This window comes from Erythrolamprus reginae, chromosome 8 (assembly GCF_031021105.1).
Source record: "Erythrolamprus reginae isolate rEryReg1 chromosome 8, rEryReg1.hap1, whole genome shotgun sequence".
NCBI classification, from domain to species: Eukaryota; Metazoa; Chordata; class Lepidosauria; order Squamata; family Dipsadidae; genus Erythrolamprus; species Erythrolamprus reginae.
Window position 1 is genome coordinate 8,891,295 of NC_091957.1, and position 144,179 is coordinate 9,035,473.

Sequence of the window (144,179 nt, forward strand, 5' to 3'; positions counted from 1 at the left end):
ACACCAAACCCCTGAGTGTTAAGACAAATTTATTCTGTAGTGACAGATTTAGGTCAGGCTCCCAAATAGGAATAGGCAGATTGATGGGCCCAGCAGAAAATGAAAGAGAGAGGGGGGGGGGGGAGAGAGAGAGAGAGACTTGTCATGAAAGTAACAGTTGCACAGCCGATCAGATTAGATCATGAGCTTTTAGTGTGCCTGGCTCCTCAACAAATCCCCCAAGAGCCAGTCCAGATAGTGTTGAAGACATCACGTTAGAAACTGGGAAGCCAGCCACATTCTCTCAGCTCTAGGAAAGAGGCAATGGAGAACTACTTTTCAAATGTGGGTTCTTTGCTGCTTTCTGAGCTTTGTGGTTTCGTTGCTGATGTTTCATTGATGTTCATTTCACTTCATTTCAACCCTGAGCTACAAATATTGTCCTTTATTGGTATTCATGTCATTCTAGCAATGATGATGTTTCTTGTTGGGTCATGAAGGCTCTGTAAGAGAACCAAAGACCCTACAGTCATTGGCCTCCTTATTTATTTATTTATTTGTTTATTTGTTTGTTTGTTTGTTTGTTTGTTTATTTATTTATTTATTTATTTATTTATTTATTTATTTATTTATTTATTAATTAATTAATTAATTATTTGGATTTGTATGCCGCCCCTCTCCGAAGACTCGGGGCGGCTCACAACAAGTGTAAAACAAATCATAAATAATTCAATTAATTAAAATATTTAAAGATTTTAAAAACCCCATATACTAACAGACACACACACAGGCATACCATGTATAAATTAAATGTGCCCAGGGGGAGATGTTTAGTTCCCCCATGCCTGACGGCAAAGGTGGGTTTTGAGGAGTTTACGGAAGGCAGGAAGAGTAGGGGCAGTTCTGATCTCCGGGGGGAGTTGGTTCCAGAGAGTCAGTGCCGCCACAGAGAAGGCTCTCCTCCTGGGGCCCGCCAACCGACATTGTTTAGTTGACGGGACCCGGAGGAGGCCCACTCTGTGGGACCTAATCGGTTGCTGGGATTCGTGCGGCAGAAGGCGGTCTCGGAGATATTCTGGTCCGATGCCATGAAGGGCTTTATAGGTCATAACCAACACTTTGAATTGTGACCGGAAACTGATCGGCAGCCAATGCAGACTGCGGAGTGATGGTGAAACATGGGCGTACCTAGGTAAGCCCATGACTGCTCTCGCAGCTGCATTCTGCACGATCTGAAGTTTCCGAACACTTTTCAAAGGTAGCCCCATGTAGAGAGCATTACAGTAGTCGAACCTCGAGGTGATGAGGGCTCTTCCCCTGGGGCCCGCCAACCGACATTGTTTAGTTGACGGGACCCGGAGAAGGCCCACTCTGTGGGACCTAATCGGTCGCTGGGATTCGTCCGCCTCCTCCTGGGATGGGATAGGAGAAGATGGGATGGAACAGAACAGAACAGGGAATGAAACAGAATAGAATATGGGAAAGGAAAGGTAAGGAATGGAAAGGAATATGGGAATGGAAATAAATATGGGAATGGAAAGGGAAGGGAAGGGAAATGGAAGGAAAGGAATATGGGAATGGAAAGGAAAAGAAAAGGAAGGGAAGGAAAAGAATATGGGAATAGGAAGGAAAGGAAAGGAGGGGAGGGGAAAGGAAAGGAAAGAAAAGGAAAGGAAAGAAGGAATGGAGTAGAGTAGAATATAGAATAGGATAGGACAGGAAAGGACAGGAAATCTTTATTGGCCAAGTATGAATGGTCTCTGGTGCATATGCTCTCACTGCACATACAACAACAAGTGATGCTGTTAGCTTTCTCTTCTGCCCCATCTGTAGAAAGCCTCTTCAGCTGATGACCTTTTAATGCGAATACCACCAGCTTTTGTCTTTGCATCCCCAACTAGAAGTGTGTCAAGCCCACGGAGAGCTCTTGGAGATGGCTGTCCCCTGGAAACAAAGGTGGTCTTTAGAACTAAACGTGGAACATCAAGAATTGCTGAAGACATACAGCTGTCACCAGACATGGTTCTGGGTTCCTTGGCGAGACTTTGCGTACAATGTCAGAACGGTGTGGGAGCTTATTATGGCTATTCCTTCCCTGTGTCCATGAACGTGGAGAACCAGGGTCTCTTGAACCCAGAATGTGGAGGAAAGAATCAGTGCGTCAGTGTGAGCAACTTACATAGAAGATTGACAGCAGAAAAAGACCTCATGCTCCATCTAGTTTGCCCGTATACTATATTTTATCTTAGAATGGATATATGTTTATCCCAGGCATGTTTAAATTCAGTTACTATGGATTTACCAACCACGTCTGCTGGAAGTTTGTTCCAAGCATCTACTACTCTTTCAGTCAAATAATATTTTCTCATGTTGCTTCTGATCTTTCCCCCAACTAACCTCCCCCAACTAACCCCTTGTTCTTGGGTTCACTTTCCTATTAAAAACACTTCCCTCCTCAACCTTATTTAACCCTTTAACCTATTTAAATGTTTCAATCATGTCCCCCCTTTTCCTTCTGTCCTCCAGACTATACAGATTGAGTTCATGAAGTCTTTCCTGATAGGTTTTATGCTGAAGACCTTCCACCATTCTTCTAGCTCAATTTTGGACCCATTCAATTTGATCCAGATCTTTTTGCAGGGGAGGTCTCCAGAACTGGACACAGTATTCCAAATGGGGTCTCAATAGCGCTCTATACAGCGGGATTACAATCTCCCTCTTCCTGCTTGTTATACTTCTAGCTATGCAGCCAAGCATTCTACGGAGAGTGGCGGCATACAAATCTAATAAATAATAATAATAATAATAATAATAATAATAATAATAATAAATAATAACACTTGCTTTCCCTTGTTTTTCCGTATTGGAAAGCAGATGTGCATAGAGAACAGTTCTTCCTGTCATCATCATCAATCATCTTTGCTCTGTTTTCTTGGAACTAGGAAATGTGATTCACTTGTTGTCGTATGTTGACATAAACAAGCTGACAGATGGACAAGCTGCCCATCTAGCTGAGACCTTGTGAAAATCTTGGACGTATAGTAGAACCCATTCGCCCACTGATAGACAGACAGGCTAACGTGGGATTTTCTAACTATTGTCTTTATGACTTCCGAGACATTTTCCCCACTGATTATTAAATGTCTAGTTCCCCCTCTACAGGACTTTTAACCTGGATCCATTTTGGTGATCCAGGTGGATTTCTATACCAAAAGAAAGAAGAGAGAGCCCGTGGTGGCACAATACTGCAGGTTTATTCACTGCTCACTCCAGGAGTTTGATTCTGAGTGGCTCAGGGTTGACTCAGCCTTCCGTCCTTCGGAGGTGGGTAAAATAGACCTAGATTGTTGGGGGGCAAGAGGCTGACTCTGTAAACTGCTTAGAGAGGGCTGTGAAGCAGTATGCAAGTGATATTGCTATTCCTTCCTTCCTTCCTTCCTTCTTTCCTTCCTTCCATCCTTCCTTCCATCCTTCCATCCTTCCTTCCTTCTTTCCTTCCTTCTTCCCTCCCTCCCTTCCTACTTTCCTTCCTTCCTTCCCCCTCTCCCAACTATTCTTTCCTCCCCATCCCTCCCTTTCCTTCCTATCCTCCCTCCCATCTCTCCTTCCTTCCTTCCTTCCTTCCTTCTCTTCCTCCCATTCATCCATCCATCCATGGTGCACAGTGGTTAGAATGCACTATTGCAAGCTAACTCTGCCCACAGACAGGAGTTCAATTCCAATTGGCTCAAGGTTGAATCAGGCTTCCATTCTTCCGAGGAGAGCAAAATGGGGACCCAGATTGTTAGGGGTAGCAGGCTGTTTAGAGGGATGTAAAAGCACTGTGAAGCGGTATATAAGTCTAAGGGCTACTGCTATTGCTATTCTATCTTCTTCAGCAGCCTTCATCTAGGGTGACCACTGCTGTTCCTCTCAGGACAATGAGAGAAGAAGCTAAGGAGAAAGGACCACATTTGCAACAGTCCCTAACTCTCCTCCATTGATTCCAAGGCCCTTCCCAAGGATTTCATGTAAGAGCTAATTAAAACGCTGCTCTCATTTCCATGGTAACCTCAGGCATCCCTCTCAGGCCTTCTCCAAGGGCATTCAACAGCTGTTTTAACATCAACATACTAATAAGATGCAATGCAATTGCTCCTGCACATAACCAGCTGGACAGTATTTGAAAGGGAGAGACAGAGACAAAAGAGCAAGAGAAAGAGAGAGACACACAGAGAGACAGAGACTGACACACAGAGAGACCATGACAGAGAGAGACGACAGAGAGAAAGAGAGACAGAGACACACACAGAGACAGAGAGAGAGACAGACAAAGACAGAGAGAGATACAGAGAGAAGAGACGAGAAAGAGAGAGAGACAGAGAGCAAGAGAAAGAGAGACACACAGAGAGACACACACAGAGAGACAGAGAGACAGACAGACACAGAGAGAGATGACAGAGAGAAAGAGAGACAGAGACACAGAGAGAGATACACAGAGACAGACAGAGAGAGAGACAAAGACAAAGAGAGACGACAGAGAGAAAGAGATACAGAGACACAGAGAGAGACACACAGAGAGACACAGAGACAGAGACATACACAGAGAGAGACGACAGAGAGAAAGAGAGACAGAGACACAGAGAGAGATACACAGATACAGACACAGAGAGAGACAAAGACAAAGAGAGACGACAGAGAGAAAGAGAGACAGAGACACAAAAAGAGAGAGACACAGAGAGACAGACAGAGAGAAAGACAGAGACACAGAGACAGAGAGAGACAGGCAGGCAGAGAGAGGCAGAGACAAAGACACAGAGAGATGACAGAGAGACAGAGACAGAGAGAGACAAAGACACACAGAGAGAGAGAGAGAGAGAGAGAAAGAGAAAGAGAGAGAGAGAGAAATACAGAGACAGAGACAGACAGGGAGACAGTATGGTATGGTGCTTAAAGATGGCAATCTAAGAGATAGAAGACCGAGGTCCAAGGTCCCCCTTAATCATGAAAGTGAGCTGGATGACTTCAGCCAGTCAATCTCACTCAGTCCGAGCCCTGGGGAAGTCAAAAAAGGCATAAATCAACTAATGAGCACTGGACCATGGTGGAATTCATGGTCCATAATCTTCAACCAAGGTGTCATCTTGCAACGGTTTGATTTAGGTTGATAAGTAGGTAGTTGATGGAGGGATGAGGTACTCGGACAGAATGGAACAAAAGGGGTTCCTTGGTGCTCTCTGAACTTGCTTGCTTTCTTGCAGGCGTTTCATTACCCAAACTAGTAACATTATCAGTGCTAGTAAGGAACGGGGTTTGCTCTCAATTTATATTCGAGTGGCTTGCCCTGTCAGTGTGAGCCCTAGACGGACAGGGCAAGTCCTAGATGGGGGTAGTCCTAGAGCAGTGATTGGGGACTTTTTTCCCCATGGGTGTCGAAAGTGCGTGTACGCAAACGGTTGTGCATGTGCGAGTGCCCACACCCATAATTCAATGCCTAGGGAGGGTGAAGACAGCCTCCCTCTCCCTCTGGAGGCCAGAAATGGCCCGTTTCCAAAATTCTGGTGGGCCCTGTAGGGCCGTTTTTTGCCATCCCCAGGCTCTAGAGCAGTGATGGGTAACCTAGGCCATGGGTGCCATAGGTGGCTCACGGAGCCATATTTTTATTTATGTATTTATTTATTTATTTGTTTTTTATTTATTTGTTTGTTTATTTTAATTTTTGTCCAATACACAATCACACACAATGAAGGCAGTAGAGGATAAGATAAACCAAAGAGAGAATAGAAGAAAGATAAAGGGATAGAAGAGAAGATATATGGGATACAGAACAGACAATAGAACAGGGGTCGGAAGGCACATTAGTGCACTTATGCACCCCCCTTACTGACCTCTTAGGAATCTGGAGAGGTCAACCGTGGACAGTCTAAGAATAAAACGTTGCGGGTTAGGGGATGATACTACGGACTCCGGTAATGAGTTCCACACTTCAACAACTCGATGACTGAAGTCGTGTTTTTTACAGTCGAGTTTGGAGCGGTTAATATTTAGCTTGAATCTGTTATGTGCTCTAGTGTTGTTGTGGTTGAAGCTGAAGTAGTTGTTGACATCTGCCGGCATGCAAGCCATTGTCCTAGCTCAGCACCAGAACTCATGTGCTCACTGGCCAGTAGATTTTTGGCTCATTCAGAGGTTCTGGGAGGGCATTTTGGGCTTCCAGAGGGCCGCTGGGGAGATGGGGGAGGATGTTTTTGCCCTCCCCAGGCTCTAGGGAATCCTCTGGAACCTGAGGAGGGTGAAAAATGGACATACTGGGCCCACCTGAAGTTGGAAAACGGGCTGTTTTTGGCCTCCAGAGGGCCGACAGGAGAGGCAATTTTCGCCCTCCCCAGGCACTGAATTATAGGTATGGGCACTTGCACAGTGTACATGCTTTCAGCATCCAAAGGAAAAAAAGGTTTGCCATCACTGCTCTAGAGGCTTCCCTGGAGTCCAGAGAGGGCAAATACCCTCCCCAATTCCCCGGGAGGCCCTCTGTAAGCCAAAAATGCCCTCCCATGGCCTCTGGGTGAGCCAAAAATCAACTGGCTGGCATGCACATGCAGGTTGGAGCTGAGCCAGGGCAATGGCTCACATGCCAGCAGATATGGCTCCGCATGCCACCTGTGGCACCCTTGCCATAGGTTCGTCATCACTAGAGATTCTTTGGCTGGGTTGCTTGCTGTTGGCTTTTTTGGTAGTTTCTTGACTGGGATGTTGTTTACTTGATTGTGGGTTTGATGTTAACCTTGGAGTTAATCTACTGGGTGCTGATTGCTGATGGAGCACCACTGGAGTCTTTTTCCTTCTCTTTTAGGCTGGTTGATTGCCACGTTTGCACAGTTTGTAGACGTTGCTAATGTCTATGTGTCTATTGACAGCTAATTTGTCAGAGTGCCAGGCTTCTAGAAATTTCCTGGCATTTTTTCAACTTATCTTGGTTTATAGAAAAAGCCAAGAAAACAAGCAAGCTCAGATGGTACCAAAGACCCCCTCCTTTCAACCCTGAGTTATAAATATTCCCCTTTATGTACAGTGGAACAAAGCAGCATACATAACAACCTAAGAAGAACCATGCTGAATCCGGCCAAAACCCATCGAGTCCAGCATTCTGTGTCACACAGTGGCCCAACAATTGTCCATGGGGATCTTGAGCAGAAAGAGAAGGCAAGACCCTCTCTTTCCCTTGACCCCCAACAAATGGTACTCAAGGGAATCCTGCCTGCCTCAACCAACATAGAGGCGGCACATGGACATCCATTTCAATAACCACCTATGATACAATCGTCATCCATGAATCTGTCTAATCCTGCCCTAAAGCTATCCAGGCTGACCTCTTCTAGAAGTGAATTCCATAAACCAAGGACCCCCTGGGTGAAGAAATATTTCCATTTATTTGTCCTCACTTCCTTACCTATGAGCTTTGGGGAGGGCCCCCTCGTCCTAGTATTGTGTGATAGAGAGAAGATTTTTTCTCTATCCACCTTTTCTATCCCATGCATGATTTTATACACTTCGATCAAGTCACCCTTTAAACGCCGTCTTTCAAGGCTTTCAAGGCGTTGCAATCTGGTTTCATAAGGGAGGGGCTCCATTCCCTCGATCATTCTTGTTGCCTTTTATTTGCACCTTTTCCAGTTCCATTGTATGCTTCTTGAGGTGCGGTGACCAGAACTGTACACAGTACTCCAAATAAGGTCTCACGTGTTAAATGATCTAATCCAGTGTTTCCCAACCTTGACAACTTGAAGATATCTGGACTTCAACTCCCAGAAGTCCCCAGCCAGCATTCTGGGACTTGAAGTCCAAATATCTTCAAGTTGCCACGGTTGGGAAACACTGATCTAAACGATGATGCTCACATCATTCTTAACGATTAAAAATAGACCTCTGTAAGTAATGAACATTTATGGGAACTGGGAAGAATCAAGCCATATCTTCATGATGATGACCTCCCATGTATGTCAGCATTTATGGCATCCCAGGGCACATCCTGACACAAGGACAAAACTGAGACATCTGTATGATTGGGTCCATGTCATTGATATCCCAAAAGTGCTTTTTCAAGAGGCCACTGGACTTTCTTTGTTTTTCCTTGAAGACGTTAGAAACATAGAAAGACAGAAGATTGACGGCAGAAAAAGACCCCGTGGTCCATCTAGTCTGCCCTTATACTATTTCCTGTATTTTATATTAGGATGGATCTATGTTTATCTCAGACAAGTTTAAATTCAGTTACTGTGGATTGACCAACCACGTCTGCTGGAAGTTTGTTCCAAGCATCTACTACTCTTTCAGTAAAATAATATTTCCTCAGGTTGCTTTTGATCTTTCCCCCAACTAACTTCAGATTGTGTCCCCTTGTTCTTGTGTTCACTTTCCTATTAAAAACACTTCCCTCCTGAACCTTATTTAACCCTTTAACCTATTTAAATGTTTCAATCATGTCCCTCCTTTTCCTTCTGTCCTCCAGACTATACAGATGGAGTTCATGAAGTCTTTCCTGATACGTTTTATGCTTAAGACCTTCCACCATTCTTGTAGCCCGTCTTTGGACCCGTTCAATTTGATCAATATCTTTTTGCAGGTGAGGTCTCCAGAACTGAACACAGTATTCCAAATGGGTTCTCACCAGTGCTCCATACAGTGGGGTCACAATCCCCCTCCTTCCTGCTTGTTATACCTCTAGCTATTTGAAGTTGAGATTTGATGAGAAGACATTTCGCTTCTCATCCCAGAAGCTTCTTCAGTTCTCTGTTATCTGAGCTGAAGAATGGATGAGAAGCAAAACCTCTTCAAGGAAAAACACCAAGAAAGCCCAGTTGCCTCTTAAAAAAGCACATTTGGGACAACCAGGATCTGGATGACTGAGAATCTCCATAGACATTTTAATACCATGTTTGGTTATGGACATCACTAATATTGGTTTAATTGTATGTTGGTCGTCTATGAATCCTTAGCCCATGAATCCAATGAGTTTCACTTCCATATATATTTATGTTCCTATCACGGAGGTAAAAAAAAAGATTCTCTATTATTTCAAGCGATAGGAAAATAATTGTAGGAATTTGATTGAACTCAAATATTTAAGAGCCGGGATGGCGCAGTGGTTAGAGTGCAGCACTGCAGGCTACTTCAGCTAACTGCTAGCTGTAGTTCAGCGGTTCAAATCTCACCACCGTCTCAAGGTTGACTCAGCCTTCCATCCTTCCGAGTGGGTCAAATGAGGACCCAGATTGTTGGGGGCAATATGCTGATTCTGTAAACTGCTTATCGAGGGCTGGAAAAGCACTAGGAAGCGGTATATAAGTCTAAATGCTATACCCCAAACTAGAGACTTTTTTTAAAAAAAAAACACCATGAGAACTAATCCAAATGCACAATTTGTGCCCAGTATTTGAGGGGCTGCCGGAAAGAAGAGGTGGGCAACTTATTTTCCAAAGAAGCAGAAAACAGGACAATAATGAATGGAAACTAATCAAAGGAGAGAAGCAACCTAGAATGAAGGAGAAATTTCCTGACAGTGAGAACAATTAACTAGTGGAACGGCTTGCCTCCAGAAGTTGTGAATGCTCCAACACTGGAAGTTTTTAAGGGGATATTGGATAACCATCTATCTTTTAAAAAAAAATATTGTTAGAGTTGAAAGGGACCATGAAGGCCATCAAGTTCAACCCCCTGCCCAAGCAGGAACCCTATAGTACACCAGTCAAGTGGCAGTTCAATCTTCTCTTAAAAATGCCCAGAGTGTTGGAGTTCACAACGTCCGCTGGTAGGTTGTTCCATTGGTTGATCGCTCTGACCGTCAGGAAGTTCCTCCTTATCTCCATGTCGAATCTCTCCTTGGTCAGCTTCCAGCTGTTGTTCCTCGTCCGGCCCTCTGGTGCCCTGAAGAATAAAGTGATCCCCTCCTCTCTGTGACATCCCCTTGTATACTTGTAGACTGCTATCATGTCCGCTCTGGCCCTCCTTTTCTCTAGGCTATCCATGCCCAGTTCCCTCTTAAGTGGTGTAGGGTTTCCTGCCTAAGCAGGGGGTTGGACTAGACGACCTCCAAGGTCCCTTCCAACTCTGTTGCTATTATTATAATATCTCAAGGAGGTAATTTATACCACCATCAACTTGATTCAGAACATCAATTCAGTTAGAAACTGGATAGTACCATCTGCAAATCATACCTCCGCAGAAACCTAAATCCAATTTACAGCCCGGTCTAGCAACCTAATCCCAATTTGCCTCCTTCATATCAGAATGGGGAAAAAATACGCAGTTTATTTCAGGATGGCAGACAAAATGATTCAGAATAAAGCTGCTGTCACACGTCACAAAAGAAATATGTTTTATCTTTGGCCATTCATCCTCCAACCGGGAGAAATGGCAATTCTTTGTACACTTACACAGAGGTTTCCTGTCTTCCACACACTTAGCAAATAATAGCACCTGCATAGCTGAAATCTTTACAGTTAGGTCCAAGAGATCTCCGAAGACCATCGGTTCCCCCAGCCATCTCCGCTGCTTCAAAATCCATTGGAGCAACAACTTTGCCGAAACTCACATCCTGACCTCCTTGTATGTGTGTTTGTGTGTGTGTGTGGGATCATTAGAGCAACAAAACTTCTCGTTTACACGGGCGCGCAAACCAATCACATTTCATTTCCCCGGTGAATAAGGACCTCTGATTCTCTTCCCTCCCATTCTTTCATTTATTAATTACAGTTTACATTTTTCTCCCTTCCGTATTTTTGTTTAAATCTTCTTCTTTTTTTCCCATTTTAAACATCGGTGGATTTCCTTTCTTCGACGTTTTTTTTTCCCTGTTTTGTTTGAGTGTGTCTGTTTACAGCAAAAAAAGAAAAATAAAGGATTAGTCCATATAGATAAGTACATAAAATTGGGGGGGTTAGCAGAGTTTTGCAGTCATTTGATCCGATTGTTTAAGGATCTCGGTGTTGTATAGATCCAGCGCGTGGTTCACCCGGATGATTTCTGTGTTGGTCAGTTTCAGGCGGTGTTTGAGCATACAAGAGAAGAGATCCAGCTGGGGTTTTCCAGGGGCTACCGGGGGTGCCAATCTGTTGATTCGGTCCCGTATATCCAACATCAACAACATGACCGAGGAAGAGGAATAGAACTGACCGCCTTGCGTGTAGGACTGGTTGACTTGTTGCACGGCGCTACGCAACAGGTCGGCATTAAAGCGCAAGCTGTATCCAAACACTTGAATGTCGGAAATTTTGATGTAGAACTGACGCTTGTTGGGATCGGAGAGGTCTACGGGCCCTTGACCAGTTTCGTTGCGCATCAAAGAGGGCATCCGAGTCCGGCTACGAAGGTAGATGTGGACCGTCTCGAAAAACGTTTTCCACCGGTTGCCCAGCAAGAGAGTCCAGTTATAGCACTGGCTGTTCTGCAGCCGGATTTTCTCCCAACGCGGGTAGCCGAATTCTCCGAAGGGCATGTTCCACCCTTCGGAGTGGCTCCCGCTGAAGGGGTTGACGTAGACGAAGAACATGGGGTCCAGGCTGCTGTTGCGCATCTGGCAGATTCGCATGGAGATCCCGATGACCATGTGGATGAAATCCATCCGGTTCTTGTTGCTCTTCAAGGTGAGGGACATGCGCCGGCGCCACCGGGGGTCGAAGAACGTGTCCAGGCGGATCTCGTTGCTGATGAACGTCGTGTGGACGTACAACCGGGAGTCCATCTTTTGGAGGAGGTATTTGAGCTCCAGGTCCTGGAAGTCTAAATCGGTCTCGAAGCTGATGAACTGCTCACTGCGCTCCGAGTCCACGTTCTGCGGCTCGCAGCGGCCCCGGGAGAGACGATAGCCCTTGTTGCAGGAGCCGCAGAGGGAGATGTTGGCCAAGCTGCACATGGCACAGCTGTTGTTGCCGCCGATGATGCACGGGATCGGCCGCTGGCACAGGCTGGTGCTCCCATGGCAGACACAGCTCCTCTGGCTCTCCAGGAAGGTCCCCCAGAAGCCGTTCTCGTTGCAGTAGAGCAAAGATTGGACTCGGGAGAGCCACTGCTGGATCGTCCTACAAGGGACAAAGCATAGGCTGTAAGGGGGCATCTCTTACCACATGGTATGTTTGTAAGCGGCCCTGAGTCCTCGGAGAAGGGCAGCATACAAGTCCAATAAGTAAATAAGTAAGTAAGTAGGTAAGTAAGTAGGTAAGTAAGAAAGTAAGTAAGTAGGTAAATAGGTAAGTAAGTAAATAGGTAAGTAAGTAAGCAAGCAAGCAAGCAAGCAAACAAACCAACCAATCAATCAATCAATCAATCAATCAATCTGCAAGTACCGCTGAGAAACCTCAATGGCTGGGTGAACCCAAGATCAGTTTCTCCAGATCAACTGCATGCCTTCTATTTATTTTATTTTATTTTATTTTATTTTATTTTATTTTATTTTATTTTATTTTATTTTATTTTATTTTATTTTATTTTATTTTATTTTATTTTATTTTATTTTATTTTTTTATTTTATTTTTTTATTTATTATTATTTTATTTTATTATTTTACTTTACATTATTATTATTATTATTATTATTATTATTATTATATTTTACATTATTATTATTTTATTATTTTATATTATTACTTTACTTTACTTTACTTTACTTTACTTTACTTTACTTTACTTTACTTTACTTTACTTTACTTTACTTTACAATACTTTACTTACCAACCACGCCTGCTGGAAGTTTGTTCCAAGCACCTACTACTCTTTCAGTCAAATAATATTTTCTCCTGTTGCTTCTGATCTTTCCCCAAACTAACCTCAGGTTGTGTCCCCTTGTTCTTGGGTTCACTTTCCTATTAAAAACACTTCCCTCCTGAACCTTATTTAACCCTTTAACACATTTAAATGCTTCGATCATGTCCCCCCTTTCCCTTCTGTCCTCCAGACTATACAGATTGAGTTCATTAGGTCTTTCCTGATACGTTTATGCTTAAGACCTTCCACCATTTTTTGTAGCCCGTCTTTGGATCCGTTCAATTTTATCAATATCTTTTTGTAGGTGAGGTCTCCGGAACTGAACACAGTCTTCCCAATGTGGTCTCACCAGCGCTCTATACAGCGGGATCACAATCTCCCTCTTCCTGCTTGTTATACCTCTATCTATGCAGCCAAGCATTCTACTTGGTTTCCCTACCACCTGACCGCACTGTTCACCGATTTGGAGACTGTCGGAAATCACTACTCCTAAATCCTTCTCTTCTGAAGTTTTTGCTAACAGGTGAATTGTAGAATAGTTTTCCAACCTTTTGGTCTTGTAGATCTAGTCTGAATTTGGTGCCAACCTGTCTCCCTGCCATTTCTCGTATTAGACGCAGCTATCAGTTCATCCCCGTTGGGGGAAAATAATAATAATAATACTAATAATGCTACTAATACTACTAATGCTACTAATAATACTAATACTAATAATACTAATAATGCTACTAATACTACTAATACTACTAATAATACTAGTAATACTACTAATACTACTACTACTACTACTACTACTACTAATAATAATAATAATAATAATAATAATAATAATAATTTATTAGACTTGTATGCCATCCCTCTTCGAAGACCCGGAGCAGCTCACAACAAATGGGTTGGTTATTTGGTTTAGGGGTTTTTTTTAACATATGCAGGACAACCCCTTCAATCCACGGCGTCTTCCAGTCAGTAGCTTTGCCCACGGCCTTTATAAATCATGCAGTGCTTCCCATTCAGAAATTATAAAACCAGGTCAGCAAAAAACGGGAAACGAATCCCCGGCTCGCTTCTTCCTTTTTTTTTTTCATGCCAGTCACCTCTGGGGTTGTTTTTAATTAATGCATTGACTGGGGCTTGTTTTGCAAACAGAACTCTTGATGTGCAAGGCGAAGAAAAAAGCAGAAGCAAACAAGAGTAAAAAGAACTTTTTTTTTTAACTCATGCCTTGCCGAACCATTGAGATTAATGCAAGTTTCTCTTTCTCTATCCTCGCACTCTCTTCTATTTCTTTTCTCTCATTTTCCCTCCCTCTCTTCTCTCTCTTCTCTCTCTCTCCTCTCTCTCTCTCCTCCCTCTCTCCTCTCTTCCCTCCCTCCCTCTCCTTTTTCTTTTCTCTCTCCTCTCTCTCTCTTCTCCCTCTCTCCTCTCTTCCCTCCCTCCCTCTCCTTTTTCTTTTCTCTCTCCTCTCTCTCTCTCCTCCCTCTCTCCTCTCTTCCATCCCTCCCTCTCCTTTTTCTTTTCTCTCTCCTCTCTCTCTCTTCTCCCTCTCTCCTCTCTTCCCTCCCTCCCTCTCCTTTTTCTTTTCTCTCTCCTCTCTCTCTTTTCTCCCTCTCCTCTCTTCCATCCCTCCCTCTCCTTTTTCTTTTCTCTCTCCTCTCTTCCCTCCCTCTCCTTTTTATTTTCTCTCTCCTCTCTCTCCCTCCTCCCTCTCTCCTCTCTTCCCTCCCTCCATCTCCTTTTTCTTTTCTCTCTCCTTCTCTCTCTTCTCCCTCTCTCCTCTCTTCCGTCCCTCCCTCTCCTTTTTCTTTTCTCTCTCCTCTCTCTCTTTTCTCCCTCTCCTCTCTTCTGTCCCTCCCTCTCCTTTCTCTCTCCTCTCTTCCCTCCCTCTCCTTTTTCTTTTCTCTCTCCTTCTCTCTCTTCTCTCTCTCTCCTCTCTTCCCTCCCTCCATCTCCTTTTTCTTTTCTCTCTCCTTCTCTCTCTTCTCTCTCTCTCTCTTCTTTTTCTTTTCTTTCTTATCTCTCTCTCCTCCACCTTCCCTTCTCTCTCCTCTCTCCCCTCTCTATTCTTTCTTTTCTCTCTCCTCTTTTCTCTCTCCTGCCTCCCTCCCTCTCTCCTCTCTCCCTCTCTCTCCTGTTCTCTCTCTTCTCTCAGTCTCTCTCTCTCTCTTTCTCCTTTCTCTCTTCTCCTTCTCTCTCTTCTCTCTCCTTTCCCTCTCTCTCCTTTCTTTTTTCTCTCTCTCTCCTCCCTCCCTTCTCCCTCCCTTCCCCCCTCTCTCTTTCTCTTGCTTTCCCTTCTATTTGCCTTCATTTCCATAAAGGGTAGTTGAGTGTCAGTGTGTTGCTTCAGGCCATAATCTGAATATAGAACATGCTATTTCTATTAGAGCTTTGTGAATGGCAAGGGGGAAAAAAAAATCTCATGCTGTTATTATTACCGCTCTATCTTTTTGGAAGCCTGCCCCACATATTAAACACTGCTGTCTCTTGTTCAGAGCATTCAAACAGCCTCAAATTGCCCGGGGGGGGGGGGGGACGATGCTTCCTTAGGTCTAATTGGGTGCAAAGGATATTTGTTAACCTTGTGGCAAAGATTTGGGGTGGCAGGGCATAGCAAAAGTTGTTCCTTATTTCTAGGGGAGAAAAACCACACAGGCTTGTGCCCAGCAAATGTGGATTGTTAGGATGGGACTCTTAACCTTAAAAAAACAACAACAACTGTGGTGGTTAAAATGCAGGATTGTAGGCAAACTCTGCCCACTGCCATGTGTTCAATCCTGACCGGCTCAAATTTGACCCAGTTTTCCATCCTTCCGAGGTCGGTAAAATGAAGACTCAGATTATTGGGGGTCAAGAGGCTGGCTTGGTATACTGCTTAGAAAAAGCTGTAAAGGAGTGGGAAGTGGTATATAAATCTGGTTTTGTTATTCTATTCTATTCTATTCTATTCCTAAATTCTATTCTGTTCTGTTCTATTCTATTCCTAAATTCTATTCTATTTTGTTTTATCCTGTTATATTCCTAAATTCTATTCTATTCTATTCCTAAATTCTATTCTATTCTATTCTGTTCTATTCTATTCTGTTTTATCCTATTATATTCCTAAATTCTATTCTATTATATTCCTAAATTCTATTCTATTCTATTGTAGTCTGGTCAAGTCTAGACTAGTCCTAAATTCCTTTGCATTCTATTCTATTCTATTCTATTCTTTATTCCAATATTCTTCTCTTTCTCTTTCTCTTCTCTCCTACCCTACCTTACCATTTTCTGAGCTGTGGTGGCACAATGGTTAGAATACAGCATTGCAGGCATATTCTGCCCACTGTCAGATGACCTGCTCAAGGTTGACTCAACCTTCCATCCTTCCAAATGACTCAGATTGTTGTGGAGTAGGGGGCAAGATGCGGATTCTGTTCATGGCTAAAATGGGATTTAGAGCATTGAGAAGTGGTAGGCATGTCTAAGTGATTTTGCTACTGCTAGTCTTCAACCTGATCTCTCTACCTGCGTGGCCTCAGAGGATTGGCTTCTACCTTGGCTGTGTTGTTCAGCAGCCACCTTGTCTTGGAGCAGGAATCCTGATCCCAATTATAGTCTTAAGTAGAGGACCACCTGGTAGTCGTACACCCATACACCAGCTAAAAGCAGAGGGCCAGTACCTTTCCCTAGGCAGCTGGTGGTGTGGATTATGCCGACAACGGATGCTGAGGCCAAAGAGTTTGCGGGACGTGCGTTGGATCTTCTGCCGTTGAGCCTCCATGGAAGTTTGCAAGAGCTTATAGCGGTTCTGAAGGTCCCAGTCGTTTCCCCAGTGCTGATGGATGCTCCCAATGGTCAGGAAATGGTTGTTAGGTAGTTTCTTCATGAAGGACTTAAATTCATCTAGGAAAATCATGAATACAAACACATCTATGTACAGAGTAATTCCAAGAGGGGAATCGTTGTTGTTGTTTTTTAAAAATAAATTTTATTATTTTAAAAAAGCTACCTATGTAATATATACTGCTCAAAATAAATAAATAAAGGGAACACTCAAATAACACATCCTAGATCTGAATGAATGAAATATTCTCATTGAATATTCCATTTGCACAACTATTCCATTTGCACAACAGCCTGTGAAATTGATTGTCAATCAGTGCTGCTTCCTAAGTGGACAGTTTGATTTCACAGAAGTTTAATTTGCTTGGAGTTATATTCTGTAGTTTAAGTGTTCCCTTTATTTTTTTGAGCAGTGTATTTACAAAAATAACTTACAATATATATATACATAATAATGGTAGTAATAACAAGCAAGTAAGCCTGATGGCAAAGGTGGGTTTTAAGAAGCTTACAAAAGGCGAGGAGGGTGGGGGCAATTCTAATCTCTGGGGGGAGTTGGTTCCAGAGGGCCGGGGCCGCCACAGAGAAGGCTCTTCCCCTGGGTCCTGCCAAACGACATTGTTTAGTTGATGGGACCCGGAGAAGGTCAACTCTGTGGGACCTAACTGGTCGCTGGGATTCATTTAAGTTATTAAGAGGGGAATCATTTGATAGGAGAACCAAGTTCTTCCAAAGGGCTAATTTGGACTGGGCATAAAGCCACTTTACCATATCATCCATCCCACCAAAACCCTCTTGCCTTTCCCCACATTTACCTGAATTCTCTAAGTCCTTGTAGGCCTCCGTCCAGGACTTGGCCATGTTTGCCAACGTGTATTCCATTATTTGGATGTCCGTAATGGGACAATTGCACTGGGGAAACTCTTCGGCACATTGGCATCCGCATTGGCTGTCTCGGCAAATGTATTCGCCTTCTCCGTTGCACATGATGTAGCTCAGGGCTGACTGCACAAATTTCTCCTGCAAATACTGGGGAAAGATGACCTGGAGACCTTCAGGGGAGAAAGAGAAAGGGGAGGGGAAGGGAGGTCAAAATAGAGCCAGGAGAGAGGCTCTCCCCTGACCTCTCTAGCAGTAACAGCGTTGGAAGGGACTTTGGAGGTCATCAAGTCTAACCCCCTGCTCACACAGGAGACCTGTACTAGGGATTTGAAACCGCCAAACTGCTGACCTTTCCCTCTTAGGATCTTAGCCACTGAGCCAAATGAACAAGCCCAGGAGAGTCACCAAGAACTGGTTTCGCATTCTATGCTTAACCTGTGTTATGGGAAAGCTGACCTGCTTTTGAGACTTGTACAGCAGGGGTGGGCAGTGGGCAGAACAGGGTGGAATGCAGTTCCACCGGTGGAAATGAAGCTGCAGCTGACCGACAGCATTAACTTCCTGGATTACTGGTCTCAGTTCGGCTCTCCTTTTTCCTCCTGCTGTTGCAAAAAGCATTTGCAAACTTTTAATGTCTCCCTCCAGCTGCCATTTTGGTAATTCTGGTGTCCCAGATGCAGTAATGGGCACAGTGGGTGTAGTAGGTTTATGCACTATTTATTGAATACTTAATAGTTTTTTTTATTGTCCCTCCTTTTTTATTGTCCTTCCTTTTTTATTGTCCCTCCTTTTTTATTGTCCCTCTCAAGTATCTTAGTATGATGCTTAATTACTTTTAAAATAATCAAATAGTAAGTTTTTAACCCATCATTTTAATCATGATCTAGAACTGAACTTTTATGCCAATGAAAGAAAATTGAGCTACTTGCCTAATCTGTTATCCTACTGAACCTTGTGGGTTCAGGACAAAACCTTTAAATGTTCCTGTGCTCCTCAACCAATAATATCATTTGTTCTTTCTGTGGCTGTTCAAATAATGTGAGTTAATCGACTGAAAAAGAGTCCAAGCACCTATTTGAAAACTTATTTTGGTCGGTAAGTCACTGCCACCCAGTCACGTGACCTTTAAGCCAACCCCCTGGTTACTTGATTGTCAAGCCACTCCCACCTGGTCACGTGGCTGGCAAGCCACTCCTACCCAGTCACATAACCACCAAGCCACACTTACACAATAAGTCACACCCACAGCATGGCAGTAATATATATATATATATATATATATATATATATATATATATATATATATGTGTGTGTGTGTGTGTGTGTGTGTGTGTGTGTGTGTGTGTGTGTGTATATGTGTGTGTGTGTGTGTGTCACATGTTTTTTTTGCTGAATTTGAAAATTAAGGGAAACTAGGATAGATCTATTTCAGCCTTATTTTGGCCTCATCAGCTAGCCATACCCACTGGGACTTGAACCTGCAGCCTTTGCCTTGTATATATATATATTTATGTATATGACGGTCTTGGTATATTCGGGTTTCTTTCCGTGTAGGATTTGGAAATTTCTGGCGACGTTTTGACGAGGTCCCACTCGTCATCTTCAGGCTGGTGCTTCTATCCTTGTCCACTGCGAGACCTGAGCTGCCTTCCTTCTATAAATACTGGTGGCTAAGTGTGGTTTGATGGCTCAGCAATTGCCTGCTGTGTAGAAACTTCCTGGTGAGTCAGTGGGGTAACAATTGGGGTCGTTGATGTAGCTGAGGTATGCTGATTAGTTAATGGTTGTAGATTAGGCGTGATATCCTGAGTAGTTGGAACTTGCAGGCTCCTTGATTGTTTTGCAATGTGTGTTCTGAGTCTGGTTTCTATGGCTGGGATACGTTTGAGGGCTGGTTTCCAGATGTCTGGTAAGCGGGAGGTATCATCCCGCTTGTTCATATTTTGGGGATCACCCTAGAACAAGGACAGAAACACCAGCCTGAAGATGACGAGTGGGACCTCGTCGAAACATCGCCAGAAATTTCCAAATCCTACACGGGAAGAAACCCGAATATACCAAGACCGTCATACCTGTACCTGTGAAAATCTACGAAAACATTTATGTATATATATATATATTGGCAGCCCATCACTTCCCAGAGGCTGAACTGAAAAAAACCCTTGCAAAAAGTTTGCAAGGTTGTTGCAAGAACTTTCTCACATTGCTTCTGATCTTTCCCCCAACTAACCTCAGATTGTGCCCCCTTGTTCCCGGGTTCACTTTCCTATTAAAAACACTTCCCTCCTGAACCTTATTTAACCCTTGAACCTATTTCAATGTTTCGATCATGTCCCCACTTTCCCTTCTGTCCTCCAGACTCTACAGATGGAGTTCATGAAGTCTTTCCAGATACGTTTCATGCTTAAGACCTTCCACCATTCTTGTAGCCCAGCTTTGGACCCGTTCAATTTTATCAATATCTTCTTTGTTGGTGAAGTCTCCAGAACTGAATCCTGACTGACTTAAGGTTGACTCATCCTTCCAAGATCAGTCAAATGAAGACCCAGATTTTGGGGGGCAAGAGGCTGGCTCTGAAAACCATTTAGAGTGGGCTGTAAACACTGTGAAGCAGTATGTAAGTCTAAGGGCTACTGCTAAGGTGTGGTAGGCAGTTAACCCCTTAGCAACTGAGACACTGAGGCATATACCAACTAACGAAACCTTTCTAGATAGTTCCTCAGGGCACCTAGAAGTTGGGGACATAAAGTAATCCAAGCTTGTAATGATAAGAGAATATTAAAGATCCCTACGGTCTTGGTCGGCTATATATTAGCTTTTCTATTATAAATGTATTAAGATAGTAAACTAGTTATAAAGGGTTGTTAGGATGATAATAACCATTCCGCCAAAATAATAAATGAACTATTATAGTCTTATATAGTCTTTTTTTATACTTTGTTTTATGTTTGGTATGAATGTGCTGTTTGGTTTTTTTAAATAATGATAGGGTTTTATATGTTTTTAATATTAGATTTGTTCCACTGCTTTATTGTTTTTATTACTGTTGTGAGCCGCCCTGAGTCTTCGCAGAGGGGCGGCATACAAATCTAATGAAATAAATAAATAAATAAATAAATAAATAAATAAATAAATAAATAAATAAATAAATAAGAAACCAACTTTTCTTGGCTAAGTGGACATCAGTGGTTTTTGCACAAGTGGTTGGCAAAGCAAGCGTTCAGCCATCCAGGCTTTCTGTTCATGTCGGCAGTTTTCACTGGGCAGCCCGAGGCCTGCAGTGTCTCCGCAGCTGTTTCTTCACATTCGGGAAGCTCGGCTTGTCAAAGCCGATCAGCGTTCCCGGAGGTATCGAAGGATGGTGAACAGGCACTGCAGAAAGTCCAGCCTTACTGCGGATCTTTGAAATATTTGCCTTCGTGTCTCAATCAGCGGAATACAGGCCTGAATCTCGGACACGGCAACCAAAAAAGACCTAGCCTCACTAAATTATTTTTCTGTGGTGAAGAAATATTCATCGCTGCAACGTCCTGCCTGTCAATGACTACTTCAGCTTCAACCACAACAACACAAGAGCACGCAATAGATACAAACTTAATATTAACGGCTCCAAACTGGACTGAAAAAAAAAGACTTTAGCAATCGAGAGGTCAAAGTGTGAAACTCACTACCAGAGTCCATAGTGTCTACCCCTAAACCCCAACATTTTCCCCTTAGACTATCCACGATTGACCTCTCCAAGTTTCTAAGAGCTTAATAAGGGGTGTGCTTAAGTACACTAGGGTGCCTCCTGCTCCCTGTCCAATTATCTCTCCTATATCTCTTATTACTTTTCTTCTACTCATATATCTCTATATCTCCTCCTCTATCTTCCATTGATTTATTGTACTTTATTCTTATTTCTTCACTCCTACCCTTCCTTCCTTCCTTCCTTCCTTCCTTCCTTCCTTCCTTCCTTCCTTCCTTCCTGTTGTCAGATTCCTATGAGGTCATGTCGGGGTCATAGCTGGCTCTATGTGTGACCTGGAAATACAAATTCTAGGTGTTTGTTTGAGCTAATCCGGTCAGCCTCTGGCTTATTGTTTATCTGGGCTCCCAGATTTGCAGTTTGGACTGCTCTGGGATGATGCCATTTTATTTATTCATGTTATTAATTAAATTTGTATGCTGCCCCATTCCCAAAAGACTCTGCTTGTGTTTTGAAATGGTATCGGGCAATTCATATTGTGGCTTAATGGCTTTCGTCCGTTTTGGATCTTTCGGCTCCTGTCTTAGGGCTTGGATCTATTCGCTTATGAATAGAGCTATCTAGATACTTATCTTTCTCTTTCAATCAGCTCTTTATCTCTTAAGTGCTGTGGGCTTTTAAGGAAAGTGGGGGCAGTTTTCTGCCTCCAAAAAAACACTCCATTTCTCCATTTCTCCCTTGGGGGAAATATAACATTCTGCCTCTTTAAAAAAGATTCCCAAAATATTTCATTATTCTAGGAGGAGGAGTCTCTGACCTTCTACACTCCAATTTTAGGACAAGCAATTCCTTCCTTGACAAACCACACCGGTGCAGAAGGAAACAACAAATACAAAAATGAGAAGGCAGTTATGGTACCATTCAGATCTTATCCGAAGAAATGGAGTTTATCAATAACCGGAAGGAAGATTTTAACCATCCAGAGCTGAGCAAGCATCTCCCAATTCTTTCTCACACACAGAGAGGGACGGGCCTTGACTACAAAGCTGTGAATTGTTATACAATTTCAGTTTGCTTATCAGAACAAGAATGATGTCTTCGACAGCTCCTGATTCACACCTCTCTTCTTCCTTTACTTAGAATAGCATATATATCTTCCACGTTTGGCTTGCTGACAGCATTGGAGACTGTAGAATTATTATTCCACCTAAACAAAACTCCGGGAATGCCATATGTGTTGGTTGGAACTCTTTGGAGATGAGTAAGAATGCAAACGGTTTAAATATATATACTCCTAATTAAAATTAAATGACAACCCTCCTTTGCAAAGATTTCTAGGAATCGGAACACCAATCTGCTCCAGGTTAATTTCGAAATATGTACAACTTCAGAGTCAAAAGAAGGGGGGAAAGAGAAATCTAATTTCTGTTAGAATGGAATGGAATGGAATGGAATAGAATAGAATAGAATAGAATTATTTATTGGCCAAATGTGATTGGACACACAAGGAATTTGTCTTTGATGCATATGAAGAGGAAATGAAATAGAAGAAGAATATGTTGGGGGAAAATAAGAGAAATACGAATCCCAGCGACCGATGAGGTCCCACAGAGTGGGCCTTCTCCGGGTCCCGTGGACTAAACAATGTCGTTTGGCGGGCCCCAGGGGAAGAACCTTCTCTGTGGCGGCCCTGGCCCTCTGGAACCTACTCCCCCCGGAGATTAGAACTGCCCCCACCCTTCCTGAATTTTATCTTAGGATGGATCTATGTTCATCCCAAGTATGCTTAAATTCAGTTACTGTGGATTTACCAACCGCATCTGCTGGATGTTTGTTCCAAGGATCTACTACTCTTTCAGTAAAATAATATTTTCTCATGTTGCTTTTGATCTTTCCCCCAACTAACTTTAGATTGTGTCCCCTTGTTCTTGGGTTCACTTTCCTATTAAAAACACTTCCCTCCTGAACCCTATTTAACCCTTTAACATATTTAAATGTTTCGATCATGTCCCCCCTTTTCCTTCTGTCCTCCAGACTAGACAGATTGAGTTAATGAAGTCTTTACTGATATGTTTTATACTTAAGACCGTCCACCATTCTTGTAGCCTATGGTTCTGTGTGTGGGAAAGTGCGTGCGTACTAGTACATGCAGAACCCCCCTTTTGGCACGTGAACCAAAAAAGTTATTTTGTAACTTCGAAGGACGACTAAACGATCTGTTGTAAGTCGAAGATGACCTGCAGCTACAGAACGTTAAATAAGAGGACGGGAGAAAAATATATGTTTGATTGACGGGAAAAGGGGATGATTTTGCAGCTTGTAGAAGAGTAGTGTCAGAAAAAAAGCGAGCTCGCTTACATGAAGATGCATCTAACACATAGCTCAGTCCTTGGTGACAAGTTCCATTTATAGCCTCATCCATGGCAACTTGGAATTAAGTGCCTGTGTTGGCGGAAGAGTCAAACCACAGTCTTTAAGGAATGATTTTCGGAATTAGAAACCTCTGTTGCCGGCTTTGGGGAATCGTTTTGCTGCCTTTGACCTGGTTTCCCGCAACCCGATCAATAGAAATGGCATTTGGGACACAGAAGAGGGGTGGGAAGAGTGGTAAGGCCACACGTGGAATACTGCATTCAGATTTGGTGGCCACGATGTAAAAAGGATGTTGAGACTCTAGAAAAAGTGCAGAGCAGAGCAACAAAGAGGATTCGGGGACTGGAGGTCAAAACATATGAAGAATGGGCATGGCTAGTTTATTGAAAAGAAGGACCAGGGGAGACATGATAGCAATATCTCAGGGGTTGCCACAGGGAAGAGGGAGTCAAGCTATTCTCCAAAGCACCTGAGGGTAGAACAAGACGCAATGGAGAGAAACTAATCAAGGACAGAAGCAACCAGCGTTGGGCTTCTATGGGAACGGTCAGGAACCCAGTTCTGGTAGCAAAATTTGGAGCTCCACCGCAGAGCACCCTATTTGCACTGGAAGATGTTGAAGCAAAATGCATTAGCCACACCCACAATGTGGTAGTAAAAATTTTGGTAGGTCATCACTGGAAGCAACTTAGAACTAAGGAGAAATTTCCTGACAGTTAGAACAATTGATCCATGGAACAGCTTGCCTCCAGAAGTTGTAAATGCTCCAACGCTGGAAGTTTTTAAGAAGACATTGAACAACAATTTTTTTGAAGCAGTGTAGGGTTTCCTGCCCAACCAGGCAGTTGGACTGGAAGACCTCCAAGGTCCCTTCCAACTTTGTTGTTCTTTTGTTGTTGTTGTTGCTGTTGCTGTGGTTGGGAATATGCTGATTCTGTAAACTGCTTAGAGAGAGCTGTAAAAAAAACAATGACACGGTATATAAGTCTAAATGCTAATGCTATTGCTATTCTACCTCCTCCTCCTCTTTTTCCACTTTGTCTTCCTCTTCTTCTTTTTCCTCCTCCTCCTCCTTCTTCTTCTCTTCTTCTTCTTCCTCCTCCTCCTCCTCCTCCTCCTTTTCTTCTTCTTCTTCTTCCTCCTCCTCCTCCTCTTCTTCTTCCTCCTCCTCCTCCTTCTCTTCTTCTTCTTCTTCCTCCTCCTCCTTATCCTCTTCTTCTTCCTCGTCTTCTTCTTCTTCTCCTTCTTTTTCTTCTTCCTCCTCCTCCTCCTCCTTATCCTCTTCTTCTTCCTCCTCCTCTCCTCCTCTTCTTCTTCCTCCTCCTCTTCTTCCTCCTCCTCTTCTTCCTCTTCTTCTCCTCCTCTTCCTTCCATTTTACTGAAGGCTGCCATTCTTCTGTCCATTAGCCAATTGTGACTTTCTTCTACATGGTGCCCTTTCTAATATAACAACAACAACAACAACAATCTACCCCTCCTCCTTCAATTATGACTTTCTTTTACATGATGCCCTCTTTGGTAGGACAATAATAACAATAACAATAATCATTATTATCATCTTCCTCTTCCCCTCCTCCTCCTCCTCCTCCCCCAATTGTGACTTTCTTCTACACAATGCCCTTTCTGTGCTTGAAGGATGTACTCCCGAATCCTCTCTCTCATCGGTTGTTTATTTTTATTTTATTTATTTATGTATTTATTATTAGACTTGAAAGGGGCCTTACAGGTCATCAAGTCCAACCCCCTGCCTGAGCAGGAAATCCTACAGCACCCCAGCCAAATGGCAGTCCAATCTCCTCTTGAAAATGTCCAAAGTTGGGGAGTCCACAACCTCCGCTGGCAGGCTGTTCCACTGGTTGATCACTCTCACTGTCAGGAAATTCTTTCTTATCTCCGGGTTGAATCTTTCCTTGGTCAGTTTCCAACCGTTGTTCCTCGTCAGGCCCCCTGGTGCCCTGGAAAACAGTGTGTCCCCTTCCTCTCCGTGGCAACCCCTTAAGTACCTGTATACAGCTATCATGTCCCCCCTAGCCCTTCTTTTTACTAGACTATCCGTGCCCAGTTCCAGCAACCTTTCCTCGTATGACCTCATTTATTTATTTGTCCAATACACAATACATAACGAAGAGAACAGACATGTAGTAATATATAGAAAGAAAAGGATAGACGAAAAGATGTAAAAATAGAGGAGAAGATATATGAAAGGAAGAAAAGATATATGAGATAAAGGAGAGACAATTGGACGGGGGACGAAAGGCACACTGGTGCACTTATGTAGCTGCCTTGATCTCATGCACAACGCCAGTTTCAAAACATCACATTAAGAACAGGAGTCCAGAGCTAAACAACAATTGTGTGACTCTGCATCAGTCAAAAAGGATATAGAACAAGAATGATGGAAGTTTCTCCGCGGGAGAGAAGGGTAAACAGCTCCTCATTATCAGCGACCTTTCAAAGTGGGACTTTTTTACCTTCTCCATTTTTCTTCGCGCTCCAGCATCGAGAAGGTACATCGCCGAATAATTAATGGAAACCTTTGGGTTCTCAGCTGCCGTATAACTCCCTCATTAGGAACTATTTACAGGGCTGCTGGTAATGGATCGCAGGTTCAGTCTCCTCCGATCGCTTTGCCAACCCGGTGAAATGCGCTGGTAGAAAACAATGATAGCTGTAGCCCCACAACTCACCAGCACCTATTCTTTTCGACAGGTGAGGCATTGCCCTCCGCAGGGCAGCAAAGGGATTCCCCAAGGCCCAAAATCAGCTGGTCAGTGTGCCACCTGCATACTGAAGTTGGCATATTTATTTATTTTATTTTATTTATTTATTTTGTCAAACATGTATAGGATTGTAGTTTGTAGAAACATAACATAAGTAGTAAGTAGTAAAGCTTCAACTGCAACAACACAAGAGCATGGAACAGATTCAAACTTAATACGAACCGCTCCAAACTTGACTGTAAAAAAATATGATTTCAACAACCTAGTTATCGAAGCATGGAACTCATTGCCGGACTCAATTGTGTCAACCCCTAACCCCCAACATTTCTCCCTTAGACTCTCCACGATTGACCTCTCCAGGTTCCTAAGAGGCCAGTAAGGGGCATACATAAGTGCACTGGTGTGCCTTTCGTCCCCTGTCCAATTGTCTTTCCTTTCTCTCACTTATCATATACAGTGGAACCCCGACATACGAGCAGCTCTACTTACGAGCTACTCGAGATACGAGCTGGGAGAGTAGAGAAATTTTTGTTCGACTCACGAGCTTCCATTCGGGATACGAGCCGAGAAGAGCCGGCCTGGCTTGGTTTGCTTCCGAGCTGATGCAGAGCCGAATAAAGCGTCACGCCCCTCTGACGCTTTCGGCGGCTTCCGAAGCGATGCTGGGCTCTTTTGCCGCCAAAAGCGTCAGGGGGGCGTGACGCTTTATTTCTCCGAAGCAAAGCAAGCCAGGCCGGCTCTTCTCAGTACAATATCCAGCTCTTGGTGAGTCCTTGGCTTCTGCTGGGGGTGCAGAAGCGGGCGGGGGGGGGCGGCCAAAAAAAAACGCCCGGACAAGCACTTGCTGCGAGGCGGGCGGGGGGGGGGGGCAAAAAAAAACACCCGGACAAGCACTTGCTGCAAGAGGCGGGCGGGGGGGGGGGGGCGGCAAAAAAAACGCCCGGACAAGCACTTGCTGCGAGGCGGGCGGGGGGGGGGGGGCAAAAAAAAACGCCCGGACAAGAACTTGCTGCGAGAGGCGGGCGGGGGGGGGGGGGCGGCAAAAAAAACCGGGGCACTTTCGCTGCGAGTGGCGGGAAAAAATAAGCAAGAAAAAATAAGCGGCTTTTCCGCTGCCTCCTAAAGCGGGGAAGTTCGCCAGGAGGCAGCAGAAAAGCCGCGCGTGTCTTTTAAAACATCGGAGCCGGCATGGGGAGGCTCTCAATCAACCCCCGAGTCCGGGTTCGGGGCTCGGAGGCTGATTAAAAGCCTCCCCGTGCCGGCTCTGATGTTTTAAAACACACGCGCGGCGTTTCCGCTGCCTCCTACAGCGGGGGCGTGTGTTTTAAAACATCGGAGCCAGCATGGGGAGGCTCTCAATCAACCCCCCGAGTCCGGGTTTGGGGCTCGGAGGCTGATTAAAAGCCTCCCCGTGCCGGCTCTGATGTTTTAAAACACACGCGCGCGGCGTTTCCGCTGCCTCCTAAAGCGGGGGCGTGTGTTTTAAAACATCAGAGCCGGCACGGGGAGGCTTTTAATCAGCCTCCGAGCCCCAAACCCGGACTCGGGGGTTGATTGAGAGCCTCCCCATGCCGGCTCCGATGTTTTAAAACACACGCCCCCGCTGTAGGAGGCAGCGGAAACGCCGCGCGGTGTGTTTTAAAACATCAGAGCCGGCACGGGGAGGCTTTTAATCAGCCTCCGAGCCCCAAACCCGGACTCGGGGGTTGATTGAGAGCCTCCCCATGCCGGCTCCGATGTTTTAAAACACACGCCCCCGCTGTAGGAGGCAGCGGAAACGCCGCGCGTGTGTTTTAAAACATCAGAGCCGGCACGGGGAGGCTTTTAATCAGCCTCCGAGCCCCAAACCCGGACTCGGGGGTTGATTGAGAGCCTCCCCATGCCGGCTCCGATGTTTTAAAAACACACGCCCCCGCTGTAGGAGGCAGCGGAAACGCCGCGCGTGTGTTTTAAAACATCAGAGCCGGCACGGGGAGGCTTTTAATCAGCCTCCGAGCCCCGAACCCGGACTCGGGGGTTGATTGAGAGCCTCCCCATGCTGGCTCCGATGTTTTAAAACACACGCCCCCCGCTGTAGGAGGCAGCGGAAACGCCGCGCGTGTGTTTTAAAACATCAGAGCCGGCACGGGGAGGCTTTTAATCAGCCTCCGAGCCCCGAACCCGGACTCGGGGGTTGATTGAGAGCCTCCCCATGCTGGCTCCGATGTTTTAAAAGACACGCGCGGCTTTTCTGCTGCCTCCTGGCGAACTTCCCCGCTTCAGCCGACGTCTTTTCCCCTCAGCCCTCGGGCTTGCACGCATTAATCGCTTTTACATTGTTTCCTATGGGAAACAATGTTTCGACATACGAGCTGTTCGACGTGCGAGCCTCCTTCCGGAACCAATTAAACTCGTAAGTCGGGGTTCCACTGTATATTTCCTTTCTTTCATATATCCTCTCCTCTAAGTTCACTTTACCCTTATATATATTACTACATGTCTATTTTTCTTCCTATGTATTTGTGTATTGGACAAATGAATAAATAAATAAACAAACAAACAAACAAATAAATAAATGCATAAATAAATAGAGTCTCTATAGTCTGGAGGACAGAAGGGAAAGGGGGCAGGAAGGAAGTCTTTTTAATAGGAAATAGGGCACAACCTGAGGTGAGTTGGGGGACAGATCAGAAGCAACGTGAGAAAATATTATTTTACTGAAAGAGTCGTAGATGCTTGGAACAAACTTCCAAACTTATTTTATTTTATTTATTTATTTTGTCAAACATGTATAGGATTGCGGTTTGTAGAAACATAACGTAAGTAGTAAATAGAGTCTGTATAGTCTGGAGGCCAGAAGGGAAAGGGGGCACATGATCAAAACATTTCAATAGGTGAAAGGGTTAAATAAGGTTCAGGAAGGAAGTGTTTTTAATAGGAAATAGGGCACAATCTGAGGTGAGTTGGGGGGACAGATCAGAAGCAACGTGAGAAAATATTATTTTACTGAAAGAGTCGTAGATGCTTGGAACAAACTTCCAGCAGACGTGGTTGGTAATCCACAGGAACTGAATCTAAACATGCCTGGGATAAACATAGATCCATCCTAAGATAAAATACAGGAAATAGTATAAGGGCAGACTAGATGGACCATGAGGTCTTTTTCTGCCGTCAATCTTCTATGTTTCTATGTTTCTAAATAATGATAAAAGAAGACAATAGGCCAGTAGGGCAGGGATGGTATGCACAATGGTGCGCTTATGCACACCTCTTACAAACCTCTTAGAAAAGGGGAGAGGTCAATTGTAGACAATCTGAGATTAAAGATTTTAGTGTTTTGGGAATAAACCACAGAGTCAGGTAATGCATTCCAGGTGTTGATCACTCTATTGCTGAAGTCGAATTTTCTGCAGTCTAGTTTGGAGTGGTTTACGTTAAGTTTGAATCTATTCCGTGCTCGTGTGTTGCTGTGGTTGAAGATGAAGTAGTCACTAACAGGAAGGACATTTTGGTATATAATAATGAAAAAATAATAATTTATTAGATTTGTATGCCGACCCTCTCCGAGGAGTCGGAGCGGCTCATATGATTTTATGAACTACTGTTAGATCAGATCGGAGACGACGTAGTTGTAAATTGTCTAATCACAGTACAGTGTTCCCTTGATTTTCACGGGGGATGTGTTCTGAGACCGCCCGCGAAAGTTGAATTTCCGTGAAGCAGAGATGCGGAAGTAAATACACTATTTTTGGCTATAAACAGTATCACAAACCTTCCCTTAACACTTTAAACCCCTAAATTGCAATTTCCTATTCCCTTAGCAACCATTTAGATTATTACTCACCATGTTTATTTATTAAAGTTTATTAAAAAAATTATTAAAAGCAGACGAAAGTTTGGCGATGGCATATGATGTCATCGGGTGGGAAAAACCATGGTATAGGGCAAGAACCTGTGAAGTATTTTTTTAATTAATATTTTTGAAAAACCGTGGTATAGACTTTTCGCGAAGTTCGAACCCGCGAAAATCGAGGGAACACTGTATTTCAAGTCTGGTGGAATAAGGTGTTTCGTAGCGAGAGACGGAGTGAAGGGCCCTTCTTATGAAATATTTCTGGACTCTCTCAATTGTATTAATGTCCGATATGCAAAGCAGGTTCTATACAGGTGAGCTGTATTCTAGAATTGGTCTGACAAAAGTTTATAAACTCTGGTTAGCAGTTCAACATTTCTGGAGAAGAAGCTACGTTAAAATTAGATTTATCAACTCATAATGCTTTTTTGGCAATATTGTTACAGTGGGCTCTGGCATTTAGGTCATTAGACATGAGTACTCTAAGGTCTTTGACACAGTGAGGGTCATCTACAAGTTCATTTCCACCAAGTTTTGTGTTCTGATTCTTTTTGCCAATGTGTAAGATAGAGCATTTGTGGGTTGAGATTTGAAGTTGCCAGTTGTTAGACCATTCAGGCTACATGGTCCTTTGGAAGAGTAGCAGCGTTCTGGGTGGTATTAAATAGTTTAACCTCATGAGCAAAAAGAACACAGTTGCTGATAATAAGGTCACAGATCATTTACCGTATTTTTCAGAGTATAATTTTTGAGGAGGAAAATAGGGAAAAGAATCTGCTTACTGGGTATTCATCTGGCTAGCCAGCACATTATTTTATCCCCTGGTTAGGGCTTTAAAAAAACTTTATTTGGAGAGAGTAGCAATGAAAGAGCTTGCAAGCCTGTAAGAGCTTGCAAAAAACATAGACCAAATACAAACTAGATGTTCTGTCTGAGTTCAATTCCTCTGATATCTATCTATAATCTACTAACAATGTAACATGCAACCATCCTCAATATAGACACCCCACAGCCACAACATTATAATTTAAAAATATGTCGTTAAATTACATACGCCTGCTATATCGCAGGTACCCACCCCTTTCCCCACCCAAATCCTATTTTATCTTATCTAACCATACTAATATATTGCTAAGTAAATCTATAGATACGAAACCATAAAACATTAAATATTAAGTATAACATGAAAATGTACAGTTAAATGTTTAAAACTGATACATAATAAGTTATATATCTTATGCTGAAATATGTCTATTGTTCTGTATCGCCCTTACTTTTTGTATCCCTATTTCCTCCCCTTTTTTCATTTTCTTCTCTCTTAAAAAATCAATAAACTATATTTTTTATAATTTATTTGGAGAGAGTAGCAATGAAAGAGCTTGCAAGCCTGTAAGAGCTGGGGAAATCATTAGCACCTGGAAAGAAACATTTGGAGCATGTAGAGCAATGGAAAAAAAACCTGCAAAGACTTAGGGCTTGGAAAACATTCTTTGCAGAGAATACAAATGAAAGAGTGCAAGCTGGGAAGAGCGGGGAACATTGTTAGCACCTGGTTAGGGCTGGAAAGAAATTTATTCAGAGCAAGTTAGGGAAATGAAAAAATCCTGGAAAGTCTTAGGGCAGTGATGGCGAAGCTATGGCATGAGTGCGAAAGATGGCACGCAGAGCCATATCTGCTGGCACTTGAGCTGTTGCCCTAAGTCAGCTTCAACATGCATCTGTGTGCCGGCCAGCTGATTTTTGCCTTGCAGAGAGGCTCTGGGATGGCAATTTTGGCTTCCAGAAAGCCTCAGTGGGGTAGGGAGGGCGTTTTACCCTCCTCCAGCTCCAGGGAAGCCTTTGAAGCCTGGGGAAGGTGAAACATGAGCCTACTGGGTCCACCAGAAGTTGGGAAACAGGCCATTTCTGGCCTTCAGAGGGCCTCGGGGGGGGGGGGGGGGGGGGCAGGGAAAGCTGTTGTCACCTTCCCCAGGAATTAAATTATGGGTTGGGCACTCACACATGCACAATAGCATGAGCACACACACACTCTTTCGGCTCCCGTCTTAGGGCTTGGAAAACATTCTTTGCAGAGAGTAACAATGAAAGAGTATGCAAGCCAGTAAGAGCTGAGAACACTGTTAGTACCTGGTTAGGACTGGAAAGGAACATTCAGAGCAAGTAGAGCAATGGAAAAAAAACCCTGCAAAGGCTTAGGGCTTGGAAAACATTCTTTGCAGAGAGTAATAATGAAAGAGCTTGCAAGCCAGTAAGAGCTGAGAACATTGTTAGTACCTGGTTAGGACTGGAAAGAAACATTCAGAGCAAGTAGAGCAATGGAAAAACCCTGCAAAGGCCTAGGGCTTGGAAAACATTCTTTGCAGAGAGTAATAATGAAAGAGTATGCAAGCCAGTAAGAGCTGAGAACACTGTTAGTACCTGGTTAGGACTGGAAAGAAACATTCAGAGCAAGTAGAGCAATGGAAAAAAACCCTGCAAAGGCTTAGGACTTGGAAAACATTCTTTGCAGAGAGTAACAGTGAAAGAGTATGCAAGCCAGTAAGGGCTGAGAACACTGTTAGTACCTGGTTAGGACTGGAAAGGAACATTCAGAGCAAGTAGGGCAATGGAAAAAAACCCTGCAAAGGCTTAGGGCTTGGAAAACATTCTTTGCAGAGAGTAACAGTGAAAGAGCTTGCAAGCCAGTAAGAGCTGAGAATACTGTTAGTACCTGGCTAGGACTGGAAGGAAACATTCAGAGAAAGTAAAGCAACAAAAAAAAACCCCTATAAAGACGGGGTTTGGAAAACATTATTCACAGAGAGTAACAATAAAAGAGCTTGCAAAGTAAGAGCTGGGGAGATTGTTAACAGCTAGTTAGGGGCTGGTGGGGAGCTACATTCAGAGTCTAAGACACACCCAAATTATTAGCCTCTTTTAGGCAGGAAAAGGATGCGTCTTATACTCCAAAAATACCATATGTAGAGAATGAAGAGAATGACACAGGGCAACACCTCGCCTGCCCTCAGATATGGCTCCATGTGCCATCTGTGGCGCGTGGGCCATAGGTTTGTCATCACGGTGTTAGTGAGTAGAGGAGACCATGGCCACCACATCTGGGCAGTTGTGATCTTTTATTCCGCTTTCCCCCCTTACCTTGGAGATGGAGTTTGCTCTCCGTGCTTTGGAGAAGAACGGAACTCACAGAGTCCAGATTGTCATAACTGTTGCAGCCCAGAGGACCTGTTCGTGTTTCGGTGACCTGGAGAACATCAAAATAGAAAGTGAAACCACAAGAAAAGAAAATGGAAAGAAAACCAGAACTATGAGCCCCAAGTCTTTGGAGAGGGGCGGCATACAAGTCTAATAAATTATTATTATTATTATTATTATTATTATTATTATTATTATTATTATTATTATTATTATTATTATTATTATTATTACAAGGCTCGCCCAGAAGGCACTGCACACCAAGACAACTAGACACAAGAACAGTTTTTTTTCCGAACGCCATCACTCTACTAAACAAATAATTCCTTCAACACTGTCAGAATTTCTACTAAATCTGCACTTCTATTCTACTAGTTTTTCTCACCATTCCTTTCACCCATTTCCTCCCATGTTGACTGTATGACTGTAACTTGTTGCTTATATCCTAAGATTTTTATTAATATTGCTTCTTCATTGCTTATTTGACCCTATGTTACAATCATTAAGTGTTGTACCATATGATTCTTGACAAATGTATATTTTATTTTATGTACGCTGAGAGCATATGCACCAAGACAAATTCCTTGTGTGTCCAATCACACTTGGCCAATAAAAATTCTATTCTATTCTATTCTATTCTAATGCACCATTTTTTCCTCCAGCCTACAGAAATCGTACGAACGCAAAAGTTTAGATATACATTATTTGAATTGTCAGGAGTGCATGTGTAAATTTTGCGTTTCTTCAGACAGATAGCGTAGCTGCAGCAGTGCTTCGAAATAGCGTCTGTAAGTGATGGAGGTTACAAGCAGCGTGTCGCCATTGAATTTCTCACTGTGGAGAAAGAAACTGTTGGGAACATTCACAAACGTTTGTGTACAGTTTGTGGAGAATCTGCAGTCAACAGAAGTATAGTTATTGTAAAAAGAAAAGAAAGTGCATAGCATAGCACTGAAGATCATAGCATTTAAGACTCCCCATTGAAGATTGGGACTCACTAGCAAGCAAGCCACCACCACAACAACAACAATAATAACAACAAAAACAGAGTTGGAAGGGACTTTGGAGGTCTTCTAGTCCAACCCTCTGCTTATGCAGGAAACCCTACAGTACTTCAGACAGATGGTTATCCAACATCTGCTTTAAAACTTCCAGTGTTAGGATATTCACATCTTCTGGAGGAAAGCTCTTCCACTGATCAACCATTCTGACTGTCAGGAAATTTCTCCTTAGTTCTAAGTTCCTTCTCTCCTTGTTTAGTTTCCACCCCTTGCTTCATGCAATTGTTACCCTCAGGTGCTTTGGAGAGTAGCTGGACTCCTTCTTCTTTGTGGCAACCCCTGAGATATCTGCTATCATGTCTCCCCAAGTTCTTCTTTTCAATTAAACTAGCCATGCCCAGTTCCTGCAATTGTTCTTCATATATTTTAGCCTCCAGTCTCCTAATCATCTTTGTCACTATTCTCTGCACTCTTTCTAGAGTCTCAACATCCTTTTTGCATCGTGGCGACCAAAACTGAATGCAGTATTCCAAGTGTGGCCTTAGCAAGGCTTTATAAAGTGGTATGAACACTTCACATGGTCTTGATTCTATGCCTTTGTTAGAAATGTGTTGGCTTTTTGGGCAGCTGCTGCCCACGGCTGGCTCATATTTAAGTGGTTTTTTCCCTCTCTTTTCTCTCTCTTCTGTCTTCCCTCTATTCTCCCCCCCTCTTCTCTCCCTATCTTCTCTTTCCTTTCTCTCTCATCTCTCTTCCCCTCTCTTCTCCCTCTCCTCTTTTCTATCTCTTTTCTCTCCTGCACTCTCTCTTTTCTCTCTCCCCTCTCTTTTTTATCTCTTTTCTCTCTCTTCTCTCCCCCTCTCTCCTCTCTCTCTCTCTTCTCTCTCTCCACTCTCTTCTCTTCCTCTCATCTCTCTCCCCCTCTCTTCTCCCTCTCCTCTTTTCTATCTCTTTTTCTCTCCCGCACTCTCTCTTTTCTCTCCTCCCCTCTCTCTTCCCTCTCCCACTCTCTTCTCTTCCCTCTCTTTTTTATCTCTTTTTCTCTCTCTTCTCTCTCCCCACTCTCTTCTCTTCCCTCTCTTTTTTATCTCTTTTCTCTCTCTTCTCTCTCCCCACTCTCTTCTCTTCCTCTCATCTCTCTCCCCCTCTCTTCTCCCTCTCCTCTTTTCTATCTCTTTTTCTCTCCCGCACTCTCTCTTTTCTCTCTCCACTCTCTTTTTTATCTCTTTTCTCTCTCTTCTTCCCCCCCACTCTTTCTTTTCTCTCTCTTTTCTTCCCCCTTTCTCTTCTTCCCTCTTCTCTATTTTCTCTTTTCTCTCCCCAATCCCTCTCCCCCCATATTGTGGGGCCTGTTTGGCTGAAAGCATTGAAGTTGTGGTCACGCTTCTAACCATCCCCGGGCTGCTTTTGAGTCAGCTGGGAAAGGTACATTCTCAGCAGAATAACTTCTAGCCAGTAGATCAAAGGAACACGTCTATTTTTCAAACCTCGCACATCAACCCTTCGAAATGCACCTAACTCCGCTCTTCTCAAACTTCAGATGCTTTCAGCACACCTCTCTGGTACCATCAAGCACTCAGAAATAAAAAAAATAAATCCTGATCTCCAATAGGATGACAAAGGCCAAACCTTTATGGAAACTCTCTTCCATCTACTGTTGTTTTTTTGTAGGTCAATTTCTAAGAAGCTCCAGACGGTTTCCCCTTCTCTTTGGCAGTACAACTACATTATTTTGAAGGTCTCAAAAGGACCTTTGTCCTGGCCATTATCCCATCCTGTGAACCTGGTTACCGAGCACTTCTGTGGTTTTCGACTAGGTGCGGGCTTTCCATTCACTTACACGCCAAAAAACGATGCCACTTAACTAACTTCTAAGTAGGTGTGCAGGGTGGAAAAGGATTGTCGAGAATGAGGGATGCCTTTTCACACTGCCTCTTAATAATAATAATAATAATAATAATAATAATAATAATAATAATAATAATAGCAACAACAACAACAGCAACAGCAACAACAACAGAATTGGAGGTCTTCTAGTCCAATCCTACATTACTTCAGGCAAAAAGGTGATCCAACATCTTCTTAAACACTTCCAGTGGTACCACTGGAACCTCTTGCAGCATACACAACTTTGTGTGGCACGCTGACCCTGGAGTTGTCCTTCGAAAGGCAACTGGACTTTGTTTGTTTCCTGATTGCGTATTTCTACCCCATGTCAACCATTAAGTGTTTGTGCCTCATGATTCTTGACAAGTCTATATTTTGTTTTATGTATACTGAGAGCAAATGCACCAAAGACAAATTCCTTGTGTGGCCAATCACACTTGGCCAATAAAGAATTCTATTCTATTCTATTCTATTCCTAAATTCTATTCCTAAATTCTATTCTATTCTATTCTATTTTCTCTTCCATTCCATTCCATTCCATTTTTCCTGGAGGAAGTTTCGCTTCTCACCAAAGAAGCTTCTTCAGTTCTGATTGAAGTTCCGAAATCAGAATTGAGGGACCTTCTTGGGTGAGAAGTGCAACGTCTTCAAGGAGAGTCTAGTCGCCTACTACCGGAGCTCCCTCGGAGGCCATCGGTTGCCCACATGCCCATCGGTGTGAGATTTGGCTTCTGCGCATACATAGAAGCCAAATCTCACCTGGGGACATGTTGGGGGTGTGCAGCTGTGCAGCTGTGCACACATCTGGGATTTTCCTACCGGAGCCATGCATCTAGGCGTACCAGCTGCTACCCACCACTGACATGTAAGAGTGATACGGTGGCCTAGAGGTGGAGTTCCTGCCTCACAATCAGGAGGCTGTGAGTTCGATCCTAGGTAGAGGCAGATATTTTTCTCTCTCTGGGCACAATGAGAATATATATCTGATGAACAAAACTCCGTATTGGCAACAGGAAAGGCAATGGGCCAGTAAAATTCTCTGCTAGCTCTATTCAGTTGCCCAGATTCCACCCCGCAAGGGATTATTATGGGTTTATTAAAAGACAATGATGATAGTATGTGAAGTATGACACACCTGGTGGTTTTCAGTTTGCCAGACTCCACCCTGCAAGGGATTATGGGGTTGTTAAAAGAGGAAGGGGTGAGGAAACAAAATTTGAATAAAAAGAAAAAAAAAGAGAGAAGATCCACCTGGTTTTTCCCCACACTCATTTTGCTCAAACCAAACCAAACATGTTTGTAAACAAGAGCTCTACCTTGATTGCTCCGGTGGAGATCTGTATCTCGTGAAGGCGTCTCATGGTTCCATCCCGGTCCACAAAATACGAAGAGGCAAGCTGGTGAAGGGACTCAACACTTTGGGTGGCATTGCCCGACTTCCGGTCGAGTCGGTTTTTGTCCATATACATGGTCAGCGCTTCTTCTCCTAGCGAGGCACCAAAAAGATGGAAGCAGGAGGGAAAAAAAGAAGAGAAGGAAGGAGGAATGGAGGGAAGAAAGAGGTAATAAAGGAAGGAAGGAGGAGGAAAAGTAAGGGAGGGTGAGGGAAGGAGAAAGGAAGGAAGGAAGGGGAAAGGGAAGGGAGGGGAGGAAAGGGAAGGGAAGGGAAGGGAGGAAGGAAGAAAGGAAGGGAAGGGAGGGAGGAAGGGGAAGGGGAAAGGGAAGGGAAGGAAGGAAGGGAAGGGAGGAAGGAAGGAAGGACGGAAGGGAAGGGAGGGAGGGAGGGAGGGAGGGGAGGAAGGAAGGAAGGAAGGAAGGAAGGAAGGAAGGAAGATCAGAGTCAAATTTCTGCCAATGCCAAACATGATGAAAACAAATATACAATTGGTGTTCTGATTTCAGTTTTAGCCATTTTACCCCAATCAATCAATGGCATTTCAAACCACGCCATCAAAAGCTTTTACTTTCCATACCAGAAGACCCCAAGGGTGGTGTATCTTCTACACCAAACAGATGATATTTCCTTGAAACCCCCCCCCCTCAAATTTACTCCATCGTTCAAGAACCAAGCAAACAAGCGTCCCCTAAATCTAAAAATTAAGCCAAGAGCCTTTAAATATTTTGGCATTTGAATGGATCATCTCTGTCCTATTCTCCTGTATGCCACACACCTCAAAATCCTCCAAAATAAAGAAATTAAGGTGCGACGAACGAGCACGTAAGCATGAAAAGGGGGAGATGAATGTGACATTTCCAACACAAAAGATGCTAAATGTATTTTTCATAGGATTCATTTGGATCAGATTCAACGAGGTCCAATTAGGGTGTTTTTCAACCAGTGCCAAAACCGTGGGGAGAGAGTTGGGGGGGGGATCTTCTGTTGGTCTAACACTCTGGTCATTAGGGGATAATTAATTTTGTGCTTGTGACACGGAACGGGCGACTGGCAACCTAGCAAATGGTAGAAGACCGGGCTTTTATTCCCCTTTAAAATATTTGCAGAAGTAGGACAATCAATAGATAGATTGAGAGGGGAGGAGGGAGGGAGAAGAGGGGAGAGATACTGCCACTGGCCTATTTCTGCAAGGGTGTGTGTGCGTGTTTGAATGTGTGTAGAGACACCAAAGAAACACAGAGAGAGAGAGAGAGAGAGAGAGGGAGAGAGAGAAAGAGAGAGAGAGAGAGCAGGACATGGCAAATGAAACATTTTTCTTCTTCTTATTCCTGCCATGATTAGGTTGCTTTATTCTTCCTTTACTTTATTTTTATATATGAGTATATACGATTCTATAACAACCGTATTCCAGAATGGTGTTCAGCCATAGAAACAGTAAGCATAGCAACTGTAAATTAAAGAAAGAGAAGAGGCATAGATAGATAGATAGATAGATAGATAGATAGATAGATAGATAGATAGATAGGTAGGTAGGTAGGTAGGTAGGTAGATAGATATTCTATTGCATTCTATTGCATTCTATTGCATTCTATTCTATTCTATTCTATTCTATTCTATTCTATTCTATTCTACTTTATTCCACTCCACTCCATTATTCCTATTCTATTATGATTCCATTTCTACTTCCTATTCTATTCTATTCCACTCCACTCTATTATTTCTATTCTAATTTGAATCCATTTCTATTTTCTATTCTATTCTATTCTGTTCCATTCCATTCCACTCCACTCCACTCTGTTATTCCTATTCTATTATGAATCAATTTCTACTTCCTATTCTATTCTATTCTATTCCATTCCACTATTTCTATTCTATTTTGAACCCATTTCTATTTCCTATTCTGTTCTGTTCTGTTGTATTCTATTCCATTCCACTCCACTCCACTCCACTCTATTATTTCTATTCTACTCTACTCTATTTTATTCTATTACTGAGTGACCCCCACTCTCTTCTAGCACTGATGAGTAATCTGTAAGGAAAACCACCAAGCTCAGCCCCCCCCCCCCAAAGCACCCCACATTTCAACCCTGGCCTACAAAGATTCCCCTTTATTCCAAAGGCTCTTTGGAAAATCCCTGTTTTAACACCCTTCCTCAATACGCTTGGGGTGGGGTGGGCGCCAACCAACTTCTGTAGAGAAGGCAGATTTCATTGATGTTATTGCTATTGTTCCCGTGCAACACCAGACAAAATCCAGCTTGAATGGACAATTTAATAACGGCGCGCATTACCGCAACGGCGTTAAGATACGCCCAGCCTACGAGCTAAAATTAAAACTCTCAACGCGTCCCGCCAAAATTCTCAGATATCAAGGGAGAGTTTCAAATGTTCGCTTTTGGCAACAAAGAACGGGGAGGCTGAGAACGAGAAAGTTAAACGGCGGAGAACCAGGGTGTTAAAACAGGCGGGCGCTGCCGTTCCAAACACCCAATTGCAAAAACAACTTGAGTCGAATGAGCAGAAACATTGCCTGGTAATAAAAAAAAGCAGCCACAGCAATCAAGAAGGGTTAATAGATTTTCACTGCATTATTAAGTCCTAATTTCTCATTTATTAAAACATTCGAAGTCATCCTGCCTTCTGGGCATTCCATGCAAATTAGCTCTCTGCCATGCTTCTGCAACCTCCAGAATTAGCAAGAGGGATGACTGCGGGGGTGGGGGTAGTATCTTTACATAGTAACTAAGAAGGGAGAGCCCTACAAAAAGATGTTGATCAAATTGAACGGGTCCAAAGACGGGCTACAAAAATGGTGGAAGGTCTTAAGCATCAAACTGATCAGGAAAGACTTCATGAACTCCATCTGTAGAGTCTGGAGGACAGAAGGGAAAGGGGGGGGACACGATCGAAACATTTAAATATGTTAAGGGGTTAAATAAAGATCAGGAGGGAAGTGTTTCTAATAGGAAAGTGAATTCAAGGACGGGGGGGGGGCACAATCTGAGGTTAGTTGGGGGAAAGATCAGAAGCAACATGAGAAAATATTATTTCACTGAAAGAGTAGTAGATGCTTGGAACAAACTTCCAGCAGACGTGGTTGGAACTGAATGTAAACATGCCTGGGATAAACATATATCCATTGTAAGATAAAATACAGGAAATAGTATAAGGGCAGACTAGATGGACCATGAGTTCTTTTTCTGCCATCAATCTTCTATGTTTCTATGTTTCTTTTAGTCGCCCTGGGAGGACAGGTAGACGTAGAGGTTCAGATGAAACTGAGATGGGCTACGGTAAAGCAGGCTCACCAACCTGCTGGGTTTTCAAGGCCTCCTGTCTTTACGTCACTGCCACCCACTTCCATTAGAGGCAAGCGACAGCTTTGCATAGCGTTCACACTAGCTGCTATTTATATAGCAGGAACAGTTGGGGGTACGTGGTTGGGAAAAATCACACACAAGGCTTGGAAGGAATGCCTTTGAGGATTCAGAGATCTTTGCTGCGAACGATCAAAATGGGGCCAGATTAGAGGGAGAGGGGGAGGAGGGAGGTACAGTAGATAGATAGATAGATAGATAGATAGATAGATAGATAGATAGATAGATAGATAGATAGATACTGTAGATAGATACTGTAGATAGATAGATAGATAGATAGATAGATAGATAGATAGATAGATAGATAGATAGATAGATAGATAGATAGATAGATAGATAGAAAGATAGATAGATAGATAGATAGATAGATAGATAGATAGATAGATAGATAGATAGATAGAGGCAGGCAGAAATAGATAGATAGAGATAGGTAGACAGACAGACAGACAGACATATAGATGCTAGTTAGTTACATACAGAGAGAGATATTGTAGGTAGATGGACATAATCGGATAATAGTTAAATGATATATATAGAGAGACAGACAGACAGACAGATATATGATAGAGGGACAGATAGACAGATGTAGATAGATGGATGGATGGATGGATGGATGACAGACAGACAGACAGACAGACAGACAGACAGACAGATAGATTATTGATTGACTGACTGACTGACTGACTGATTGATTAGATTTGTATGCTGCCCCTCTCCGAAGACTTGGGGTGGCTCACAGCAACAGAACAATACAAATCCAATAGTTAAAAACAATTTAAAACCCTTAATATAAAAAACAATCAGATAGATATGTAGATAGATGATAGATATATAGACAGACAGATACTGTAGATAGGTAGGTAGGTAAGTAGATGTCTGTCTGTCTGTCTGTCTGTCTGTCTGTCTGTCTGTCTGTCTGTATGTATGTATGTATGTATGTATGTATGTATGTATGTATGTATGTAATTATGTATGTATGTATGTATGTATGTATGGATGTATGTATGGATGTATGTATGTATGGATGGATGGATGGATGGAGAGATGGATGGATGGATAGATAGATAGATAGATAGATAGATAGATAGATAGATAGATAGATAGGATAGGATAGGATAGGATAGGACAGGACAGGACAGGACAGGACAGGATAGGATAGGATAGGATTGGGCGGATGGATGGATGGATAGATAGATAGATAGATAGATAGATAGATAGATAGATAGATAGATAGATAGGATAGGATAGGATAGGACAGGACAGGACAGGATAGGATAGGATAGGATAGGGCGGATGGATGGATGGATGGATAGATAGATAGATAGATAGATAGATAGATAGATAGATAGATAGATAGATAGAGGCAAAGAGAGAGAAGGAGAGAGAGAAAGAAGAAGAAGGGAGGGCTAGCATGGTGTGCTGCTACCCTCCACAGCCATATAGGTCTCCCTTTCCTGCTTCCAATAAAGCATCTTAAACAGCTTTGTCGTTTCTGTGAAGCTCCTGCCATAAACAAGTTGCCGAATGCCTCACAGGCTTGAGAGTCTGATGCACTGAGAATTATCATCATCGCTTTTGTCTGGCTTCCCACAAATAGTCCTCTGGGGTATTCTGGGATCCCACCGGCGCTGAGCAAATGGCCAATGATTTCCAAATAGGTTATTTCTTGCGCTTAATTTTAAGGAGCCGTTGCAAGATCAGCTGAGTCTCCAGAGTTGGGTTGAGTGAGGCTCTGCGATGCGACAGAGGCAGGAAAGCACTCTCGTTCATGAACAATACATGCTCTCGGGGAGTGTCTTCCAATTTTACTGCTGTCAAGAGAAATTTTTCTTCCTTGGATTACTCTCCTGGCAGCTTCCCCTCCTGCATCGGGCCTTGTGATCTCTCCCTTCTATGCCTGGGCCTATTTTAAAGCGGAGTGTCGTAAAAAAAAACCAGCAACCAGTGTTGTGATTCAGTCTGAGGCTCCTCAGGGAACGGGTGGAACTCTGCCGGCTCCATGCTCAGAGGGGGGAGGACGAGGAACAGGAGGAGGAGGAGGACCAGGCAGACGGGGGAACAGGAATGTCAGGACGAGGAGGAGGGGGAACAGTCTGAGACCCCCCGGGGGGGAGCTCTCCCCAGAAAGCAGCCTGGAGTCATTAGATGAGAACGCACAAGCCATCATAGATATGAGGCAGAGAAGGGCAGCACAACGAAGGGGACAATTAGCCAGGTATTTCCATCCCTAATAGGCAACAGCTGGGTTTGGGTGTGGTTCTCCTCAGAAAGGTTGAAAAGGCAGGCCCGCCCTTCCTGTATTGTGGAGAGTTATCTTTTGGGAGTCCTGTGACCTTGCTTCGATCCTTGGCATCTCTGATTCTGGCTTGTGGCCTCGAAGGCTGAAAACTTGGGAGAGGCGTGGGTATTATTATCTACAGTGGGGTGTGTGCCAGCAAGAAGCCTGTTGTATTGTCTGGCCGTCGTGACTCTTCTGTGAAGCTTCATAGCATTCCAGTTTGTAAGAACAGTTTTTGTTCTCTGTGTTTGTTTTCAAAGATATTAAATGACTTTGCTTTTTACCAGCGTGTCTGGCTACCCTTTTTAGTTGGTGTTGACGTCTGGGGGAACCCAGACAGAACAACCAGGAGTGCGGAGGAAAAAGCAGACGGTGAATAATTTCACCAGGGGACCCAGGCAAAATTAAAAATATATTTCATCACTTTAAAGGTCGGTGTGATTTCGGAAAGGCCTGGGACAAAGTCACTCAGGTGATGGGAATGAATGAAAAGAGAGAGAAAACGTTTTCTCAACGCTTCACTTTGGCTCTTTTCTTCCAAGGGGTGCCTCGTTTTGTGGCTTTAACTCAAAGTTCACGTCGCGACGTTGCACGCACACATTCTCAGGCAATTCCGCATCCACACATTCATTCATTCATTCATTCATTCATTCATTCATTCATTCATTTATTAGATTTGTATGCCACCCCTCTCCGTAGACTCGGGGCGGCTCACAACACGATAAAACCAGTTCCTGACAAATCTAATAATTTACAATTTAAAATTTAAAATAGTTTAAAAACCCCATTTTTAAGCAGACATACCTACAAACATACCATACATAAATTATATAGGCCTGACGACAAAGGTGGGTTTTAAGGAGTTTGCGAAAGGCAAGGAGGGTAGGGGCAGTTCTAATCTCTGGGGGGAGCTGGTTCCAGAGAGTCGGGGCCGCCACAGAGAAGGCTCTTCCCCTGGGGCCCACCAACCGACATTGTTTAGTTGACGGGACCCGGAGAAGGCCCACTATGTGGGACCTAATCGGTCGCTGGGATTCGTGCAGCAGAAGGCGGTCTCGGAGATATTCTGGTCCAATGCCATGAAGGGCTTTATAGGTCATAACCAACACTTTGAATTGTGACCGGAAATTGATCGGCAACCAATGCAGACTGCGGAGTGTTGGTGTAACATGGGCATACCTGGGGAAGCCCATGACTGCTCTCGCAGCTGCATTCTGCACGATCGGAAGTTTCCGAACATTTTTCAAAGGTAGCCCCATGTAGAGAGCGTTACAGTAGTCGAACTTGCTCGAATCAGCCCAAAACACAGCTGTAGTAGTAGTAATAGTTGTTGATGATCTTTGACCTTGGTTTTTTCCTTGAAGACATTTCCTAACCTAGTTAGATAACTTCTTCAGGAGGAGGAGGATTGTGAGGTCCTTGATGCTCTCTGAACTTGCTTGTTTTCTTGCAGCCAGCTCATGACCCAACTAGGTAACATCATCTAGCTACTATTTATTTTATTTATGTATTTATTTATTGGACTTGTATGCCGCCCCTCTCTAAGGACTCAGGGTGGCTCACAACATATCAAAAAACAATATATGCTACTAGCACTAGTACTACTCTGCACTACAACCCTGCACTACAAATATTCTCCTTGATTGGTAAAGTATCTTTTTCATCGTAAAAGGTATATTATGACAATTGATAGGGAGGAGCCTTCTTAAGTCTTCCTCTCAACCAGACTATCTAAACTTTGCTATCCCTTGGTATTCTGGCATGCAACCCCTCCCTTCTGGGAATCCAGGCCACACTCCACCACAGCAATCTATCCAATCCCTACACGCGTCTCATTTCCATTCCAGCCTTGAAGTGATTCTCAGGGACATTGCTGGATTGCAAAGGAACTCTGCATATGCTCAGACGTTGCCTGATCTCCTATTCGTTTGCAAATGGCACATTTTTTAAAAATTCTTTGTTCAGCCAGGTTTCTCTCTCTTTTCCTTTGGGAAGCAAAACCATTGTGATGAAGTTGCACATGGCCAGAAACCAGAAAATGTAACAATGAGGCAGCAAAAAACCCCAAAAAAGACAGATCACATTTTAAATGTAAAACAAAGTTCCCGAAAATCTGATGTTTTTTTTTAAAAAAAATAACTTTAAGAATTCCAGTACATTTGCTCAAACCTTTCTTCTGAATTAACACCTCAAACATTTGGTTTTAGCTAGCATACATATTCATGCGCATAGCTATGCATTCTTCACATGACTTTTTGACTTAAATGCATGTATGCAAAGCTGGATATCCACATTTGGAAACGTCGGAAGTGAGAAAGCGAAAGATAAAAAGCATTTTCGTCAAGATACTTCTTTTGAAAAGCCAAACGAAATGCCAACGGAACAGATGCATGCCTTCATCCTAGTCAACACAATTTTTAAACTTTGAGAAGGTTTTTTTTTTTAAAAAAATAGTTCCATGGCTCCACTTTGGAAACGGATACCTTTGAAAACTCCTAAATAACACATCAAAAAGTGCCCTCCAGGGATTTTTTTCCATTTCCAGTTGAAAGTATGCATATTACTTTTCGTCTTAAAATAATAACATTTAAGGGTCGAAGGCTGATGTGCAAAGCCAAACCACATACTCTCTCAAAAATAAAAAAATCAGCATTAATCCATCAACAGGGACAGCTAAGGTGCGCTAACTTCCAGCCCTGTTTGAGAGGGCAGAAATGCTGAACTTTTGTGTTTCATTCTCGCCACCGCCCTCGAGGGGGTTAAAACACCTCCTCTCAAATAACTTTGGGACGCTTTTGTGATCTCTGAACCGAGATGTGGGTTCATGTTATTCCAAGGCAAGATGTATTTTCTGCACCCCTCCAAACTGATGACTTAACCTTTTTCAATTAGCTTCTCCAGTTCTACCCTGCCCAGGTCATTTTTCAACCAGCGGTGTGCAACCAGAAAGCCAAACTAGACTTTTTGAATGATGTCCTCTGACATACATGGGTGTGTATATGTGTGTGTGTGTTGTGTATTGTGTATATATTGTATATATACAGGAGGTGGACATAAAAATGGAAACACTTGACTTTTTGGCATCATAATGTTTGAACATGTTCAAATCAATGAAAACTTGACATATTTTAATGTTTTTTTAAAAAAAATTCTGTTATTTGATATGTTTTTTTTAAACTACCTTTCCCCCCCCCAGAAATTTAAGGAAATTGGTTATAACCTTCTAGAAATGGCAGACCTCTCAGACTTTCAAAGAGGCCAAATTGTTGGTGCTCAAATGGCAGGCGCTAGTGTAACAGAAAGTTTTTCTTAATTCCTGTTTGGTTATTTCTCTTTGTTATTTCTCCATTATAATTTGGCTTTGGGACAAGTCCACCACTGGTGATAATATGTGCCAATACAGTGGTACCTGTACTTAAGAACTTTTCTAGATAAGAACTGGGTTTTAAGATTTTTTGCCTCTTCTTAAGAACAACCCGAGCCCGGAAAAATTTCCCAGGAAATTTGAGAGTGGCATGAAGGCCCGGCCAGTTTCCTGCCATTCCCCCTTTATTCCCAACCATCTTGGGCTTTTCTGGGCTGCCAGAGGAGCCTTTCGGTGGTGCTTAAGGAGGCTTTGGCATCCAGGGGAAACAAAGCATTTTCCTTTCTCTGGGTGCTTGGAGAGGGAATAAACCTCTGCCAGCACCCAGAGAAAAGAAACGCTCCCTTCACTCTGGGCAGCGACTGTCCTCCTCCTCTTCTTCCTCCTCCTCCTCCCACCCAAATTCTGAGCTTTTATTTCTTGCCTAATGCGTTTGCACACATTATTTGCTTTTATATTGATTCCTATGGGGAAAATTGTTTCTATTTACAAACTATTCTACTTAAGAACCTAGTCACGGAACGAATTAAGTTCTTAAGTAGAGGTACCACTGTATGTGTATTTCTAATGGAAAGATCAAGGTGAACCCAAGTCAACAGAATCCAAGCCCTGAAAGAAGGAGCAGAGCCCAGCGTCGCTTACCTCCTAAAGTGGCAGAAATGAGGATGTGGGTGCCGTATTTTTTGATGATGGTATCGATGAACTGCTGTGTTGTAGGTCTCCTGCCCAGCAGGCGTATGCTCCTCTGGAACTCAGGCATCAAGGGGACGGGGTTCCGGAGTAGATCCCTCCGTTCAATGGCAGTGTTCCTCACCTTCCAACGGGCAAACTCCCTGGCAACAACAAGAAAGCATGTTAAATGGTGGTAGGCCCAGGAGACAAAACTGGAAGAGGCAGCATTAGACATATGCAGTGGTACCTCTACCAAAGAATGCCTCTACTTACAAACTTTTCTAGATAAGAACCGGGTGTTCAAGATTTTTTTGCCTCTTCTCAAGAACCATTTTCCACTTACACACCCGAGCCTCCGAAACTGTAACCGGAAAAGGCAGGGAGAAGCCTCCGTGGGGCCCCTCTAGGAATCTCCTGGGAGGAAACAGGGCCGGAAAAGGTGGAGAGAATCCTCCGTGGGGCCTCTCTAGGAATTTCCTGGGAGGAAACAGGCCAAGAAAAGGCAGGGAGAAGCCTCCGTGGGGCCCCTCTAGGAATCTCCTTACTGACCTCTTAGGAATCTGGATAGGTCAACCGTAGATAATCTAAGGGTAAAGTGTTGGGGGTTGGGGATGACACTATGGAGACCAGTAATGAGTTCCATGCTGCGACAACTCGATTACTGAAGTCATATTTTTTACAGTCAAGTTTGGAGCGGTTAATATTAAGTTTAAATCTGTGGTGTGCTGTTGTGTTGTTGTGGTTGAAGCTGAAGTAGTCGCCGACAGGCAGGACGTTGCAGCATATGATCTTGTGGGCAATGCTTAGATCTTGTTTAAGGCGTCTTAGTTCTAAACTTTGCAGGCCCAGGATTGAAAGTCTAGTCTCGTAGGGTCACTTTATAGCACCTTTTTTTTCCCAATAAATTTTATTAATTTCTTAAAATAGACAAAGCTGACAAACATACATATAACATAGAGATGGGGTTGTATCTTCCCTGCTTATTCTAGAAGTAAAATTTCAGTACAGAAAAAAGAATACATTAAAAAAAATGCTTAAAGTCAACTTATTACTTTAAACGAAAAGAAGAAATTTGTTTAACTTTTTATGATAAATCTTCATACATAAACTAATTCTAGCATAACTCTTAAATCTTATCCCTATTAATTCTAACATAATACTTTACTCATATCTCTACTAATACAATTCTCTTATTTATTTATTTGTTTATTTTTACTTTTAATATTTCTTCTTGTTTATCCATATATACACTTTGTTCCATATCTCATAAAATTCTGTTTCTTCTTGGTCTTTTAACTGTCTTGTCATCATATCCATTTCAGCGCAATCTAATATTTTTTTAATAACTTCCTCTTCTTTGGGGATATTTTCCCCTACTTTATAGCACCTTTTGGACTATCCATATACCTAGTTAATAAGACAGTGTGAATCTAAGCTTCTGGTGTTGAGCAACTGCTAGAGGGTTGCCTCAAATGTTCTCCTCTCTCTCGTCTCTCCTGTTCCTTTTTCAAACATTGGTTCCCAGAGGACAAAAATTCAAGTTTATTTTATCAGTGCTTTCAAGCTGGCGTTATTCCCTGGAAGATTGCGGGAGGCTGTGTGTGTTTTTCTTCTTCTTTGCTTTCTTTTTTTTTTGCACAAACCCAATTTCTCACCATCCCGTCATCCCATTGCCCCTATTTTTGGCAACCCCGCTGGCCCTATTTTACCCCCAGATGAACCGGGAGGTTGGGCAGCCCACCAAAATATGGGAGAGAAGGTTGGGTGAAGGTCAAGCACAACCTCCATCTGTCCTTACTCAGTCATTTCCCTTTTTAAAAAGCGGGGAAAAAAGCTATCGGCCTTTTTCTCGATGATAGCAAATTCTTTTCCATCAGATCAAAGGAAAAGAGCCAGAGGGGAGAAGAAAAAAGGAGGGGGGGGGAAGTACAGAAAGCCATTTTGCTGTGATTCTTGCACTAAGCCACAGGGGGAACGTTTGGAAGAAGAGGAAATTGTCCTCCTTTTGAAATGGAGCAAAAGGCGATAAATATCTATTTCACCCAAAGGCAGAGTTGATTAATGAGCACTAGGCGGAGGAAATACAGATTATCCCCCCCCAAAAAAATAAAAAAAATAAATAACAGGAAAGAGTCGCCCGGAGGCCATCCGGATGCTAGGCAGAAGAGTGGGAAATTGCTGAGAAGGTTCAAACCAAGGAGCAAGGAATCATAAGGGAATTTGTGGGTATAGATCCGGCTTCTAACCATCTTTTCCAATCCAGTCTGGAAGCCACAGGGCTGGGGGGGGGGGGGAATAGAGAACAAGCTTAGCAAAACACAGTCACTAATGCCCTCTTTCACCTCGAGGCTCGACTACTGTAACGCTCTCTACATGGGGCTACCTCTGAAAAGTGTTTGGAAACTTCAGATCGTGCAGAATGCAGCTGTGAGAGCAATCATGGGCTTTCCCAAGTATGCCCATGTTTCACCAACACTCCACAGTCTGCATTGGTTGCCGATGAGTTTCCGGTCACAATTCAAAGTGTTGCTTACGGCCTATAAAGTCCTTCATGGCATCGGACCAGAATAGCTCCGGGACCGCCTTCTGCTGCACGAATCCCAGCGACCGGTTAGGTCCCACAGAGTGGGCCTTCTCCGGGTCCCGTCAACTAAACAATGTCATTTGGTGGGACCCAGGGGAAGAGCCTTCTCTGTGGTGGCCCCGACCCTCTGGAACCAACTCCCCCCAGAGATCAGAATTGCCCCCACCCTCCTTGCCTTTCGTAAACTTCTCAAAACCTACCTCTGCCGTTAGGCATAGGGGAATTGAAATATCTTGCCCAGGCCTATATAATTTATGTATGGTGTGTTGTGTGCATGGGTGTAGTAAGTTTATGCACTATTTATTGAATACTTAATAGGGTTTTTTTATTGTCCTTCCTTCTCTAGTACCTTACTTAGATCCTTAATTCCTTTTAAAATAGGAAATTATTAAATATGTTTTTAGCCATCATTTTAATCATGATCTAGAACTGAATTTTTAAAGCAATGAAAGAAAATCGAGCTACTCGCCTAATCTGTTATCCTACTGAACCTTGTGGGTTCAGGACAAAACCTTAAAATGTGACTGTGCTCCTCAATAAGTAACGCTGTCTATCATTTGTCCTTTTTGTGGCAATTCAAATAATGGGACCTTATCGACTGAAAAAGAGTCCAAGCACCTATTTGAAAATTTATCTTGGACGGTAACCCAGTCCCATCTAGTCACATGACCAGTAAGCTACACACACATATGGTCACATGAATTCTGGGAGTTGAAGTCCAAATAACTTCAAGTTGCCAAGGTTGGGAAACACTGATCTACGGGACTGTCTCCTGCCTCACATATCCCAGCAGCCGGTCAGATCCCCCAGAGTCGGCCTTCTCCAAGTTCCGTCAGTCAAGCAATGTCACCTTGGTGGGGCCTTCTCTGTGGTGGCTCCGGTCCTGTGGAATCGACTCCCCCCAGAGATTCGCACTGCCCTCGCTTTCCTGGCCTTTCAGAAAGATTTAAAAACACACCTGATAATATGATTGTGACTGGATGAACATGGTTGAATGGTTTTAACTGCCTGTGGAGTTTTAGGCTTGGTTTTTATGTTTGGGTTTCATAAACTTTCATTTTGTATCCGATTTTATCCTGTAAGCTGCTGGAGAAATAAATAAATACCTAGGTTGAGTAATGAAATGTCTGCAAGAATCATAGAAACATAGACGATTGATGACAGAAGAAGACCTCGTGGTCCATCTAGTCTGCCCTTATACTATTTCCTTTATTTTATCTTAGGATAGGTCTATGTTTATGCCAGGCATGTTTAAATTCAGTTCCTGTGGATTTGCCAACCACGTCTGCTGGAAGTTTGTTCCAAGCATCTACTACTCTTTCAGTAAAGTAATATTTTCTCACGTGGCTTCTGATCTTTCCCCCAATCTTGTGCCCCCTTGTTCTTGGGTTCACTTTCTTATTAAAAACACTTCCCTCCTGAACATTATTTAACCCTTTAACATATTTAAATGTTTCGATCCTGTCCCCCTTTTCCCTTCTGTCCTCCGGACTATACAGATTGAGTTCATGAAGTCTTTCCTGATAAGTTTTATGTTTAAGACCTTCCATCATTCTTGTAGCCCGTCTTTGGACCCGTTCAATTTTATCCATATCTTTTTGTAGGTGAGGTCTCCAGAACTGATCACAGTATTCCAAATGGGGTCTCACCAGCGCTCTATACAGCGGGATCACAACCCGCCTCTTCCTGCTTGTTATAGCTCAATTGGGAAGCAGAGAAAAGCAGGGAAGCCAAAGGAAGACTCACCGTGAGTGGGGTTCCTTTCTCCCCGCATGCCAAACTTACGGCAGAAATGCAGCAAAGAGATTTGGTGCATGTTCAGATTGCCTGCATCTCTGGTGGGTTCTTAGTCATGCAGGTCAAGGTGGTCCCAAAGGTGCCTTTTCTTTGAACCAAAGAAGCTTCTTAGAGGAGAAGCAAAACGTCTTCAAGGAAAAGCCCTACATGGCTTAACCCTTTAACATATTTAAATGTTTCGATTCTGTCCCCTTTTTCCCTTCTGTCCTCCGGACTATACAGATTGAGTTCATGAAGTCTTTCCTGACAAGTTTTATCAAAACAGCTAAGCTCAGAGAGTGCCAAGGATCCCACAGTCTTCCTCCTCCAATTCCTCCTCTATAGCCTCCGTTAGCTGGCAGAGACGCACCTCTATTCAGAACTGCCTATAAAAGATCCTTCAAGGTTCAAAACGGCGACGATGTTACCCACCCGGAAGAAAAAAAAACCTGCCTATTTTGGAATCGGTGGCAGATTCCGCACCGTTCCCAAAAAACGCTCGGCAGAACCGTTTTGATTTCTGTCGAGTAACGGGAAGCCACCTTGTCTGTTGGAGAAGAGGCAGGGTAAAGAACCCCCTGCAGCAAGAGAATAAAACAAACAATAAAACAAAATATGTTGCCGTCAATGTGCAGCTGTCTATTTTGACATCTCGAGAAGCTCAAAACCCACTTCTGTTGGCGGAGCCATTTCTCAAAGAGCTACTACACGGATCCACGCTGAACAAACAGGAGAAAGGAAGGAAACCGGGCGAGAGATAAAGCTTCGAGATGAGCCGTGATGGCAGTGGGTGTTAGCGGTGACGCTCGGCAGGTGATGTCGGTGCAGAGGTTGGGTTCCGTTTTGGTACATCAAATGCTTCTGCCAATTAAAATGTTTGGCAGGGAGGAGGAGACGATGGAGGAGGAGGAGGAAGAGAGAAGACTGTGGGCTCCTTAGTACTCACAGAGTTAGTTTAGTTTTCTTGCAGATGTTTCATTACCCAAAATCGTCAATGCTATAAGAAGTAGTGAGGAGGAGGAAGGAGAAAGAGAAGAGGAGGAGGAGAAGGAAGAGGACTGTGGTCTCCTTGGTGTTGTCGAACCTTAGTGGCTTATTTATAGACTTTTTATGACCCAAACTAGGTAACATCATCAGTTTTAGAAGGGAGTTGGGTCTATGGGGGGGGGGGGAGGAGGTCGGCTCCTTGGTGGTGTCGGAACTTGGTGGTTATGTTATAGACATTTCATGACCCAAACTAGCTAACATCATCAGTGCTAGGGAGAGGAAGTGGAGGAGGAGGACGCTGATAAGGAGGGGAAGGGGGAGGGGGAGGAGAAGAAGGAGAAAGAGGAGGAAGAGGAAGAAGAGGAGGAAGAAGAAGAGGAAGAGGAGGAGAGAGGAGGAGGAGGAGAGAGGAGGAAGAGGAGGAGGAAGAGGACTGTGGGCTCCTTGGTGTTGTCGAAGCTTATAGACTTTTTATGACCCAAATTAGGTAACATCATCAGTTTTAGAAGGGAGTTCGGTCTATGGGAGGAGGAGGAGGACTGTTGGCTCCTTGGTGTTGTCGGACCTTGGTGGTTATGTTATAGACATTTCATGACCCAAACTAGCTAACATCATCAGTGCTAGGGAGAGGAAGTGGAGGAGTTTGAGGATGAGGATGCAGATAAGGAGAAGAAGGAGAAATAGGAGGAGGAGGAGGAGGAGGAGAAAGAGGAGGAGGAGGAGGAGGAGGAGGAGGACTATGGGGACTTTGGTGCTCACTTAGCTTGGGTTTTTTTCTTGCAGGAATATGCTCACTTAGCTTGGGTTTTTTTCTTGCAGGAATAGAAAATGCACGCCAAATAATAGACTTTTGGAAATGCTGACCGGGTAATAATATCACCAAACAGAGAGTAGATTTGATGTGACTTGCATATCCTTCCTTCCTAGATAGTTTCAGAAATGGAGAAGGGCTATCGCACCCTGTTGGAAGATTTAAGGGGTTGGGGCAAGGTTGTCTTCGGAGGTGGTTATTCTTTTGGTCTGGACTGATTTGGGTAAACTGGTAGCAGCGATTGTGGGTGGGCTTACCAATCAAGGTAAGTTTTCAAATAGGTGCTTGGACTCCTTTTCAGTGGATGAAGTCCCATTATTTGAACAGCCACAAAAAGGACAAATGACAGACAGCATCGTTTGTTGAGGAGCACAGGAACATTTTAAGGTTTCGTCCTGAACCCATAAGGTTCAGTATGACAACAGATTAGGCAAGTAGCTCAATTTTCTTTCATTGCTATAAAAGTTCAGTTCTAGATCATGATTAAAAGCATTAAAGCATTTATGGGTAAAACATATTATTTAAGTATTTCCTATTTTAAAGGTAATTAAGGATCATACAAAAGTATTAGAGAAGGACGGACTATTTTTTAAAAAACCATTAAGTATTCAATAAATACTGAATAAACTTACTCCCCCCATTATGCCCCCATTCCTGGTGGTGGCAGCAGCCCATCACGGAATAGTCTTGCTTTTCTCTAGCAGTTCCAACCTTGCTTTTCTGTCCCGATGGCTACACTACAAAGGCAGCCTTCTTTTCCCTTTTCTCGTTCTTCCTTTTCTAACTCTTCTTCTTTCTTTTCTGTTCTTCATTTCCAGACAACTGCAATAAATATTTCTCCGAGGATTCACATTCTGTATTGCGGGCACATTTTGCCATGATGAGATTTTTCTCAACAGATATTTTCAAAAGATATTCTCCCTTGGGCAGATTCTCCTCCACCATGCGCTGGGTGTATTACAGAGCCAAAATTTCCAGATAACATCTTATTTCTCCCACCCACTTGACTAAACCCCCTCTCTCTTTACCACTGACCTTTCTCTCTCTCTCTCTTCTCTCTATAACAGGTGGGTCCGTTGGGACACACACACTCACTCACACACAACACGTAAACAAAGATGGGTGGTTTAGACAGATCGGGAAAGAAGAGAGGGAGGGAGGGATTAAGAAGGAAGGGAGAAAGGAAGGAAGACAATGAGAGAGTGGAGGGAGGGAGAGATTAAGAACAAGGGATGGAGGGAAGGAAAGAAGGAAGGGAGAAGAAAGGCCAAAGGAGGTAGAAGGAAGGAATGAAGCAAGGAGGGAAGGAAGGCAAAGAGAGAGGGAGAGAGAGATTAAGAAACAAGGAAGGGAGTGAGGGAGAGAGAAGGAAAGAAGGAAGGGGGGAAGGAAGGCCAAAAGAGATAGAAGGAAGGGGTGAAGCAAGGAGGGAAGGAAGGCAAAGAGAGAGAGAGAAGGAAGGAAGGAAGGGAGAAAGTAAGGATGGAAGGAAGGCAATGAGAGAGTGAAGGGAGGGAGAGAGAGATTAAGAAGCAAGGAAGGGAGGGAGGGAGAGAGAAGGAAAGAAGGAAGGGGGAAGGAAGGCCAAAAGAGATAGAAGGAAGAGGTGAAGCAAGGAGGGAAGGAAGGCAAAGAGAGAGAAGGAAGGAAGGGAGGAAGGGAGGGAGGGAGGAAGGAAGGAAGGAGACACAGAAGAAAGGATGAAAAAAGCCAAAATCTCACGCATATCAGCATAATTGCATGATATGTTGGCGGTTTTCAGTGATTTCTTTGCTTCTGTGCATGCACGGAAGCAAAATCTTGAACATATGTGCGCAGGGGTGTGTATGCATGTGTGTGCATGTGGCAGGGATGCGCAGATGTGCACACATCACTGTTTCCACTACCAGAACGGCGATCCCAGGCCCAATGCTGGTTGTTAGTAGGGTTTTTAATTAATGTTTTTATGCTGGTTTTATAAATTGTTTTTACTTGTTGGAAGCCGCCCAGAGTCCTTCGGGAGTTGGGTGGCATATAAAGTGAGACCAATCAATCATTCAATCAATCAATCAACAAACAAACAAACCACCACTGGAGTCTGACTCCCTTCTGATGCAAGGGCTAGGAGAGTGCAGAGGAGGCAGGATCAGCTCCGATGGAGGAGGCCACTCATGAGGAGAGTGTCCCACCCAGCTTCACCAGGCACAACAAATGCTGAGTTCCTGGAGTGTTGCATGAACTTGCATGAACTTGTGTGAATCTTTGCATCCCTGTGTGGTGTTCTGGACTCATTATCTGGATCTTTTGCCTCCTGAACACCTTGCTTTGTTCTTTGTTTTTCTAGATAAATTTGGCATTTATTGCACTTGGCGGGACTAAACAATGTCGTCTGGCGGGACCCAGGGGAAGAGCCTTCTCTGTGGTGGCCCCGACCCTCTGGAACCAGCTCCCCCCGGAGTTTAGGATTGCTCCACCCTCCTTGCCTTTCGTAAACTTCTTAAAGCCCACTTCTGCCGTCAGGCATGGGGGAACTGAGATATCTTCCCTAGGCCTATATAGTTTATGTATGGTATGTTGTGTGTATGTTTTTTTAAATTATGGGTTTTTAGTTTTTTTTAAATATTAGATTTGTATTGTACATTGTTTTCTATTATTGCTTTGTGTGCCCCGAGTCTACGGAGAGGGGCGGCATACAAATTTAATTAAATAATAATAATAATAATAATAATAATAATAATAATAATAATAACAACAACAATAATAATAGTAATAATTGTGACCAGAGGCTACTTCAGATTTCTTTGGGGGAGATTTGGAGCACTAAAAGGACCAGTTTGAACTGTCAGCTGTTTGTGTTATCTCTGTGCCATGCCCTGGGTCATCACAATGCCATTTCTTCAAGGGCTCCTGTCTTGTTCCTCCAGTTCCAAAGGTATCAACTTGCCTATTTTGGGATCAATTCAGGGGGCAATCTTTATGGTGGGGAGGGGGCAACAATTTTTCAACCCTGTTGAAAAAAAACCCCACTTCTCCATCCTTTCCAGAACTTCAAATGATGAACCTTTTCACAGCTTGCCTGTTAGAACCTGAAATTCCCCTTGTGCTCCCACTGACCTTTGAAATGCAGTTAGCAGCTCTTAATTCACACATTTTCATCAGGGTTGGGCTATTTTTGTGCTATGATCTGATGCCTGCTTCTGTCTGTTCAGCTTCCAATCCTCTAAAGATTTGCCCAACCGCCATGACTAACTCCCTTGCAATTCTAACACTTTCTGTCAACATTTTATGGCAAACCGGTGATTCAGAGTGGAGTTCCAAGAAGCAGAACCTATGGGAAACCAACCTTGAGCACTGCCACATGGCTTCTGTTGTGGTTAGCTCTGGCCCTGCTCCTGCCCCAAGGACTGTGGATGTGGGGGAGACATCCACATGCTGCAGGCCTGTTTTGCCCCCGGTGGAATCTGCTGATGAAGGCTCCTCTGACCAAGAAGACATGAATGACAGGGAGGAGGAGAGTGTGGCAGAAAGCTCAGAAGGAGATGAATTATCTAGCTCCTCCTTGGATTCAGAACAAGAGTTAATGATACAGCCACGCATGCGGAGAGCGATGCATAGGCAACAACAACTGAGATATTATTATCAAAGAAAATGAGGCCACCTGTGGTTGGGTGGGGCTGTGGTAATTAGTGAGGCTGCTATAAAGAGCAGCCTGTGGGTTTGGCCATTGTGGAGGATTATCTGATCCTTGTGTTTCGTGACTGATTTACTGACTTGGACCTTTTGTGTGCTGATTTTTCCCCCCGCTTTGAAACTAAACCAGGGCAAAGTGTGTTTCACTTTATGAAAAAGAAGGACTGTGAATTGCCTTACAGCTGCAAGCTAGGTATCACAGAACTGATAAGGGACTTGTACAAATTACCAGTTTGTTTGGAGACAAGTGCTCTTTGCTATCCCAAAAAGAGGGCTTGGTTTAAGTGAATTTTCATTATAAAGAACATTGTTTTGAATTTTCAAACGTGTGTGTGTCTGAAATTGTATCTGTGCATTTTTGGGAGGATTCTACCAGAGAGTTCGACCAAACAGCTTCTAAGCCCAAATGTGTGGATGAACCACCTCTACGAGTAATATCCCTCATTTGGACGAAGGGGAGAGTAATTTAATCTTAATATTTACATCATTGTAAAACGTACGCTCTGCGAAGGGATAAACCTCCAAGCAATTGATAGGTGCAAATGTTGGAAGCATTAATAAGAAAGCTGGTCACTCAATAATTTCATTGATCGTCAGAAAATGGGTCCACATAAATTCCACCCACCCACCCCTAAAAAAATATCAATTATCAAATGAGGCTTGGCTGAACTTTGGGAGCTAAACAGAAACTGAAGCAGGAGATCCCAAATAGTTCAAAGAGATTAGGATATGCTTTATTTTATTGCTTTGATCTGGATTGCTTGGGGCAACTCAATTCCATGAAAAATTGCACAATAGCAAACCCCGAAATATTAAGACCCAATGTCTGCCTAATTTGTCTGCCTTTTCCTTCTTCTTTTTTCCTCCCTTCCAGCACTGATAGAGTTATCTAGTTAGGTCATGAAATGTCTGCAAGGAGACAACCAAGCTCAAGGACCATCAAGGACCCTGGGGCCCTTATTTTTATTTTATTTTATTTATTTATTTATTTGTTTGTTTGTTTGTTTGTTTGTTTATTTATTTATTTAGTTAGTTAGTTAGTTAGTTAGTTAGTTAGTTAGTTAGTTAGTTAGTTAGTTAGTCCAATACACAATGAGGGTTTTAGTGGGTATATATCTATATACACATAGTAAAATACATGATGAAGGTTATAGAGGAGATACTCATAGTAAAATATATCTAAGAAACAATAGAAAAGAAGATATAGTAATAGAACATATCAATGAAAGAATAGAAGAAGAGATATAGGAATGGAAGAAAGGTATAGGAGATATAGGAGAGCAATAGGACAGGGGACAGAAGGCACTCTAGTGCACTTGTACTCGCCCCTCTTAGGAATCTGGATAGATCAACCATAGATAATCTAAGGGTAAATTGTTGGGGGTTTGGGGATGACACTATGGAGTCCGGTAATGAATTTCACACTTCGACAACTCGGTTACTGAAGTCATATTTTTTACAGTCAAGTTTGGAGCGTTTAATATTAAGTTTAAATCTGTGGTGTGCTCTTGTGTTGTTGTGGTTGAAGCTGAAGTAGTCGCCGACAGGCAGGACATTGCAGCATCTGATCTTGTGGGCAATACTTAGATCTTGTTTAAGGCGTCTTAGTTCTAAACCTTCCTCCTCCTCCTCCTCCTTTGTAACCCCCATTCCCTTCTAGTACTGTTGATGTTACCAAGTTGGCTAATGAAACATTTGCAAGAAGCCCATCAAGGTTGTTCAGCACCAAGGCCCATACAGTTGTTATTGTGTTTGTTTAGCCAGCTTTCCAATGCCAAGTATGGTTTATGAAAAGCTACAGGGATAGTTCTTTACAATGGACGAATGTGCATTAAGCTTGCTGGTTGAACCTGTCCTTCCTTCCTTCCTTCCTTCCTTCCTTCCTTCCTTCCTTCCTTCCTTCCTTCCTTCCTTCCTTCCTTCCTTCCTCTGTCACTGTCTCCTCTCCTCCTCCTCTCCGTCCTTTCTTCCTCCTTCTCTCTTTCTCCTCCTCCTCTTTTTCTTTTTTCTCCTCCTCCTCTTCCTCCTCCTCCTCCTCTTCTTCTTCTTCCTCCTCCTCCTCTCCCTCTCCTTCCCCCCTCTCATATATATATATATATATAAAAATATGACAGATACTGGAACTTGCATTACTTGAAAGTTCCTTCAGGATGAAGTGCAGGGGATAAACATCTTAAGTAAAAATCAAGAGAACTCTTAATTGATTTCACCTTTCGGCTGGTGCCTTTCTGTCTGCTGCAGATCCGTCTGCTGAGAAAGGTCTGTCTCCAGGAATAACCATTATAGCCGCCTTTCCCCAAACGGGCCTTGTGGTTTTAGGCCAAACCTTTTTTTTCCCTTGGGTGCCGAAAGAGCGTGCACGCCTGCTATTGCACATGCATGAGTTCCCACACCCATAATTCAATGCCCCTTCTGCCCCCCGGAGGCCCTCTGGAGGTTGGAAATGGCCTGTTTTCCAACTTCTGGTGGGTTCAGTAGGCTCGTTTTTTGCCCTCCCCAGTCTCCAAGGCTTCCCTGGAGCCAAGGGAAGGTAAGAATGCCGTCTCCCATCCCCCAGGAGACTCTCTGTAAGCCAAAAACGCCCTCCCAGAACATCTGTGCGAGCCAAAAATCAGATGGCCGGCACACACATGCATATTATTATTATTATTATTATTATTATTATTATTATTATTATTACTTATTAGATTTGTATGCCGCCCCTCTCCGTAGACTCGGGGCGGCTCACAACACAATAAAACAGTTCATAACAAATCTAATAATTTACAATTTAAAATATTTTTTTAAAAAACCCATTATTAAGCAGACATACTTACAAACATACCATACATAAATTGTATAGGCCCGGGGGAGATATCTCAGTTCCCCCATGCCTGACGACAAAGGTGGGTTTTGAGGAGTTTACGAAAGGCAAGGAGGGTAAGGACAGTTCTAATCTCTGGGGGGAGCTGGTTCCAAAGAATTGGGGCCACCACAGAGAAGGCTCTTCCCCTGGGGCCCGCCAACCGACATTGTTTAGTTGATGGGACCTGGAGAAGGCCCACTCTGTGGAACCTAATCGGTCGCTGGGATTCGTGCAGCAGAAGGCGGTCTCGGAGATATTCTGGTCCGATGCCATGAAGGGCTTTATAGGTCATAACCAACACTTTGAATTGTGACCGGAAATTGATCGGCAACCAATGCAGACTGTGGAGTGTTGGTGTAACATGGGCATACCTTGGGAAGCCCATGACTGCTCTCGCAGCTGCATTCTGCATGATCTGAAGTTTCCGAACACTTTTCAAAGGTAGCCCCATATAGAGAGGGTTACAGTAGTCGAACCTCGAGGTGATGAGGGCATGAGTGACTGTGAGCAGTGACTCCTGGTCCAAATAGGGCCGCAACTGGTGCACCAGGCGAACATGGAGCTGAGCTAGGTCAACGGCTCATGTGCTGGCACATATGGCTTCCCTTGCCACCTGTGGCACCCGTGCCATAGTTTCACTATCACGCAGTAATGGGCAGCCAAAAATTTTACTGCCACACTGTGGGTGTGGCTTATTTTGTGGGTGTGGCTTAATGGTCATGTGGCCAGGTAGGAATGGCTTGCCGGCCATGTGACCAGGTGGGAGTGGCTTGAACGATCATCATCGTTCAAGTGAACTGTTAAGTCCTCGACTTACAACCTTACCAGTGTCGCTTGCTGGGGTGACAATTTGCCTTGTGTTTCCCGTAGTCTTCTTCTTGGGTCGCCCCCTGCCTCAGGCTGGTTAGCTAGGTGAACGGTGCTGTCAGCGCCGCTTCCACCCACGCCTTCTTCTTACATCTCAGGCGGGAGGTGGCCGCGTGAGGCTGGAGGGAAGCCGGGCAGGAGAGAGGGAAGCTTGTCCAAGACCAGGAAGGAGGAAAGAGGAAAAAAGCAAAGAGCCCAGACGCAGCAGCAGCAGGAGGGAAAAAATGGAGAGCCGAATCGAGACCAGTAATCCAGGAAGTGACAGCCGCCGATCAGCTGGAGCTGCACACGCATCTTCATTTCCGCCGGTGGAACTGCGTTCCACCCTATCTTGCCTGCTGTCCACCCCTGCATCACATAGGCAATCTAGAGCAGTGGTTCTCAACCTTTATAATGCCATGACCCTGTTGTGGTTAGCTCTTGCCCAGCTCCTGCCCCAAGGACTGTGGATGTGGGGGAGACATCCACATGCTGCAGGCCTGTTTTGCCCCCGGTGGAATCTGCTGATGAAGGCTCCTCTGACCAAAAAGACATGAGTGACAGGGAGGAGGAAAGTGTGGCAGACAGCTCAGAAGGAGATCAATTATCTCTCTCCTCCTTGGATTCAGAACAAGAGTTAATGATACAGCCACGCATGCGGAGAGCGATGCATAGGCAACAACAACTGAGAGATTATTATCAAAGAAAATGAGGCCACCTGTGGTTGGGTGGGGCTGTGGTAATTAGTAAGTCTGCTATAAATGGCAGCCTGTGGGTTTGGCCATTGAGGAGGATTATCTGATCGTTGTGTTTCGTGACTGCTTTACTGACTTTGACCTTTTGTGTGCTGCTTTTCCCCCCGCTTTGAAACTAACCCAGAGCAAAGTGTGTTTCACTTTGTGAAAGAAGGACTGTGAATTGCTTCACAGCTGCAAGCTAAGTATCACAGAACTGATAAGGGACTTGTACAAATTACCAGTTTGTTTGGAGACGAGTGCTCTTTGCTATACCAAAAGAGGGCTTAGGTTAAGTGAATTTTCCTTACAAAGTACATTGTTTTGAAAATTTTCAAACGTGTGTGTGTCTGAAATTTGTACCTGTGAATTTTTGGGAGGAGTCTACCAGAGACCCCGACAGAACAGACCCCTTAATACATTTATTTATGTTGTGGTGACCCCCAAGCATAAGTCTAGCACCAATTCTCCCAACAGAGCTTTAATTCTATTGGCCGTAAGGTCAGAGGGACACCTCCACTGTAAACGCCTGATTGGTCAGATTGTAAAAATATGTTCCAAAGTGCCAGAATAGAAGCTTTAGTTCCTAGCACCATGGGAAAGTTGTCTTTTCCCATGGTCTTAGGGGACCCCTGTGAAATGGTCCTTTGACCCCCAAAGGAGTTCTGACCACCAGGTTGAGAACCACTGATGTAGAGCAATATTAGTCTCCACGCATCCTAGCTAGGATGGCAGGGAAATTTTGGGACAACCCTAAGTGGAAACACAAAGATTAGGGAAGATTGCAAATTTAGTTAGGAGACAGTACATGTATGTCTCAGCTTAGGACCACCATTGAGCCCAACATTTCTGTTGCTAATCAATTTTGCCCCATTTTACGAATGTTCTTGCCCCAGTCGTTCAGCGAAGCACTGTAGTTGCTAGGTTAGCAATGCGGTTGTTAAGCAAACCCAGCTTCCCCATTGACTTTGCTGGTCCAAAAGTTGCAAAAAGAGGATCGCTTGACCCATGGACACTGCAACCGACACAAGTTCATGCCAGTTTCCCTACATCCAAATTCGGATCATGGGATTTATGACTTTACATCCACACATCTGTCATGTGCACCTCTATATCTGTCTGGTTTGTTTCTGCAACCCAACAAGACCGACACGGACTTCAGAGGAGAATCAGAACAGCAGAAAAAACAATTGCTGCTAACCTGCCTTCCGTTGAGGACCTGTATACTGCACGAGTCAAAAAGAGGGCTGCGAAAATATTTACTGACCCCTCACATACTGGACACAAACTGTTTCAACTCCTACCCTCAAAATGTCGGTAGAGAGCACTACACACCAAGACAATTAGACACAAGAACAGTTTTTTCCCAAATCCCATCACTCTGCTAAACAAATAATTCCCCCAACACTGTCAAACTATTTACTAAGCCTGCAATACTACTAGTTTTTTCTCATCATTCCTATCACTCATTTCCTCCAACATATGACTATACAGTAGTCCCTCACCTATCGCTGGTGTTACGTTCCAGACCTGACCGCGGTAGGTGACATCCGCGATGGGGAATTTATCGACTGATAGTACTTATTTAAGCATTTATATTGTAATTGTTTGGTAAGTTTTCATTGTTTTAAGTGTTTATAAACCCTTCCCACACAGTATTTATTTTAGATACAGTATTTAAATACAGTATTTACAGTTTTAGATATATTTTTTTTTTTGAAAAACCTGCCGATCAAGTTCGACGGGCTGTTTAAATCTGCCGATCGACTTCCTCAGAAACCCGCGATGAAGTGAAGCCGCAGTAGGTGAAGCGCGGTGTAGCGAGGGACTACTGCATAACTGCAACTTGTTGCTTGCATTCTTAAGATTTTCATTAATATTGATTGATTCCTGATTGCTTATCAACTTTGTACAGAACAAAGAATTCAATGAGAATATTCCTTTCATTCAGATCTAGGTTGTGTTCTTTTGAGTGTTCCCTTTATGTTTTTTTTGAGCAGTGTATTTATATTTACATTATATTTCTCTCTGTTGGTTCAACTGTTCTGTTCTCTTGGCTTTCCTCCCCTTGGGGACAAGTCATGGTCTCTCCACCCGCATATTCTAGCCAAGATTAGCAAATCCGTGCTACGCTTATCGGGTCGAGATAGGAAATTGCACAGGAAAGAAAATCTTCCTATCTCTCATTAGGAGCCTGAATTAATTATCTTGACAAACCTTCTTTGCATATTGAGGATGTTCTAAGGCAGTGATATCTGCTGGCACGCGAGCCATTGCCCTATCTCAGCTCCAACATGCATGTGTGTGCTGGCCAACTGATTTTTGGCTTCCAAAGAGCCTCCAGAGGGGATGGGGAGAGCGTTTTTACCCTCCCTGACTCCAGTGAGCCTTTGGAGCCTGGGGAGGGTGAAACATGAGCCTACTGGGCCCACCAGAAGTTGGAAAACAGGCCATTTCCATCCGCCAGAGGGCCTCCAGGGGGTTGTTTTTGCCCTCCCAAGGCATTGAATTATGGGTGTGGGTACCCACGCATGCATAATAATAATAATAATAATAATAATAATAATAATAATAATAATAATAATAATACAGACGGTAGGCACAATGGTGACTACTTGATCGAAGTGTATAAAATCATGCATGGCATAGGAAAAGTGGATAGAGAAAAATCATTTTCTCTACCACACTATACTAGGACAAGGGGGCCCTCCCTAAACCTCATAGGTAAGAAAGTGAGGACAAATAAAGGGAAACATTTCTTCACCCAGAGGGTCCTTGGTTGATGGAATTCACTTCCAGAAGAGGTTGTGATAGCTGTCAGCCTTGATAAGCAGGATTAGACAGATTCATGGATACCAAGTGTCCATGTGCCGCCTCTGTTGGTTGAGGCAGGCAGGGTTCCCTTGGGTCCCATAAACTGTTTCAACTCCTACCCTCTAAATGTTGATACAGAGCACTGCACACCAAGACAATTAGACACAAGAACAGTTTTTTCCTGAATGCCAGCACTCTGCTAAACAAATAATTCCCTCAACACTGTCAAACTATTTACTAAGTCTGCAATACTATTTTCCTCCCCCAAAACTAAGGTGCGTCTTATACTCCAGTGCATCTTATATTCTGAAAAATACGGTAATTTATTTTTTTTATTTATTCATTTATTCATTTATTCATTAAAAACATAGAAACATAGAAGTCTGACGGCAGAAAAAGACCTCATGGTCCATCTAGTCTGCCCTTATACTATTTTCTGTATTTTATCTTAGGATGGATCTATGTTTATCCCAGGCATGTTTAAATTCAGTTACTGTGGATTTATCTACCACGTCTGCTGGAAGTTTGTTCCAAGGATCTACTACTCTTTCAGTAAAATAATATTTTCTCATGTTGCTTTTGACCTTTCCCCCAACTAACTTCAGATTGTGTCCCCTTGTTCTTGCGTTCACTTTCCTATTAAAAACACTTCCCTCCTGGACCTTATTTAACCCTTTAACATATTTAAATGTTTTGATCCTGTCCCCCCTTTTCCTTCTGTCCTCCAGACTATACAGATTGAGTTCATTAAGTCTTTCCTGATACGTTTTATGCTTAAGACCTTCCACCATTCTTGTAGCCCGTCTTTGGACCCGTTCTATTTTGTCAATATCTTTTTGTAGTTGAGGTCTCCAGAACTGGACACAGTATTCCAAATGTGGTCTCACCAGCATTCTATATAGCGGGATCATAATCTCCCTCTTCCTGCTTGTTATAACTCTAGCTATGCAGCCAAGCATCCTACTTGCTTTCCCTACCGTTCATTCATTCATTCATTTATTTATTGGATTTGTATGCCACCCCTCGGGGCGGCTAACAGCAGTGACAAAAACAGAATGTAAAAATCCAATACTAAAAACAGCTAAAAACCCTTGTTATAAAACCAATCATACATACAAACATACCATGCAGAAATTGTAGAAGCCTAGGGGGAAAGATTATCTTAGTTCCCCCATGCCTGACGGCAGAGGTGGGTTTTAAGCAGCTAACGAAAGGCAAGGAGGGTGGGGGCTCTTCTAATCTATGGGGGGAGTTGGTTCCAGAGGGCCGGGGCCACCACAGAGAAGGCTCTTCCCCTGGGCCCCGCCAACTGATATTGTTTAGTTGACGGGACCCGGAGAAGGCCCATTCTATGGGACCTAACTGGTCGCTGGGATTCGTGCGACAGAAGGCGGTCCCTGAGATAATCTGACCCAGTGCCATGAAGGGCTTTATTGTTCTCACTGTTATGGATTTTCTCCTTAATTCTAGGTTTCTTCTCTCCTTGGCTAGTTTCCAACCATTGTTTCTATTCTTGCCTCTGGTTGGTGACTTCTAATGTGACATAATTCCATGCCTTGTGAGCAAATGAACGGACGATGGGGAATTGAGACCCACCAAGTAACTACATCTAGTTCGCAAAAAGGAATAGTGCCACACATCCTGACACACTATTCTGTTTTTCCATATGTTTTTTGTTCACTTAAGATTTCAAGCATGCTGCTTTTGTCTTGTATGGACTATCTCGCCAGCCAACCCCCGGTGGCCTTTGTCTCCTCACCACCCACAATGCAGTTCGCATGAAAGCACCATCTCATATTCCTAGTGATGTATTATGCAAGGAATCCAGCGAGGTTTTTCTCTGGAACATCAGAGGGACCTGAAATTCATTGCTAGTGTGATGAAATCTATTGGCACGGGCAGAACGAGTGTCTGCTAACACACTGCAGTGCGAAAATATAGAGCGGGAAAATGAATGAGGATGACACTAAGGTGGTTTTGCCGATGGAGAAGAACAATATGGAAAGTGTCTCTAGAAAAAAAACCCGCTTGGTGTCATGCTTCATAATACCTTTCGGGGTGGAGTTGGAGCAACTGAATGGAGCTAGCAGAGTGTTTTACTGGCCCATTGTCCTTCCTGTTGCCAATGAGGAGTTTTGTTCAGCAGATAAATTATTATTAATAATAATGATGATGATGATGATGATGATGATGATGATGATGATGGTGATAATAATAATAATAATAATAATAATAATAATAATATTTATTTATTTTTATTTATTAAATTTGTATGCCGCCGCTCTCCGTAGACTATTATTTTATAACAACAACAAAAACAACAACAACAACAGCCTTGGAAGGGACCTTGGAGGTCTTCTAGTCCAACCCCCTGCTTAGGCAGGAAACCCTGCACTACTTCAGACAGATGGTTATCCAACATCTTCTTAAAAACTTCCAGCGTTGGGACATTCCTGGTCCATCTAGTCTGCCCTTATACTATTTCCTGTATTTTATCTTAGGATGGATCGATGTTTATCCCAGGCATGTTTCAATTCAGTTCCTGTGGATTTATCTACCACGTCTGCTGGAAGTTTGTTCCAAGGATCTACTACTCTTTCAGTAAAATAATATTTTCTCACGTTGCTTTTGATCTTTCCCCCAACTAACCTCATATTGTGCCCCCTTGTTCTTGGGTTCACTCTCCTATTAAAAACACTTCCCTCCTGAACCTTATTTAAGCCTTCTAATAAGGTTCTCCTCCTTCCTTTGCCTCTCCTTGCAAAATAGCTTGGGTAATAGAAAGGAAGACACTGGGTTTGCAAAGAAGTATTGCAGCTTTAGCATTTCTGAGCTCCTGCACTGATTCTAGTGCCTGGAAGGTAATTTGATATGGATGCAGGTTTCCCAAAATATCTCTTTTCGGTTTTCAAGGGAGTCGATACTCATTCAATTGGGACACTCGAATCCATTTAAGTAGAATCTGCCTGCCTGCCTTTCTATCTATCAGCTGGCTGGCACACACATGCACGTTGGAGCTGAACTAGGGCAATATATGGTTCCATGTACCACCTGTGCCATAGGTTCACCACCACTGGTATAGGATCTCCTGCTAGAGCAAGGGGTTGGACTAGAAGACCTCCAAGGTCCCTTTCAGCTCTATTTTGATGCTCTCAAGAACTGCTCTGAATCAAATAAACAAATGCACCGCTAGGTTGGCACAAATGGCACCCTCTCTCTCTCTCTCTCTCTCTCTATCTATCTATCTCTCTATCTCTCTATCTATCTATCTATCTATCTATCTATCTCTACCCCCCCTCTCTCTCTCCTCTCTCTCTCCCTCCCTCTCTATCTCTACCTCCCTAGATCTATCTATCTATCTATCTATCTATCTATCTATCTATCTATCTATCTATCTATCTATCTATCTACCCCTCTCTCTCTCTCTCCTCTCTCCCTCCCTCCCTCTCTATCTCTACCTCCCTAGATCTATCTATCTATCTATCTATCTATCTATCTATCTATCTATCTATCTATCTATCTATCTATCTATCTATCTATCTCTACCCCCCTCTCTCTCTCCTCTCTCTCTCCCTCCCTTTTTATCTCTACCTCCCTAGATCTATCTATCTATCTATCTATCTATCTATCTATCTATCTATCTATCTATCTATCTATCTATCTCTCTCTCTCTCTCTCCTCTCTCTCCCTCCCTCTCTATCTCCACCTCCCTAGATCTATCTATCTATCTATCTATCTATCTATCTATCTATCTATCTATCTATCTATCTATCTGTTTGATTTTTATCTCGTCCCTCTCCGAGGACTCGGGGCGGCTTACAAAAAAGTGAAAAAACACGCTTCTGAAATTCAACAGAACTAAAAACAAGCAGTCTAAACCCTCAATTTAATCTAAAAACAGTCACATTCAATCTACCAGCATATTTTCCATTCAACATACTGATGATTAGTGTCCCCAAGCCTGTCGGCACAAGTGCATCTTCAAATTCATATGCAAGGCAAGGAGTGTAGATGTGGTAGGAATCTCTGGGGTGGAGCTGAATTCAGAGGGCTGGAGCCACCACAGAGAAGGCTCTTCCCCTAGGCTCCGCCAAGCGACATTGTCTAGTCGACGACCTGACTGGTCACTGAGGCTCATGTGGCAGAAGGCGAATAATATAGGAAGAATAATTCATTCTTATTTATTTATTTTATTTATTTATTGGATTTGCATGCTGCCCCTCTCCGTAGAATCGGGGCAGCTAACAACAGTAATAAAAAACAGCATGTAAATCCAATACTAAAACAACTAAAAAACCCTTATTGTAAAACAAACAAACATACCATGCATAAATTGTAAAGGCCTAGGGGGAAAGAATATCTCAGTTCCCCCGTGCCTGATGGCAGAGGTGGGTTTTAAGGAGCTTACGAAAGGCGAGGAGGGTGGGGGCAATTCTAATCTCCGGGGGGAGTTGGTTCCAGAGGGCCGGGGCCGCTACAGAGAAGGCTCTTCCCCCGGGCCCCACCAAACGATTCTTAAAATGACCATGGTATCCATCCTCGCTTCTGAAGGAGCACCAGGCAGTCCAGGCACAAACAGAGAGCGACAACCGTCCTCAGCTCGACGGACGTGGTGGCAAAGCTGTCGTAGACACAGGGGCCAAACTTTAAGAGAAACCCGAAGCCCTCTTCCCTCCAGTTTCACAAAGTCCCTTCTGTCTCCAAGACTCCAGTGGTGGTGGGGAGGAGGAAGAATCTCGCGCCTGGCTTTATTCTAATCACGTAGCTTTGACGCTAAGGTTTATCTCGGAGGCTTTCCAGTGGAAACGACACAATTCTAATGTGTCATGTCCATGTTCCCTCTCAATGAGAGCTCCAGGGAAATTGCCACAGCGAAAAAAAAATAAAACCACAAGCACGGTATGCAAATTAGCAATTGGATGTAACAGCAGGCGGGCGACGGAAGAAAGCTTTCCTGGTTTCAAACAGGCTGAAGGGAGCTTAAAGAAAAGGGGAGAAGGGAAGTCTCGGTGGGAAGGGAGGATTGGATGCCGGAGCAGCGAGCTGAAGAGGCTGAATAAATGAAGCTTATCGGGGAAGCAAGGCTGTTCCTCGTGCAACTTCTCTTCTCCTCCTCCCCCCCCCATCACAAAACCCCTTCTGTAAAATCTCCAGGCTTTTCGAGTCAACTGATTTTGTGTTTTGTTTTTTTTAGCACAATGATTTGCATTGAAGAAAAGTTGTCAACCGTGCTGGATTATTTCAGGAGGAGTATATTGCTTTGGGTTGGGGAGCCCCCTTCCTGAGCAAGCGGGATGGGTGGATGGATGGATAGATGGATGGATGGATAGATGGATGGGTGGATAGGAGGATGGGTGGATGGATAGATGGATGGATGAATGGATAGTTGCGACCCTACTTGGACCGGGAGTCGCTGCTCACGGTCACTCATGCTCTCATCATCTCGAGGCTTGACTACTGTAACACTCTCTACATGGGGCTACCTTTGAAAAATGTTCGGAAACTTCAGATCGTGCAGAATGCAGCTGCGAGAGCAATCATGGGCTTTCCCAAATATGCCCATGTTACACCAACACTCCGCAGTCTGCATTGGTTGCCAATCAGTTTCCGGTCACAATTCAAAGTGTTGGTTATGACCTATAAAGCCCTTCATGGCACCGGACCAGATTACCTCAGGGACCGCCTTCTGCTGCACGAATCCCAGCGACCAGTTAGGTCCCACAGAGTGGATCTTCTCCGGGTCCCGTCAACTAAGCAATGTCGCCTGGCGGGACCCAGGGGAAGAGCTTTCTCTGTGGCGGCCCCAGCCCTCTGGAACCAACTCCCCCCAGAGATTAGAACTGCCCCCACCCTCCTTGCCCTTTGTAAACAACTTAAAACTCACCTCTGCCGCCAGGCATGGGGGAATTGAGATCCTCTTTCCCCCTAGGCCTTTACAATTCTATGCATGGTATGTATGTATGTATGTTTGGTTTTTATATTAATTGATTTTTAATCATCAATACCAAATTACTATTGTACACTGTTTTATTGTCGCTGTTAGCCGCCCCGAGTCTCTGGAGAGGGGCGGCATACAAATCCAATAAATAAATAAATAGATGGATGGATGGATACATGGATGGGTGGATGGATGGATGGATAGATAGATGGGTGGATGGATAGATGTATGTATGTATGTATGTATGTATGTATGTATGTATGGATGGATGGATGGATGGATGGATGTGTGGTTGGGTGGAAGGACGGACGGACGGACGGACGGATTCATTCATTCATTCATTCATTCATTCATTTCGATTTATATAATGCCCCTCTCTGAAGACTCAGGGTGGCTTACAACACATTGTTTGCAGAGGGGGAAGAGGAGGAAGTGAAGGAGCAGCAGCAGCAGGAGGATTGTGGGCTCTTTGGTGCTTTCTGAGCTTGGTTGTTTTCTTGGAGACATTTCGTTACCCAACTAGGAAACATCATCAGTGTTCGAAAGGGAGAGGGGTGTTCATCAGTAACTGTGGGGTGCGCAGAGTTGCTGGGAGCCAGTCCACTTGCAAACTAAAACTGAAGCCTGGGTAAGAATGGCTCTTGATCTGCTCCTGTAGGGTGGGTTCCTGTAGGTATTAATTACATTTATAAGCGACCACAAGAAAACATCTCTCTCTCTCCATATCCAGTGTACTCTCCATTAAATCACCCTGCTAAGCATTGCCATTTATTGGCGTGCCAAGCCTGTAAATTAGCGTGTGAGCACCCCCCATTAAAATGGGAAATAAACACAGCCATTTTTGCATGACACCACTTTTTCCCCCGTGAGTTAAGTAAACTATCTTCTATCTGCTCTTAAAAAAAATGCCTTCTATTTTGGGAGGAGAGAGAGGTTATGTGCCATGAAATGACTTTTTAAAAAAAATCCTGTGAAATAAGTAATTTTAAACCATAAATGGAGGGGGGGCGCGAATGTCTCTTCCTACCCTTTCATTATAATTATAATTAAATCACCCTTAACTGTTATTTAGTCTGCCAACTAAAACTTCAGCAAGAAAGGCTGTTTTCTTCATAAGAACACAAGAAGAGCCATGCTGAATCAGGCCAAAGCCCATTGAGTGCAGCATTCTGTGTCACCCAGTGGCCCACCAATTGTCCATGGGGATTTTGAGCAGAGGAAGAAGGCAAAACCCTCCCTTTCCCTTGACCCCCAACAAATGGTACCCAAGGGAATCCTGCCTGCCTTAACCAACATAGAGGCGGCACTTGGACATCCGTTTCAATCACCACCATGGATACACTTGGCATCCATGAATCTGTCTTATCCTGCCTTGAAGCTATCCAGGCTGACAGCTGTCATGACCTCTTCTGGAAGTGAATTCCATCAACCAATGACTCTCTGGGTGAAGAAATATTTCCCTTTATTTGTCCTCACCTTCTTACCTAGGAGCAGTAAAGCACATGATGACTGTTCTCTTTGTTTGATCTATATATAAACAGAATTTATTTTGCAATTGGCTGGTGGCAATCTTGTCTTATTATGGTTACTCGCCTTGTTAATCTGATATTTAAACTGGATTTGGCCTTTTTATTCACCAATCAAGCACTTTCCAAGGACCTGGGATAGGTAGATGTTGGTGTTAAAGAGACCTTTGCAACCAGCTGTTTCAAGGAAACTCCTTTATGCAATTAACGGATAGAAATTTTGTCAATGTCATAGGTATTCAAATGGTGTGAAAGGTGTAAAGCGGTATATAAGTCTTTAACACATATATAAGTATATAAATGTGATGTATGACTTCAATTTTAATTTGTTTGATTGATTTTTAATATACTATCGGGTTTTTAGCTCATGTAGTTTTTAATTAATTAATTAGATTTGCCCTTGTATTCACTGTTTTATATTGCATGATGTGAGATACCCCAAGTCTTCAGAGAGGGGTGGCAAACAAATCTAAATAATAATAATAATAATAATAATAATAATAATAATAATAATAATGGATCATCGACATCGCAATCCCAGGGGACAGCAGAAAGATCAGCAGTTCAAAAAGAAAGTATGGATCATCAACATCGCAATCCCAGGAGACAGCAGAATTGAGGAGAAGTAGTTAGAGAAATTAGTGAAATACGAAGATCTAAAAATCGAGCTGCAACGACTCTGGCATAAGCCAGTGAAAATGGTCCCAGTGGTACTTGGCACGCTGGGTGCAATACCAAAGGATCTCAGCGGACATTTGAAAACCATCGGAATTGACAAAATCTCCATCTGTCAATTGCAAAAGGCCGCTTTACTGGGATCGGCAAACATAATTCGCCGCTACATCACGCAGTCCTAGGTGCTTGGGAAGCGCCCGACTGGTGATGAAATACGAAATCCAGCATAGTGATCTCGTTTGCTGTGTTGTACTGTGAATAATAATAATAATGTCTTTAACTCATATGTAAGCATATACCGGTAAGTCTTTAACACATTTCATTGCACATAGAAAGGTAAGGGTAAAAGCTCCCCTCGCATATACGTGTTACAAGTCATTCCTGACTCTAGGGGGCAGTGCTCATCTCCATTTCTAAGCTGAAGAGCCAGCACTGTCCAAAGACATCTCCGTCATCATGTGGCCGGCATAACTAAATGCCTAAGGCGCACGGAATGCTGTTACCTTCCCACCAAAGGTGTTCACTATTTTTCTACTTGGATTTTTACATGCTTTCGAACTACTAGGTTGGCAAAAACTGGGGCAAGTAATGGGAACTCTGTTATGAAGCGCTAGGGATTTGAACTGCTGATCTTTCTGATCGACGAGCTCACATTTTAGCCACTAAACCACCATGTCCCCTCCATGGCACATAACCTCTCTATATATCTATGCTATTGATAAATACAATTATTATTATTTGTGGGTTAGATTAACAGTGTAAGATTGCTGGAAACTTAACAATTCAACTCCTCACCAAGGACCCAGCCAAGAACCCAACCAAGGACTATTAAAGTTGCTGGAATTAGGAATGTGTTCCTGGAACTCCGTATGTCTGACGAAAGTAGGAAGGAAAAAAGGAACGGAGGAAGGGAGGGAAGGAAGGAGAAAGGAAGGAAGGAAAGAAGGAAAGAAAGAAGAAAGAAAGAAAGAAGAAAGAAAGAAAGAAAGAAAGAAAGAAGAAAGAAAGAAAGAAAGAAAGAAGAGAGAAAAGAAGAAAAGAAGGAAGGAAGGGAAGAAGGAAGAAGAAAGAAAGAAAGAAGAAAGAAAGAAAGAAAGAAAGAAGAGAGAGAAAAGAAGGAAGGAAGGAAGGAAAGAAAGAAGGAAGGGAAGAAGGAAGAAAGAAAGGAAGAACAAGTTAAACCAGCAAGCTTAATGCAGATTAGTCCATTGCAAAGAACCCTGTATCTTTTCATAAGCCATGACTGGCTTTGGAAAGCTGGCTAAACAAACCGAATATTGACTCTGTTCAGCGACTGGCCCTGGCGTTGGGCCCAACAACCGACTCAGGCATTCCCTGTCCAAGTACAAGGAAAGAAAGAAAGAAAGAAAGAAAGAAAGAAAGAAAAAAAGAAAGAAAGAAAGAAATTATTCTGTCCAGTTCCTTGGTAAGGACTCTAGAAGTGGAAAAAACCACAGATCCAGTCTAAATAACTGGCTAACCGTGCAATAATTATTATCGTGATTTAGAAGTGGCCAATGTGAACAGCCAATCAGAATATCTCATACGGACGGAAAAAACAGTGTTGAGTGAAAAAAACCAACAACCCAGCCGCTTTCTCTGAAGCTTTTGGCAATAAAGGCAACGATAAAAACATCCCCCGTGGAAATTTGAAAGCAATTCTAAAGCACATTGAGAATAAGCTTTTTTTTTAAAAAAAAAAAAAAACAAATTGGGAGGTGGGCTTTTTCTCAGGGGAAAAAGACGCACAAGGCACATTTCAGCGTAGCATCACTAAACTCGACAATACCGCCCGATACCTCTGAGCCTTTCGTCAGACGTCTCTTCCTTTTGAAAATCATTTTGAAAACCACATTTTCTTTCTTCAGAAGGGAGGAAAGTGCTGGAAGGAAGGAGGGAATGCAAAGGGTCCCCCCTCTTACAGCAACAACTGGTTGTAGAAACCGAGGAGAAAAGAAAGGAACTACTTGTTGGCATGGGTGTCAAGATAAGGGGGTGTTTATGCACATGTTTTGGGAATGTTGGGTAGTGCACAACTTTTGGAAAGAAGTGTAAGAGGACACTAATAGGATGTTAAATACCCTGGGGGGGAATCATTGACCCCCTCAGAGAGGGTCCGCAACTTGGGCGTCCTCCTCGATCCACAGCTCACATTAGAGAAATATCTTTCGGATGTGGCGAGAGGGGCATTTGCCCAGGTTCGCCTGGTGCACCAGTTATGGCCCTATTTGGACCGGGAGTCACTGCTCACAGTCACTCATGCCCTCATCACTTCGAGGCTCGACTACTGTAATCGACTACTGTAATGCTCTCTACATGGGGCTACCTTTGAAGAGTGTTCGGAAACTTCAGGTCGTGCAGAATGCAGCTGCGAGAGCAATCATAGGCTTTCCCAAATATGCCCATGTTACTCCAACACTCCACAGTCTGCATTGGTTGCTGATCAGTTTCCGGTCACAATTCAAAGTGTTGGTTATGACCTATAAAGCCCTTCATGGCACCGGACCAGAATATCTTCGGGACCGCCTTCTGCTGCACGAATCCCAGCGACCAGTTACCGATACCAATTTTGTATTGTCCATTTTGTTGCATCCTTTCAGCCTAAGACTCTTACTGCCTGAGCGCTTTCCATCACTGCTTCTTTTATTTCTCTAAATTCTCCCATCTCGTTCCTTTTGACTAATACCGCCATTTATTATTATTATTATTATTATTATTATTATTATTATTATTATTATTATTATTTTCTTGGATTTGTATGCCGCCCCCCTCCGTGGACTCGGGGCGGCTAACAACAGTAATAAAGACAGCATATAACAATAAAAACCCTTATTATAAAACCAAACATACATACAGACATACCATGCATAAAATTGTAAAGGCCTAGGGGGAAAGGGTATCTCAATTCCGCCATGCCTGGCGGCAGAGGTGGGTTTTAAGTAGCTTACGAAAGGCAAGTAGGGTGGGGGCAATTCTAATCTCTGGGGGGAGTTGGTTCCAGAGGGCCGGGGCCGCCACAGAGAAGGCTCTTCTCCTGGATCCCGCGAAGCGGCATTGTTTAGTTGACGGGACTCGGAGAAGACCCACTCTGTGGGACCTAACTGGTCGCTGGGATTCGTGCAGCATTATACCTTAAAATGTAGCAAGATGATAACCGACTGATACGATGCTTGACTTTAAGGGCCATTCACCCATATTGAACTAAGGTTAGCTCAACCTCCCTATCTTCAGGTCAAAATCACCAGATCGGTTTGCTACATCAGATCCAATCAGGGGGCCTTCAAATCAATTTGAAGATCTGAAGGACTTCTTGTGCCTGCTTTTCTCCAATCAAATCAATGCGTCCTGGCAGTTTGAATGGACTGTTCTAATCAATTTGTCAAACTGAATCTAATCTCGGTGGAGCCGCACGCCCATATGACATCTGAAAGATCGAATCAGTCAAATCGTGAGTAGATAGAATTACCTTTCTGAAATTCTATCTTGGATTTCCAGAAAACTACAAAACGCTTCCATGCAGGAAGAAGAGAAAATTCAATTTTAGGGATCATTGTAACTATGTGTCCGAGGTCTTCTGGTCCAACTGTCTATTCTCCAGGAGAGTTTAGTCTTAGATCATTTCAGACAAATGGATGTCCAGTTTCTTCTTGAAAGCCTCCAGTGATGACAGCACCCACAACTTCTGAAGACAAGCCATTCCACTGATAGATTGTCCTCACTCTCAGGAAATTTCTCCTTAGTTCTAGGCCCCTTCTCTCCTTGATTAGTTTCCACCCATTGCTTCTTGTCCAGAAGCAACGTGAGAAGATATTATTTTACTGAAAGAGTAGTAGAGGCTTGGAACAAATTTCCAGCAGACGTGGTTGGTAAATCCACAATAACGGAATGTAAACATGCCTGGGATAAACATATTTGTACACATTTGGAATACTGTGTTCAGTTCTGGAGACCTCACCTACAAAAAGATATGGATCAAATTGAACGGGTCCAAAGACGAGCTACAAAAATGGTGGAAGGTCTTCAGCATAAAACGTATCAGGAAAGACTTAATGAACTCAATCTGTATAATCTGGAGGACAGAAGGGAAACAGGGGACATGATTGAAGGATTTAAATCTGTTAAAGGGTTAAATAAGGTTCAGGAGGGAAGTGTTTTCAATAGGAAAGTGAACACAAGAACAAGGGGGCACAGTCTGAGGTTAGTTGGGGGAAAGATTAGAAGTAACAAATAAAAGGCTGAAATCCAGTAATAACTAAAAACAAGCTATCCAAAACCCCAATTTAATTTAAAAACAGTCATTTCTAATCCGCCAGCATACATTCCATTCAACATGCATTTATTCATAGGCAGGGGCTGCTGGTTAGTGTCCCCAGGCCTGTCGGCACAAGTGTGTCTTCAAACTCTTATGGAAGGTGAGGAGGGTAGGGGCAGTACGAATCACTGGGGAGAGCTGATTCCAGAGGGCCGGGGCCGCCACAGAGAAGGCTCTTCCCCTAGGCCCAGCCAAGCAACATTGTCTAGTTGACGGGACCTGGAGAAGGCCGGCTCTGTGGGACCTGACCAGTCACTAGGGCTCACGTAGCAGAAGGCGGTCACGTAAGTAATCTTGTCCGATGCCATGTAGGGCTTTATAGGTCATAACCAACATTTTGAATTGCATCCGGAAACTGATCGGGAGCCAATTGTCACCCTGGGCTCTTCTCTTTACTAGCCTAGACATACTCAATTCCTGCAACTGTTCTTACATAAGATCATAAGAAGAGCCATGTTGAATCAGGCCCAAGCCCATCGAGTCCAGCATTCTGTGTCCCACAGTGGCCCACCAATTGTCCATGGGGATCTTGAGCTGAAAGAGAAGGCAAGACCCTCCCTTTCCATTGACCCCCAACAAATGGGACCTAAGGGAATCCTGCCTGCCTCCACCAACATAGGGGCAGCACATGGACATCCATTTCAATAACCACCGATACACTTGGCATCCATGAATCTGTCTAATCCTGCCTTGAAGCTCTCCAGGCTGACAGCTGTCACGACCTCTTTTGGAAGTGAATTCCATAAACCAAGGACCTTTTGGGTGAAGAAATATTTCCCTTTATTTGTCCTCACTTTCTTACTGATGAGCTTTAGGGAGGGCCCCCCTGTCCTAGTATTGTGTGATAGAGAAAACAATTTTTCTCTATCCACCTTTTCTATCTCATGCAGGATTTTATACTTCTCTTCATGTTTTAGCCCCCAGGAGTTTTATCTTCTTTGTTGCTCTTCTTTGCAACTCTCTAGACTTTCCACATCTTTTTTACATCGTGGCGACCAAAACAGAATGCAGTATTCCAAGTGTGGCCTTACCGAGACATCAAAAAGTGGTATTGACACTTCCTGCGACCTTGATTCTATCCCTCTATTCATGCAGCCTGGCATTTATTTTATCTTATTGATTTATTTAATTTGACTAGTATGCCGCTCAATCCCAAAGGAATCAGGGACGGCTCACAACAATACAACTATAAAAATGTATAAAATCAATGTATCACATTCATAACAGTATAAAAACCTTAAAGCTAGTCCATACATAGAAACATAGAAACATAGAAACATAGAAGACTGACGGCAGAAAAAGACCTCATGATCCATCTAGTCTGCCCTTATACTATTTTCTGTATTTTATCTTAGGATGGATATATGTTTATCCCAGGCATGTTTAAATTCAGTTACTGTGGATTTACCAACCACGTCTGCTGGGAGTTTGTTCCAAGGATCTACTACTCTTTCGGTAAAATAATATTTTCTCATGTTGCTTTTGATCTTTCCCCCAACTAACTTCAGATTGTGTCCCCTTGTTCTTGTGTTCACTTTCCTATTAAAAACACTTCCCTCCTGGACCTTATTTAACCCTACAATCATACCATCTTACACATACCCATCAAAACGTGTTGCAGCTGGGCTTAAAAGGTGTCAATTCTCATGGACACCAGGCCTGCTCAGGTTTTCAGGGCTTTCTGGAAAGCCAGTAGGGTGGGGGCAGTACGACCTCGGGGGTAGTTGGTTCCAAAGAGCTGGGGCCACCACAGAGAAGGCCCTCCCCAACGGGCATGCCAACCAACATTGCTTAGTTGACGGGACCCAGAGAAAGCCAACCCTGTGGGATCTAATCGGTCACTGCGGCAGGGGATGGTTCCATAAATACACTACTCAAAAAAATAAATAAAGGGAACACTCAAAGAACACATCCTAGATCTGAAGGAATGAAATATTCTCATGGAATACTTTGTCCTGTACAAAGTTGAATGTGCTGACAGCAAAATGAAATTCGTTGTCAATCAGTGTTGCTTCCTAAGGGGACAGTTTGATTTCACAGAAGTTGGATTTACTTAGAGTTTGTTCTGTCGGGTTCTCTGGTAGAATACTCCCAAAACTTCACAGGTACAAATTTCAAACACACACACATTTGAAAATTCAAAACAATGTTCTTTATAATGAAAATTCACTTAAACCAAGCCCTCTTTTGGTATAGCAAAGAGCACTCGTCTCCAAACAAACTGGTAATTTGTACAAGTCCCTTATCAGTTCTGTAATACTTAGCTTGCAGCTGTGAGGTAATTCACAGTCCTTCTTCTTTCACAAAGTGAAACACACTTTGGTTTAGTTTCAAAGCGGGGAAAAATCAGCACACAAAAAGTCAAAGTCAGTAAAGCAGTCACAACGATCAGATAATCCTCCACAATGGCCAAACCCACAGGCTGCTCTTTATAGCAGCCTCACTAATTACCACAGCCCCACCCAACCACAGGTGGCCTCATTTTCTTTGATAATAATCTCTCAGTTGTTGTTGCCTATGCATTGCTCTCCTCATGCGTGGCTGTATCATTAACTCTTGTTCTGAATCCAAGGAGGAGCTAGATAATTGATCTCCTTCTGAGCTGTCTGCCCCACTCTCCTCCTCCCTGTCATTCATGTCTTCTTGGTCAGAGGAGCCTTCATCAGCAGATTCCACCGGGGGCAAAACAGGCCTGCAGCATGTGGATGTCTCCCCCACATCACAGTCCATGGGGCAGGAGCTGGGCCAGAGCTAACCACAACAGAGTTATATTCTGTTGTTTAAGCGTTCCCTTTATATATTTTTTTTGAGCAGTATAGTTTGGTTTCCCTTAAACAGATGGATTCTGTAAGTAAGGTGGAACATAGACACTAAGAACTAACAGAATCCCGAGAATATCGGAGTTTGTTTTGAATGCTAGCAACACAACCCAATTCACAGCCTCTCCAACCCTCAACATTAACTCCTAATTACCTCTTATTGCTCTTCTTTCAGCAACGTAGCACATGTGCACGCATAAAAGAGATGGTTTTTATTGCTGCATTAGTGAAACAATGGGCTCAGAAATCCTTGCCAATCTTCTGCAAATCAGCCAGTTATACCGTCATCTTTCTCTTTATTTTCTTGAGCCGTACACCGTAACAAGTTCTCATCAACTTTTTTCTTTGCAAATATATTTTTTAAATTTTTTATATCCACATCCATCCTAACATCAATGCATGTACCTTAAAAGACAACACATCAATAGCATATGTACCGTAGTACCTCTACTTACGAACTTAATTCGTCCCGTGACCAGGTTCTTAAGTAGAAACGTTTGTAAGAAGAAGCAATTTTTCCCATAGGAATCAATGTAAAAGCAAATAATGCATGCGATTGGGGAAACCACAGAGAGGGTGGAGGCTCTGTTTCCTTCCAGGAGATTCCTAGAGAGGCCCTACAGAGGCTTCTCCCCACCTTTTCTGGACCTGTTTCCTCCCAGGGGATTCCTAGAGAGGCCCCACGGAGGCTTCTCCACGCCTTTTCCAGCCATTTTCTCCCAGGAAATTCCTAGAGAGCAGTAATGGGCAGCCAAAATTTTTACTGCCACACTGTGGGTGTGGCTTATTTTCTGGGTGTGGCTAGATGGCCTTGTGGCTGGGTAGGAGTGGCTTGCTGTCCATGTGAATCAGGTGGGAGTGGCTTGAGCGATCATCACCATTCAAGTGAACTGTTAAGTCCTCGACTTACAACCTCACCAGGGTCGATCGCTGGGGTGACAATTTGCTTCGTGTTTCCTGGAACTACCAAGGTTAGAGAGCATCAAGGAACCAATAATCCTTCTCCTTTTATTCTCCTTATTTTTCACTCTGCAAATCTCACTCCCTTCTAAGCACTGATGTTGTTACCTGGTTTGGTAATGAAATGTCTGCAAAAAAAACTACCAAGCTCAGAAATCACTAAGGACCTCATTGTATATTCTACCTAAGCCAATGAGAATGGCGTGCACCTTTCATTCCAAAGCATCAAACCGCCAAGTTCATATTCCACCAGGCAATAATATCTCCCAGTCGCCATCTAGCGGAGTACGGTTACACCACCATTCCTCCTACCTGTATATTTTATACCGGGTTGTAAATCCCTGACGATGTCTTTCCACGAAGGATAAGTAGCTCCGTGAATGGTGGAACGGCCCCCTGTCTGAAATAAGCCAGTCAAATTCCTTGGAGACATGTTGGTTGGTCACGGCAGGCTCCTGATGGGAAGGGTGGACAGTGATATGGTCCCATATAAAGAGGAAGTACAGGAACTCAGCGACCCTCCAGCTCATGCTTCTCTGCCTGCCTTTTCCCTCTCATTCTTGCGCCATTCCGTGGAGTCCTGCAGAGGGAGAGAAGGGGAGAGAAAGGGTGAATTCAATGGCAGTAGACCCAGGGGACAAAACTAGGCTTTCGGAGGAGGCAGCATTGGATAAATAATGTATTCCTAAAGTCAAAATATAATAGAATGGATAGGGGAATAAATAGAGTAGAGTAGAGTAGAGTAGAACAGAATAACAATGTAATGTAATGTAATAGAATAGAATAGAACAAAACAGAATAGAATAACAATGTAATGTAATAGAATAGAATAGAACAGAACAGAACAAAACAGAATAGAATAGAATAACAATGTAATGGAATGGAAGAGGAGAGAAGAGAGAAGAGAAGAGAATTGTGATTGGACACACAAGGAATTTGTCTTGGTGCATATGCTCTCAGTGTACATAAAAGAAAAGATACATTTGTCAAGACTCATGTGGTGCAACACTTAATGATTGTCATAGGGGTCAAATAAGCAATGAGGAAACAATCAGTATTAATAAAAATCTTAAGGATACAAGCAACAAGTTACAGTCATACAGTCATAAGTGGAAGGAAATGGGTAATAGGGATGATGAGACAAAAAACTAGTAGTAATAGTAGTGCAGACTTAGTAAATAGTTTGACAGTGTTGAGGGAAATATTTGTTGAGAAGAGTGATGGCGTTTGGGGAAAAAACTGTTCTTGTATCTAGTTGTCTTGGTGTGCGGTGCTCTGTAATGACGTTTTGAGGGTAGGAGTTGAAACAGTTTATGTCCAGGATGCGAAGGGTCCGTAAATATTTTCACAGCCCTCTTTTTGACTTGTGCAGAATACAGGTCCACAATGGAAGGCAGATTGGCAGCAATTGTTTTTTCTGCAGTTCTGATTCTCTTCTGAAATCTGTGTCAGTCTTGTTGGGTTGCAGAACCAAACCAGACAGTTATAGAGGTGCAGAATAATTCCTCTATAGAACTGCATCAGCAGCTCCTTGGACAGTTTGAGCTTCTTGAGTTGGCGCAGAAAGAATATTCTTTGTTGTGCTTTTTTGATGATGTTTTTGATGTTACAGATTTAATATTGTGATTAGGTAGAGTAAAGCTTTCAGAAAGCATTAAAGACCTGGCTCTTCCAGTAGTCCTGTGGCCATTGCATCGGGTGCTTTCCAATCTGGCCAGAGAAGAGATGTTTGATTTTGTTAAATGGGCTTAAAATTGTTCTTAATGCTGTTGTAATCTTGTTTTTCTTGTAGGCTGCCCAGAGTCCCTCAGGAGTTGGGCGACTTACAAATATAATAATAATAATAATAATAATAATAATAATAATAATAATAATGATGATGATGATGAAGAGGAAGAGGAAGAGGAAGAGGAGAAAGAGGAAGAGTAGGAGAAGGAGGAGAAGGAGGAGAAGAAGAAGGAGGAGAAGAAGGAGAAGAAGAAAAGGAGGAAGAGGAGGAGAAGAAGGAGAAGAAGGAGAAGAAGAAGGAGAAGAAGAAGAAGGAGAAGAAAAAAAGTAGGAAGAGCAGGAAGAGGAGAAGGAGGAGAAGAAGAAGGAGAAGGAGAAGAAGAAAAGGAGGAAGAGGAGAAAGACGAAGAGGAGGAGGAGGAGGAGGAGAAGAAGAAGAAGAAGAAGAAGAAGAAGAAGAAGAAGAAGAAAAGTAGGAAGAGGAGAAAGAGGAAGAGGAGGAGGAGGAGAAGAAGGAGAAGAAGGAAAAGAAGGAGGAGGAGGTGGAGGAGGAGGAAGAAAAAACTCAATTATGAAGTGTGTTTTCCCATCCTTGGAGGCTAGCTCCACCTACTATGGAGAACAGCCTGAATATACTTTTAAGCTTGACAGAACTGTTGCAAATCGAGGACAGCAGGTATCTATTTTAAACTGCCTTTTCAATACAACTTGTTTAAATTGAAAACAATAAATCCAAAAGTTTATAGAAGTCGGAAAGCAGATGAAACACTTCAAAGACTCGTGTCCCACTTCTTATGGCCGGACTGCCATGGAAGTTAAGACTCCCTCCTCTTCGAGTTAGCAAACTAGCTGTAAGTTAGCTCTGCATCCGAGCAATTAAGAAACAAAAGGCAATTAAACATTGTCAGAAGCGATTAGGTAAATACGATGAGTAATTAAGCCTATGATTTGTGGGCTGCCACATCGGACTGGATGAATGGTGTAATTTGTTTTTAAAAAGCAACTTAAAGAAGAAAGGAAAATGTGGAAAGTTACTCCAGAGACAATGTCAGGATCGGTGATGCTCTAATTGTGTCATGACGGGATCTGGATTCGGATCCACCTAAGCGCCTGCAACCGTGCCAATTCTCTTAAATTTTTAAACTGGGAGATTTAGGATGAATCCCCCAATTTATAGATCTGGTGGCAGGAAAAGAAGGTAACAATTTATATTAAAATGTTTATTTATTTATTTAGTTATTCAACCTGTCTGCACCCATCTCCTTTAAGATCTTTTATGTAAGCTGCACTTATTTATGCATTATGGTTCTGTACACAGCACATTAATTCTTGAATAAATAAACCCATTGAAGAGAATATAAAAACAAGAATCAGAACACCAAATACAAGCTGAATAAACAAGACCTTACAGACAACCCTCACTCCATAAAAGACTGCAACAACAAAAAGGCTTCAAGAGTTGTTAACCTAATCCTACATAGCTTTTGCTCGGGCAATGTCACACTATTAACCAGAGCATACAAAACATTTGCCAGACCAATCTTTGAATACAACTCATCCGTCTGGAACCCATACCACATTTTGGACATAAACACTCTAAAAAACGTCCAGAGATACTTTACTAGAAGAGCCCTCCACTCCTCCACTCGCAACAGAATACCCTACACAACTAGACTTACAATCCTAGGTTTAGAAAGCTTAGAACTACGTCACCTTAAACACAATCTAAGCACAGCTCGTAAAATCATCTGCTACAATGTCCTTCCTGTCAACGACTACTTCAGCTTCAACCACAACAACACACGAGCACACAAGAGATACAAGCTCAAAGTAAACCGCTCCAAACTCGACTGCAGGAAATACGTCTTTAGTAACCGAGTAGTTGATGCATGGAACTCACTACCAGACTCTGTAGTATCATCTTCTCACCCCCAAAACTTTGCCCTTAGACTGTCCACTGTTGACCTCTCCCGATTCCTAAGAGGTCAGTAAGGGGCGTGCATAAGTGTCCCAGGATGCCTTATATCCCCTGTCCTAATGTTTCCCTGTTACTAGCATCATGTAATAATATAAATATTATTATATCTAATGTTTCTTTCGATTTTTTATTAGTATCATGTAAATGAATATTGTTATATCTAATGTTTCTTTCTATTTTTTTAAATTAGTATCATGTATGTGAATATTATCTGTACTTGACAAAACAAACAAACAAATAAATAAATACATACATACATACAGAGGACAGGGTTGAACCCTGAGGTTCTTGGTGCTCTCTGAGCTTGGCTGTTTTCTTGTAGACATTTCATAACTCAACTAGGTAACATCATCAATGCTCTCAAGGAATGGGGTTTGCTCTCTTTTTATTTACTAGTGGCTTGTCCTGTCGGTATTGCTGGGAATGTTCTTGGTGGTTCCGCACTTCCTTCTGGAACTGATTTATTTCATTTTTTATTTATTCATTTAGAAATATAGAAGATTGACGGAAGAAAAAGACCTCATTGTCCATCTAGTCTGCCCTTATACTGTCTATCTATCTATCTATCTATCTATCTATCTATCTATCTATCTATCTATCTATTAGATTTGTATGCCGCCCCTCTCCGTAGACTCGTATGCATAGTATGCATAGATATAACACTGTTTATATACATGACATTGCTACTAATGAGAGAGAAACTTAGGACAGGGGACAGAAGGTACGCTGGTGCACTTATGCACGCCTCTTACCGACCTCTAAGGAATCGGGTGAGGTCAACAGTGGATAGTCTAAGGGTAAAGTTTTGGGGGTTTGGTGATGATACTACTGGGTCCAGTAGTCAGTTCCAGGCATTAACTAGTCAGTTGTTGAAGTTGTATTTTTTACAGTCGAGTTTGGAGCAGTTTACTTTGAGTTTGTATCTGTTATACACTCATGAAGCTGAAATAGTCGTTGACAGGAAGGACGTTGTATCAGATAATTTTATGGGCTATGCTTAGGTCATGTTTAAGGTGACGTAGTTCTAAGCTTTCTAAACCTAGGATTGTAAGTCTAGTTGTGTAGGGTATTCTGTTGCGAGTGGAGAAGTGGAGGGCTCTTCTGGTGGTGTGGGTTCCAGACAGATGAGCTGTATTCAAGGATTGGTCTGGTGAACGTTTGGTTCGTAGTGTTAGTAGTAGTGTGAGATTACCGGAGCAGAAGCTACGAAGGATTAGGTGAACAACTCTTGAAGCCTTTTTGGTGTTGTTGGAGTGAGGTTTGGCACTCAGGTCATTTGATATCAATATTCCAAGGTCTTTTACGGAGTGAGGGTTGTCTGCAAGGTCTTGTTTATTCAGCTGGTATTTGGTGTTCTGATTCTTTTTGCCAATGTGTAGGACAGAGCATTTTTTTGGTTGATGATGTTGCCTGGTTGGGTAAACCCATAAGCAGACAACCAAGATCAGTTCTCCTCCTTCTCCTGCTACTCCTGCTCCTGTTCCTCCTTCTCCCCCAGCCGCAAACCCAACTCTCCTCTAGCGCAGATGATGTTGTCTAGTTGGGTAATGAAACATCTGCAAGCAGACAACCAAGATCAGTCCTCTTCCTCTTTCTCCTTCTCCTCCTCTTCCTCCCCCTGGCAACCCCCACTCTCTCCGAGCATTGACAATATTACCTAGTTAGATGATGAATCATCCACAAGCAGACACCCAAGCTCAGAAAGCACCAAGGACACTAGAGTCATTTTCTCCTCCTCCTCCTCCTCTCTCCCCTAGCACTGATGAAGTAACATAGTTGGGTCGTGAAACCTCTCCAAGCAGACAACGAATCTCAGAAAGCACCAAGGACCCCATAGTCATTTTTCTCCTCCTCCTCCTCTTCCTCCTCCTCCTCCTCCACTCTCCCCTAGCACTGATGAAATTACATAGTTGGGTCATGAAACGTCTCCAAGCAGACACCAAGCTCAGAAAGCACCAAGGACCCCATAGTCATTTTCCCCTCCTTCTCTTCCTCTTCTCTCTCTCTCTCCTAGCACTGATGAAGTTACTTAGTAGGGTCGTGAAACGTCTCCAAGCAGACAACCAAGCTCAGAGGGGACCCAGGACCCCAGAAACCAACCCATTTCTGCAGGAGAACATTAATCCACCTACCTCCCCCGTCAAGTGGTGATATATTCTTGAATAATCAAAACCGGGGAGTGTGAACTCATGAATGCAAGACCCAGCGAGCAGCTGGCACGATCCAGATGGATTATTTCCCTCCCGCGGTGATATTCTGCCTCGAAACCCAGAAACAGGGCTATTTTAAGTCCGTTAACTGTCCCATTTCAATTTTTGTCTCCCTTCTGTTTAAGGCCCGCAAGAGACTGGCAGTCCACTTTACACTCTTCGCCCCCCCCTTTCGCACCTCGCAACCGCTTCTCAACATCTGTTCCCTCGCAAACAAGATGTTCTTTCACTTCTCTGGCCCCGGCGCAACCGATGTTCCTGCGACAGTTGGGAGAAAATCAAAACCCGATAATGAAACAAAACCCCTTCGCACTTGTAAGGTTCGCACATAATTAATCGGCGCGCGAGATTGATCAGCCGCGTCCCGCGTTTCCGTTTTCAAGCAGGAACAAAGTGATGACAACAAAAACAACTTTTGGGGAAAAAATGCCGTCTAAACAGGGTTTGATTTTATTTTATTTTATTGGATTTGTATGCCACCCCTCTCCATAGACTCGGGGCGGCTAACAACAGTAGTAAACAGCATAGGACAATCCAATATTAAAACAGTTAAAAACCCTTATTGTAAAACCAAACATACATACAGACAGACCATGCATAAAATTGTAAAGGCCTAGGGGGAAAGAGTATCTCAGTTCCCCCATGCCTGGCGGCAGAGGTGGGTTTTAAGTTGTTTACGAAAGGCAAGGAGGGTGGGAGCAATTCTAAGCTCTGGGGGAAGTTGGTTCTAGAGGGCTGGGGCCGCCACAGAGAAGGCTCTTCCCCTGGGTCTCGCCAAGCGACATTGTTTAGTTGACGGGACCCGGAGAAGACCCACTCTGTGGGACCTAACTGGTCGCTGGGTTGGAAACTTTTATCATGTCCCGCATCAAAAATTCACCCATCCACATCCTTGAGTTCGGGATGTGCATCCCACACATTAAATTACACCCCCAACAAAAGATACGTTCTTTACAAGAAGTTGTGTGCACACAGAACGCAGTAAACCTCAGTTGGTTCCAGCATGATTTATGATAGGTAGTCCTTGACTTACAAATGTTTTCTTTAGTGACCATTATAGAGTCCCTGAAAAAAGTGACAGGACTGTTTTTCCCATGAAGGAAGAGAAGGAGGGAGGGTGGGGGGAGGCGGCAGTGGCGGAAGAGGAGGAGGAGGAGGAGGAGAAAAGAAGAGGGAGAAGAGGAAGAAGAAGAGGAAGAGGAGGGGAGGGGAGGAGGAGAAAAGAAGAGGGAGAAGAGGAAGAGGAAGAAGAGGAAGAAGAAGAGGAGGAGGAGAGGAGGAAAAGAGGGAGAATAGGAAGAAGAAGAGGAAGAGGAAAGGAGGAGGAGAAAAGAAGAGTAGGAAGAAGAAGAAGAGGAGGAGGGGAGGAGGAGCAGGAGAATAGGAAAAATAGGAAGAAGAGGAGGAGGAGGAGGGGAGGAGGAGGAGGGAGAAGGAGGAGGAGGAGAGGAGGAGCAGGAGAAAAGAAGAAAAAGAAAGAGAGAAATGGAGAGAGAGACAGACAGGAAAGACAGAGAAAGAAAGAAAGAAGAGAAAGAGAGAGAGAAAGAAAGAAAGAAAAGAAAGAGAAAGAGAGCGAGATAGAGAAAGAAAGAAAGAAGAGAGAGAAAAGAAGGAAAGAAGGAAGGAAGAACAAGTTAAACCAGCAAGATTAATGCAGATTAGCCCATTGCAAAGAACCCTGTATCTTTTCATAAGCCATGACTGGCTTTGGAAAGCTGAGTAAACCAACCGAATATTGACTCTGTTCAGCGACTGGCCCCGGCGTCGGGCCCAACAACCGACTCAGGCATTCCCTCTCCAAGCACAAGCGGTTCAACCTTGACAATTTACCAGGTCTTGACCAAATCTACCTGAATAGAGCCATGAGCCTCGGTGGCGCAGTGGTTAGAGCTCAGTTCTGCAAGCTACTTCTACTGATCACCAGCTGCCAGCAGTTGGGCAGATCGAATCTCAGTAGGCTCAAAGTTGACTTCCATCCTTCCAAGGTGGGTAAAATGAGGACCCAGATTGTTGGGAGCAATATGCTGACTCTCTGTAAACCTCTTAGAGAGGGCTGTGAAGCAGTATATAAGTCTAAACGCTATTGCTTAAATAGCCACAAAAATGCAGCACGCACGGCACATTAAAACCACCGCAGCTCTAGAGATGGATAGGCAGCAGGAATCCATTGCCCCAAAATCCAGAGGCAGGTTTGAAAGAACATTCTTTGAGCTAGAGACATGCTCAAAGCAGAGTTTTGGACTTCAAACAGCAAGGCTGACCTTCTATAGTGTCTCTTCCAGCAGGTGGTGGACCCAGAGATCAAAGGAGGAAAGATTCTTCAAGGCAAATCCCTCACCCGTCAATCAAACTCCCACTGCCTCCTCTTTCTCAACCTAAGCATTAACCTGCCGCCTTCCTCTCTCTGACCAGCTGAATACAGTTGTTTCTCTCTCTCCCTGGACAAAATGGAAAGGGACAGAAAGTGGCAGCAGGTCTCCGAGGTAGGAAAAACAGGGCGTTCTTATCGAGCCTTTTCCGCTCCAAAGAAATGCACCTTGCTTGAAACAGATCTCTTCCACTTGAAAGAAGAACTGTAGGTCTGGGACAATTTGGTAGAATAGAATGGGAAATTAGAATAAATAGAAATCGGAATAGAATAAAAGAATGGAATGGAATAGAAATTAAAATAAATAGAAATCAGAATGGAGTGGAGAGGAGTGGAGTGGAGTGGAGTGGAGTAGAGTAGAGTAGAGTAGAGTAGAGTAGAGTAGAATAGAATAGAAGGGAGGAGAGGAGAAGAGAAGAGAAGAGAAGAGAAGAGAAGAGAAGAGAAGAGAAGAGAAGAGAAGAGAAGAGAAGAGAAGAGAAGAGAATCAGATCATTTCCCCAGTTATTTATGGGGGCCATTTTCAGACCATTTTCCAACCATTTTAGGGTCAAAAATGGCCCAAACAGTGGCCTGAAAACAGCCCAAAGCCCCCCAAATGGTCTGAAAAATGGCCCCAAACCAGCCAAAAAGCAGACATGCACACTCCGGCAAAGCCGGTCTTCAGGTTTTCAGCGTTCCTGCACATGCATGCACATTCTGATTTGGGCACTTGGTGCTGAAAAGGTTCGCCATCCCTGGTTTAGGGTCTCCTGCTTGAGAAGTGGATGGGCTAGAAGACCTCTAAGGTCTCTCTCAGCTCTATACAGGTTGGTTGGTTGGTTGGTTGAACCTCTCACCTCTGGCTCAAAAAGTCTGAATAACACCGACAGATTCTTTCTCCTGCAGCTTCTATCTTTACACCGCGTCTCCTCATTGCTTCCACAATCTACACGTTGCAGTCACTCAGCCTTCAATGCTATCTTATCTCTGTATTGACAACCGTCTTATCAATGGATGCCATGTCCATGCTTGACAGGGCTTATCAACACTTCTTTCTCCAATTTTGCTACCTCTCCTATCCACCTCTAGCTTCTACAAAAAATAGGTGCTGGACTTGCTTTTGTTTTGTTATGTGAAAGACGTTCCACTTTTCATCCAGGAAGCTTCTGCAATTCTGACTGCCAGAACTGAAGAATTCAATTGTTCTCTAGTTCGATCCATTCTTTTGCCCATGTGAGAACTGCTGCCTGATAGTACAGTGGCACCTCTACTTTCGAAGTTAATTCGTAATAAGAAGCAATTTTTCCCGTAGGAATCAATGTAAAAGCAAATAATGCATGTGATTGGAGAAACCACAGGGAGAGTGGAGGCCCTGTTTCTTCCCAGGAGATTCCTAGAGAGGCCCCATGGAGGCTTCTCCCTGCCTTTTCCTGCCCTGTTTCCTCCCAGGAGATTCCTAGAGAGGCCCCATGGAGGAGGAGGAGAAAGAGGAGGAGAAGGAGAAGAAAAGGAGGAAGAGGAGAAAGAGGAGGAGGAGGAGAAGAAGAAGGAGGAGGAGGAGGAGAAAGGAGGAGGAGGAGGAGGAGGAGGAGAAGAAGAAGAAGAAGAAGAAGAAGAAAAGGAGAAAGAGGAGAAAGAGGAAAAGGGGGAGAAGGAGAAGAAGGAGGAGGAGGAGAAGGAGAAGAAGGAGGAGGAGGAGAAGGAGGAGAAGGAGAAGAAGGAGGAGGAGGAGGAAAAGAAGAAGGAGGAGAAGGAGGAGGAGGAGGAGGAGAAGAAAAAGAAGAAGAAGAAGAAGAAGAAGAAGAAGAAGAAGAAGAAGAAGAAGAAGAAGAAGAAGAAGAAGAATTTATTGGTGATATTTATAAGCCACCCACTCCAACAAGACTCTGGGCAGCTAACAATAATCATCATCATCATTATTATTATTATTATTATTATTATTATTATTAGTAGTAGTAGTAGTAGTAGTAGTAGTAGTAGTAGTAGTAGTTTCGCTTCTCGTTAGTTCATAACTAAAGATATTTCATGGATGAGAAGCGAAACGTCTTCAAGAAAAGACAAAGTCCAGTTGCCTTTTGAAAAAGCACCTTTGGGACAACCACTGATCACTGAGAATCTCCACAACCCCTTGAGCTTCTACCCTCTCTGTTTTCCATTCCCTTTCATCTTCCTTCCCTGTCTTCTGGAAAAAAAAATATCTCAGTAGAAATTTCCCTCCATTTACTCCTTTGGCTAATTTTGCAGACACTTCGTGACATCTGAATGCGAAAGCCGAGCTGTGCCAAAAATGACTCACTTGATCTGGAATTTGCTTAGCCCTCCCTGGATTGCCTGGGTTGAGCTGCAGCTGTAAAGGAGGGGCAAGCTAGCTCTAGACCTGCAGATGTTTGGAAGGGGATGAAGGCCAGTGAGATACAAATCACTAATACCAGAACAGTTGAAAGATTATTATGAATTCTTTTTAGTATAGTGGTTACTGGTGGAATGCATTGCCACGAGATAACAAACCATCGGGAGTCAGATAAAATGGTACGAAAAGTTTGCAATGAAGCCAACTGGGATGAAAGAGAATGAAAAGTCTGGGAACTTGTCTAAACCATGTCTAGTTTAATGAAAAGAAGGACTAGGGGTGGTGATAGTAACAGTGATCCAATATTTGAAGGGCTGTCACAAAGAAGGCAAGGAGCCATGATCCACAGCTCACATTAGAGAACCATCTTTCAGCAGTGGCGAGGGGGACGTTTGCCCAGGTTCGCCTGGTGCACCAGTTGCGGCCCTATCTGGACCGGGAATCACTGCTCACAGTCACTCATGCGCTCATCACCTCGAGATTCGACTACTGTAATGCTCTCTACATGGGGCTACCATTTATTTTCTTCAACAATTATCTATTGAACACAATGAAAGTTACACACAAGAAAGAATGATGTCTCTTCTACACTCCCTATTTTTCCATGTAATCTCCTGTTTCCCAGCTTCTGGTGGGCCTAGTAGGCTCATGTTTTACCCTCCCCAACTCCAAAGGCTTCCTTGGAGCTGGGGGAGGGTAAAAATGCCCTCCCCCATCCCCCCAGGAGGCTCTCTGGAAGCCAAAAATGCCCTCCCAGAGTCTCTGTGTGATCCAAAAATTAGCTGGCCGGCACACACATGCCCGTTGGAGCTGAGCTAGGGCAACATCTCACATGCCAGCAGATACGGCTCCATAGGTTCTCCATCACTGGTATAGGGTCTCCTCTTGAGTGAGTGGGCTAGACTAGAAGACCTCCAAAGACCCTTTCAACCTACTGCCCAAGTCTCCTGCTTGGGCAGTGCATTGGACTAGAAGACCTCAAAGATCCTTTTCCACTCTGCTATTCTGTTCTTTTGAGTTCCAACACACCTGGAGCCTACCAAAAGCCAGCCCTGCCTATATATATATAACCTCTCTATATATATTTCCTTCCTGTACCTTGATGGCATAAGCTGTCACCTTCTATTAAATCAGGGCATCCATCCATGTAAAATAAGTGACAAGAATTCTCCTGGGGTTGGAAACAGGATCACCTCTGTCTGGCCTTTTGACTAGAGTTGCCAGATACTGAAGTTGAAATTTCTACTAGTCGTTTAGCCTCAAAAATATAACCAAAGCCTTGAGCGAGTTAAATAGCAGTTGTCGAAGTGAGGCTGAAAATAGAAATGCTTTATCCCACTCCTAACAGATTTGAGGTTGCATCCCAGAATTCATCTCTCTCACGCAGAGAATTTGCCTTTTCTGCAGAGTGACTGTGATTTATTTGGCTAAAACAGTGAAGGGCTGCAAAAAATTTTACTACCATACTTTGGACCTGGCTTATTGTGTGGGTGTGGCTTGTTGGTCATGTGACCAGGTGGGAGTGGCTTGACAATCATGTGACTGGAGGGTGGCTTAAAGGTCATATTTGACTGGTTGTGAGTGGCTTACCGACCAAGTAGGGGCTTGGATGCTTTTTCAGTTGACTAAGTCACATTATTTGAATAGCCACAAAAAAAGAACAAATGATAGACAGCTTTGTTTGTTGAGGAGCACAGTAACATTTTAAAATTTTGTAATGAACCACTAAGTTCGGTGTGATAACAGATTAGGCAAATAGCTCAATTTTCTTCAATGGCTATAAAAGTTCAGTTCTAGATAATGATTAAAATGATTGAAGCATTTATGGATAAAAACAGACTATTTAACTATTTCCTGTTTTAAAAGTAATTAAGGATCATACTAAGGTATTAGAGAAGGAAGGACACTAAAAAAACTATTAAGTATTCAACAACTACCCCCACTAGGTTCTCCACCCCCGCCTCCCAATGGGGTTGCAGCACATCACTAGATTAAATTGTTCAATACTGGAAACGAGGAGAGGTACCAACCAAAAATATAATAATTAAAAAGACCCCGGAATGTGCTGAAATGGGCAAAATGACCATTGAATTAAGAAGATTTGGAGTACTATTGTTCTGCCGTGCTCTCTGGTAGGAGCCTCCCAAAAATTCAAGGGTACACATTTCAGACACACACACATTTGAAAATTCAAAACAATGTTCTTTATCGCAAAATTCAAAATAAACTAAGCACTCTTTTTGTATTGCAAAGAGCACTCTTCCCAAAAGAACCGGGTAGTCTGTACAATTTCCCTTAAGCAGTCATTAAATACTTAGCTAGCAGCTGTGAAGAAACTTCACACCCCTTCTTCTTCCAACAAAGTGAGACACACACACACACACACACACACGTTGCTCTGCTTTGTTTTCAAAGGTGTGAAAAAGCAACAAGCAAAGTCCAGAAAACACAGAATTCCTGACGAACTGTGATCAGATATTCTTCCACAACGGCCAAACCCACATGCTGCTATTTATAGCAGCAGCCCTAATTACTGGAGCCCCACCCAAACACAGGTGGCCTCACTTATCTCCTATAATATGTTCTTACTTGGTCTCTTCTACGCATAATTCTGCGCTTGCATGGGTCCAAGACGTCTTCATCTGAATCAATGGAAGATAAGGGAGATTGACTGCCTGGGCTGTGTGCCAAGCCCCCCTCTGCCGAGTCACTCCCACCTTCTTCTTCGTCCGAGGAAACTAAACTCTGAACTGATTCTGTCGGCAATAACACAGGCCTGTGACATGTTGAAGTTTCCCCTGCATCTACCTCCACATTCCCTGGGGCAGGAGCTGGGCCAGAGCCAACCACAACAACTATAAAACTTGGAATTTACTATACAAGTGGCTTGACAAAAGGAAACAAAATGATGCATTAAAATTGAAGGAATATTTCTAAACAATCATAATAAAGAATAGGATAATTTACAATATCAATAGCAAATTGAGAAATATGTACATGAATAATGGGTGTTATATTTAAACATCCAATTGATGTAAATTGAATAAATGAAGTTCACAAAGGAAATCTCAAAGCATAGAATAGGAGTCGATATGTGTACCGTACTAGGATAAATAGATATCTATGTATATTTGTTGTGTTAATAGAAACATAGAAGATTGACGGCAGAAAAAGACCTCATGGTCCATCTAGTCTGCCCTTATATTATTTCCTGTATTTTATCTTAAGATGGATATATGTTTATTCCAGGCATGTTTAAGCTCAGTTTCTGTGGATTTACCAACCACATCTGCTGGAAGTTTGTTCCAAGCATCTACTTCTCTTTCAGTAAAATAATATTTCCTCACGTTGCTTCTGATCTTTCTCCCAACTCACCTCAGATTATGCCCCCTTGTTCTTGTGTTCATTTTCCTATTAAAAACACTTCCCTCCTGAACCTTATTTAACCCTTATTTAACCCTTGAACCCCTTTCCCTTCTGTCCTCCAGACTATACAGATTGAGTTCATGAAGTCTTTCCTGATAAGTTTTGTGCTTAAGACCTTTCACCATTTTTGTAGCCCGTCTTTGGACCCGTTCAATTTGATCAATAACTTTTTGTAGGCGAGGTCTCCAGAACTGAACGCAGTATTCCAAATGGGGTCTCACCAGCGCTCTATACAGCAGAATCAAAATCTCTCTCTTCCTGCTTGTTATATCTCTAGCTATGCAGCCAAGCATTCTACTTGCTTTCCCTCCACCTGACCGCACTGTTCACCTATTTTGAGACTGTGAGATACCTATGACAATCAGTATACAGCCCTCTCTAAACAGTTTACAGAGAGTGAGCATTTTGCCCCCAACAATTTGGGTCCTCGTTTTACCGACTTTGGAAGGATGGAAGGCTGAGTCAACTTTGACGCTGGTGAGATTCGATCTGCCAAACTGCTGGCAGCTGGCGATCACCAGAAATAGCTTGCAGTACTGCATTCTAACCAGTGCACCATTGAGGCTCCTAATCTCTACGCAGAACCCACAAAACAATGGAAAGAAGAAACCCAACTTGTTTCCACTGGTTAATTATCCATCTAAGTCATTCCCAGAAATCCTTCTACTCGATGGCATCCTTCTACTCGATGGCAGAGGGCACACTAACCGTTTGCTTTAATTATCCAAAACTGAGTAGACTTGACCAATGCTAAGCATCACGTCCTCATGAATTTAATTCTTGAGATGCTCTCGTGCCCTCTGCGGCAGGAAATTCATCCAGCGTTCATTTTCTCCCCCTTTGAAAAGGATTCGTTCTATTGAATTTTTCTTCCATTTTTCAAAATGGGTTTGGCTTCGTTCCATTCCACGTTCAAAGAATTCTGTCTTCCTCATCATCATCCTAAACGGGTGCCCTCAAGGTTTAATGACTCACACACACACACACACACACACAATCCTGATTTTTAAGAATTTTATTTATGCTTCTGGCTCAATTGTGCAAAATGAAGCCGTGCAAGCGGTCATAGGCCTTCCTAGGAATGCCCATGTTTCTTCAACACTCCACGGACTGCATTGGCTACCGATTGGTTTCCAAATGCAATTCCTTCCTTCCTTCCTATCTGGAATGGTATAAGGTCTCCTCTTGAGTGGGTGGACTCGACTAGAAGACCTTCAATGACCATTCCAACTTTGTCCTTTCCTTCCTTCCTCTCATTCTCCTTCCTTCCTTCCTTCTCTCCCTCCCTCCCTCCTTCCTTCCTTCCTGAAACACTACAGGAATTAATCGAGAAGTCCCCCAAAGTCCCTTCCAACTTCCTCTCATTCTCTTTCCTTCCTTCCTTCCTTCCTTCCCTCCCTCCCTCCCTCCCTCCCTCCCTCCTTCCTTCCTTCCTTCCTGAAACACTACAGGAATTAATCGAGAAGTCCCCCAAAGTCCCTTCCAACTTTCTCACATTCTCTTTCCTTCCTTCCTTCCTTCCTTCCTTCCCTCCCTCCCTCCCTCCCTCCCTCCTTCCTTCCTTCCTGAAACACTACAGGAATTAATTGAGAAGTCCCCCAACTTCCTCTCATTCTTCCAACTTCCTCTCATTCTCCTTCCTTCCTTCCTTCCTTCCTTCCTTCCTTCCCTTCCCTTCCCTTCCCTTCCCTCCTGCCTCCCTGAAATGGTACAGGGATTAATCTAGAACAGTGTTTCCCAACCTTAGCAACTTGAAGATATCTGGACTTCAACACCCAGAATTCTGGGAGTTGAAGTCCAAATATCTTCAAGTTGCCAAGGTTGGGAAACACTGATCTAGAAGACACCCCCCCCCCCCCAAGTCCTTTCCAACTCTGTTATTCAGTATAATTATTAATTATTAATTATTATTAATATTCATCTGAAGAATATGATCTTTTCAAATTCTCCAGTGTCACACGCACACACCCCGAATCGCTCCACACCCTCCCAGGGGGTGCGCCCCATTATTTGAGAAGGACAGTGTTAACCCTTCTCCACTGCCAATTTGCTTTGACCATCGGTAGCTGAGCTTCTTGTAGAGAGCTTAAGCTTGCAATAAAGGAAAGACTTCATAAACTCAATCTGTATAGTCTGGAGGACAGAAGGAAAAGGGGGGACATGATCGAAACATTTAAATATGTTAAATGATTAAATAAGGTTCAGGAGGGAAAGTGAACACAAGAACAAGGGGGCACAAGAGGTTAGTTGGGGGGAAAATCAAAAGCAACATGAGAAAATATTATTTTACTGAAAGAGTAGTAGATCCTTGGAACAAACTTCCAGCAGATGTGGTTGGTCAATCCACAGGAACTGAATTTAGACATGCCTGGGATAAACATAGATCCATTGTAAGATAAAATACAGGAAATAGTATAAGGGCAGACGAGATGGACCATTAAGTCTTTTTCTGCGGTCAGTCTTCTATGTTTCTAAGTTTCTAAATCCTTACATTCATTTCAGCCGCCTGGTTTTTTTCAGCATGACAGTTTTTGGGCTCGTAAATTATTTCACTTTCCAAAACCCCCCCCAACCACCTTCAAGAAGCGCTATCTCTTTTTAAGAAGCCTGTGTTCTCTCCAGCCATAGGCCAGCCTGGGAAATAATAGAGGGATAATAGGCATGGATCCCGCCTGCTTTTATCATGGCTAACATAGAGGATAGAAAGACACCTATTGTCCAATTATTTCACAATGGCTTGAAAGAATTTCTTTTTCTCTTTTTTTTCAGTATTGAAAAATCATTTCAGCATCTCAGATGTCCAACTGTAGACGTACTCATCTGAGAATCACAACTGAGCACATTTCCGTCACTAAGCGAGACCGTTGTTAGGTGAGCTTTGTCCCATTTTATGCCCTTTCTGGTCACAATTATATATATAATCCATCCTTCCCCCTGTATATTGAAGGAGCGTCACAGCTTCCTTTTTGCCTCTCGGCCCAACCCAGGGCCATTTTCAAGGCAGTTAATTTGTTCATAGCTGACAAACTATATTCTGTATGTGTCATATGTTTTTTGCTGGATTTTTAAAATTAAGTGTTGTGGTTGGCTCTGGCCCAGCTCCTGCCCCAAGGAATATGGAGGTAGATGTGGGGAAAACATCCACATGCCACAGGCCTGTTTTGCTCCTGATAGAATCTCCCGACGAAGGCTCCTCTGACAAAGAAAGCATGAGTGGCAGGGAAGGGGGGAGTTTGGCAGACAGCCCAGGAGGAGATCAATCATCCTTATCATCCCTGGATTCTGAACAAGAACTTATGACAGACCCACACATGCGTAGAGTGATGCATAGGAGAGAACAACTGAAGGATTATTACAGGAGATAAGTGAGGCCACCTGTGGTTGGGTGGGGCTGCTGTAATTAATGCTACAGATAAAAAGAGCAGCGTGCTGGTTTAGCCTCGTGGAAGTTTATCTGATTCATAGTTCGTCAAGATCGTGGTTTGTTGTTTCCCTGTTCAAGACTGTATGTGGAATTTCTGGACTTTTGGAATTGGACTCAATTTCCCAGTTACTGGGTGAGAAATTGGATTGCATTTAACCTGTGCTTTGTGTGTACCAGAAAATCCCTTTGACATTTAAAAAGGGAGTTTTTTCTGCTTTTCTGTTAATAAAGACTTTGGGTTTTCCTTCTATGGTGTGGTGTGTGTCTTTTTGAACTAATTACCCTGTAATTACGGGCGGTTGGGACACGCTGGCAGAACAATTAAGGTAGCTGCAGTATCAAATCCCAGTAAGGGTATGGCTAGCTGATGAAGCCAGAATAAGGTCAAAATAATGCTATCCTAGTGTCCCTTAATTTTAAAAATTCAGCAAAAATAGATAGGAAGAGAGGGGAGAGGGAAGGGAGGGAGAGGGGAGAGAGTGAAAGGGAGGGAGGGAGAGATGATAGATCGATAGATGAGAGAGAGAGAGAAAGATGATCTAGACAGACAGATACACACGCACAAACACACACACCTAGTTCTGCAATGGACTCAATTGTGTCAACCCCTAACCCCCAACATTTCTCCCATAGACTCTCCACGATTGACCTCTCCAGGTTCCTAAGAGGCCAGTAAGGGGCATACATAAGTGCACTGGTGTGCCTTTCGTCCCCTGTCCAATTGTCTTTCCTTTCTCTCACTTATCATATATATTTTCTTTCTTTCATATATCCTCTCCTCTAAGTTCACTTTACCCTTATATATATTACTACATGTCTATTTTTCTTCCTATGTATTTGTGTATTGGACAAATGAATAAATAAATAAAAATAAACATACAAAACTGGGCAAGACAAAAGTCTTCTTACGGGTGGAGCAGAGGTGAAGACTAGTTTTAACCCAGAGTTGGGGAATGAGCCAACTGGACATTTCAATTTGTCTCCTGACGTCCTTTAGATGTTTTGAACAGCCAGTGGTGTCATCCAGCAAGAAAAGATTAGATTTGTAGCTCAAAACTTCCGAAGGCCACATTGGCTGGGAAAAAAAACTGAGATGATTTGTGGTGATGTGGTACCGGATGGGAACATCGCAATGTTTTGTTTTTTTTTCGTGGACCTTTTTGGCCATTAACCATGGCATCCTTCGAGATGGCTGACAGATGAGCTACAGATTGCTCCCATCCATCTTTGAAGGTTTTTGCTTCGGAAGGAACCATTTGCTGGAAGTCACGGCGAATGTGTTCCAATCCCATGGCCGCCTAACTTAGATCTCAACCATCCCCTTTTTTTACGATCAACATGAGTCCTTTGGCAAAGATTGATTTCACAGAATAATAATGAGATTCTCTTTGATCTTTTTGCTCAGCTAATGAGAACGCATGGCTAGAAATTCCCACGGGTTGAGTCACTCCAAATGATGGGTCAGTTCTGGATGCAAGGGGCTCAATGCTTTGTTTTAAAAAATTAAAATAGAATTTTATTTATAAAATACAGTGGTGCCTCTACTTACGAACTTAATTTCATAATTTCATTGAGACCTCACCTACAAAAAGATATTGACAAAACTGAACGGGTCCAAAGATGGGCTACAAGAATGGTGGAAGGTCTTAAGCATAAAACGTATCAGGAAAGACTTCATGAACTCCATCTGTATAGTCTGGAGGATAGAAGGAAAAGGGGGGACATGATCGAAACATTTAAATATGTCAAAGGGTTAAATAAGGTTCAGGAGGGAAGTGTTTTTAATAGGAAAGTGAACACAAGAACAAAGGGACACAATCTGAAGTTAGTTGGGGGAAAGATCAAAAGCAACATGAGAAAATATTATTTTACTGAAAGAGTAGTAGATCCTTGGAACAAACTTCCAGCAGACGTGATTGGTAAATCCACAGTAACTGAATTTAAACATGCCTGGGATAAACATATATCCATCCTAAGATAAAATACAAAAAATAGTATAAGGGCAGACTAGATGGATCATGAGGTCTTTTTCTGCCGTCAGTCTTCTATGTTTCTATGTTTCTAATTTGTTCTGTGATCAAGTTCTTAAGTAGAAGTTTGTAAAAAGAAGCAATTTTTCCCATAGGAATCAATGTACAGTAGAAGCAAATAATGTGTGCGATTGGGGAAGCCACAGGGAGGGTGGAGGCCCTGTTTCCCCCCAGGAGATTCCTAGAGAGGCCCCACGGAGGCTTCTCCCTGCCTTTTCCGGCCCTGTTTCCTCCCAGGAGATTCCTAAAGAGGCCCCATGGAGGCTTCTCCCTGCCTTTTCCTGCACTGTTTCCTCCCAGGAGATTCCTAAAGAGGCCCCATGGAGGCTTCTCCCTGCCTTTTCCTGCACTGTTTCCTCCCAGGAGATTCCTAGAGAGGCCCTCTGGAGGCTTCTCCCCACCTCTTCCGGTCCTGTTTCCTCCCAGGAGATTACTGGAGAGGCCCTCTGGAGGCTTCTCCCTAACTTTTCCAGCCCTGTTTCCTCCCAGGAGATTCCTGGAGAGGCCCCATGGAGGCTTCTCCCCGCCTTTTCTGGTTACAGTTTCAGAGGCTTGGGTTTGTAAGTGGAAAAATGGTTCTTGAGAAGAGGCAAAAAAAAACCTTGAACACCCGGTTCTCATCTAGAAAAGTTCATAAGTAGTAGAGGTACCACTGCACATACAACATACAAAACAAAGATATTTTAAAAACATTGGACGTTTGTGTAGCAAATCTGTATAACAATTCTTACTGTGCTCCAATTCTATTACACACCTATTTTCACATATTTATTGTAAACCTGTTTTAAAACAATAATCATACTTTATATGACTAATCTTATATCTGTTTTCCCATTTAACTCATTTATCACCAAGAAGTAGCTCTCTTTTGTTATTAATTACATGTACTTTTTAAACTTTACTTTTGTTAATAGAGCCTGGGTGGCGCAGCAGGTAGAGTGCAGTACTGCAGGCCACTGAAGCTGACTGCAGATCTGCAGGTCATCGGTTCAAATCTCATCACCGGCTCAAGGTTGACTCAGCCTTGCATCTTTCCGAGGTGGGTAAAATGAGGACCCAGATTGTGGGGGCAATAGGATTGATCTGTAAAAAATGCTATTGCTAACATGTTGTAAGCCGCCTGAGTCTAAGGAGAAGGGTGGCATAAAAATCGAATAAATAAATAAAAAAAATACTTTATCCTTTTTTCCAGCCAGTAATAGAATATAACCCAACATGTTTAAGCAAGGGCTTCAATGTTGATGTTTACTGAGTAGTTACTATGGATAAACTGACCCTTAGGCACCCCATCCTGAGTCACACACCCCAAAAAAGGACAGAATAGAAATGCAGTAAAGCAACTTAATTTGATGTCCGTGGTTAGGTAGTTATCTAGCATGCCTGCCTTCACCCTCCAGCATTTAACTAGAAATGCAAAGTGTGGGGAAATTCAACCCAACGGTCGTTTCTTCTGCTTGCTGCTGTGTATCTCAGCAGCTCCAGTAGTGATGCAATTAAGGCCATTTTTGGGGAAAAACATCTCATATGCTTTGAAAATTGCTTTGGGAGCTGAAGAGTTCAGACACAAAACCTCTCCGCCATCCATTACCCAACCCAAATGGGCTGTGAAACTGAACCTGCAAGCCAGCTTTTATTTAAACAACTAAGAAACCTAGAATCGGAATAGAGTTGGAAGGGACTTTGAAGATCTCCTAGTCCAGCCTCCTGATATAAACAGGAGACCCTGTACCATTTCAGACAAGAAGGAAGGGAGGGAGGGAGGAAACAAGAAAAGAAAGAAAGAGAAAGAAAGAAAGAAAGGAGAAGGAAGAGAGAGAAAGAAGGAAGGAGAAGAAAGAGCTAGAAGGAAGGAAGGAAGGAAGGAAGAAGAGAGAGAGGAAGGAAGGGAGGGAGGGAGGGAAGAAGAAAAGAAAGAAAGAAAGAAAGAAATGAGAAGGAAGAGAGGGAAGGAAGGAGAAGGAAGAGAGAGAAGGAAGGAAGGAAGGAAGGAAGGAAGGAGGAAGAGAGAGAGAAAGGAAGGGAGGAGGGAGGGAGGGAGGGAAGGAAAGAAGGAGTGAAGGCAGGAAGGAAGATGAGAGAGAGAGGGAAGGAAGGAAGTGGGGAAGGAGGGAGGGAGGACAAAGTTGGAAGGGATCATGGAGGTCTTCTAGCCCAACTCCTCAAGCAGGAGACAGTCTAACATTTCAGACAGGAAATTATACAACGATGCATCTTATAGTCCGAAAAATATAGTCATCCTTTAAACATCCAGCCAGGGTTTGATTCCTTATTAATGAGAAATTCTCATAAACCAAGCCATCTTGCCTGCAATTAGCTCTTCCAATGTTTTTTCAACTACTGGCCTCTGCTTCGCTATGCAAAGCTTTTCCTGGCATTTAAGAGAATAACAGAAGAAGGGACCTTGGAAGCTATCTAATCCAACCCCTTGCTCAAGCAAGAGATCCAACCTATTCCATCCCAGACAAAGGGATGTCCAGCCTCCAGCAGTGTTCCCTCTAATTTTTTTTTTTGGGGGGGGCGGAAAAGTATAGTGTCTGAGCGGCAGTCCCTTTGGGACTGGGCGGCACAGAAATATTAAATAAATAAATAAACAAACAAACAAATAAACCCACCCTGTTTTGCCTCAGAGAATTTCAAAATAAAATACTGTACTGTGTGTCTATAACAGTGAGCTCATAATAGGGCAACTCTATCAATATCAAAATGCCACTTAAATAGTTGAGCTAGTTTCAAAGTAGATTTTGATTTTCTTCCTCTCTTCCTTACTCCCATTCTTTTTCTTTCTCTTTTCCTTCCTCTCTTTTTTCTATCTGTTTCTCTCTCTTCCTCTCTTCCTCTCTCTCTCCTTCCCTCTCACTCTTTCCCTCTCGGCTTCTGGGCAGGTTTGGAAAACTCTGAGTTGATGATGAATTTTAAGTGAGCGATTGCTCACTGCTCAGCTTAGAGGGAGCTATGGCCTCCAGGGATGGAGCACCCACGACTTCTGGAGGCAAGCTGTTCCACTGGTTAACGGTTCTCGCTGTTACAAAATTTCCCCTTAGATCTCTAAGTGGATTACAAGATCAGCCTACTGCCCCCAACAATCTGGGTTCTCATTTTACTGACTTCGGAAGAATGGAAGGCTGAGTTAACCTTGAACTGCAACAATTGAACTGGTGACAACTGGCAGAATTAGCCTGCAATATTGCATTCTAACCACTATACCATCGCAACTCATTCATAATTGTTCTGTTAGGGTTCTAGGTTCAATCTAACCTTTATTAGTTTCCATCCATTGCTTCTTGTCCTGCCCTCAGGTTCTTTGGAGAATAGATTGACTCCCTTTTCTTTGTGGCAACCCTTGAGATACTGGAACACTGCTATCATGTCTCCCCTGGTCCTTCTTTTCATTAAACTAGCCATGCCCAGTTCCTGCAACCGTTCTTCATACGTTTTAGCCTCCAGTCCCCTAATCCTCTTTGTTGCTTTTCTCTGCATTCTTTCTAGAGTCTCAACATCTTTTTTTACATCATGGCAACCAAAATTGAATGCAGTATTCCAAGTGTGGCTTTACCAAGGCTTTATAAAGTGGTATTAACACTTCACATGATCTTGATTCTATCCCTCTCTTAATGCAACCTAGAACTGTGTTGGCTTTTTTGGCAGCTGCTGCACACAGCTGGCTCATATTTAAATGGTTGTCCACTAGGACTCCAAGATACCTTTAATTACCATTGATTAATTGTTCTAACTGTTAGGGTTCTAGATTCAATCTCATCTTTATTAGTTTCCATCCATTGCTTTATGTTCTACCTTCTGGTGCTTTGGAGAATAGTTTGACTCCCTCTTCTTTGGGGCAGCCCCTGAGATATTGGCACCCTGCTATCATGTCTCCCCTAATCCTTCTTTTCATTAAACTAGACATCCCCAATTCCTGTAACTGTTCTTCTTTTTCTCTGCCCTCTTTCTAGAGTCTCAGCATCTTTCTATATTGTGGTGATCAAAATTGCTAGCATTAAAGTTATGCAAAAGTGGGATAAGAACACAGAGCTGGGAACTTAATGGAATATTCTTAATAAATCAAAAGGATAATTCCTCTATATTAATGAAAAGCAGCATAAGAGACCATAAACCAAACCAAACCATGGATTTCATTCCGTTCCTATTAGAGGCCACAGCTCTTAAAAATTAAAATCTAGTGGAGATATTGAGATTCATTACATTAACTCGCTATTAAACAAGCAATAATATTAATAGTTTGCTAAATATTATTCACCTATTATTAAATACACAAGCATTTTTCTCAGGAGGTGGTGACTTCTGAAGAGTGTCATCATATCAAAGAGCACAGGAGTATTTACCTTTGAGATATCCAACTATGTTTAATTTTATGTATCTATTTATTTATCGGATTATTGAGAACATCTGTATGCCATCAATTTCCATGGCTACAGACCAAGATTTAATGTACTGGTATAGTTCCAGAGCTACCACATTAGTTTCCTCTAAAGAGACTAAATAAAGCCATCTAAGGTCATCCAGATGTCATAGACCTAAACAGGATGATTTAGTTCAAATTCACCGGGCAGAATAATATTTACTCTCAATGTGTAATTATTCTACAGTCCCCTGCCATGGCCTTTCAAATTCTGATTAGAGAGAAGGAAAGAGAAAGATAGATAAGGTAGATATTTAAAAGTGATAGATGATGGATGGATGGATGGATGGATGGATAGGTGGGTGGGTGGGTGGGTCGGGTAGGTAGGTAGGTAGGTAGATGATAGGGAAGAGAGATGCAGAGATAGAAAGACAATGGACAGATACAGACAGACAAAAGTTCAATAAATAGATCAATAGATTGATACACAATTGGCCAGATAGATAATGATATAGACAGGTGGGTGAGAGAAGGGGGCAGGCAGGCAGACAAATAGACAAACTATACAATTATTAGATTATAGGGATAGCTAACTAAATAGATAGCCATCTAGCTAGAAAAAATAGCTAGATAGCTAGGAGAGAGAGAAAGAAAGAAAGAAAGAAAGAAAGAAAGAAAGAAAGAAAGAAAAGAAGCGAGAAAGAGAGAGACAGATAGATGATAGATGAATAGATGGATGGATGGATGGATGGATGGATAATTGGTATGAGAGAGAGGTGATAAATGAATAGAAAGAGATAGATAGATAGATAGATAGATGATAGATAGATAGAGAATAGAAAAAGAGAGACTCACAGAGAGAGAGAGAGAGAAAGACAATGGACAGACAGATATAGACAGAAACATTAAAGAGATTGATACACAATTGGACAGATAGATATTGATGATAGACAGATAGAAGTTAGAGAGACAGAGACAAATTATATAATTAATAGATAACAGGGATAGATAACTAGATATATAGCTATCTAGCTAGAAAGAAACTAGCTAGCTAGTGAAGAGAGAGAGAGAAGTTGAGACAGATGGATGAGTGGATGGATGGATGGATGGATGATAGACAGACAAACAGGCAGACAAATAGATAGATAGGTAGGATATAGGTAGGTGTGAGAGAGAGTGAGATGATAGATAGATATACAGACAAAACTACAGACAGACAGATCTGGGCTTTAGTCTATACTTGGGAAGGACATAACACCATTCATCAAATATCTCAGCCACTGTCCCTCCAAAGGGGGCAAAGATTTAATGTCCATTCTACCCACTGAGCTGAATTCTTTGGTTCACCAACCATTCTTCTAATTCAACATGCCTGTTGACCAAGTCAAACCCATCGTGATATCGTCTTAACACAGTCTGTAAATCAAGATCGTCTTTTCTCCTCCAGAAGATGGTCTAGGTTTACATAATTATGTAATTATGACTATTTATGGTTACGATAACAGGTTGAGGCCCTCAATGGCCTGGAAGGAGGTCAAGATCTCTTGTGAGTCAAAAGACCTCTAAGTTAAGCTGAATAATCATCATCTTTTGGAGATGCTTTTATTTCTGAATTTCTCATAGGAAGGAAAGAGTTTGGACTGACTGTTCTCTCCAGCTGTGATTCTAGGGCATTCTTTTCACATCCAGATTCACAGGTCAGCAACATCTGCCAAAAATAACTTTCCTACAGAACTGCATTTTGCTGAAGGCTCAGTTTCACGACTGGAAGGCACTTTAAACATAAGTTCTCTTCCACCAAATACAAAAGGGCAGATACTGGAATTTACATTAGCTGTATCCAAGGAGGAGGGGAAGACTGATCGAGGTGTCCAGGGACAAGTTCCCAACAGTTCTAAAGGAGGGTCAGCAGCTGAATTGGGTATGTGGGATGAGATGGGATGGAATGGAGCATGGAATTAAATGAAAAATGGAATGGAATGGAATAGAAGAGAAAATGGAATGGAATGGAAGAAGAGAGGACAGGAGAGGACAGGAGAAGAGAAGAGAAGAGAATAGAATAATGTCATGGCATGGAATAGAAAATGGAATGGAATGGAATATAGAATTATAGAATGGAATGGAGCATGGAATTAAATGGAAAATGGAATGGAATGGAATAGAATAGAAAATGGAATGGAATGGAAGAAGAGTGGACAGGAGAGGACAGGAGAAGAGAAGGGAAGGGAAGGGAAGGGAAGGGAAGAGAAGAGAAGAGAAGAGAAGAGAAGAGAAGAGAAGAGAAGAGAAGAGAAGAGAAGAGAAGAGAAGAGAATAATGGCATGGCATGGAATAGAAAATGGAATGGAATGGAATGGAAGAAGAGTGGACAGGAGAGGACAGGAGAAGAGAAGGGAAGGGAAGGGAAGGGAAGGGAAGAGAAGAGAAGAGAAGAGAAGAGAAGAGAAGAGAAGAGAAGAGAAGAGAAGAGAATAATGGCATGGCATGGAATAGAAAATGGAATGGAATGGAATAGAATAGAATAGAAAATGGAATGAAATGGAATGGAATAGAATGGAATGGAATAGAATGGAATGGAAGAAGAGTGGACAGGAGAGGACAGGAGAGGACAGGAGAGGACAGGAGAGGACAGGAGAGGACAGGAGAAGAGAAGGGAAGGGAAGAGAAGGGAAGAGAAGAGAAGAGAAGAGAATAATGGCATGGCATGGAATAGAAAATGGAATGGAATGGAATAGAATAGAATAGAAAATGGAATGAAATGGAATGGAATAGAATGGAATGGAAGAAGAGTGGACAGGAGAGGACAGGAGAGGACAGGAGAAGAGAAGGGAAGGGAAGGGAAGGGAAGGGAAGGGAAGAGAAGAGAAGAGAAGAGAAGAGAAGAGAAGAGAAGAGAAGAGAAGAGAAGAGAAGAGAATAATGGCATGGCATGGAATAGAAAATGGAATGGAATAGAATAGAAAATGGAATGGAATGGAATAGAATGGAATGGAAGAAGAGTGGACAGGAGAGGACAGGAGAGGACAGGGGAAGGGAAGGGAAGGGAATAATGGCATGGCATGGAATAGAAAATGGAATGGAATATAGAATTATAGAATGTAATGGAGCATGGAATTAAATGGAAAATGGAATGGAATGGAATGGAATAGGAGAATGGCATGGCATGGCATAGAAAATGGAATGAAATATAGAATTATAGAATGGAATGGAATGGAGCATGGAATTAAATGGAAAATGGAATGGAATGGAAGAGAAATGGAATGGATTGGACTAGACTGGAGAATGGCATGACATGGAATGGAATAAAACATGGAATAGAACATGGAATGGATTAGGCTAAACTAGGCTAGATTAGACTAGACTAGAAGAACAGAACGGAACAGAATGGAACAGAACTGAACTAAACTGAACTGAACTGCTTGTGCTTTATTCCTTTAAGCTCCCTGAAGCAAGCCATGAATTAACATTGGGTTTCAATTCATTCCTACTCCCTTACACCTCACCAAGGGCTTAGTTGCCTTCAAAAGTCAAAGGATGGCTGAGTTGGGTTGGGTAGCCCCTGGGGAAAGGAAGAGACCAGGGTGGACGAAGTCCAAGTCCACCTAAAGTCCAAAGTCTTCGACTTTACCTTTCTCAGGGGCATGGAATCAAAATCACGTGAAATATTAGTGCTGCTGTATAAAGTCTTAGTAAGATCACACCTGGAATTCTGCATCCAATTTTGGTCACCACGTTACCAAAAGAAAAAAGAAAAAAGAGAAGAAGTTGAGATTTTGGAAAAAATGCCAAGACGAGCAACATAAATGATTAAAGGCCTGTATATAAAAACATAGGAAGAACAGCTGCAAGATTTGGGTTTGGCTTGTCCAGAGAAAAGAAGGACTAGGGGGGACATGTTAGCAGCAGTCCAACATTTGAGGGGCTGCCACAAAGAAGAAGAGGGTCAAATGTTTCTCCAAAGCAACAGAAGGCGAGACAAGAAAGAACAGATGGAAACAAAAGATATTGACAAAATTGAACGGGTCCAAAGACGGGCTACAAGAATGGTGGAAGGTCTTAAGCATAAAACGTATCAGGAAAGACTTCATGAACTCAATCTGTAGAGTCTGGAGGACAGAAGGAAAAGGGGGGACATGATCAAAACATTTAAATATATTAAAGGGTTAAATAAGGTCCAGGAGGGAAGTGTTTTTAATATGAAAGTGAACACAAGAACAAGGGGACACAATCTGAAGTTAGTTGGGGGAAAGATCAAAAGCAACGTGAGAAAAGATTATTTCACTGAAAGAGTAGTAGATCCTTGGAACAAACTTCCAGCAGACGTGGTAGATAAATCCACAGTAACTGAATTTAAACATGCCTGGGATAAACATATATACATCCTAAGATAAAATACAGAAAATAGTATAAGGGCAGACTAGATGGACCATGAGGTCTTTTTCTGCCGTCAGTCTTCTATGTTTCTATGTTTAACTAATCAGGGAGAGAAGCCACCTGGAATTGAGGACAAACTCCCTAACAGTGAGGACAATTAACCAGCGGAACAGCTTGCCACCAGAAGTTGTGGGTGCTCCATCACTGGAGGTTTTTAAGAAGAGGCTGGACAGCCACCTGTCTGAAATGGTATACGCCAGTGATGGCGAATCTCTTTTTCCTCAGGTGCCTAAAGAGAGTGGGTATGTGCTATTGTGAGTGCCCGCACCCATATTTCAATGCCTGGGGAGGGTGAAAACAGATTTCCCCGCTCTCTGGAGGCCCTCTGGAGGCTGGAAATGGCTTGTTTCCCAACTTCTGGTGGGCCCAGTAGGCTTGTGTTTCGCCCTCCCCAGGCTCCAAAGGCTTCTCTGGAGCAGGGGGAGGGTAAAAACGCCCTCTCCCATCCCCCTGGCGGCTCTCTGGAAGCCAAAAACTCCCTTCCAGAGCCTCTGTGTGAGCCAAAAATCAGCTGGCCGGCACACACATGCACGTTGGAGCCGAACTAGGGCAATATATGGCTCCATGTGCCACGTGTGCCATAGGTTCACCACCACTGGTATAGAATCTCCTGCTAGAGCAGGGGGTTGGACTAGAAGACCTCCAAGGTCCCTTCCAGCTCTATTTTGATGCTCCCAAGAACTGCTCTGAATCAAATAAACAAATGCACTGCTAGGTTGGCACAAATGGCACCCTCTCTCTCTCTCTGTCTCTCTCTTTCTCTCTCTCTATCTATCTATCTATCTATCGCTCTATCTGTATCTCTCTCTCTCCTCTCTCTCTCTCTCCCTCCCTCTCTATCTCTACCTTTCTAGCTCTCTCGCTCTTTTGCTCTCTCGCTCTATCTCGCTATCTCTCTCTCTCTCTCTCTCTCTCTCTCTCTCTATCTATCTATCTATCTATCTATCTCTACCTCTCTCTACCTCTCTATCTCTCCCTCTCTCTCCCTCCCTCCCTCCCTCTCTCTCTCTCTCTCATACACACACACACACACACACACAGAGTGGTGGAAAACAGAACAATTTAGCGAATCCTTCTTGCCGATAGCCCACTAAGCCTGCTCTGTATTCCTTTCCAAAGCCCCGTCAAGCCAAAACCCTTGGAGAATTTGAATCACTTTGGCGCACACAAGCCGGCAGTGGCAAATCGCTTCTGGGGACCCCCAGGAATAGAGTTAGGGCTCCCCCTTCTGGGGGATGTTGCTTGCTTAAGCTCAGCGATTGGGGAGAGCGGAGAGAGAGGGAGAGAAAGGGGGCGTTTTGGCCCAAAGGTGCTTCAATCAATACATCAATGAACTCAAGGGATACTCCTAGGTGCACTGGCTTAGGGAAAGACAGGGGTTGCTTGAAGCTTTCCCCCTGTGAAATTCACCTCTACATCCCCATCACAGTTTTGGGCATTCCTGTTTTTTCCAAAAGATCTCCTGTTCTAATTCTCGCTTTGTTGAATCATTACTAAGAACCTTTTCTTCCTCTTCTTCCATTCCCCCTATTTTTCTTCTTTCCTCCCTTCCTCCCTTTTTCCCTCTCCTTTCCTCCTCCTTCCTTTCTCCTCCCCTCCCACTCTCCCTCCCTCTCCATTCTTTCTCCCCTCCTTTCCTCCCTCCCTCTTTCCCTCTCCATTCTCCCTCCTCTCCTCCCTCTCTTTCCCTCCTCCTTTCTTTCTCCTCTTCCTTCCTCCCTCCTCCCTTTCTCCCCTTTCTTTCTCCTCTCCTCCCTATCCTTTCTCCCTCCTTCCTTTCTCCTCTTCTTCTTTCCTTCCTCTCTTCTTTCCTTCTTCTCTCCCTCCCTCTCCTTTCTTCCTCTTTCCTTTCTTCCCTTTCTTTCTTTTTCCCTCCCTCCCTTCCTTCCTTCCTCCCTCCTATCCTTGCTCAAATCCCAGCAATTTTTCACCCCTCCATGCTGCGAGCAGCACAGGCTTTGAGGAACAAGTGAGAAGGAAACAACAGGGAGACATATTGTACATGAACACATGGCACTTTTGTTCCCCACAGATGGAAAGGGAGCTCCCCACAAATTAAGTTAGCTTCTTTCCCGGCTCCCAGGGAGAATTCCCAAACAGCTGCAATGCCTATTGAGAACCCGTCCGAAAAAGGACGAATTCCTCTGCTGCCAACAATTCCATAGTACAGCACACGCCACACCGAGCCATCGGAAATGGGGTTTTTTAGACGCAAGATTGAAAGAGGAGGCCGTGAGGCTAGGCATAAAAAGCAAGAAACTCAAAATATCTTCTTTGGGGATGGCGTGGGAGAGCATTTGTTTTCCAGAGACCTCCCTTTGCAGGGCAAGGTGTTTCAAAATGTGCCTTGGGTGTTCCTGCCTTTGAAACCAATTTCTCCAGCTCTTAAGCAGGCCCCAAAGAAAACGGGAAGAGTTAAGCCTCTCTGTTAGGAATGGTGGTCATCATTCCCCCCCCCCCACCAAAAAAGCTTAAAATTCCTTTCCATTTTCTTCCTTTCCTTTCCTCCTTCCCCTTCCCTTCCTTCCTTTCCCTTCCTTTCCTTCTTTCATTTTCTTTCCTTCCCATTCCATTTCCTTCTTTTCCTTCTTTCCCTTCCATTCCCTTCGCTTCCTTTCCTTCTTTCCTTTCCTTTCCCTTCCCTTCTTTTCCTTTCCTTCCCATTCCATTTTCTTCTTCTTTTCCTTTCCCTTCCCTTCCCTTCTCTTCCCTTTCTTTCTTTTCTTTTCCTTCCCTTTCTTTTCCCTTCCCTTCCCTTCCCTTCCTTTCCTTTCCCTCCTTTTCTTTCCTTCCCATTCCTTCCCTTCCCTTCCCTTTCCCTTCTCTTCCTTTCCTTTCTTTTCTTTTCTTTTCCTTTCCTTTCCTTTCCTTTCTTTTCCCTTCCCTTCCTTTCCTTTCTTTCTTTTCTTTTCCTTTCCTTTCTTTTCCCTTCCCTTCCCTTCCTTTCCTTTCCCTCCTTTTCTTTCCTTCCCATTCCTTCCCTTCCCTTCCCTTTCCCTTCTCTTCCTTTCCTTTCTTTTCTTTTCCTTTCCTTTCCTTTCCTTTCTTTTCCCTTCCCTTCCTTTCCTTTCCATCCTTTTCTTTCCTTTCCTTTCCCTTCCTTCCCTTCCCTTTCCCTTCTCTTCCTTTCCTTTCTTTTCTTTTCTTTTCCTTTCCTTTCTTTTCCCTTCCCTTTCCTTTCCCTTCCCTTCCTTTCCCTTCCTTTCCCTCCCCTCCCCTTCCTTTTCTTTCCCTTCCCTTCCTGTCCTTTCTTTTCCTTTCTTTTCCTTTCCTTTCCTTTCACTTCCTTCCTTTCCCTTTCCTTTCCCTCCCCTCCCTTTCCTTCTTTCCGTTTCTTTCCCTTCCCTTCCTTTCTTTTCCTTTCTTTTCCTCTCCTCCACCACCAAAATAGCTTAAAAATTCCCCAACAAGAGTCTCTCTTTTTTTTCATTCCACCCAGGTAGGACTTGAAAATCGGACGTTCTGGAGGAATCAGTATGCAGAATGCAAACACACCCATCATGGGGGGTTGCTCCTAAGTGTACTTACACCATCCTCACCAGCACACATACGCTTGCTCACCAAGGATGGAGACTGGCACACAGACCCATGCCCGGAGGCTGCCTTGAGAAGGAAAAACTAGCCACATTTCTCTTTTTTTGACCCATTTGCACGGAATTAAAAAAAAACAGAGGATCTGATCCTTGTGCAAAGCCCTGGAACCCTTTCTGGACCTCCTTCCAATCTCTTGCCCTCTTTGTTGTATTTCCACACTTTCTTATTTTTAATTCTCCTTTTCTTTCTTTCTTTCCCCCCCTTCCCTTTCCCTGAATTATGCTGAAGTCATGTGGATTTCTCCCCGGCTAGGTGCTTGCCTCCCCACCAACACACCAAAAAATAATATCCACTCTGGTTTGGGAACCGACTAAACATCAGCTTCGGGGATCACGTCTCTGGAATGTGAAATGAGCAGGCAGGAAGGCAGCTGTACACACACACACTCACACTCTCTCACACACACACCACCTTCCTTGCAAAGGAGCAAAGCAAAGCCCAACACACTCCCCTGCCATGCTCAAAAGGTCCTGGGCAGTATTATTTTTGCTTCTCTTCCTCCTCCTCTGCTTCTTCTCCTCCTCCTTCGCCTCTCCTTCTCCTTTTCCCCTTCCTTTCTCTTTATCCTCCTGTTCCTCTTCCTTTCTCTTCCTTCCTCCTCCTCCTCTTCCTCCTCCTCTTCTCCTCCTCCTCCTCTTCTTCTTCTCCTCCTCTTCATTTCTCTTTCTCCTCCTCCTCCTTATCCCCTCCTCTTCCTCCTCTTCTTCTCCCTTTCCTCTCCTTCTCCTCCTCTTCCTCTCTTTCTCCTCCTCTTCCTCTCTTTCTCCCCCTCCTCTTCTTCTTCTCCTCCTCTTCCTTCCTTCCTCCTCCTCCTCCTTATCCCCTCCTCTTCCTCCTCTTCTTCTCCCTCTCCTCTCCTCCTCCTCCTCTTCTTCTTCTCCTCCTCCTCTTCCTCCTCTCCTCCTCCTCCTCCTCCTCTTCTTCTCCTCCTCCTCTTCCTCCTCCTCTCCTCCTCCTCCTCTTCTTCTTCTCCTCCTCTTCATTTCTCTTTCTCCTCCTCCTCCTTATCCCCTCCTCTTCCTCCTCTTCTTCTCCCTTTCCTCTCCTCCTCCTCCTCCTCTCTTTCTCCTCCTCTTCCTCTCTTTCTCCTCCTCTTCTTCTCCTCCTCCTCCTCCTCCTCTTCCTTCCTTCCTCCTCCTCCTCCTTATCCCCTCCTCTTCCTCCTCTTCTTCTCCCTCTCCTCTCCTCCTCCTCTTCCTCTCTTTCTCTTCCTCCTCCTCTCTTTCTCCTCCTCCTCCTCCTCCTCCTCATCCCCTCCTCTTCCTCCTCTTCTTCTCCCTCTCCTCTCCTCCTCCTCCTCCTCCTCTCTTTCTCCTCCTCCTCGTCTCTTTCTCCTCCTCCTCTCCTCCTCCTCCTCTTCCTTCCTTCCTCCTCCACCTTATCCCCTCCTCTTCCTCCTCTTCTTCTCCCTCTCCTCTCCTCTCCTCCTCCTCTTCCTCTCTTTCTCCTCTTCTTCTCCTCCTTCTCCTCTTCCTTTCTCTTTCTCCTCCTCCTCCTCTCTTTCTCCTCCTCCTCTTCTTCTTCTCCTCTCCTTCTCTTCCTCCTCCTCCTCTTCCTTCCTCCTCCTCCCCTCCTCTTCCTCCTCTTCCTCTCTTTCTCCTCCTCCTCCTCTTCTCCTCCTCCTCTTCTCCTTCTCCTTCTTCTCTTCCTTTCTCTTTCTCCTCCTCCTCCTCCTCCTTCCTCTGCCCTCCCCTTGCAATCTCTGAGCTGTTTCTCCAAGCACATGTCCCCTCCGCCCCCATCTTTTGGATTCCAACTCTGGCACGGATATGAAGGGGCTTCCCTTATTTATCCCTGCTTCTACAGCTTCTCCCGTCTATCCTGGATTGGGTTTTTTTCCACCTCCCTTGTAAGCAAGTTCTGAGAAGGTGCAGAGGACGGTTAAAAGAGGAGACATGGAGGGAGGGAAGCAGATGGAGAACGTAGTCACGGGGTTTTCTGCTGAGTGGTGTAAATATTTTTTTTTTAAAAAAAAAATATCACCCACAATCTGATACGTGCAAAGATCTATCCTCCCACGGGATCGATAGCTGGAAGAAGACACCCTTGACTTTTATCTGCTTCCAAGAAGACAAAAGGCAAAGGAAGAGTCAAGTCAAGTCGGAAATCTCAGCTGTTGGGGTTATCTCCATAAGGAGGACATGACCAGCCCTGATGTCTTGGATGAAAGTCTTCCTGATGTGTTGTGGTCATGCTTGGAAGAAAGGGGAGGAAATGGGACATCATCTCCCAAGGTGCACATGGGCATTCTGATTCTTCTGACTCTCACACACAGCCCTGAATGGACTCCAGGGTACTTCCATGGTGAAGGGGGACCTAGAACCTTAGTCTTCTGCCTCTTAGCTCACCATCTTTAAGCACCATATCATACTGGGGTGAATTCTCTCTAATTCTCACTCTCTCTCCCTCTGCCTCTCTCTCTCTCTCTCTCTCTCTCTCTCTATCTATCTATCTATCTATCTACTGTATCTATCTATCTATCTATCTATCTCTAACTCTACCTCTCTCTATCTCTCTATCTCTCTCTTTATCTCTCTCTCTACCTCTTTCTATTGCTCTCTCTCTATCTATCTATCTCTACCTCTCTCTATCTCTCTATCTATCTCTCTGTCTCTGCTACCTCTCTCTATTTCTATTTGAAAATCTGGAGATTTTGGTCAGAAAAGCCTTAAGGACTGCTGACTACTGAAAAACCAAGCAGGGCAATGCATTCAAGAGATGGGACCTTGGAGAATTGTCTTCTCCCCGTCCATTTTCATCCAGGACTTTTGGAAGGAGATGGAGGTGATGAACATGGCATCTTCTTGGCCCACCTAACATGAGTGTGTGCAGGGGTGAGCTGTATAGCGCACACATGGATGACCTCTCCCTCTCTCTCTCCCTCTCTCTCTCTCTCCCGCTTTCCCCCCTCTCTTTCCCTCACTCTCTCTTTCTCTCTTCCTCTCCCCCCATCTCTCTCCTCCTTCCCTTCCTTCTCCTGCAATTCCTTCTAACCCGACTGGCTAATCTCCCCCAAGAGACCCTGTTTCGGAAGGCTGAGCCAGGATAGATCGGGTTGTGAAACCTCCCAGCACGAGACACACACACACACACACACACACACCGTACAAGAAGGAGTGAGGTGGGGGAGAAGAATTGGCATACAGCCACGAAAAAAGGCACATTTCATTTCATGTACCTTTCCGATCAAGAGGTTGGAAGATTTAAGAGGGGGGTTTCCCGGTAGCTCCAGTGAAGCAGAGAAATGGATACACACACACACCCAATTTGAGAAGGAAGAACATGTTAGGGTGGAAAGTGGAGATTTACATTTTTCAAAAAGCAGAAGCAAAGTTTGTGTAGCAGATCTTGTCTGCCTGCTGGAGCAATGGCGGTCCAAAAATAGAATTAGTGGAGATGTGAAGAAAAGGCAGAAATAGAGAATATAACGTTTTGTTTGAAAGGGAAGGTCCACATCTAGCAAACAACCAACAACATATGAGCCTACAGATCTCCCCCTCCAAAAAAAAAACCCCCAACACCCCACAATGCAAACACATCATGGCAGGCAAGCCTATGTGCCTGTGACTACACAAGTAAGGTCGCCGACTGTGTGTGTCAGTGTGTATCAGAGAGAGAGGGAGGGAGAGAGAGCACGCAATTGTGAGCTATGAAAGAGACAACCAAGGTTTTGTATGCAGCAGGAGGTAGGAAGGGCTGCTCTGTGAATACTTGTGTGTGTCTGTGTGTGTTTGTGAGTACCTGCAAGGCTTGTGCAAGGGGCAGAGTAGTGCAGTGTAGACTGACACCACAATTTGCGAAGTGAGTGCCCCATCGCCTCTGTGTGTGCCTAAGACAGCATCAGACAGTTGTGTACCGGAGGGGGTGGGAAACGGTAGGAGAATTTGAGAATCCCCACCAGTCCAATACTCATTCCTCAGTCTACTCCTGATGCTCTGGCTAGCTGCAAATCTAGGAAAAGATCTTCCTCAACCTTGGTGGGCTTTTTGCTTCTGGCTACCAAGCACGGGGAGAAACCTGGGGGTCTTCTGATCTCTTCTCCAGAGCCTTCTTCTCACAACACCATCACAGATCTCACCACATCCCCCGATTTTACCTTCCAACATGGGTACTTCTTCCCTCCTCCTTCCATGTCTTGTTCCATGTCTTGTTCTACTACCCCACCAAGAGGACCAACCAGATAAAGTTGAGTTGTCCTTCCATCCCCTGACATCTTGCTTTCCCTGCGGAGGTTGGACCCCAGCCTCCAATCCTCTAGCTAAGAGCCTGCTACAATAGCTTCATTCTAGGATGGTTTTTAAGGATGTTCTCCAGTCCTGTCCTGTCAGGGTGGGAGGCAGAGGTAACCCCAATGTGAAATATGAAGAAAATCTAGAGATTTGATCAGAACAGCCTTAGGGACTGCTGACTACTGAAAAACCAAGCAGGGCAATGCCTTAAAGAGACGGGACCTTGGAGAATTGTCTTCTCCCCACCAATCTTCATTCAGGACTTTTGGAAGGAGAAGGAGGTGAGGGAAGTGGCACCTTCTTGGTGTGTGGGCCCACCTAAGTGTATGTGTGTTTGTGTGTCTGTGTGTGCTTGTGTGCAGGGGTGAGTTTTATGCAGCACACAAGGATATCTTCTTTCTCTCCCTCCCTCTCTCCCCCTCTCACTCCTTCCCTCTTTCCCTCCCTCTCTCTCCCTCCCTCCATCTCCTTCTCTCTCTCTGACTCCCTCTCTCCTTCTCCCCCTCCCTCCATCTTTCTCCCTTCCTTTCTCTTTCTCCCTCCCTCTCTCTCCCTCCCTCTCTCTCCCTCTCTCCCTTTTTTCCTCCCTCCCTCTCTCCTTCTCTCTCTCCCTCCGCCCTCACTCTCTGTCCCTCCCTCCCCTTCACTCCTCATCTCCCTTCCTCTCTCACACACACACACACACTATCCACCCACCAGCAGCGGATATTCACACCTATTCTCTCCCCCCACCCTCCTTGAAAAAGATGAGCCAAGCCAAAGGCAGTGGAGACCTTAACCTAATTAAATCCGCAATGGGGATACAGTACATGGGTTCAATCCATTGGAACAAACCCCAACCTGGCGCCCTCCGGGGAACCACGGACACCACTGCGCCTCTCCCCCCCCCCCGTCCTGGAGCTAGGGTGGGGAAAGGAAGAACATGGGTGTCTATACCGCTACCCCCGCCCGCGTCCCCGTCCCCCGCGTAACCTCTGTTTCCCCTTGTTCCCTCGTCCATTACGCATCGGTTCGATCCCCCCCCTCCCAATGGCCAAGCACGCGTGGTCCCCCGCGTTTGATTCCACACTCGGCGAGTGTATGCACGCACGCAGGTCCCCCGAGAAAGGCGCTTTTAACCCTTCGGTTGGCTAAGGAAAGAGCTGGAGTGCGGCAAAGCAAAACCTGCAGGGGAGGTGGGAAAAAACCTGCCCCCCCCGGGGGGGGGAGAAAGAAAAAGAGAGGAGGAGAAGAAGGCACGTTCCTCACACAACCACCCGCACAAGAGCCATGCACAGAGACCCCCACTGCCCCCTTCGACTTGCGCTCACCCTCACACCCCACGACTTCAACCCTTTGGGAAATAAACCACAGCCCAGAAGAGGAGGACTTGGATCAATTTTGAAGCAGAGAGGGAGGTATTGAAAGCTGGAAGGGGGGGCACAGAAGACCGTTGGAGACCCCAACGAGAGAGAAAACAGGAAGCGGCGGCGGGGGGGGGCGACGGACCCCTGACCAGCCCTGCGGTCCAAGCCAAAGCAGCCAAAAAAAAACCCCAAGGCGCGTAAAGACGGAAAGGAATACGAGGGCGCACCACAATCCACAAGCTTATTTTTGAAAAAGTCTCTTACCGGGGAGAGGTTTCAACGCTCCTCTTCGGCGGCGATGCGGAGACCGCGGGGGCTTCTCATTCGCTCGGGGAGGCGGAACTTGAGCGCGGCTGCTGAGCTCCCTCTGATCCAGAGCGCATAGCGGGCGCCGGGCGATGGCTGCAGGCGTGCTGGGGGGCTGTCGGCAGTCCTTTTCATGCTCGTGGGGAAGACACCCGCGCCTTGCTCCGGGGGGCAGGCATTCAAAAGGAAGAGAAGATCTCCCCCCCTCCACAAACACACACACACACTTCTCCCCTCCCGCAGAAGCCGAGCTCAGGCTCGGCGGAGAAAAAAGATCTTCCAAGAAATCCGAATAATAATATCCTTCCTTGCTTTCGCCTTCTGGATATTTTAGGAATTCAAGTGTAAAGTAGAGATGCTCCCTTGGATTCGCCTTATGATTATGATTATTTTTTTAAAGGGGGGCTCCTCTTTTCGGCGGGTCTCCTTCTTCTCCTTCGGCTCCTTCGTCTCTTCCCCTTCTCTTCTTCTTCCTCCTTCCGTTCCTCCGATGGATCGGCTTGCAGCCACCGGGGGCGAAAAGGAAGGCGCACGCAAAGAGCCAAAAGCTGGAGAAGATGAGGGCGCGCGGGCGGACGAGCGAAGGTGGGGGGGAGAAGTCGATGTGGGGAGGGGGAGAGAGAGGAGGAGGAGGGATCCAAGCGATCGAAAGGAGCCAAAAGCCAGCTCGCCGGAGGGAGGGGAGGGGCGTCCGGGAGGAGGCGGGGCTCCGGGAATGAATGGGAAAAATAGTGGTGATTGGGGGCGCGCGAGAGGCGGAGAGGAGGGACGTGGAGAGGTGGAGATTTGAGTAGGGGGGCGAGGGAGGCTGGCTCCCCCCCTTGGGAGGCAGAGCTAGATCTCTGGGGCAGAAGGGGAGTCAAGCATGGAACTGGAAGGGGGGGGGGGGCAAGAATCGGACCGAGAAGAGAGGCCGTTGGGGTTTTTCTTTGGAGAAGTGGGGTGTGTGTGTGTGCAGTAATCCTTCCCTTCCTCCAACTGGCGCCCTCCGGCTGAGGAGAGGGGAGGGAGGCGGCTCCCTCTTTAGCTCCAGGTTCTGTCTCTTTTAACTCTTCCTCGCCCTCTTTTTTCTTGGGGGCCTGGCTCCTCTGGATTTTGAGCCGGGGCGATCTTTCTTTCCCGACTCAACCGGTCGTTTTCCTTCCTTCCTTCCTTCCTTCCTTCCTTCCTTCCTTCCTTCCTTCCTTCCTTCCTTCCTTCTTTATTTCTTTCTTTCCCTTCCTTCCTTCCTCCTCCCTTCTTACTTTCTGTCCTTTCTTTTCCTTCCTTCTTTCCTCATTCCTTTCCTTCCTTCTCTCTTTTCTTCTTTTCTACCTTCTTTCCTTCCTTTCCTTTCCTCCCTTCTTTCCTCCTTCCTTCCTTTCATTCCTTCCTTTCCTTCTTTCTTTCTCTCTTTCCTTCTTTTCTACCTTCCTTCCTATCTTTCTTTCCTTCCTTCTTTCCCTCCCTTCCATCTTTCCTTCCTTTTCTTCCTTCCTTCCTTCCTTCCTTCTTTCTTTCTTTTTTGGAAGGGCTGGAGAAGAGAAAGCTCTCATTTGCTTCATCACAACAGCAACCTCCTTCTCTGGCTCCAAACATGCTGGGAAAAGAGTCCTTGATCTCTTCGGGATGGCCCAGCTTCCAAGAACAAGAGAGCTAACAGGGTTAAAGCAATGCATGGTTGACTCTGGCCAAGTTAGTAGAAGGCTGGGGGATAACACAAGAAACCTTCCCCCAACCTCCCCCCCCCCAAGACTGTAGGCTACATTGGGAAGTCCAAAGGTCTTCAGGAGGTTCTTCCATGCTATACCAAGAGCATGACATGGATGCCCATTGAAAAGGACACCAGGACTCAACTTGGACACCTTCAGAAATTGATGAAGATGATGAAGCCAAACAAGAAACTGAGAAGACACACTATTTCAACTTCTTCTCAGCACCTTGAGCTCCAATGAGCTCACAAAGAGCAGCGTGGAAACTTTTCATGAAGGAAAAGCTTGATGGATGCATATTAACAGATTAGCAGAGTTGGAAGGGACCTTGCAGGTCATCTAGTCCAACCCCCTGCCCTAGCAGAAAACATAGAAGATTGACAGCAGAAAAAGACCTCATGGTCCATCTAGTCTGCCCTTACACTATTTCCTGGATTTAGGAGACATTTATTTATTGACTTACTTACTTACTTACTTACTTACTTACTTACTTACTTACTTACTTACTTACTTACTTACTTACTTACTTACTTACTTACTTACTTACTTACTTACTTACTTGTTAGATTTCTAAGCTGCCCAATTCCTTAGGGACTCCTGGCAGCATACATACAACAAGTTTAAAAACAATCAAGAACAATAAAACCCTTCAATATAAAACCATTCGTTCTTATTGACCAGAGTTGGATGGTACTGCTCAACAGTCCCAGGCCTGCTGGCAAAGCCAGGTTTTCACAGCTTTCCTGAAGGCTAGGAGGGTGGGGGCGGTACAGACCTACGGAGGGAGTTGGTTCCAAAGAGGTGGGGCCACCACAGACAAGGCCCTTCCAAGTGGCTCCGCCAATAACATTGTCTAGTCAATGGGACCCAGAGTAGGCCGGCCCTGTGGGCTCTAATTGGTCGCTGGGAGGTAAGTATGTGGCAGGTAAGTATTCTGGTCCTAAGTCATGTAGGGCTTTATAGGTGATAACCATCACCTAAAATTGTGTCTGGAGACCGATTGGAAGCCAGTGCAGCTCGTGGAGTGTTGGTGTGATGTGGGTGTACCTAGGTTTACCTTACATCTGCCTCTACCTAGGATCAAACTCACAACCTCCTGATTGTGAGGCAAGAGCTTCTTCCAACGTCCTTGGACTATTCAATACTCAGTCTAAAAGTGCATTTATTTATCAATCAATACCTCTACTTAAGAATTTAATTTGTTCTGTGACCAGAAAAGTTTGTAAGTAGAAGCAATTTTTCCCATAGAAATCAATGTAAAAGCAAATAATGTGTGCAAACCTATTAGGAAAGAAATAAAAGCTTGGAATTTGGGTGGGAGGAGGAGGAGGATGAAGAGGAGGAGGACAGTCTCTGCCGAAGGAAGAAGGTGAGGTGAGGGGAATAAAAAAAATCCAAAACTTTAAGGCTTTTTTTTAAAAAGAGGGACTCCGAGGCGGTGAGGAGGAGCATGCGCCTCCCATACTTCTGGTGCGAGGCTGCCTCCCATACACTGCACCAGAGAGAGAAACCCAGGCGGGCGAGAGGGGGAGTGCCACCGAAAGGCTCCTCTGGCAGCCCAGAAAAGCCCGAGATGGCCAGGATTAAAGGGGGGAATGGCAGGAAACTGGCCGGGCCTTCGTGCCGCTCTCAAATTTCCTGGGAAATTTTTCCAGGCTCGGGTTCTTAAGTAGAAAATGGTTCTTGAGAAGAGGCAAAAAAAATCTTGAACACCCGGTTCTTATCTAGAAAAGTTCTTAAGTAGAGGTGTTCTTAGGTAGAGGTACCACTATATATATATATATTTAATTATTCATGTTCCTCCCATTTTAATTTTTAGCTGAATTAACTGAGAATCAAGTTGAGTGTTTATCTCCAGAGCAATGTTGGGATGGTAACAAACCCCCCCCCAAAAAAAAGGCAGCCAAAAACTTTAGGATTCACCAAGGAATCAATGACTACTTCAGCTTCAACTACAACAATACATGAGCACACAACAGATACAAACTCAAAGTGAACCACTCCAAACTCCACTGTAGAAAATATGACTTCAGCAACTGAGTTGTTTGTTTGTTTGCTTGTTTAATAATAATAATAATAATAAATTTATTGTAATTGTGAAAACAACGAATTGTCATTGGCAATGAAAGTCATGTGACACCCAGAGACCAGTCCCACCATACATAAAATCAGAATGGTAAATTTAAAAATAGAATAAAAAATAGAATAAAAAATAGAATAAAAAATAGAATAAAATGTCCCACCCACTACAAATTCCTCTACCCTGAACCACCCAACCATCTACATGACAAACCGAGTAATATTATCCAACAGTTCACTGATTAGATTTATTAGATTTCTATACCACCCTTCACAAAGCGACTCACTACCAGGCTCTGTTGTTTCATCACCTAACCCCCAAATCGTTACCCTTAGACTATCCACTGTTGACCTCTCCCAATTCCTAAGAAGTCAGTAAGAACGTGCATAAGTGCACCAGTGTGCCTTCCGTCCTCTGTCCTACCTTTCTCTCTTATTAGGACCAATATTATGTATATAAACAGTATTATTTCTTTTTTTAATTGATTTTTAATTTCAAGACAAGACAAGGACACATACAAAAATACATAACATAAAAAAGGAGCCCAAACTTTTCCATACTTTTCAGAAGTCTAAGAATACAAGTCTTATAGATCATACTAAGAAAAAAGTAATACAAAGAGATAGCAAAAGGAAGAAAAAAGTATAAACTATCACCAATTACTATTTACAAAAAGTTGCATAGTTTTGTACCATCTAATATACATTTACAATTACAGTATTTACAATAGCATTCTTTTATCCAGCCACTCATAGAACTTGTACCAAATTTTGTAATAGTCGGTGTTATTTCTTTGTACACTACCAATACAAAATAAATAAAATCTACGAGTCTACGGAGAGGGACGGCATACAAATCCAATAAATAAATAAATAAATAAATAAATAAATAAAATAAATCATTATGTTGTAAAATGAATCAGAGTCAGCCAAAAGAGTGAGACACTAATACACGCACCCAACAGTTATTTGGGAGGAGTGATTGAATCTGAGCTTCTATTGTGCTCATTGCAATATTGGAATTAAGACTGGGATTTATCCTAATAAAGCCAGAATTTAAAATGAGTTAAAACAAAGGGCAGAGGGAATTACCGAAACAATAAATGAATGGAAAGAGAGAGACCAGTTCTCCTGCTCTGGTTTAGATGTTTTTGCTGCCTCTTGTGGCTTTGCTATGTCATTTGTGGCATTATTATTTATCACTTATTGTCCTCAGAATACTGTTTTATTCCACTTTGGCAGCCTGCCTCATGCCATTGGTATCTGTGCTATGGAATAGAACATGGGGGATATAACATTTCCCATCAGTTATCACTTTGAGGTGTGCTTTCCTTCAACTTTCAAAAGTCCTAACACTGTGATAAATCGTTTTGGCAAATGGTGGAGGTGAGAGGGCATGGAGGTGGCTTTGACGGGCCTAGGATGCTCTGCAATGAAATGCACACTTGCAGAGGGCTATTGCATCACACAACTCACACCTTCCTTTCTCTTGTTTTAACCCAAAACGTTTCTTCTTCAATCACTGTATTGATGAATGATTTTCAGGACCAGGGAGAGCTCCCCATGGCCACCATGGAAGGATTGGTCTTTTAAATTCACCTAGAGAAGATTCAAAAAGATTGTGCCTTCTACAAACCCTTTTAGAAACAACGTTGACCTATAGTTCATTCATTCATTCATTCATTCATTCATTCGTTTGTTTGTTTGTTCATTTGTTTGTTTGTTAGTTAGTTAGTTAGTTAGTTAGTTAGTTCGTTCGTTCGTTCGTTCGTTCGTTCATTCATTCATTCATTCATTCATTCATACATACATACATTTGTAATATTTATACGAGGGTCACCCAGAAAGTAATGCACCACATTTTTTCTTCAACAATTATTTATTGAACACAATGAAACTTGCACACAAGAAAGAATGATGTTTCTTTTACACTTCCTATTTTTCCACGTAATAGATAGATAGATAAATAGATAGACAGACAGACAGACAGACAGACAGACAGACAGACAGACATAGATGAGAGAGAGAGAGAGATGTATTAACCAGTTCCCAACAAAGTTAACTTGAATGAGAATATTATTTTTGCCACATAGTTGGATTTGATGACAATGGCAACTTAACATCCGATATCTTTTTTCCATCATCCTTGGGCTGTCTCGCAATAAGGCCATCTTCTTTCTTAACAGAGACCCTTGCTCGACCTGTGTTATTGATCCTCCCAAGATCAGTGGGGATAGCAACCAAATGGCCATTGAATTACAAATCCTTTCTGAAGTTTCACACAGAAAGTTAAACTTCACAAAGAAATGTGTGGCATAGCAAATGGAGGACTGACCTTTAAAAACAAGGAAAACAATCATTTCCATTGGTAGCTTATTATTATCAATAAATCATCACCATCAACAACATGGCAAAAAGTAGAGGTTATATTATACATATATATCCACCCCCACCACTATTTATAAGGAACAAATGGGCCATTTACAAAGGAGGGAGGGAAGGAAGACAGGAAGGAAGGAAGGAAGGAAGAAAAGACGGAGGGAGGTGAGGAGAAGAAGAGGAGGAGGAGAAGAGGGGGTGGTGGAGGAAGAGGAGCAGTTGGATGGATGGATGGACTTTGAGATACTTTCTGCTACTTGCACCTGGTTGTTTCTCTGCAGACTTTTCATGACCCAGTTAAGTAACTTCATCAGTTTTGGAAAGGAAGAGGAGGAGGAGGAGGAAGAAGAGTGGTTGTATGCCAAATCCAGCTTTTCAGTAGGATGCTAATCCACACAACAGCAATAACAAACCTCGCTACCCTGTAGGACAGCATTAAATGAAAATAATCAGTAAACCAATAATAACCAGTAATCAATAACCAATAATATCAGTGCATTGTTCAAATCCTGATTTTGTTGTCCAAAAGGGATTTTCATTGTCCTCAGTGGCCAACATCCTCTCCACCCCCCCCCCCCAACTGAGCCTATGGTTAATCTGTTATAAACCATAAATGTTGGAAATGTAAAGTAGCACATGGCATGTATTACCACCTATGGCGGACGTGCCCAGAGACAAAAAAATTGTGGGATAGAATTTAAAATTGGATAAAAGATGAAGCAGAATTAAAAGCAGAAATGTACTTATTAGGGATCATCAGAGGACAACGTAGAAAAGCAAACTATTATTTAATTATACATATTCTAACAGGGGGCCAGATTAGCTTTCATGCAAACATGGGTAGAAGAAAATAATAAATGTTGGAGTAGGTTTTGTCATTGGATGGAAAAAAGGGGGGGGAAAGTAAAATTAGAGAGTTAATAAATGCTAGATAATATGGGAAGTAAATGTCAGAGAATCGGTCACGAAAGGAAAACCAAAATATATACCAGAATAAGATCTTTGCCAAAACTAGATGTATATAGGTACATACAATCCATGTAATGATAAATGAACATTTGGGGAAAAGGAATCCTCAATCTGAGTATTGCATTGGTAGTTCTGTGTTAGCAAAAACTTCAGAAGAGAAGGATTTAGGGGTAGTGATTTCTGACAGTCTCAAAATGGGTGAGCAGTGTGGTCGGGCAGTAGGAAAAGCTAGTAGGATGCTTGGCTGCATAGCTAGAGGAATAACAAGCAGGAAGAGGGAGATTGTGATCCCCTTATATAGAGCACTGGTGAGACCCCATTTGGAATACTGTGTTCAGTTCTGGAGACCTCACCTACAAAAAGATATTGACAAAATCGAACGGGTCCAAAGACGGGCTACAAGAATGGTGGAAGGTCTTAAGCATAAAACATATCAGGAAAGACTTCATGAACTCAATCTGTATAGTCTGGAGGACAGAAGGAAAAGGGGGGACATGATCGAAACATTTAAATATGTTAAAGGGTTAAATAAGGTTCAGGAGGGAAGTGTTTTTAATAGGAAAGTGGACACAAGAACAAGGGGACACAATCTGAAGTTAGTTGGGGCAAAGATCAAAAGCAATGCGAGAAAATATTATTTCACTGAAAGAGTAGTAGATCATTGGAACAAACTTCCAGCAGACGTGGTTGGTAAATCCACAGTAACTGAATTTAAACATGCCTGGGATAAACATATATCCATTGTAAGATAAAATACAGGAAATAGTATAAGGGCAGACTAGATGGACCATGAGGTCTTTTTCTGCCGTCAGTCTTCTATGTTTCTATGTTTCTACTATTAAACTTGTACTACAGCCAAGTCACAAATTGTCCAACTTTTATTTTAATGTTCTTTTTTCTTTTTCTGTGTGAGTTTTATTGTTTGTATTTTTTGTGTTTAAAGTTTGTTTTTAAAAAGAAAGAGAGAAAGAAAGAGAGAGAGAAAGAAAGAGAGAGAGAGAGAGAAAGAAAGAAAGAAAGAAAGAAAGAAAGAAAGAAGAAAATATACTGACAGAGAACATGGTGATTAAAAAAATATTGGGCTATGCAACAATGAGTAAAACCTTAGAACTTCAACCATCAAGGAAAAAAAATTCTATACTGTTTGGGGGAAATTTTATAATTGACTTAAAATGAAAAGAAAATAGAGTGATTTGGATGCATAAACAATGCAAACCGAAGATGCAGAAATGTAGAATGTAATGCTTATGTGTGATATGTGTGGTTTTGTGTTGTGTTGTGTTTTTTCAAAATTGAGTTTAAAAAATTGAATTTAAAACATAAAAATAAATTTTTAAAATCGGTTTCTGGATTCTTTATCCCAAAATAATTGTACCCATGAATTTCCCCAAGAACAACATATTCTTTTCTGTTCTCCCTTCAGCCAAGCCGTTAACAGCCTTGCCGGTTTATTACAGGCTAAAAATGGATTAAACGGGACCATCCAAATATATATATATATATATATAAATTGTGTTGCTATTCTGGTGCATGCTTTTGTCTTTTGCAAAACTGTTTTTTTTTCCCCTCTCCTTCCCCTCGCCCCCCTCTTACTTTTCTTTTAGTGAGCAATTCCGTAGGGGGAAATAACAGCCTCCCTGCTAAGTTCATCGCTTTATGGTGCCATATTGAATACATTTAGCTGGATGGGAGCCACCATTGCAAGGGGGAGGGCGGGGGTAAATAAATAAATAACAAAGGAGGCCTCGCCCTAGCAATTTGCAAATTAAAAGAGGAGAGGAGAGGGAGTTATTTTAGAATAAATGAATACGCAGAATACAGGCGTTGCATCTTGCATAGCAATAGCATTTAGACTTATATACTGCTTCACGGTGCTTTTACAGCCCTCAGAGTCAGCCTATCGCCCCAAACAATCTCGGTCCTCATTTGACCCACCTCAAAAGGATGGAAGGCTGAGTCAACCTTGAGCCTGGTGAGATTTGAACCGGTGAACCTCAGCCGGCATTCAGCAGAAGCAGCTTGCAGTACTGCACTCTAACCACTGCGTGACCACAGCAGCAAGGGGTTTTCAACTCAATTTGATTGAAGGCCGTATCGGGGTTGTGTTTGACCTTAGGAGGAGGGAGTTGACATGGGCATGGCAGGGGGCATATGTGCAACTTTAGATAGGTAGATAGATAGATAGATAGATAGATAGATAGATAGATAGATAGATAGATAGATAGATAGATGATAGATAGATAGATAGATAGATAGATAGATAGATAGATAGATAGATAGATAGATAGATAGATACAGAGGGGAGGGGAGAGGGAGGGAGGGAAGGAGGGAGGGAAAGAGAGATGATAGACGATGATGATGATGATAATAGATAGATAGATAGATAGATAGATAGATAGATAGATAGATAGGGAGGGAGGGAGGGAAAGAGAGATGATAGATGATGATGATAGATAGATAGATAGATAGATAGATAGATAGATAGATAGATAGACAGAGAGAGAGAGAGAGAGAGAGATATAGTTAGATAGATAGATAGATAGATAGATAGATAGATAGATAGACAGACAGACAGACAGATAGATAGATAGACAGAGAGAGAAAGATAGATAGATAGATAGATAGATAGATAGACAGAGAGAGAGAGAGAGAGAAAGATAGATAGATAGACAGAGAGAGAGAGAGAGAAAGATAGATAGATAGACAGAGAGAGAGAGAGAGAAAGATAGATAGATAGATAGATAGATAGATAGATAGATAGATAGATAGATAGATACAGAGGGGAGGAGAGAGAGAGAGAGATAGGGAGGGAGGGAAAGAGAGATGATAGATGATGATGATAGATAGATAGATAGATAGATAGATAGATAGATAGATAGATAGATAGATAGATAGATAGATAGATAGATAGATACATACAGAGGGGAGGGGAAAGAGAGAGATGACAGACAAACAGACCAATAGACCAAATCATCAAGCTGTAGGGGGAAAAATGAAACAGCAAAAGAAAACAACATTGACACAATCACCAGCCGTTGGCTAATCAGCTCTCTTCAAAGTGTCACATATTAAACCATATTTGTGGTGTTGAAGGAGATTGTTTTGCTTTGCTAAGGTCAATCTCATCTGAACAGTGACATGGCAGGCAGACACCAACAACGCCTTCCCCCTTCGTTCTCCCTACTAAATTTTCCTGTGTCAATTGGGAGAGAATAATAGTCAAATTCATATATAATGCAAAAGAGCCCAACTAAGCACCAGTGTGTGTGTGGTGGTGGTGGTGGCGTGGAGGAATGAAACCAAAATGAAAGGTTAATCATCTTTGGGTAAGCGAGAGATGGACATTTCAGCTCTGCTCTGAATTTCATTATCTGGAGGTCTTGCTGATTGATTAATGTCATCCAGTCCATGTTGACTCTTAGCAAACAACAAAGATAGAATCTCTTTGGGATGATTCTGTCTTGAATTGCCCTTCTGGGTTATTTATTGGTGTTATCATAATTGAGTCTCTTCTTCTCCTTCTCCTTCTCTTTCTTCTTCTTCTTTCTCCTCTTCCTCTTCCTCCTCCTCCTCTTCCTCCTCCTCCTCCTCCTTCTTCTTGTATTTATTAGATTTGTATTTATTAGATTTGTATTTATTAGATTTGTATGCCGCCCCTCTCTGCAGACTTGGGGCGGCATTCTTCTTCTCCTCCTCCTCCTCTGCCTCCTCCTCCTCCTCTTCTTCTTCTTCTTCTTCTTCTTCTTCTTCTTTCTCCTCTTCCTCTTCCCCCTCTTCCTCCTCCTCCTTCTTGTTGTATTTATTAGATTTGTATTTATTAGATTTGTATGCCGCCCCTCTCTGCAGACTTGGGGCGGCATTCTTCTTCTTCTTCTCCTCCTCCTCTGCCTCCTCCTCCACCTCCTCCTCCTCCTCCTCTTCATCTTCTTCTTCATCATCATCTTCTTCTTTCTCCTCTTCCTCTTCCCCCTCTTCCTCCTCCTCCTCCTTCTTCTTGTATTTATTAGATTTGTATTTATTAGATTTGTATGACGCCCCTCTCCGCAGACATGGGGCGGCATTCTTCTTCTTCTCCTCCTCCTCCTCTGCCTCCTCCTCCTCTGCCTCCTCCCCCCTCCTCCTCCACCTCCTCCTCCCCTCCTCCTCCATCTCCTCCTCCTCTTCATCTTCATCATCATCTTCTTCTTCATCATCATCTTCTTCTTCTTCTTCTCCTCCTCCTCCTCCTCCTCCTTCTCCTCTGCTTCTCCTTCTCCTTCTTTTCTTTTCTTTTTTAAAATAGCTATTTGAAACAACACCGCAATGATTCTCTGCTGATGACTCTCTTAACGCCACCCTCCAGCAGTCTGCTTGCTCTTCTCCTACCTTTGCAGAACAAACCCAGGCTGTCACTTTCCAAACTTTCATTGTATCAGGTGGCCACTTTCTAGCCCTCCTTGCCAAGCGGGGGAAAGGTGCTATAATCTCTTCCTTCTTCTCCTGTGCCCCTCGTCCTGTTATACATTTAAGCAGCTTACCCTTCTGTTAAAGCTTTCTCCCCCTGATGGATAAGAGTCTATTGTGATGGCATAATGCTGACCTAATTATCTTTACTGTGGATTTATTTAAACAGATTTATTTTGAAAAGGGCTCTTCGTTCACCATCTGATAACCGGTTTGCTCGAACTCCTTTTAATGAGCCTGTTCCTGTTTCGAGGAGGCTTAAACATTACTTTTCTCGGTGGTGAAGAGCAGCGTCGACACAGCCAGGAAAGTCTCAATTGTACTGTGTTGTGGGCTTAAATAAAAGAAAGAAATGCACCCCCTTCTCTTCTTAACACCTGATGTTTATTTCAGCACGTAGCTCTAAAAGTGAAGTTCTAACCACATGCAGTTACTTTTTAATCTTGCCCTTTAAGAACAAAAAACAAAAGAAAAACAAGATTTTGTATGTATTTTTTTTTTTGAAGGAGTCCTGGTAAGATATGGAGAATAAAGAAGAACCTTCTGGATCCAAAACAGGCCAAACTCAATAGGTTATTTGTGGTGTGTCTAGAAATTGTGGCGTCTGTTCCACTAAGTTTGTATCCTTACGATGTATATCAATTGTTTCCTGGTTGCTTCTTTGTACCCTATGACAATCATTAAGTGTTGTACTTCATGATTCTTGATAAATGTATCTTGTTTTTAATGTACACTGAGAGCATATGCAACAAAGACAGATTCCTTGTGTGTCCAATCACACTTGGCCAATAAAGAATTCTATTCTGTCCTATCCCTTATTCTATTCTATTTGTAGTAGAGTAGAACAGAACAGAACAGAATTCTTTATTGGCCAAGTGTCATTGGACACACATGGGATTTGTCTCTGAGAGCATATGTACCAAAGACCAATTCCTTGTGTGTCCAATCACACTTGGCCAATAAAGTATTCTATTCTATTCTATTCTATTCCTTCTATTCCTTCTGTTCTGTTCTATTCTATTCTATTCTATTCTATTCTATTCTATTGAAGGCGATCTGCCAGCAGAAATGCATCATAAATGGATCAAAATCTTCTGTGATCAATTCATCCAATCACCTAAAACTATGAAGCTGCTGGACCTGTTGATAGAACATGATGAGGAATAAGCATGTATAATTTCAGGTTACTATAAGCCTGTGGAAACCTGGACAAACTTGTGTTGGAATATGTGTTTAGATTAGAATGTATTTTGTATTGCAACAACTATGGAATGATTCAGCCAGTAGATGGCAGTGTTTAGTGTGCCTCTATGATTATCATCTGTGGTTTTGGTATGTTCTGAAAAGAGTTTCCTGTTTCCTGTTGCAGTAGTACAGTAAAGTACATGGTGACTGTACCCTTTTTCTTTTTTCTTTTCCCCTTTTTTTCTTTTTTCTGTTTGCTCTGCGGCACTTAATATCAAACAAAATTTGTGCTGTAAAAAAGATGTTGAGACTCTAGAAAGAATGCAGAGAAGAGCAACCAAGATGAGGGGGTTAAAACATTTGCAGAAACTGGGCATGGCTCATCTAGTGAAGAGAAGGACCAGGGGAGACATGATAGCAGTCTTCCAATACTTGAGGGGCTGCCCCAGAGAGGATGGGGCAAGCTATTTTCCAAAGCACCCGAAGGCTAGACAAGGAATAATGGATAGAAACTGAACAAGGAGAGATTCAACCTAGAAATAGGCAGAAATTTCCTGACAGTGAGAACAATCAACCGATAGAACAGAAGTTGCCTTCAGGGGTAGTTGGAGTTTCATCCCTGGGAGCTTTCAAGAAGAGACTGGACTGCCATTGGTCAGAAATGGGGTCAGGTCTCCTGCTGGGTGTGGTGGTGGTGGTGGTTTGGATTAGATGACCTAAAGAGGTCCCTTCCAACTCTGTTAATCTCTTGAGAAGCTTCCCTGATCTGTTCTAGCTTAAAATTGTAATTGGATTGGTGGGTATTGGATTTGTTATTATGTATTGTTTTTATCTTGTTGTGAGCCACCCCGAGTTTTTGGAGAGGGGCGGCATATAAATCCAATAAATCTAAATCTAATCTAATCTACAGCTAAAGGAAAAAGCAAGGGTAGACTATTTTTTTTTAAATGGAGAGAGTAAAACCTCTCTGGTGTGGTTCATCTACAGGTGACATCCTTGGCATTCCTTGGCTGACCTCTTTCTGGTGGGTTCCTTGCCCGCCTGGGAGTAGAAGTGTGTTGGAAGCTCATTCTTCATGCCTTAGGGTCTTGTTTAATCTTCCTTGAATCCAGAAGGGCCCGGTCACTTGATTAATGGCTTTGTTGCCTTCTTTATGGTTGTGGATAAGCATCTCCCCAACCTTTCTCTGAACTCTTGCCAAGACCAGCTTTCTACCTCTTCCCCCGGACTTTTCACAGAGTTTACTATGTCAGTTTTTCCAGGGTTTCTTCCTCTCTCCCGGGAAAACATATGGATCCATAGTTGTCTTTCTACTCAGATTCATTCCTCTTTCTTAATAGGTGCTCAGGAAGAGTTTTAAGTGTTGGAGCAACAGATTGGTGAGCAGGGTTTCCATTTATGAAGGGAAGACTGGTGGGCACAGGGTTTGTCAGGATTTTCTACATCTAGTCACTGGGGAAACCGCTCTATGTACACTGAGAGCATATGCACCAATGACAAATTCCTCATGTGTTCAATCGCACTTGGTCAATAAGAAATTATGTTCTGTTCTATTCTATTCTATTCTATTCTATTCTATTCTGCTCTACTCTACTCTATCCCTTATTCTATTTTACTCTATTCTTATTCCTATTCCTGTTCCTTTCTATAATCTATTCCGTTCTATTCTATTCTATTCTACTCTACTCTACTCTACTCTACTCTATCCCTTATTCTATTTTACTCTACTCTACTCTATTCTTATTCCTGTTCCTGTTCCTTTCTATAATCTATTCTGTTCTGTTCTATTCTATTCTCATTCCATATTCTATTTTATTCTATTCCTTCCCTTATTCTATTCTATTCTATTCTATTCTATTCTACTCTATCCCTTATTCTATTTTACTCTAATCTAATCTTATTCCTATTCCTGTTCCTTTCTATAATCTATTCCATTCTATTCTATTCTATTCTATTCTACTCTACTCTACTCTATCCCTTATTCTATTTACTCTACTCTAATCTTATTCCCATTCCTGTTCCTTTCTATAATCTATTCTGCTCTGTTCTATTCTATTCTCATTCCATATTCTATTTTATTCTATTCCTTCCCTTATTCTATTCTATTCTGATTCAAAGTCATCCCCTTTGTCACTTATTTCAGGTAACAAATCCCTCTTTGGCACCACAATGAAGCTTTTGGAAGGTCCACACTGCTTAGTGCTAGCAATTCACAAATATAAAACCTATAAAAAAACATGCAGACTAGACAGCATACTAAAAAGCAGGGACATCACCCTGCCAACAAAAGTGCATATAGTCAAGGCGATGTTTTTCCAGTTGCAATGAAAGGCTGTGAAAGTTGGACCACAAGGAAGGCTGAGCACCAAATAATGGAGGCCTTTGAACGATGGTGTTGGAGAAGACTCCTGCGAATCCCTTGGACTGCAAGCCGATCAAACCGGTCAGTCCTAGAGGAGATCCAACCTGACTGCTCTTTAGAAGGCCAGATCCTGGAGATGAAACTCAAAGACTTTGGCCACCTAATGAGAAGGAAGGACTCACTGGAGAAGAAGAACCTAATGCTGGGAACGATGGAGGGCAAAAGAAGAAGGGGACGACAGAGAATGAGGTGGCTGGACGGAATCACTGAAGCAGTTGGCGTGAGCTTAAATGGACTCTGGGGGATGGTAGAGGACAGGAAGACCTCGAGGAACATTGTCATGGAAACATAGACTGACGGCAGAAAAAGACCTCATGGTCCATCTAGTCTGCCCTTATACTATTTCCTGTATTTTATCTTACAATGGATATATGTTTATCCCAGGCATGTTTAAATTCAGTTACTGTGGATTTACCAACCACGTCTGCTGGAAGTTTGTTCCAAGGATCTACTATTCTTTCAGTCAAATAATATTTTCTCGCTTTGATTTTGATCTTTCCCCCAACTAACCTCAGATTGTGTCCCCTTGTTCTTGTGTTCACTTTCCTATTAAAAACACTTCCCTCCTGAACCTTATTTAACCCTTTAACATATTTAAATGTTTCAATCATGTCCCCCCTTTTCCTCCAGAATATACAGATTGAGTTCATTAAGTCTTTCCTGATACGTTTTATGCTTAAGATCTTCCACCATTCTTGTAGCCCATCTTTGCACCCGTTCAATTTTGTCAATATCTTTTTGTAGGTGAGGTCTCCAGATCTGAACACAGTATTCCAAATGTGGTCTCACCAGCACTCTATATAAGAGGATCACAATCTCCCTCTTCCTGCTTGTTATACCTCTAGCTATGCAGCCAAGCATCCTACTTGCTTTTCCTACTGCCCGACCACACTGCTCACCCATTTTGAGACTGTCAGAAATCACCACCCCTAAATCCTTCTCTTCTGAAGTTTTTGCTAACACAGAACTGCCAATGCAATACTCAGATTGAGGATTCCTTTTCCCCAAGTGCATTATTTTACATTTGTCCTTGGAGTTGTGATAGGTTGGACATGAGTTTGCAACTTACAACAAAAACATTTTTTAAAAAAACCCAGAGTAGTGGAACCTTGCTCTCTCCTAAACCTTGAAGGAGGATGGAGTGACTCAAAAGTAGCAAGTTTCTTTCCAGAGAAGAATTAATGGCTTCTCCAAAAAAAAAAACCCCAACCCAACCCATCTCCTCTTTCTTCGGGTACTTTAATTCTGATTTTCTCTGCCACTTGCTTTCTCGGTAGTGATGGGAGTCCGTGATCGCAGATCAATTGACGATTTCATAAAACAAAATGAATGGCTGTCAACTTTTTAATCAGTGCAATGCAGTGAGTCTCACTCGACCTTCACCCTTCTTCCCGACATGCTGCGGAGATGAATGAAATATCTCACTTCTTCCAGTGCTGTGTTTCCTTCCCCCTTCCTTGCCTGCCTCTCTCCTAACACGGATAGATCAGGCTTCCTTGGCTACACTAGATGAAGATATAAATAAGGTAGACATTAATCGTTTCTTCAATACAGACCTTAAGCCTGTAGGGAGGAAGGGCTCTGTAAGACTTGAAGGACTCAAGACAGATTTGAAGATGGGGAGGAAGAAGAAAAGAATTCTAGACAACAAGGTGAGGGTTTCTTGGGCCACTTTCATCCAGGACTCTGAAAGGATTGGAGGACCTGCAAGGACTAGAACTTAGTCTTCTAGAAGACTAGACAAGTAGGCCTTCTAGAAGACTTTGGAGGTCTAGAAGACCTAGTCTTTAAGGAGTCTAGATAATTAGGCCTTGGAAAAGACCTTGGAGGTCTAGAAGAACTAGTCTTCAAAAAGACTAAATGATTAGATTAGAAGACCTTGGAGGTCTAGAAGAGGTCTCAAGAAGTCTAGACCATTAGGCCTTCTAGAGGACTTTGGCATTCTAGAAGACCTAGTCTTCCAAAAGATTAGAATATTAGGCCTTCTAGAAGACCTTGGAGGTCTTCTAGTCCTGTAAGTCATCCAGTCTTTTCAAAGTCCTGGATGAAGACTCCTTCTAGAAGCCTAGAAGGAGTGGAAGACCCCCCCCAAGGTGCCTTCACGCTCTACTTTGATTGAATCGAAAGGAACAGAAGGAACTGTGTTCTGCTACAATAAGTTGCTATCCTTTCTTCTTACTCCCCAAAACTCATTTAAATCTGTAAGCTGTTCATGGTTATCCGTGCAAGAAGCCCAACATCAAAGACCAACCAACATCTTTCTTGTAAGGCAAACTTAACAGAAACTTACCCGTCTGAAATTATTTATTAGCATTACTTAATATGTACGTATGAAATAACCCTAGTGAAACATCCCACGCAACCCTGCAATTTCTCATATGTATTTACAGGGATGTATTGTGCAGTGTAACAGATCCAAAGGGAAGAGCAATGATTCTTGGGAAATTGACCTCGGTAGGTCAAGGGGGTATTTAGCTGTGCCCATTCAATGCACAAATCAGTGCTTCTTAGACCAAGTGCCCAAGCAGGCAAGAAGAGAGCTTTGCTGAAGGCAGAAATTTCAGAGTGATGAATCTGTCTAGCTCTCATCCATAGAGAGCAAGGATCTTGTTCTCTCTCTCTCTCTCCCTCTCCCCTCGTTCTTCCTCATTCTTTCTGCTTCATTTAAGCAGGATGAGGAAGACACATTGGCTGCATCAGAGAGCCCTCCAGGCAGAAGCAATATATTAAGCAGAGGTGACGATGGGGTCAACCAAGCACCTGTTCGCCAAAGAGCTTCCGGCTGCCTTTGTCATAGTGAAGAATTCATTTTAATGGACCTGGGAGGAGAAACTTCAGTTATTTTCTCCCATCCCAACCAGGTTATTCAAAATGAGACAGCTTCTCCTTTGGGGCTAAAGGAAGAATGGAAGATCTTCAGAAAATCATTGGAAGATCATCTGAAGATTTTCAGAAGATCTTCAGAAAATCATTGGAAGATCATCTGAAGATTTTCAGAAGATCTTCAGAAAATCATTGGAAGATCATCTGAAGATTTTCAGAAGATCTTCAGAAAATCATTGGAAGATCATCTGAAGATTTTCAGATCATCTGAAGATTTTCAGATCATCTGAAGATTTTCAGATCATCTGAAGATTTTCAGATCATCTGAAGATTTTCAGATCATCTGAAGATTTTCAGATCATCTGAAGATTTTCAGATCATCTGAAGATTTTCAGAAGATCTTGAGAAGATCACTGGAAGATCATGTTGTAAGCCACCCTGAGTCTAAGGAGAAGGGTGGCATAAACATTGGATAAATTAATAAATAAATGTGAACATTTTAAGAATATCTTCAGAAGATCATTGGAAGTTCATCTGAAGATTTTCAGAAGATCTTCAGAAGATCTTCAGAAGATCTTCAGAAGATCATTGGAAGATCATGTGAACATTTTCATAAAATCTTCGGAAGATCATTGGAAGTTCATCTGAAGATTTTCAGATCATCGAAAGATCTTCAGAAGATCATTGGAAGTTCATCTGAAGATTTTTAGAAGATCTTTGGAAGATCTTCCCAGTTATGCCAAAATTCTAGGATATTTTTAATCCAAGATTAGTCACTTCTCCTTGTTACCTGTTCCACCATGACTGAAATCCAGAATCATTTCACACTTACAACCTTTGCAAACATCCCCATGGCCACGGGATTAAAATTCAGACCCTTGGCCATTGACTCACACTTATGACCATCTCAATATCCTGGGTATCACATGATCCCCCCTTTTGCGACCTCCTGGTATGCAAAATCAGTGGAGGAAGGCAGAGTCCCTTAACAAATGTGTGACCAACTTCACAAGGGCACAGTTTCCCTTCACAACTCCAGCAAAGAAAAAATCATAAAATGAGGGCCAAATTTACTTAACAACAGTCTTAGCACTTAGATAAAGAAATTTTGGGCTCTGTTGTGTGGTCTCAAGTGGAGGACTTCCTGTCTTTTCTCAAAGAAAGAACAAGAAAAATATCAGCACCAGAAAATACCTCTAGAAGAAATTCCTTTTTTAAAATAGAGTTTTTATTGGGGGGGGGGGGGGGTTCTCCACAATACATCCATACGTATACCTTAATTCTTAATAAAATGTACAGGTATACATTTCTATTTAATAGTACATGAATCAATATCCTAATTTGCACCTTTTATACAGTAATTCCCTGCCTGTTTCCCTCTTTTTATCCTATCATTCCATTCCCTCTATCTCCCTCTCTTCTCTCTACCTTCTTTCTCCTCCTCTCCTCTTCTTCCCTTCCTTCTCTACTTCATTTCCTCCCTCCACTGAATGTATCTATTCACAATACATCCTATAGTTAACAGACGGGCAATTAATGTCCCTAATCCTTTAATTATCAATGCGTCTCTTAAACTTATTTTTCTCCTCAGTTCCCATATCTGCGCTTAATTCTTATATTTCCCTAGGTATATTAACTACTAACTTTAATGCTGCCTCCTCAACTGCCTAATTTTGTCACCTGGAATCTACCACCTTCATTTTTTAAAATTTCCTCCAATATAATCTATGTTATTTTTTTATATAAAATATAATATTTATTGCGAATAAATTGGGAAGGGGTACATAAAGAAAAGGAAAAATGCAAATACAAATATGTAGAAGGTGAGCAAAATGCATATACAATGTTGAACAACAATAAAAGATCAAAAGCAACATGAGAAAATATTATTTTACTGAAAGAGTAGTAGATCCTTGGAATAAACTTCCAGCAGACATGGTTGATAAATCCACAGTAACTGAATTTAAACATGCCTGGGATAAACATATATCCATCCTAAGATAAAATACAAAAAATAGTATAAGGGCAGACTAGATGGATCATGAGGTCTTTTTCTGCCGTCAGTCTTCTATGTTTCTATAAACAATGAAGGAAAGAAAAACAAGAAAAGAAAGGAAAAGGAAAAAGAAAGAAAAGAAAAGGAACCAATGTGTGTGTCTGTGTGTGTATGTGTGTGTGTGTATGATTCGACACAAATAACATGTAATCCTTTCCTGGTACAAAGCTGAAGGGATTGGATACTGTAGCCTAGAGGTTAATTCTCTGCCTTACAAGGCCAAGGTTGCAAGTTCAAGTCCCAGTGAGGGTATGGCTAGCTGATGAGGCCAAAATAAGGCCAAAATAGATCTATCCTAGTCTCCCATAATTTTCAAATTCAGCAAAAACATGCCACACACACACACACACACACACACACACACACACACACACACACAGACAGACAGACGATGATAGATAGATAGATAGATAGATGATAGACAGTATATTTACTTACTTACTTACTTACTTACTTACTTACTTACTTACTTACTTAATTACTTACTTACTTACTGATTTGATTTGTATGCCGCCCCTCTCCGTAGACTCGAGGCATATATATACAGCGCTATATTAGAATAGTATACAAAAGTGACAACCTTTCTATTGACTATCTTAGCTAATAGCTTCTTGGTAGTTTACTACAAGTATTCTAGGAGTTGTACATGGTAGATTTGGATTAAATCACTAAATTATTTTTTTTAATTTTGTTTTCCCCCAGCAGGTTTAATTTTAACATCATAATGTATAGGGCAAGCCTGGTGCTTTTACCCATGTTATGTATCTTCTATACATATTCATTTTCCAACCGATCATAAAATTCCCCCCATATGTTATAGCATTCAGAATCTTCCTTATCTTTAATTTTCATGGTCAATCTATTCAGAAATTCGGAAGAAATTCTAAAGCATTCTGGGGGGAAAACCCCCCAAACTTATTTGCCAGGAAGTTTAGAAGAACCAATTTGGGCAAGATTCTGCCGGTAAGGCATGAGTGGGCTGAGATGGTGATGATAAGCTAACAGCAGCAATAATACTTTTGCAAATAACTTAATAGTGGTAGTAATGGCCACAGAGGTTTTATTCAAAAGCAGGGTGTTTATGCCACTGTGATTTTGAATCACTGCATGCTTGCCTGAGTTCTTAGAAGCAAGAGGAAAAATATATACATTTATATCTATATTTTCGTAGATTTTCACGGGTACAGGTATGATGGTCTTGGTATATTCGGGTTTCTTCCCGTGTAAGATTTAGAAATTTCTGGTGACGTTTCGACGAGGTCCCACTCGTCATCTTCAGGCTGGTGCTGCCTTCCTTCTATAAATACTGGTGGCTGGGTGTGGTTTGATGGCTCAGCAATTGCCTGCTGTGTAGAAACTTCCTGGTGAGTCAGTGGGGAAACACCTGGGGTCGTTGATTTAACTGAGGTATGCTGATTATTTAATGATTGTGGATTAGGGGTGATATATATTATATCTATATATAAACAATGTACTGCTCATGCTTGCTCCCCTCAAAAAGGAGATCAGGTCTCACACCTTTCAGAGATCCAGCAAGATCCTCTCTGTATTTATTTAGGAAAGGATGGGCTCCATGGCCAGGGACAATGTCAATAGCATCCTCCTCTATTTTTGAAAGGAAGGCAATCAATTTTTCCCCTTCTGTTTATCCAAGGGCTACACAGCTATAAATGTCTAGAAACTGATCAGTAATGACCTTGAGGACAAGGAGCCAATATCACAAGCCTCTCTCTCCCCCTCCCTTTCTCACACATTCTCCCTTTCCTCTCCCTCTTTTTCCCTCTCCCTTCTTCTCCCTCTCTTTCCTTCCTCTCTCCTTCCTCCCTATCTCTCCTCCTCTTTCTCTTTTTCTCTATCCATCCTTCCTCCTCTCCCTTTCCCTCTCCCCCTCTCCTCTCTTTCCTTGTCTCTTTCTAGTCCCAGAGCCCAGAAGCGGAAAACAACTGAGTGTACCTGACCATACCTGTAGGTGCCCATCACTGCTTTCATGGCTGCAGAAGTGGGCTTCAGTCAGGTGCCAAGCAGAAAGATATCATGAAGTTCTTTCAAGTAGTTTCCTTCATTGATTCTCACCTCTGGACAGAATCTAGCCAAACTAAAGTAGTTGACTTGTAATTTTAACATACATCCTGTTGTGGTTAGCTCTGGCCCAGCTCCTGCCCCAAGGACTGTGGATGTGGGGGAGACATCCACATGCTGCAGGCCTGTTTTGCCCCCGGTGGAATCTGATGATGAAGGCTCCTCTGACCAAGAAGACATGAGTGACAGGGAGGAGGAGAGGGGGCAGTTAGCTCAGAAAGAGATCAATTATCTAGCTCCTCCTTGGATTCAGAACAAGAGTTAATGATACAGCCACACATGTAGAGAGCGATGCATAGGCAACAACAACTGAGAGATTATTATCAAAGAAAATGAGGCCACCTGTGGTTGGGTGGGGCTGTGGTAATTAGTGGGGCTGCTATAAATAGCAGCCTGTGGGTTTGGCCATTGTGGAGGATTATCTGATCATTGTGTTTTGTGACTGCTTTACTGACTTTGACCTTTTGTGTGCTGATTTTTCCCCGCTTTGAAACTAAAGCAGAGCAAAGTGTGTTTCACTTTGTGAAAGAAGAAGGACTGTGAATTGCCTCACAGCTGCAAGCTAAGTATCACAGAACTGATAAGGGACTGGTACAAATTACCAGTTTGTTTGGAGACGAGTGCTCTTTGCTATACCAAAAGAGGGCTTGGTTTAAGTGAATGTTTTGAATTTTCAAACGTGTGTGTGTCTGAAATTTGTACCTGTGGATTTTTGGGAGGCTTCTACCAGAGAGCCCAACAGAACACATCCCGAGAACTGTTAAGGAGGGCCCAACTTAACTCTTTCCCTCCCAATCAAACTATCTAAAGTTGGCTGTCTCTTGGTCCTCTGGAATGCAGCCCCTCTCTCTGTCCCTCCTGGGAATCCAGACTACATTCCACCACAGCCTCTAAGCATACACTTTTTATTATTTTTTTCCCCAGCCACTTATCAGTTGTCTTCATGAACATTTAAGAACCACCTTCCATATTAAAAGAGAGTATGAATTTAGGACTAAAACCTGAGACTTATTTATTGGGAATAATTAGAGGTCAACACGAAAAGGCTAATTATTATTTAATCATACATATATTAACTGCGGCTCAACTAGCTTTTGCTCAAAACTGGAAGAAGGAAAACGTACCACCAGAGGATTTCCTAATTAGGAAAATATTGGAATGCACAAAATGGAGTAAACTTACTTTAGAGTTACAGAATAAACAGGATAAAGAATACTATACCGTGCGGGGTAAATTCTGTAATTGGATTGATGGGGGGGGGGGAAATGGAATTACTGTAAATGTAAAGAAAAATGGAGAAACTGAAGATAGGGAGATGTAATTGTAAATATGTTTTTTACATTTGATGCTTTTATTTATTTATTGGTTGGTTGGTTGGTTGGTTGGTTGGTTGGTTGGTTGGTTGGTTGGTTGGTTGGTTGGTTGGTTGGTTGGTTGGTTGGTTAGTTAGTTAGTTAGTTAGTTAGTTAGTTAGTTAGTTAGTTAGTTAGTTAGTTAATCCAGTACACAATGGAGGTAAAAGAGAATAGACATATAGTAATATATGTCAAAGGAAGGATAGAAGAAAAGATATAAGAATAAAATACATCAATGGAGAATAGAGGAAAAGATATATGAATGGAAGAGAAGATATATGAGAGACATTTGGACAGGGGACGAACGGCACACTAGTGCACTTATGCATGCCCCTTACTGACCTCTTAGGAATCTGGAGAGGTCAACTGTGGATAGCCTAAGGGAAAAAGGTTGGGGGTTGATACTACAGAGTCCAGTAATGAGTTCCACGCTTCGACAACTCTATTGCTAAAATAAAATTTATTACAGTCAAGTTTGGAGTGGTTAACATTAAGTTTGAATCTGTTGCGTGCTCTTGTGTTGTTGTGGTTGAAGCTGAAGTAGTGTTGACAGGCAGAACATTGAAGCATATGATCTTGTGGGCAATACTGGGATCATGTTTAAGGCGTCATAGTTCTAAGCTTTCTAGACCCAGGATAGTAAGTCTACTTTCGTAGGGTATTCTGTTTCGAGTGGAGGAGTGGAGGGCTCTTCTGGTGAAGTATCTTTGGACATTTTCAAGGGTTTTGATGTCAAAGATGCAATATGGGTTCCAGACCGATGAGCTGTATTCGAGGATGGGTCTGGCAAAAGCTTTGTAAGCTCTGGTGAGTAGTGTCAGATTGCTGCGTAGGATCAGGTTGACAACTCTAGAAGCCTTCTTGGCGATATTGTTGCAGTGGGCTTTGGGTCTTAAGTCATTTGCTATTAGTACTCCAAAGTCTTTTACTGTGTGGGGTTATCTGTGAGATTTTATTTTATGTTTTATTTATTTATTTTATTTATTGGATTTGTATGCCGCCCCTCTCCGTAGACTTGGGGCGGCTAACAATAGTAACAAAAAACAGCATGTAAATCCAATACTAAAACAACTAAAAAACCCTTATTGTAAAACCAAACATCCATACATACAAACATACCATACATGAATTGTAAAGCCTAGGGGGAAAGAATATCTCAGTTCCCCCATGCCTGATGGCAGAGGTGGGTTTTAAGGAGCTTACGAAAGGTGAGGAGGGTGGGGGCAATTCTAATCTCTGAGGGGAGTTGGTTCCAGAGGGCCGGGGCTGCCACAGAGAAGGCTTTTCCCCTGGGCCCCGCCAAACGACATTGTTTTGGTGACGGGACCCGGAGGAGGCCCACTCTGTGGGACCTAACTGGTTGCTGGGATTCGTGTGGCAGAAGATAGTCTCGTAGATAACCTGGTCCGGTGCCATGAAGGGCTTTATAGGTGATGACCAACACTTTGAATTGTGACCGGAAACTGATCGGCAACCAATGCAGACTGCGGAGTGTTGGTGTTACATGGGCATTTTTGGGAAAGCCCATGATTGCTCTCGCAGCTGCATTCTGCACGATCTGAAGTTTATTCAGCTTATATATGGGGTTTGGATTACACATTGTTACAGATTGTTTTTCCTTTTTTTTCCTTTTGTTATTTTGGTTTTCAAACAAATTAATAATTTTTTTTTTTAAAAAAGAACCACCTTCCAGCAGGCAGCTAGATGACACACATGAGCTTCTTCCAACCCAGTTCATCCCAACCTCAGCAATGAGTAGCCAATGAATCATGTCAGGATCTTAAAATAAAGAAGCCTTTGAGAAGGCGGTGCCTATATTCTGGTAAATGCAATTTCCTTGCCTTAATGAAATGCTAATTGCTAGGAAAATTCAGAAGTCTCTTCGGGAACATTCTAATTAAATTTTCCACTTTCCCTCCACCCTGCGAAGCTTTCCATGACCCTGGGAACAAAAAAAAGAGAGAGAGATGGAACGAAGGTGCTTTGGAACATATTCTCTTTTCTCGTCTTCTCTAGGAGGAATTCTCCAATTGGAAGAATTCCCCATCACCGAATTAACACAGAGCAGTGATCATATGTAGCCGAGAGCCAAAAAAATAATAATATGAAAATAAAAAATAAAAATTGATGGGCCCAGAGCTGTCTGCTGGCAATTAAAACACATGGGTTGTAAGAGCCATAAACAAACAACTATCATTAAAATATCCTCATAATCATAAACAGCAATATTAAAAAAAGTGGGGGGAGGAATCAGCTGAACGCAACCGTGGGGAGACAGGAGAATGGTGATCAGCGCTAAACTAAGTTCTGCATTAGAAACAGGAACCATGAAGTAGGATGACCCAACCAGTACTTTCCAATTCTCTCTTGAGAACTCGTCTTTATTTATTTTATCATCAGGCTGAAGTTATAAGCTTTGTGCTGCTGTAAATATAGTTTG

At 43.1% G+C, this 144,179-nt stretch overlaps 1 protein-coding gene across 1 annotated transcript; it reads right to left on the reverse strand.

Moving 5' to 3' along the window:
• Nucleotides 1-10,321: 10,321 nt before the first annotated feature.
• BRINP1 (BMP/retinoic acid inducible neural specific 1) lies at nucleotides 10,322-118,792 on the reverse strand. Its single transcript, XM_070758740.1, has 8 exons — nucleotides 118,217-118,792; nucleotides 80,806-81,073; nucleotides 47,168-47,358; nucleotides 37,427-37,596; nucleotides 33,166-33,271; nucleotides 17,351-17,587; nucleotides 16,373-16,595; nucleotides 10,322-12,035 (listed from the first exon to the last, which is right to left on the reverse strand). The coding sequence occupies exons 2-8, from the start codon at nucleotides 81,021-81,023 to the stop codon at nucleotides 10,895-10,897; spliced, it is 2,286 nt and encodes a 761-aa protein (XP_070614841.1). The 5' UTR covers nucleotides 81,024-81,073; nucleotides 118,217-118,792; the 3' UTR covers nucleotides 10,322-10,894.
• Nucleotides 118,793-144,179: the final 25,387 nt, after the last annotated feature.

What these genes read in the sequence shown, in the direction of transcription:
- BRINP1 (XM_070758740.1), bottom strand. Translation starts at nt 81,023, where the DNA reads ATGAGCTGGAGGGTCGCTGAGTTCCTGTACTTCCTCTTTATATGGGAC. An exon ending in ACCCGGTATAAAATATACAG is followed by an intron (nt 47,359 to 80,805) that starts GTAGGAGGAATG and finishes TGTTGTTGCCAG; the next exon opens with GGAGTTTGCCCGTTGGAAGG. An exon ending in CACCAGCTGCCTAGGGAAAG is followed by an intron (nt 12,036 to 16,372) that starts GTACTGGCCCTC and finishes TGTCCCTTGTAG; the next exon opens with GACGATCCAGCAGTGGCTCT.